Source organism: Barbus barbus (assembly GCF_936440315.1).
Source record: "Barbus barbus genome assembly, chromosome: 41".
Classification (NCBI taxonomy): Eukaryota; Metazoa; Chordata; class Actinopteri; order Cypriniformes; family Cyprinidae; genus Barbus; species Barbus barbus.
In genome coordinates, this window is record NC_136719.1 from 6,477,063 (window position 1) to 6,621,241 (window position 144,179).

Genomic DNA, 144,179 nt, shown 5'->3' on the forward strand with positions numbered 1-144,179 from the left:
TATTGTTAGATACAAACTCGCAAATGCGAGTTATGAAGTCAAACTGCAAGATATAAAGTCAGAATTGTGAGATACAGTATAAACTCAATTCTGAGAAGTCGTCAGAATTTTTAGTTTTTAAAATCGCGCAATTCAGAGAAAAAAAAAAAAAGTCTGAATTGTTCAAATCACAATTACCAGTGGTGGAAACGGCCTTCCATATGTTTGAAAACACTTCAGCATGTTCTTTAAAAAAAAGAAAAAAAAAAGATGTAAAGTATGTACTACAAATATGGACTATATAGTAGGGAAGTATTAAGACAAGGTAATTTACTCTGGATCAAAATGAATCTGAGTCACTGAATTATTCACTCAATTGGATCATTTAAAAGCACAGACTCATTCAGCTAACAAATGTTGCATGGAGCAATCATGGAAATGCTGATGTTTGGAGTATTCTTGCTTATGCAATATTGTTTAAACATAAAACCTCATTACCAGACACAATACAGTTTATAAACACATTAAAGAGAAAAGTTGTCGTCTACTAGATGTGGTTTTATTTCCTCATACAGTACATTCTACAGATGCACGTGTGTTACATTACCTTGAAACAACATGGTCGTTTAATGTCGCCTCTTAAAAACGATATATTGGTCCTAAAAATATAGAAAGGAACAAATTTAAAGTCACAAAAACTGTACATTATTAAAAATTCACTAAACACCACATTTGGTTGAGTTTTCTAGTACTGTCTTCAGGTTTTACGTCTGTAAAAGAAAAAAAAAAAAACCTAATGTCCCTTTTGGATGATGAGGAACACAGAATGAAGCACTGCCTACTACAGTGGATCGAGTTCAGTGTATGAAAACATGGCAAAAGAACATGAATAGCGTGCTCTACTGCGCTCCTCTACTCAGTGCAGTACTCAGAAAAACTGAACGCGAGGTTGCAGGAGGGGAATTCTTATGCATCAGTTACTCCAGTAATGATGCAAGGCATTTTCATTTGAGAAAGCATGGTTAATGTCAAAAGACGAGTGTACAAAATAAAAAAAAAAGTCCTTTTTAAGGGAGTTGGTCCAGGTTCAAACACACACACACACACATCTTTAAAACACAACAGTCTAAACATCTCAGGATGTGGCGGTTTCAGAAACCCAACAAACTGCTATGTTCATGAAAACCAAGAGCAAACCAGATCAATCATACTCTGAAGAGACACGAAGATATTGTTCCGATGAAAAATAAGTGTCGCTAAACATAAAACCATACTGCCATAAGTACGTATATATCCTTTCCATATAAACCAATATCAATAAAGTCTAAAGTTGTTTTTTTTTTCCCCACAGACAATAGTCATACACCAAGCAAAAGCTTTGAAAACGGCTATCTAGCTAGCGGAGCTTAAAAGCAAGTTAAAACCGGCCTTTCGTTGCATCAGTTCTGCTGTTGGCATTACATCAAATTTCCTCATGAACAAACACTGACTTCTTTCTGGGTTTGGGGGGCGTGACAGAAGAAATACCCTAGTAAAAACCTCCAGTTTATAAGACCGATACTCTACAAGCAAAAGATGTGATGAGCTACATGTGATCTAGTATGTTTACTGGCCATTTCACGAGTCACCTATACATCTCTCTACGACGTGGTCTGTACAGATTCACTACAGTCTATTGCTATTAAATAATCCAGACTATTTTTTTTTCTGTCTTTAAGTGTATATATAGCATATAATAAAAATATACTGAGGAAATTGCTTCTAGTCTCAAAAGCACGTTACATTTTCAATCAAGGGGACACAGGTGGTCCACGACCTATATATTATGGAGCAGAAGGCTTGGAGTAAAATGGTCGAAAGAGCAAGAACGTCCTGATGGAGGTGTGTCTGCGACACGTGACATCAAGTGTGACCCGATCAAGTCCTGAAGAAGTACTTCTACTCCGAAGGAGTGACGGACGAAGCTGAATAAAGAGGAGACGTTTATACGCCGTAATACCAGGTGATAAAGAAATGCTTTAACCTTATCAAGGCAGGTGAGGGGGACAAACAGATACTTGTAAAACCAACAGAACAAATCTATACATATCTACACGTGTATGCATACAGAGGACTGGAGGACTGGCTCTCCAGACAGAGTTTTTAGTAGTAATGAGCATCAAGGGGGCGTGGCGTTCAAGTGCTTCCTCCCATGCAGCAGAGGGCAGCGTCTCTATTTATCCTTGTTCTCGTAAAACTCCGCCCAGCGGTTCTCGAAGAAGCGCCGCATGCAGTGTCCGGCCTTGCCCACCTCCGACGTGTCCTCGTTGAAGAGCTCGCAGTTGTTGAAGATCAGCTGAGCGTCGGCAGCAAACTCCTCACAGCTGCAGTACCTGAGACGCACAGACACAGTCTTACACGCTAATCAGGTTATTCACGCCACCTGATCGCTCAGACGCAATGTCAAATACAGATAAAGTGCAACAAATTATTTTAAAGTTTAATTTGTTTAGAAACATTTTTCATGTTAAAATAATCGGCAACACAACAAAAAAAAAAAAAAAAACATAAGATGAGGCATCAATTTTTAAATGAAACGTAAAAAAAAATATCATATTTGTTGGGTGCGGAGATATGTTTGGCTCCGCGACATTTTTTCATGAATGTCTTTTGGGACTTCACCTCTCTCAATTCATCAGAAATCAATGAAAGGATATTGATGTTAAGACAAAGATAACGCTTTCCTCAGTGGACATTTAAACTTAATTGTAAGTAACGTTAGGAGAATGAGATGCAGGTAATCACAGTCCATCTGTCTCTCAATGCTTATTTTTCATAATACAGCAAGCTTTTACTACAGTAATACAATCGGTTTAATGAAGCAACTCACAGTTCCTTCGTTACTAGTTCTAAAGTGACGTTTTGCAATTAGTAACGGAGGCTTGGGCTGAGCTGTTAAACTGACTTTAGATTTAAATTAATGGCAGAAGAAAGTAGTTCTGCACAAAAGAGGGCTTTTAAAGATACTCCGTTGTTGTTTCTAAATTTACACATTGCGTTTATACAACAGTTCAACGGCACGAGTATCACACTCGTAGACGTGAGATACAGCTGTATATCGCCACGGCTGTGATTACCTGAGGCCTCGTTCCTATGGCCGAATCACAGCCGTGGCAATATACAGTCATCTCACTTCTACTCGTGTGATATTGCTCACATACATATACACACATATACATATATACACATATACATACATATATATATTTTTTTTTAATGTAATTTTTCTTTGTTACAGAAGTGGCAAATCCAGTTACTAGTAAATTGAATTTATAAAACATCTAAATTATTAATAACTTATAAATGCTTGTGAAAAAAATATGAATATTAGTTATCAAATAAAACAACTATATGAACAAATTCTAGTAAAAATAAAATAACATTAAAAATATAAATAAGTTAAATTTAAAAATATGAATAAAATTAAAAAATGTACTAAAATTGATTAAATTACAAATTAAATTAAATTAAACACTATTTCTGGGTACAGTTCATGACTCAACACTGCTGTAATATTGAGATCGGCCCTTATCCAGGCACATTGTCTCTTACCCTCCCTGCAGAAGTTTTTCCCTCATAGTGAGGAAGTCCATGGGGTTTTTGATGATACGTCGGTAGCCAGGCACCAGGCGGGGATTGACCGGCTCCAGGAAAGGCCAGGCGTCTGAGTGAGCCTCCATTTCCATCAGAATGATCCTACAGCACATCAAACAGCTCGCTAATTATTCCATGGCAGCCACTAATTATTCCACGTAATGAATTCATTTAGACTAGATGCACCAAAACGCATTTTCAAATCATGAGAACAGATGTTTATATCTCACTTCTGTTTATTTTTCGCCCAGGCAACCCACTACTAACATATGAAGTACCACTTCAAAAATAATTATAAATTTCATAATAAAAGCTATTAGCTATTAATAAAAGCTTGTTGTATATTGAAAGTACTGTTTTTCACAGGCCTGGAGACTCACTCGCAGTAGGTGAGGTCAGGCTGGTTTCGTGTGGCCATCCGTCTGCGTTTGGAGGGCGAGATGCTCGTCCCACTCGAGGAAGCTGCAGCGTCTTTTTGTCGTGTGGTCATGCCTCGTCTGTACCCATCATCTTCGTCTGAACTATCCTCTGCAAGACGCCTTTTCTGCACCTTTGATCTCTTCCGCGATAAGCGCTGTGATCTCGGAGATTCACCGTTTTCCTGCAAAATTCTGTTTCTTAGTTTCTTATAAACATAGGCAAATATAGGCAAAGAAAAATATACAATTCAAACATTACTGTATAACATGAATGAGATGGGGCAAAAACAGAAGCTGCATATTTAAACTTTTTGTCTGTATATTTTGAAACTTCTTGGTCACTTTACCTTGGCAACGCAGGTGGGACAGAACCAGTCGCCTTCTGGCACCTGCATGACCTTTGGCCTCAGGCAGAACATGTGACAGCCACGATCACAGCCGTCACACAAGAGCAGGTACTCATCATCATCACCCTTACGGCACACCTGACACGTCTGTGGACACACCAACATCAGTTTATACAAAACTAGAGCACAATGGTTTTGATAATAAATAACGTCATGGAATTTGTCAAATCTTCAGTGTCCGTCTGTCTCAACGTATGAGGACATAAACAATGAACATCATCTCCAGAGCTGCTCTGAGAGTCCCTTCATGAGCATTTTATTATTTAATTTGAGGAAAAACTAATCGAACTTAAAAAGGTCTTCACGGCAACCCGCCAAAATAAAAGTTTGGTTTCACTTAAAGAAATTGTAACAAATATATTATTATTATTATTATACAGTAAATTTACATCTTAATGCTATAATAATAATAAATAAATTATTATTAAAACTTGTTTTAAAAATAAAAAATTTTTCATCAATGTTTCATTCTAACAGTAAACCTCTGTTGTCCTGCACTTCATTTGCCAAAAAATGTAAGTTTAATTTGATTGAAAGATAAATTAATTTGTTTTGGGTCTTAAAATACACAATTTCTGGGAAAAAAAGTTTTTTTAATTCAAAGGGTCCTATTAGTGTAGAAAATGTCACTGTTTGAATTGTATGAATTCAATTAAATGCTTTTGGATTATTAAAATTTAATTAAACCATTAAAATGGAATCTAGAAAAATTCAAAATGGAAACAGAATTTGGTAAAAATCAAAATTCATAGAGCCCTAAAATTTGTTCAACTTTTAATAAATTATTATTGAATTGTAAAAGTTTCATGATTTTAATAGACATGGTTATATACTCCGGTTCCCGTGTCTGCGCCGTGACACGCCGCAGAGCTGAGCACGAGTGAACGCGACCATTCCTTCCGCTTTACTACTAGTTTTAACGCAAATAAACGAGAAGCATTTCGCGAAAATTTACACTGACGCGAAATATTATAATTTCTGCACAGGAGAGACTTGGTGTTGTTTTCAAACAAAAGGAAATATATCGGTATCGGCCAAAATGAGTTGAAAAATATCGGCACATCGAAAAAAATCCAATATCGTTCATCCCTTATATATACTGTATATATGGTTTAATTATAAAAAAAAAAAAAAAAAAAAAAACGAACCTTGACGTTAAAACCGTAACGAACAGTCATATTTTTGTAGCGTTACACCCCTACTACTGCATATGCAATAGCCATTTCACCAAAATCCACCATACTTAGTGAAAAAGTCCGAAAACAGAAGATGTGATTTCTCAAGACACCTATTTTAGTGATATCTGTCAGGTATGGATATAAACAAAAATGTGTAATTAGGGCAGGACAATAATTCAATATAAATATATATTGCAATATAATTGTTTTCAATAACGGTGATGTGATTTTTAAACACATTTCCGATATTTCAATATACATTACAAGTGTTTCATACACTGATTTATGTGTGGCGGCCACAATATCGACACTGACTGCAACAAATAGATTTTCCAAAAGGATTTAGGACAGTTTGACTTCGTTGAATAAACATGAGCACTGCACGTTTCAAAATCAAAACGTGGCGCGTGTGTTTTATATGACTGCATCTTTGGGGAACCGACTGTCTTCAGAAAAGCTTCCATGTCATTTTATCTGATAAAGTAGCGTGCTGCTGTTTACAGCCGTTACCCAGGAAGCCGCTTGTTCTGCTGCTCCAAAAGCACCTCCTGCTGGCAGAGAATGAATTTGCATTTTCAAAAAGCCCTTCTCCAGCAACATGTGTTTTTGTTGTTGCTTTTTCTGTAGCAACTGAGCACTTTTAATTGTCTTTATCATGGCTGAAGCACTTTTGTTTCAATCTATAAGAATACTCAGCCTGTGTTATAGTTTAAATTTAAGATTCAAATTAATAAGGTGAGTCTGAGAGTCTTATGTTTATTTCATGGAGATTTCACATTTCTTGTTCGTATGAAGGCTAAATACAAATAAAAAGTGAAAATTCATTTATTTGTACAGTTTTTATTTCTAAAATATTATATTGTTTTATAGGAGGAGGTTTCATAGACTTGGCAAATTAATTTTTCAGAAGTTTGTAGGCACAGACATCTGCTGTGGGCGTTCTTGGCAGTTTTCTGAGTTTATTTAAATATTGTTTATATTGATATCGGAATTATATAATCTCGGCCAAAATTAAGAAATGTATTGTGATATCAATTTTGGCTATGTCGTCCAGCCCTGTGTGTAATATATAATAATGGTACAGGCTCTGAAGCGGTGTGAACGTGTGTGTGCTCTCACCACTTTGATGACGGATCTTTCCCAGGCGATGGCTTTCTCCAGCTGCAGCAGACAGAGAGAGAGTTGAGATGCACTGCGGCAGCGGTCCAGGGCCTGCCGCCACGTCCTCAACCTGGGTGTGATCTCACTTTCCAAGCTACAAAGACAAACAAACACATGTCTCATATGCTTTAAAGCGCATATAAATGTACTGTAGAATTTGGAACAATTATTTGTTTTGATGAAGGCTAAAAAAAACAAGATTCATTTGGGTACTAAAGTTAAAATATGATCTCTAAAGCAGAATTTTTCAAAGACCCTAACTCTGACCCACCTGACAGCATCTAGTGGGACCTCCTCCCCGCCGGGCGGAGGGGTGAGAGGCGCCAAGCGCACCACCTCGGACAGATTCCACAGCGGCTCCTTCAGATAACGCCGTTCAATGTTGCGCTCCAGATTAGTCAAACGGAGAACGGCCAGGTCCAGGGGGTTGCTGGGAACTCGCAGGAGGTCGGACCATTCCTTCTTGGTCTTGACTATCCAGTCATCCTTCGGGTCAACCTCATGCTCGTAATATTGCAGGCCATCCCGCGTAGAGTCCGCCTCGGGAGGGGTATACATCTGAAACCAGGGAAAAAGTCCAATGTGAATATTACAACAATTTTTGATGTCAAAATTGAACAATTACATTAAAAAAATAAAAAAACACCTATTCTCTCTCTCTGTGTGTGTGTGTGAGTGTGTATGTATATATATATATATATATATATATATATATATATATATATATATATATATATATATATATATATATGTGCTGTCAATTTTTAATTAAATCACACTTTTTTTCTGAAATTAATCGTGATTAATCCAACCTAACATTAAAGTTTTTAAATATACTTTTATATTACAATAATTTCACATTCAATCTTCAATTTAATGTACAAACAACAAAGACAGAATATTTTTTAATATTTGTTTAATGGGATCTTTATGACTGAAGGCCAATATCACTGAAACCAATTAATACTGATTTCCCTATTCCCCCCCCCCCCCCATATTTAACCATTGACTATAGCCATTCAACATTACATTATAATTAAGAGATATCAATTTTAGCATTTATTAGATTTTAAAAATAACTTCTAATTTAAGCGATCTTAAAACATCTTCACATAAACCCATTATAATAAATGTCATTTCTGCTGAGGGGCACAGGTAGGTAAATATACAGAAATTGAATAAAGTTATCAAACACTAAATTCTAAACTTAATACAGATGAATCCTTGAAGCTATAAAAGTTATTGATTTCCTCTTTTTTTCTTGATGAACAGACATCACAGCAGCTGGTTATTAGGTTTGTTTCTTTAAGAGCTGTCGCTGCTGAACGTGAACTGATCTGACACGCATCGAATTTTCTCTCAACTCTCTTTACCTTTTCTGACCCACTTCAGGTCGGACCCATTTCAGTCTCTTCTAATGAGCTGACGAGTTGAATTGGGTGTGTTAGATGAGGGAGACAGATTTGATCATAAAGACATTCAGCAACTGAATAAATGCACTTCTTGTCAAGAAAAAAAAGAGAGAAGTAGCAGTTATACGGAGGCCAGCCATACGCTCTGACCCTTGCGTTAACGGCGTTAAATAATTTTAATGCATTAAACTGAAAAAATGGTGACTAGTGTTGATCACACTCGCCAAACGAACTGGGCTTTGGGGGTCAAACGTGCACAGGCACAATTAAGATTGCCTAGTGTGAGTACACCCTTATTCTCCCGCATCACACGAGTCTCTATCCGCACTCGCACATCAAGTGTTGTTCCGCGCAGTACTCTGTTGCGTTGGGTCCCGCGATCGCGCAGGTCTCTACTTGGAAGTTGCCCGTTATAGTGAAGTGACATATGGCCAAGTATGGTGACCCATACTCGGAATTTGTGGTCTGCATTTAACCCATCCAACGTGCACACACACACAGCAGTGAACACACACACAGCAGTGGGCAGCCATTTATGCTGCGGCGCCCGGGGAGCAGTTGGGGGTTCGGTGCCTTGCTCAAGGGCACCTCAGTCGTGGTATTGAGGGTGGAGAGAGCGCTGGACATTCACTCCCCCCACCTACAATCCCTGCCGGCCGGGGACTCGAACCCGCAACCTTTGGATTACGAGTCCGACTCTCTAACCATTAGGCCACGACTGCCCCAGTCGTATAATAATGCTATGATCAAGGCTCTGGACTCGGAGCATAGCTTGTTTTTCTGTAACAACCTATAAAATATTTTCTATAAAACCGTTAATGCCCTGGCAGTGGCAAATAGCTTTGGTTTTATGTTAAATTTGATTAATGTTATAAATTGAGATTTACAAGAAATTTAATCATTTAATTGTATCAGTGCTACTGGCCTTCAGTCATAAAAAAAGATGTCATTAATCAAATACAAAAAATGTTGTTTGTACATTAATTTGAAGATTGAATGTGAAATTATTGCAATATAAAAGTACATTTAAAAACTAATGTAATGTACTGTAATGTTAGTTGGGATTAATCGCGATTAATTTCAGAAAAATTTGCGATTAATTAGTTAATTTTTTTTTAATCGATTGACAGCACTATATAGATAGATGACAAATTCTGACAAAAATAAATTACAAAGCCATGAAAAAACCTCAACACTTACAATTTACTTTTAATTTAAGCACTCCGAGCAATTCATTAGGTTGTGTCACATTCATTATGAGTAACTCACTGAGCAGTTTCCTCTATTTATTAGGATTAATAGTCTCAAAACAGAGCACTTGTGTGTGGTTTTCACTACCTGAAATTGAGAGCTTGATGATTCCTGACTAGACTCACTTTCACTCTCCGTATTGGGAACGGCCACCTGGAGAGAAAGATTGTGGACATGGTGATAAAGTGAGCGTGCTTGTGTGCAGCGTAAACAGTGCCACCCTGTGGTCACAAATGGAGCAAGACCTTACAGTACTGTGACATCTTCAATAAAAGAAAAAGTGGCTTTTGAATCTGCTTGACAAGTTTTCTTTACCTTGAGCTGAAGGTCTGCACCGACCACCCTCTGCTCCAGATCTTCCACGCACTGGAGAACACAGATGTCTAACTGCAAGGCTCTCTCCTGCTCACTCCAAGCCTGTTTAGACGCCTCCAGCAGGGCATGGCCGTCCTCCACAGTCATCTGGAAGATGGGATCTGAGAGGAAACAATGAAAAACAACGCACTAAACATGCTGCCATCAAGCAAAGCCTGCAGTCACTCTGTATGTGCTGCTGCTCCTCACCGGTGACGGGCCGCGAGCAGACCTCAGACATATACTCCATGTGTTTGGTGAGGTGCTTGTGGAGCACTTTCTCACGAATGCCTCGAGGGTGGAGGGCACTCAGAATGGCTGTCAGCTCCTCCGGTTCTTTGACCCACCACCAGCCCTTCACCATTTCTGTAGGACAGAAAAACATTAAGCCAATGAATGCTACTCTGCTGGAAACCAAGAGCTTTAGGATGTCATTCAAGATACACAAATAACATTTTTCTTGGTGTGTAAACTATTTATATATGCAAATGAAGTAATGAATATAACATAATAAATATTTTCAAATTTCTCTGCATTGTACCAGTTGAGCATCACAGAAAAAACACTAACCCGCGGTTTCACAGACAAGGCTTAAACCTAGTCCCAGACTAAAGTGTAAATCTGAGCTGTTTTAACTGAAAGAAACTTGCACTGACTGATCTTAAAATATATCAGTGCCTTTGTTTTGTCTCGAGATGCACACCAGTAATGTTTTTTCTAAGGTATGTTAATAAGAATTACTTAAATTTCCTAATTGAACTATAGCCTAATCCTGGCTTAGTCTAAGCCCTGTCTGTGAAACCGGGCCTAAACTTAGCATGAAGATAAAACTCATATGGAATGTGATTCTGCTCCAATCTGACAAATCAAAAAAGACATTACTGAAGATTATGAATATAGGAATTATAAAGCCATTATGTTTGCTCCTAAACAGACAGTTAAATGTTTAAAAAAAGTTTTAAATTTTTAATGTTTTAAAAGTGTATTCTTAACTCAAGGTTATGAAGGATTTTGAATAAATAAATCAGTTCAGTAATTTGAATAGAAATGAACATATCAAACTGGTAGTGATTTGGAATATAATTATTCTATGATTTATTAATATTTATTTTTTTAAATTAGGACTTTTTTAAAAAAATAATATATAATTTAGATATTATTCAGCATTGTTTTAACACCAAAAAATGTTATACTAGTTTTTATATTTTCAGTTTTCATTTAGTTCAATGTTTTGTAATTGTGTGTTTTTTATGTGCTTTTGACATTTTTGGTTACATTTTTTTTCCCCAATTTCCATTTTAGTTTTGATTTATTTCCAGTAAGTAATTTTAGTGCTTCATCTAAAAATGCATTCACATCGGCATTAAAGTTAACGATGCGATGGATCGATTTTTAAAAAGTGTGCATCGGATACAAGTTGCATGTACCAGTACAAGTCATGATACATCGTTTCTAACATATTTGCATTGGTAAAAACTGATTTATTTATATTTAATTATCAGTAGATGTGCTATACTTTTATTATCTAGAAAGTGACCAATAATTTGTGATCAATATTTTATATATTTACATTATGAATATGATGTATCCCAAAACTATGTAGACCAAGGCGTGTCCTGAGAGTCACATAGAATATAGATTAACATGGCAGAGGTAGAGCTGCATCTTCCACCAAATAATTACAAAGAACCGAAGAAATAAAAGCGAACTATCAGTACTATATTGAATTGCATAGGATCCTATTTTTTTTCATTGCATCTTTTTTCTTAACTGTCAAGTCCAGCGTGAGTCCTGTATCATCACAGCACTCACCTAACGGAATAGGCTTCACCATCAGCTGAGTGAAGTACTTCAGTTCAACCTCTTGGAAGAGATTGGAGGGAGGTCTGCCACGCCTCTTCGCTGCGCTGGCGCGAGCCCAGGACGGCCCACTGCTTCTCCTGCGCCTCCTACCGGCCCTGGGAGCCGGAGTGGAGCACACCTTAGGAGGAGGAAGAAGAGGAGGAGGAGGAGCAGCTTCCGCCTGCATCTGCAGTTAAGAACAAAGAGGGACGCGATCAGAAAGATAAAAATTTGGAATTCAGAATATTCAAAAACTTTCTGATTTGTGACCCTGGACCACAAAACCAGCACAGGTATATTTGTAGCCAACAATACATTGTATGGGTCAAAATTATCCATTTTTCTTTTATGCCAAAATTCATAAGGATATTAAGTAAAGATCATGTTTCATGAAGATATTTTGTACATTTCTTACCCTAAATATCAAAACTTAATTTTTGATTAGTAATATGCATTGCTAAGGACAATTTTAATGGCGTTTTTTTTTGCACCCTCAAATTCCAGATTTTCAAATAGTTGTATCTCGGCCAAATATTGTCCTATCATAACAAACCATACATCAATGGAAAATTTATTTATTCAGTATAAATCCCAATTTCAAAATATTGACCCTTATGACTGGTTTTGTGGTCCAAGGTCACATGTTATTAAAGGGTGAACCTGTGCTGTCGGAGACTGTGGTGGAGGAGGAGCGAGCGGGTCACCATCGAGGGGTGCTGGAGTGTCTTCAGTGAGGGATGAAGCGGGCGCAGGTGTGTTCTCGCACGGTTGGGAGATCGACGTCTCGTCGCACGGCTCCTTGGGCAGCAGATTGAACCACTGGCCTCGCTTCTCTGCCTGCTCCCTCATGCTGTCCTCTGGCTGGCTGTTATCCTCGCCCTGACCGGCTCCAGACACTGCGATCGGTGCGCTGCTGTCGACCTCTGCGTCCTGCGGCTGCTCGAGGAGAGTCTGGAAAGCAGGCTGAGCGATATCCTGCACAGGAGAGCTGAGAGCTGAATCCTCAGCTGCTGATCTGCTGCTACGGCGGCGGCGCCGGTTCTTGGCGGTTCGCAGGTGGAGCTCCACTTCGGGTTTGATCTTGCGCGGGCGTCCCCGGCCTCGAGGGCTGCTCATCAGAGAGGCCTCGCCGGGTAGAGGATCCGCCTCTGTGGGGGAAAGCTGGGAAGCTCGAGGAGAAGATGGGCGAGATGCGGCAAAAGCCGGAGAGAGGGGAGGCTCAGCTTTAACCTCTGTCTTCACTGGAGTTATGACCTTCACATAAGTCACAGGTTCATCGCTGACTGTCACTTCATCTGAGGCTGAACACAAGGAAGGAGCAACTGGTCATTAACATAGGTAACAAGTAGGGCCACACAATGATATTCGCACATGATGAAAATCAGAACTTTTATTGTACTTTTGCAGTTGTAACAATTTTTTTAATTTTACAGTAAAATATTACAAGTCATATTTCTTATTTACATTTTTATTTAGTACTTTGACAACTACTAATTATTCTTATTATTTCACTAAATTTGTGCAGCCCAACAAATAAAAAAAAATAGCATTTTAATTTAAACAATTAAGTCTTAAAATTAAGAAATTAAGAATTAACAATATTTATATTAATACTGTTGTATAAAAATTACTATACTATTTTTCTTAAATGTTTTATTTTACAGTGAAATATTACAACAGCAATGTTTCTTAATTTATGTAGTCAATTTGGTAATACTACTATTAATAATAATAATTATTATTATTATTATTATTATTATTATTATTATTATTATACTATAACAAAATAATTATTATTGTTGTTAATTTTATAATCCCAAAAATGGCCAAATTGTGCAGCCATACAAACAAGTACAGAAAAACTAGATTTTTTTTACTAATTGGATTTTTTTTCTTTCCCAAATTGTGCAGCTTTAGTAACAAGAATACCAAGAAAAAAAAAAAAAATGAAATGTGGGAATCATTAGGCACAAATCTGGTTATGATTCAGGCAATCAAAATCAGATTCACAATGCTCGCAAATGTTTGAATGGCACTTATCTTTAATGCTTTGTCCTGCATATGATTTTATAATAACCAGGACCAAATATAAAAAATATATATAATTCTGAGAATCATTGTGAGAAAAGAATCATGATTCATCTGTGACTCCACAGCCTGAGTGTCTATGCAACATTACATCACGTACAGACTCTGAGGGGATCATAAAGGCCTAAATCTCAACGTGTGCGAGATACCAGACTAATTGCATGCTGGGAGTTTCCACTCACCCAGGATATCCTCGGCTCCCTCCACGAGGACACATCCCATATAAGGCAGCAGCAAGTACCTGCGGCGGTACCGATCCTGCCCCAGAGACACCGCCCGCATGGAATGAGACGACTGCTGCAGCTTCTTGCGGAAAAACACTTGCCGCTGTGAGACAGAAGAAAACATTGTTACTCAAAATAAAGAGCAGCAAACAGCCTTTACATTTAACAAAGGTTTGAAATAAATTTAGTTGGTTTCGCATGATTCTAAAAACCTTTTGAAGCTGCTTTGCAATCTGTATTGTATATAGTTATGCAAATAAACGTGACTTGACTTAGGTGCCTTAACCAAAAAAATTAAAATAAAAAGATTAAATGCTAGTAATTCCAGCAGCCAAAAAATAGTTATGCATTCATTTACAAAAAATACATACAGTATTAACTATCTAGACAATGGAAAAATCAGTGGACATTTAAATGAACAATAATTAGGTGTGTAAACTTTTGACTAGTGATGCAATGAAATCAAATTCTTAAACCAAATCTAAACCTCAGGACTCACTGGAACTAAACCCAAAAATCCTTATCTTAAATCAGCTTTTTTGGATTCTAATCAGTTCTAATTTTACTACATTTAAGTGAATACACCAACTTCCTTCAACTGGTGTAACTTCACAATAATTCTCTAAATCATTTTCAAACAAGTATAGATGAACTGTAGAGAATAAACAATGTTATTATACCTGTATCAGTGTTAATCAAATTTTATTTAAAAAAAAAAATTCTGAATCTCAAAAATGTCCTTTTCATCAGCTGAGATTTTGGTGGACCAATAGCTACATCAGTTATTAAATATAGATATTTTACCTTGGTCAGTTTATCAATCTGACGCTCCAGCTCAGCAACACTGCAGGTATTAGGACTCTCAATCTGAGAGAAAACAAAACAAACAAAATATTAACACCCAGGTAACAAAACAGTTCGACCAGGGAACCCCTTTGAGAAAACTTTTTTTAAATTCTTGAAGTAACCAACCAAACATTTATTATTTAGCAACACATGTTCATGTCTCTGGTGTTCTTTAATGGTACCATGACATTTAGATAAACCTTTTTTTTTATATTTATTTGAATTTTTACATTGTTTGTGATTTAATTACTTATAAGCTTTTCATAACTTTATGAACCCCCTGCAGTTCCCTCATGAACCCCAGTTTGGGAAACCCTCAATTAAGCTCCGAAACTGAAGTGACTCATTTTTGATAGTCTCATATAATCACATTTGCGGTCAAAGGAAGTCGAGATATAGCCCATTTCCCTGAACTGACAGCTCTCACTCAGGAAATGTTTAGTAGATGACTGTTCTTGATTATTTACATCATTTCACATCTTCAGAGTAGCTGCTGTCAGTACACAGTGTCTCTCTTATGAAGCTAATTTAGCACAAGCACAGCCTGTCTATGTGGCAGTTAATATAGCTTTAAACTACTGACATGTACTGTTGTAAATAATAAAATACTGTTCCATAAGCGCAGCTCTGGTTTGGCAGAGGTCCTGTACCTCCGTGAGTTTGGGTTCCTCTTTGGCTTTGCGACGGCTGCCTCTCTCCAGCACGCAGCTCTCCTCGATGCTCTCCTCCTCGGCCACTCCCACACGAGCACTGCGCCGACGCTCCTCGAAGCACAGCTCCTCCTCCGGACGGCCCGTCTTACGCATCAGCGCAGCCTTCAGTCTGCTCAGACACACATTTTTGAGAATGACAAAGCCAATCACAGAAGAGTTGCTTCACACCTGGTCCAAACCAGAGTTCAATTTCACCCTCCTCCCACATGCAGGATTGATTGATTGAGATATATATATATATATATATATATATATATGTTTGAACCACAGTATGTTTGCGTCATCAGTGTGAGTAACTAGATAGCGACTCAGAAAGAAACGATGCAAGCCATTATCTTTGAGTGAATACTAGTGGTCATCCGATATGTCGTCAAGGCCGGCATTTTTTTTTAGTTACCAGCAGTCAGTCAATAATTATTTTTTTTTTCAGTCAAGTCAATGTCTAAAGGACTTTTATTTTTATGTCAGTATCTAATAAATGTTGTCTACAACTGCACACTTCAGAGAATCTCACAGCTAAATTTGACAAATTTTCAATCTTTCATATCAAACTATGCTGCACTATATCAAGTTTGCCGCTATGTTGTATTCATGTCATATTCGCTATGTGCAAGAAAATAAATTAGTGTTACCTTGTCTTTATTTGAATAAAATATGGCTTCCAGTGCAAAAAGACTTGCCAGTTTGCTGAGTGCACTTTTGGTTAGTGTTTACTTTTTATTCATATTTTTTACAATTTCTTTATTTGTAATATAGGCCAGCAGCCACCCTGTTCTCTAAGATATTGGCATCAGCAATCCAGAAAAAAACCCCATCATTTGACAGCTAGTGATTTCCCAACAGCACTCTGCATTTTAAAGCCAGATGGTTGGACAGTTTGAGTTAAAGTAACTCATAAAAACTGTGTGTGTTGTTTAAATTACACATTTTCATCATGCATTTCATATGAAGCTCAAATAAGTTTCACAATCTCACCAGATTTCAGAAAACCACTTTCATACTGTTATTTTTTCATACTGTTTCTCACTGTTAACTAACTATTAACTAAGACTTTCGCTTCAACAAACTCCTAATTTGCTGCTTATTAATTGTTTAATAGGATAGTTGTTAAGTTTAGGTACAGGCTCATCTAAAATATGGTCATGCAGAATAAGGCATTTATATGTGCTTTATAAGTAATAATAAACAGCTTATGCTAGTAATAGCCTATGCATGCTAATTATCAGGTAGTTAATAGTGAGAACGAGTACCTAAAGTGTTTTGATATCAAACAGACTCTGGTTCACACCATAAGCTGGCAGGATAAGAAGCAGGGGTCTTACTTGCGTAGTTTGCCTTCTATAATCCACTTGTTTTTCCTGTAGGTTGACATATTCTCTAGCGTGTTATCAATCTCCCTGCAGAAACAGAACGGTTGGAAAATGAAAATGATGTTTACATATGCAGATCTACAAAACTCGTAAAATATGATATGATTTGAATTCCTGTTGACCTGGTGATTATGTTGCTGGCGTTGAGTTCCTCCACCAGGAAGGCCAGTATGGAGGCTTTGACGTCGGGTTTGAGGGTCTGGAAGCTCTTTGTATGGAGACTGTTACACACCTCCAACTCAAAGCCATGGGCTTCCAGAAAGATCCGCAGCACCTCAGATACAGTGCTGTGGCTCAGCTCCAGATCCACCAGCTTCTCCCCCAGGATCTTCACAGACTGAGACAGGAAAGAGAAACAAACCAACCTTCATTAACTCACTTACCAATCACGTGCCTTAAATTTAGGGTGAAACCCATCCTACATTATTTCCAATTGAATATTCAATGTTAATATATAATAAGACTTCAAAATATTGAAGTTTAATATGTTGTGGATGCGGTTTCTTGTTGGATTTTAAGGCTGTTTTCCATTAATGTTTAGTTATTAGTAATTTTATCCAAGTTGTTTTAGACCGCAACAGATGAGATTTAGACTTTTATTGACACGGTTATAATTAGAAAACAACATAATACACTGATATTAGGGCTGGGACAAAAAAAATATACAAAATCCATGCATCGGGACCTCCCATCTATGCGAAAAACGAGTGATTAGAACATTTATCCATGTTAGAAAATAAGCTGAATATGGCTTTAGTCTGTCTTTTTACTCTCTAAGAAGCTGCTCTCATTGTGTGCGTGTAGTGAACCATATTTGATAAGATTAAGGGCAGAGCCGGCAACCTTGAAGTACAGATAAGTGTTCTCTGCGTACGTGTGTGAATATCTATCTTTGCAGCTAGATGCAGAGACACCCCAGGAGGAAACCATCATTTGCCGTCAGTCTATACGTCTCTGGAGTCTCTGACCTCTGATCACTTGTTCCCAAAATAATCACTAGAAGATATGCTTCAAGTTTTACGTCCATGTGTGGAGATTTTCTAAGTTTATCTACCAACCAGAATCTTGCTTACCCAAGTATTGACGTAATTAGTGACCTCTGCTAGAGTATAACTGCTGGTGTCTTGAACATGTATGCAGAGCGGCCTACGAACTCCATAGAGAGTATTGAAGCGGACTTCTGCGGACGAAACTGCAAACTATTTTCTTCAGTAAATTCTCCTCTAATTGATCGCATCTCTGACTCCTGGTCTTCATCACACCTGGTCATTTGGGTTTAACTGTAAATTCCCCTACATTCCAAATGCATCACGATTGATTTATTGTTCCGGCCCTAAATATCATCACTCAAAAGACAAACCTGGTAATATGAGGGCAGTCCAGGATCGTGTAGAGCGGCCTCCACCAGTTTAATGAGCAGATCCAGGAGCTCGCCTTGGCTCTTCTCCATGCCGAGGAGCCCTTCCTGCAGGGTGCTCAGGCTGGGAATATCCTTGGGCACCTGGAGCCCCAGAATCTTTCCATAGCCATGCAGGAACTCAACAACCCTTAAACAATTGGAGAAGGCCAAACCAGAAAGCACCAGTCCTGGTATCCGTGTCAATTGTGGGAGGGGCTACAGAGGGAAAAAGACGACAACTCGATGAGTAATGGAATAAACCATCCCAGATATGACAAACTCAGAGAAAAACAGTAGTAGACTATTAAAAGTCCCTCAAATGAAAGTATTATAAACCATATGTATTATATGTGTCTGTCAACTAGGGATGTGCGTATCGATCCTGAAGTATCTATCAATACTGATGCGAGCATCGAAAGTATCGATACTCAAATAAAAAAAAGATAGATAATAAGGTGCGTTTTATTTACCTGTGATTGTTTATTTAATAAAAAAATTGAATGTGTGCAATATGAATTGAACTGGACGAATAACCTATGCTAGTGAGTAATTGTGTAGACTGTAGTACATTTAAATAGAATGTTAAAATTCATATTGATCATGATCAATTCTATAATGTTAACAAATCATACACTGTCAGAATAAAAAGGATGCATTTTATGCATGCAACAGCCTGTCACTGCAGTCCCTTAAGAAAATGAACCATGGTTTTATTAAAGTGACCATAGTTCATCTATAGTATTTGTATAGATTTCCATGGTTATCGCTACAGTAAATATATTTTACCATGTGTAAACAAAATTATAACCTAATACTTGCAATTAAGGCGTATTCAATGTTAAAATTCATTTTAAACTTAAAGGAGTAGTTCACTTTCAGAACATTAATTTACAGATAATGTACTCACCCCCTCGTCATCCAAGATGTTCATGTCTGTCTTTCTTCAGTTGTAAAGAAATTATGTTTTTTGAGGAAAACATTGCATTATGATTTTTAAATGGGTTTAACGTATCATGCAGCCTTGGAAAATGGTCTAATAAGGCATTTCATAGATTTTCGTCCATGGAATGCGCCACTTCTGGTATTTTGCCGGTTACTCGACATGGGCAAAATGCATTTTCTTTTTTAAATCAAGTGCTCGTTACAAGGATTTGTGACAGCCCTACTTGTGTAGTATGTGTGAATCCCTCAGCACATCATGCTCACCGTGTGGTCGGGGAGACACATGTCCTCTGCAGGCTTCTTCATCTCCTCTAAGATCATCTGCTGTCTCTTCCTCTCCTCCATTCGTCTCCGAGCCTGCGCCCTCCTCTCCGCCTGCCTCTTTGCTGCCAGCGCAGCCTGCGCTTCGGCCTCTGCTTGAGCCTGGGCTTTGGCCAGAGCCTTGGCTTTGCTGCGGGCCCGGGCCACTTTCTTGATGGGACTGGCCTTCTCCAGGTCCAACGGCTCTGCTGCTGCAGGTGGTGCTGCGACCTTCTTCCTGCGGCCGGGCTTCTTGGGCCCCTCTGCAGCTGAGAGAGGGCTTTCAGATGCCTGGCTCTGAGTCAGAGTCTGAGACTGGTCTTCATCATCCTGTTCCTGCTCTTTGGCTTTCTCCAGCTGCACAAACACATCAGAAAAGAGCTCAGAACACTGGGATTTACAGCTATTAAACTAACATTATGTGTATATCAGGGTTCTTAAACCTTCAGACCATTTTGATGACTTTTCCACTTAGTTCAAGTTTTTACTTCAAGGATCCACTTAGTCAAAGACAATATTTAAAGGCTTTTACTTCTGATATACTATTCATTTAAAGGAACCAGAAGTGGCAAAATATTAAAAGTAATTACATAAAATAATGAATTAAAAAGGAAATTTCATCATTCCAATAATTGAATGTTCTTCATAGTATACACTTTTTATAACATGAATTTACATGCCTTTTAAAGCTTATGACTACAGTTTTCTTTTAAATACATTTTTACTAACAAATAGCCATTTCTAGCCAGTAAAATATATAGCTTGACAAACTGTTATATGTATATATCTATCTATCTATAGTGAGTACACCCCTCACATTTCAGCAACCATTTTAGTATATCTTCTCAAGGGACAATACTATAGAAATGAAACTTGGATATCTTTTAGAGCAGTCAATGCGCAGCTTGTATAGTAGTACAACTTTATGGTCCTCTAAAAATAACTCAACATAACCATTGTCTAAATAACTGGCAACAAAAATGAGTACACCCTAAGTGAACATGTCAAAACTGTGTCCAAAGTCTCAATATTTTGTAGGGGCACCATTGTTATCTAGCACTGCCTTAATCCTCCTGGGCATGGAATTCACCAGAGCTGCACAGGTTGTTGCTGGGATCCTCTTCCACTCCTCCATAATGACATCCTGGAGCTGCTGGATGTTAGACACATGGTGCTTCTCCACCTTCCGCTTGAGGATGCCCCCACATGTACTCAGTAGGGTTCAGGACATACTTGGTCACTTCTTCAGCTTCAGCTTCATTAGCAAGGCAGTTGTCGTTTTGGCAGTGTGTTTGGGGTCGTTATTATGTTGAAAAACTGCCATTCAGCCTAGTTTCTGAAGGGAGGGCATCATGTTCTGCTTCAGTATGTCACAGTACATGTTGGAATCCATGTTTCCCTCAATGAACCGCAGCTCCCCAGTACCAGCAGCACTCAAGCAGCCCCAGACCATGATGCTACCACCACCATGCTTGACTGTAGGCAAGACACAATTTTCTTGGTACTCCTCACCAGGGCGTCACCACACATGCTGGACACCATCTGAGCCAAACAAGTTTATCTTAGTCTCATCAGACCACAGGACTTGGTTCCAGTAATTCATGCTCTTGGACAGGTTGTCTTCGGCAAACTGTTTGCGGGCTCTCTTGTGAGCCAGCTTCAGAAGAGGCTTCCTTTTGGGACGATGGCCATGCAAGCCGACTTGTTGCAGTGTGCGGCGTATGGTCTGAGCACTGACAAGCTGACCTTCCACTTCTGCAACCTCTAAAGCAATGCTGGCAGCACTCATGCGTCTGTTTTTTTGAGCTACCTTCTTAACGCACAGCACAAGGACTCAACTTCTTTGATCGACCCTTGCGAGGCCTGTTCAGAGTGGAATCCATCTTGGAAAACCTCTGTATAACCCTGGCCACTGTACTGTAACTCAGTTTCAGGGTGTTACCGAACTTCTTAAAGCCTAGGCCATCTTTGTGGAGAGCAACAATTCTAATTCTCAAATCCTCAGAGAGTTCCTTGCCATGAGGTGCCATGTTGAACATCCAGTGATCAGTATGAGAGAATTGTACACAAAGCACCAAATTTTAACTGCTCTAATTAAAGATACACAAATTTGTATAGTCCTGTCAAGCAGACAAAAACATGAACATGAAGAAAAGGACATGTGGCTTTGCATGGTTAAATGACATATAACTGTTATCACTTAGGGTGTACTCACTTTTGTTGCCAGCTATTTTGACAATAATGGCTGTATGTTATTTTCAGAGGACAGTAAATCTATACTGCTATACAAGCTCCACATTGACTGCTCTAAAATATATACAACTTTCATTTCTATAGTATTGTCCCTTGGGAAGATATACTAAAATGATTGCTAAAATGTGAGGGGTGTACTCACTTTTGTGAGATACTGTATATCTATCTATCTATATTAATGATCAAATATGTGACCCTGGACCACAAAACCAGTCTTAAGGGAAATTGAGATTTCTACATCATCTGAAAGCTGCATAAAAATAAGCTTTCCATTGATGTATGGTTTGTTAGGATAGGGCAATATTTAATTTGAAAATCTGGAATCTGAGGGTGCAAAAAAAATCCAAATATTGAGAAAATTGCCTTTAAAGTTGTCCAAATGAAGTTCTTAGCAATGCATATTACTTAAAAATGAAGTTTTGATATATTTTCGGTAAGAAATTTGCACAATATCTTCATGGAACATGATCTTTACTTAATATCCTAATGATTTTTGGCATAAAAGAAAAATCAATAATTTTGACCCATACAGTGTATTTTTGGCTATTGCTACAAATATACCCCAGCGACATAAGACTGGTTTTGTGGTCCAGGGTCACATATGAAATGTATTAAATTCCATGACCTTTCCAGGTCTATATGTAAAATATACAGTTAAAATTAATCATTAGACCTCTGGTTGTTAAATAAAAGACAGTCGTTAAAAGAACAAATTAAAATAATAGGATTGCAGCTTGCATCTTTTAGCCGTTTTAGTTTGCTTTTTAACCTTTTTTTGTCATTTTTTTTTAAAGCATAAAAGACAACTTTAAGCTAATAAACTAATTAAGTTTTTAAAACAAGTAACTTTAATGTAACTTTAAACTAATTAAAGAAACATTACTAAAATGTACAACCGATTAAAACCCATCAGTAGGAAACATTTAACAGGTGCTATTTTTTTCTAACTTCAAGATTGTATTAAAATGCATAATTTTTCAGGTTTTTCATCATCATGAACCCTGTTATTAAGTTCTAAACATATTTAAAGGCATGGAGTTTCTTACTTTAGCTTTCCGTTTCTCCTGCCGGATCTTTTTAATCTTTGCATCCTCTTTTCTTTTCATTCTTGCCTGCATGACAAAAATCAGATGATCAGCTGGTCCCCAAAACACACTTTTTGTAATAAATAACAAGTCAGCTCACCTTTCTCTTCATTTTCTTCTTGATCTTAATCAGTTTCTCTTTTTCTTCCTCTGTGAGATCCTCTGTAAAACAATGAACATGAACTGAGCTAAGATGCTCATTATATTTCTCACAAAAAGCTAGAACTACAAAATGACGAAAAATAAGAAGGTGGTATTCTGCAACAAGTACATTTTTAATAAACCACCTGATCTGAATATTCAGACTCACCCTTTGCCTCCAGTCTCTTCAGCAGCCTGGCGTCCACTTTACTGAGCAGATCCTCCATCTTGGGCTTGGGAGGTCGGCCTGGCCGTCTACCTTGGGCTCCTCTGGCACGGCCGCCACGGGAACGAGGCTCTTTGTCTGGATTTGGTGGACGACCGCGTCTGCCTGTTATAGCAATGATCATGGAGGGCACTTCCTCATTGGCGAGGAGGAACCATTTCATACCCTGTTTAAAAAATTCAAAAGCAATGACATGCCTTGCAACAGTGTAACTGTAGTGAATCCACAAACCACATGACATCTTCATACACACCTCAGGGGTCTCCCGCTCCTCGTAGAAATCCCCCACTGGCATGCGTGGACTGAAGCTGAAGTGCTCTCTCGAAACGCCCTGGAGAGCATCCTGATGCCTCTTCAGATACTGGAGAATGAAGGGAGACAAAAGCAGCTGGATGAAGCTGAACCACGCATGCAGATTAGGTTACAGTGGTACTGTGGGTATAACCGATCTCACCTTGATGACCTCGGGGAACTGCTTCATCCTCCGGCCGCAGGGGCTATAGTACCACGTCTCTCCTTTCAGACGGTCCTCGAGCCTCCGGACTCGAATCTCTCGCCTCCAGCTAGCACATGGGAAACACAGCACATGAAACAGGACTGCCATAACAGTGAACATCCATCACATTTCAAGCCGTTTAACACTGCTGGATAAGTAAGGTAACACTTTAGATTAAGGAATACTATTCACTAGTTGCTTATTAGCATGCAAATTACTAGCATATTGGCTGTTTATTAGTACTTAAAAAGCACATTAATGACTTATTTTGCATGATTATATTATAGATCCCTTAACCCTACCCTATACTTAAACTTAACAAATAAACAACTACCTTAGTTCCTATCAATAAGAAGCAAATTAGGAGTTTGAGGGAAAACTCTTAGATTTAAAGTGTTGCCTTTTTTATTATGAGAAGAGCGGATTTCTATTTGTATGTTAGCTACCATATATTCTTGGTTTTTGTAACCAGTAATTAAAAGTTAATTAATTAATTTGTTATCAGAGCTAGGCAGTGCAAGCATTTCATTAGATATGTGTAAACTGAAAAAATGTAATTGGGAGTAGATCACTGCAACTAGGGTGCAGTGATTTTTTTTCCAAATTTAAGACCATAAAAAAAAGATTTCATTATATGCAAGCCCTGTATGTTTCAGAGTAAAAATGCGGCACTCTTCAGAGAAGTTCAAAGTCAAAGAATACGGCACATTTTACTTTGTTGGTTACACAAACAATATCTGGCATTTAATTCAATGTTTAAAATGCAAATTATTCCATAATTATTTAATAAATACAGTTTGAAGCAGAAAAGCTTACAATCTAGTGTACTTTTTGTATTCAAGTTAATTAAATATTAACCAAGTAAAAACTTTTTTTTTTATCAAAATTTCATTGGACCCCTAAAAGTCTTTTTTCAAATTAGGAGCACATGGGTTCCTTGGGGCAAGTGAAGCATCAAGGCCTGGCTATGGATACTTTAGATAAAGGCCTGCTCACCCATGCTGCAAAGCAAATTGGACTTGCTCTTCGGTTGCAATCCGACGCCTTGGGGTATCACCTGTGACACACAAACAACAGTTTAATCTACTTTAACCTTAAGTGCCAGAAGTATGCATATAAAAGAGACTGAGCACTACTTAAGAACAAAGAGCAAATTTCAGACATGTAGGTACCTGCTGCGGAGCTGTTATCATAGTCATCTTCTTCAGTTTTTCCTTCGGAGAACTCTTTGGCTGGTTTGGGAGGCTTTGCCTCGTCCACGCCTTCTTTCATCTTGCGCTTCCAGATCTTCTTGGGCCGGACTATGGAGCTCTCGCTATTGGTCAGGCTTAAGTCACGGACGAAGGTAATTGGATCAATTAAAGGGTGAGGCTGAGCATTTGAAGGAGCTGAGGTATCAGTTGGGACGCCCTCCTGTTCTTTTGCCTCTTTAGAGATTTTCCTCTTCTTCACTGCAGTCGGTGCATTATCGTCTGTTTTCTTTCTCCTTCTAACCTTTTCTTGTTTTGGGCCGTCAGTTGTATTCTTCTTGATCTTGGAATCAGGAGAGCCAACTGGAAACAATTAAGTAAATTAAGACAGCATTAACTTAATTTTATCCATCTGATTCATTAAAGACAATGACTATCTTTAAAAATACAAATCTGTAAACAATTAGCTATGTAAGCATGATAGTAAAATTAAGCAATGCATTTACTTTCAGCGGTAGCAACTGTCGTCTTTGGGGTTCTAGGCTTCCGTGGCTTTTTTGTTGGCATGGCGATAAGGGCTTCAGACATGTGTGTAGTCGTCCCTTCAACAGAACCGCTTACGACCGCTTGCAGCGCTTTAACCGTCATTACAGAGAGCGCAGATCTTCTGTCTCCTCCTGAAGTATCAGGTCCACTCTCTTTGCCAAGAATATGATCACCTGTGGGGAATAAAATGTGTTTTGTTAAAACAAAAGACGTCAACAACACATCTGCCAAGCATTCAGATCACCATCTGAAACTTTAGTGTTCAAATGCACCTGAATAAGTGCTAAAATTACACATTTATTATACGGTACATCCCAAGACAAATATAGGGATGTATAGTACTTTGGGACCATACTGGTTACCGGCCAATATCACTGTTTTTTTGGGGGTTTTTATCTAGTCGGTCGATATTGGATATGCATTTGGTACATGCCCATTACCATTACTATCATCAAAGGCTCTCTCTGGGCCTCTTCAGGTCACTTTTGACCGAAAAGTTTTACATTTTGAAAAGCATAGCTTCATCGGAACAGTACGAAACTTGGTAACTTTAATGGTATTTGGTAGGGCTTGATTCGAAAAGGCTAAATGGACGTTAAAAAAAAAAAAAAAAAAGTGTCCCGCTTGTGGTCTTCGCTGTAAGAAATGACAACCATAGGAAATCATTGGGAAAAAAAAATGGGAAAATACTAGTGCTGTCAAATTATTAATCGCGATTAATCGCATCCAAAATAAAAGTTTTTGTTAACAATGTGTGTACACTGTGTATATTTATTATGTATATATAAATACAAACACATGCATATATTTAATATATAAACAACATGTTTTTCTTATATTTATGCATAATATAAAATATAAAAATATGATTATAAAAAAATATATAAATGTAAATATTTTAAAATATATACTGTGTGTATTTATATATACACACATAATAAATATACACAGTACACATACATATATTATGTAAACAAAAACTTTTATTTTGGATGTGATTAATCATCCATTAAAGAAAATACAGAAAAAGATTTGCATGTAGTCAGCCATGATGCAAAAAAAAAAATTGCACAGCTAGTCTCTATTTTAACCTATATTACTGCATTAAAAAATTTTTTTTATTGTAAAAATTATATATTTTTTCAACTGGAAAAAATGAATCATAATTATTGCATAAATATTAATTGGTACCATAAAATTCTCTCAAAAGAAAAAAAATGTTATTGAAGAAAAATGTACAACATCGATTTTCCTGGGGAAAAAAATGAAAACAATTCAAGGCTTTGGCCACTTTAGACCAGCAAGGAACCAAGAGTGACCCAAAAATTAAGGGGCTTGGAGGGTTAAAATGAATCAAAAACAGTAATAATTTAATTTAATCTTCAGCAAATGAACATCGATTTGTTTGTTTATGAATCCATTATTAGTGCATTGAAAATCTCACCTTTCATAGAGTGTGTAGAGGCATTAATCGATGCAGAAAGCAGGGAGGAGCTGTTTTGTGAGGTGTTGTTTAAAGAGGAGTCATCCAGTAGAGACGTGTTATCTTTGAGGGACGCCTCCTCAGTGGAACTGGTAGAGGTCATGGAGATGTTCAAGTTTTCTTCTTCACAAGAAGTGTCCTGCAAGACCCTGGAGTCATCAATCATGGATCCTTCTGTAAACTCTGATTGGTCTCCAGTCTGGGAAAGACTATAAGAATTATCAAAAGTGTCCATCATTGAACTCCCATTCTCAGCTCTTGAGCTTTCAAGGTAGGTTGACTCAGCCAAGGACGGACGGTCCAGTGACGTGTCAGTGCTAAAAGAATAATTTAAAGTCTCACTTTCTCCTTTCCTCGGGGCAGCCTGATCTCTGATACTATTAGAGTCCTTTCTGCCAATGGCCATAGTGTCTCTTTCAGGTTCCTTTGGAACAATGAAAGCCGGTTCAATGTCTCGACCATGAATTTGCACCTTATGCATCTCAGCTTGAGCCTCATTACTGGATGTGCCCATTATGACTCCAACTTTACTCTGGGAGCCACAGGCCTCGTGTTTACCATGAATCAGACTAGAGTGCGATTCCCCAAAGTTGTGCCGTAATACACCATGAGAACTCATCTGCCCTGGACTGTGAGAAGAAACATCTACATTTGCCATTCTATCTGAATGTTGAGCTGCAGAACCAATGAGGGAACGAGATACATTTGGAGTAGCAGAAACATTGAGACTTGCTGAAGATGCCTGAGAAGAATAGCTAACAACAGGAGGTGGTGCAGAGGAAGCCAAAGCGGCAACTTGAGGAGAACCAGCGACCACAGACAGAAGTGCAGAGACTGTGGGGAGAGAGACATTATCGGCAACAGATGTTGGAGTTGAGGAAGCAGCAGGATGTTTAGGACTCTGGCCTGTTAGAGGTGATGCCTCTTGAGGTCCTTTAAGTGGTGCCAACGCAGGAGGAGCAGAGACAACAGATGGAGATGCAGCTAAAGATAGAGGTGTTGGAGAGACCGGTGGACTTTTTGACCCCTGGGCCTCCGCCAGAGGCTGCGCAGCAGGCACCGTTGGAGGATGCATCAAGGTCTTTGAAGATAACACCACAGGCTGGTTGTGGGAAACAACAGGTGGAGCTCTGGAGCTCTTAGGAGAAGACATTGAAGAAGGTGTACCAAGTCCTGCAGGTGTTCCTTCAGCTGATGAATGTCCAGAGAATCCAGGTCTTTGGCCTTGGACCGTCTGAAGCGGTGGTGTGAGAGGAGAGGGTGGAGAAATGGACGCATGTGCGCCGACACCCGAAACTGTAGATAAAGCAAATCCTGAAGATGAAGGAGAATGTGAATCCTGCCCAGAGACCGTTTTCCGAGGCGGACTGGCTAGTGGTGGAGGAGGTCCAGTGACAGGGGAAGAACTAAGCTCTTTTGTGGCAGCTCCCATCTCCTGACACTGTTTTACAGGTTTCTCCAGGTCCATGATTGGATGCTGCGCACCCTGGTTATAGTCGGTGGAGGAAACAGGGCCAGGGGGCTTTACAGGAAAACTCTCAGTTTTGAGCAAACATTGGGGTACAGAGCTTCTCTCCACTCCATTGAAGCCTTTATCCGTTTCTTTGAAGGACTCATTCATAGGTACTACAGACCACGAAAAAAAAAAAAATACAGCTGTTAGTAAGGCATGTAAGAACAAAACTGTTCAGACTGGTAGCAAAAATCCACATTCATTTGTACATGGTTTGAAATGCAAATAAAATTGGATTTTTAGGTCAGAAATGTGGCTTGGAATGTAGTGCACTATACTGTTAATGTGCAGGCAACTAGAGTTCAAACCCGACTTGGGTTGTGCAATAGCATGTGCACCGAATTCACTCCTTTACACTCCATGTATCTATGTAATGAAATAGAAGCTGTGTATAATGAATGAATGTACAGGCCAAAAATCAACATATGCATTGTGGAATCAACAATAAAGCCTCTGATGGTTGTCGTCTCGTGCTCCTCTGAGCAATTTAAATACAGTGCGAATAAGGTCAAAGCAGAGCAAAAAGATTAAGACAGACAATGCATTTTGATCTTCGATGAAAAGCACGGCATTGTTGATTGCTTTATTGCACCTAAGCTGCGTGCAGTTTTCCACTGTCTGATGAATGAGGGAGAATGTGGGTGGAAAAGAGAACTGGGGCAAGATATCACCCGTTTACAGACTATTTTTCAGTTTGAATCACTTCCTAATCCAAAAAGTCAACAACCATTGGTGAAAACACGTCTGACTGGCCTAAAGTTACTTATATCAGAGGACAGAATACTAGCGCTGGTGATATTAAAAGCCATTCAGGAAGTGCATAGCACCACCTAAGTACAGGAAATCAGAACATGCATGATAAAACACGCTGCCATTCTTGTAATCGTATTACTTACAGTATGAATACCAAAGATTATATATTGTTAAAAAGCTATCTGCAAACAAGTGAGAAAATCTTGGTTTGAAATGCTATAGACCTCATAAAACAAACTGACTATGCAGCTGGTCATATGAGCAACATACCAAAAATGGTTTATTAATTTAAGGCAATGTACTAGTATGCATAGATCTTTACTAAGGCTTAATTTAAGAGGGGGGGACGAGTGAGAATTGGGCAGGAGTGCCACCACTTAAAACCACTGTTTTATAGTTAACAAAAAAAACTGATAAAGATAAACAATGTCTTTTGTTTGTTGGTTTAATTAACAAAAATTAAATAAGTGAGCACATGATAAATCCACCATTCAAAGTGTTTTTGCCTTCGCATAAATCACTACAGTAGAAGCCAAGGCACAACCAAAACAAGGTTTTATTCATTAAGCGCTAGAGGGAAGTTCCATAGCGTGCATACTTCTTTACTGGGAAAATTTCTAATTAAAACACTGTTTCGAGATTCTAAAACTAACTAAAATATCAAATTCATTAGCTTTTTTTTTTTTTACAACCCAACTCTATTAAACATGAAAATGCTACTCAATAGCAATTAGGGCTGCACGATTGTGACAAATCATAATTGTCGATTATTCGCTTTAAATTGCAATTGAATTTCGATTATCACAATTTACATTGAATGAGTAGCTTTATACCATTGTTTGAAGCAACTGCATGCCATATTTTTCATATGAAAATAAACAAGCTGAAAACACACTTACTGAAAAACGTATCGCTTTTCTATCGCATTAAGCCTTAAATATCAACTAAACATCTTAAACACACCAAATAATGTAAGTGGACTTTATCATTTTTTATTAATTCCACCTTTGAATGATTACGTAATTGTGGCATCCCTAATTGTAATCACGATTAATTGTGCAGCCCTAACAGTAATAACACTAGACTGCGATGAGAAATCTGATGTTGTTAAATATTTAACACTTTAACTTTGGCAGCCCTACAATACCAACTAATGCAAAATAATTAAATGCATATAAATAATAATAATAAATTAAAATTAAAAATAGTGCCGTCAAACGATTAAATCGCATCCAAAATTCAAGTTTGTTTACACAATATATGAGTGTTTACATAATATATTTATGTGTACTGTGTATATTTATTATGCATATATAAATACAAACACACGCATGAAAATATTTAAGAAAAATATGTTATCTTTATATTAAATATTTATATAGAATATAAAATATAAGATTATAAATATATAAATGTAAATATTTTCAAAATACATACTTAACGTGTGTGTATTTATATATACATAATAAATAAACAGTACACATACATATATGTGACCCTGGACCACAAAACCAGTCATAAGGGGCAATTGTTTTCGAAATTTAGATTTATACATCATCTGAAAGCTGAATAAATAAGCTTTCCATTGATGTATGGTTTGTTAGGATAGGACAATATTTGAAAATCTGGAATCTGGATTTTAGCCAGGCATATTGCTAATAAAAAATTAAGTTTTGATATATTTACAGTAGGAAATTTACAAAATATCTTCATGGAACATGATCTTTACTTAATATCCTAATGATTTTTGGCATAAAAGAAAAATCCATCATTTTGACGCATACAGGGTATTTTTGGCTATTGCTACAAATATACCCCAGCGACTTAAGACTTAAGGTTTTGTGGACCAGGGTCACACATTATGTAAATAAACAATTTTATTTTGGATGTGATTAATCGCGATTAATTGTTTGACAGCACGAATTAAAAATAAAACCTAAACTGAAAATACAAAATGAAAAACTACATAAAAAATCTAAACCATAACAACCCTGTTTCCAACACTCTGAGGCCTGTTTGTGGCAGTAGCTCACCTTGCATCTCTCTGCTCTTAGGCGAACCGCTGTCAGGCACAGCAGAAGGGGACCTCATTGGGACCGGAACGTAATGGGGACTGCTTCTGCCTCCTCCGCTGGCCACGTGATGGTGCTGAGGGCTTCCTCGTGGAGGCGTAAAGCTCTGCGCAGCAGGTGGTATCATCTGAGTCTGCGCTTGAGACTGAGTTTGGGTCTGCGGTTGGGACTGGTGTGATGGATGCTGGTAATACGGCATTCCATTAGGCATCACACCATAATGCTGCTGCTGTTGTTGCTGGTGTTGAGTTGGGTGGTGGTGTGAATGGTGTTGGAGATGATGCGCCGTTGTAGACTGGTGCTGCAAGGCCGGTGGCTGCTGGTGATGCTGGGACGCTGGGATCCCCTGGTTGGGATACGTCCCAAACATGCCGTGAGAGTTATATCCCATGGGCATCGAAGATCCCGCCTGTGGCTGCTGCTGCCCAGGATTTCCCCTTCCCCAAAACTGCAGCCCAGCACCCGGAGGTTGCCGGGACGGTCCCATACTGCCATTGACTTGGTACGGTCCATGGTCCTGGAAGTGGTGCTGAGGCTGCTGTGGTTGTATCCCACCCTGGGAGCCCGGTTTCTGGTGCAACCCGTGGGGCGGGGCGGGCCCCATCGCTGGGTTGTACTGAGACTGGCCCCACAGATACTCAAACCCCATGCTGCCTGGGAGGTGATGGCTGCTAATATGAGGATAAGAGGAAGAGGGAGGGTGGGAACCTGGCTGGCTGCTCCCACCTGCAGTAGTGATGCCGTTCACATTCATTTCGCCATTCAGATCTGTGTGACGAACAGCATCAGTTAAAAACAGAGCATTAAATAGATAGTTCTCAGAGAGCTCTCGGATTTCATCACAAATATCTTAGTTTGTGTTTCGAAGATGAACGGAGGTCTTACAGGTTTGGAACGACATGAGGGTGAGTCATTAATGACAGAATTTTCATTTTTGGGTGAACTATCCCTTTAAGGGCTTAGAATCCACCACGTTTATGGATTTATAGACTACATGCAAGGATAAAAAAAATTTAATAAAATGCAAATACAAGACAGAGACTCACTTTTCCCTTGCTGGGGGAAGCTCATGGAGGACCCGTTAGTATAGAGAGAATCTCCTGAGGAATGCTTCAGTCCTGAGTTAGCTGACACAGAAGAGTGAGGCCCGTAATTGAAATGGTTATTTGCTTCCATCTGGCGGAAGAAAAATAAAAAAAACAATTGAAAGATGATATGAGGCATATTTTTAGTATTAAGATACTTTCACTTATGCCACGTTCTCATGCACAGACAACTGTAAATTTGACAACTGTCATCTGACTTCCCTGAAAAGTGTAAACACTATCCCTGCATCTAAATATGAATACTAAACAGTATGTAAAATCAGTATTGTTGCGTCCAAAATGATACACTATGAACAACACAAATTTTCATCAGAGTCTGAATGCATAAAGTGTCCATCCCACATTCGGTTAATTAAATGCACATCCAGACATTTGAAGTGCACTTTATTATTGAAATTTTCAGTGTGAACACAATAATCAAAATATTTATACTACAAAAGGCACAGAATAGTGCATAAGGACACAAACTGGGATGCACCTTATGTCCAAATTCATAGTGTTCAATAAAACTAGGCGAAAAGTGCCCAGATGAGCTACTACTTCAGATGAGATTCTGAAGTAGTACACTTTACAATCCCATAAAGGCCATAGGAGAGGATTATGAATGACAGTGAAACAATGCAACTCATGCCGTAGGTCACATGACAAAGCCAACATGAAAAAAGGAGTACGCCTGGATTACATTCATATTACAACATACTTTTTTTAAATCAATTGCAAAGTTTGTTCCTCATCAACTGCAGTGCCTACTAAGTATGTGATTTCTGACACACAAAAAAAAAATCTCTAACAATCTGATACAGCAACACTGGCTCAACTATTCAAGCAAGTTTAGGGAAGGACTTTCCATTTATCCACCAATGACAGACAGGGTGTGGGATATATTCAAAAAAACTACTTTAAGGTCATTATAAACAAATAGAATGTTACTTTTTTATATACTTCTGGCAGACAGTTTTATATGAAAACTTGCATCAGTTATTCCCTGGGAAACTAGGTCCATGCTTTTACAGAACAACTCAATAGGTTGTGCTTGTTTACCTAGGTGTCTGTCACTCAGCTGTCAAACCATTCAAAAAACAGCTTTACCCAACAAAAAAAAACAAAACAAAAAAAGACAACCCATTTTTGTGGCGTACATATTTGTGTAAAATAAAAAAAAAGTCATGGAAAAATAAAAAACTCCAAATAACCTGACTCCCACTTCAACTCTTTACTAATATCACAATTACCATTTTTAACAATAGGCTCATCTTTCTGAAACTGCAGACTCAAGCTCTCACCAAACCTTGCGAACCACAGTCTCAAACCCTAGCGATCTGCCAAACTATACGGCTTTTATCAGCAGTGTTGGCGCGTGCAAAGCCTTCTGAAGGGGTTTCTGCATCGCAGCAGCGCTGAGCAGGAGCCGGTGTTTGAGACGCAGCCAGTGAACGCTGCTGTGGCGGACATCACAAATATTGCTCTTCACATCTCAACATAAAATGTCGCAGATAAAGCCGAGCAATCGCGTTAAATAAGACGCATCTCACACTCAGATATCACGCTGAACGCCAGCCTCAAACTCAACAATCACACCCGAAACACAACAACAAGTCAGTCCTGGACATTTTTTAGAAAATCTAATTAAAACGACCTTATGTAGATTTATGCATTTAGATCAAATCCGGCGGCGCTAATTATTTTATGCGTGTCCATCATTAGCCACACGGCTAACAGTAAACACATCCAACTCAAAACTGCACGGTTTCATTCAGAAAGTGGCGACACAACGCCACTAAAAACCCAACACATGCGAAGAAAGAGTGATGTTTAATTACATATTAAACGGGAAATGTGAATAAATTAAATATAGAGATGTGGGAATCGGTTAGCATGGAGGCTAAGCGCTACACATGACCATGCGCTGCTTCTGGATCACACACACATATATAAATACACATTTAATAAAACTTCTCCAACACTAAAACACCACAACTCAGGGTAAACCAGCGCATAACTCGGTTTCTTCGGCCAATTTAATAGCATTACACTCTTATAAATGAACCCATAAACCGAAGAAAAAGAACAACAACCGACACAAAACGAAAACAAAAACACACCGCTTTAAGATAAAAGACTAATTATGTATTAACACATATGACCAGACACAAATGTAATGGTAAGTGATGTACATAAAGAAAACATATGGCTATACAGACACTTATAAAATGATGTTTTGATGTGAAGTTTGCTGAAAGTGCTGGGTTTATGAGGAGAAGCCGTGACTGAATGAGGCCTGTGTCCCGCATCACACCGATTATCAGACAATATTCACAGATTAGCATTCATAATAATGCAATATCTCGGAGCATGAATGAAATTGGGCACGAAATTAATTTAACAGCGTTTAATCATCGATGAAAGCGGTGTAAACAGCAGGTCTTATTTACATAATCACGGGTTTGTGCGTTATTTAAATAATTAAAGACGTACAGATAAAACAGGCTGATTATATAAATACTGAGGGTTTGTGAGCTGTGAGACACTAGAGGTTATCTTACTGTGTTTTTAAAGCTCGCCCCAACACATGCGATGTTAAAAACAGACGTTTATCGGCTCGTCTCAGAAGGTCATGTTTCGTTGATTAATTCGGGTTATTCTCCAGATATACACTGAGAGAAAATGAGGCAGCATCACCCACACAACACACTCTCAAAAGTTTCCCCGTATAATGATAATAAAACTGCCCAACCTCGATATCTGCCGATCGCACAGGAGACAGAGAGTATGCTCCCCGGCACGGACCAATGTGGATGAAGAGGGTGTAAGCGATGTAAATAATAAACGGGTAAATCGCTAGCCTTTGGGTTTCAGATTTGCAAACATGGCTGGTAATGTTTGAGCGCAGCCATGATCACAGACGAGAGAAAGAGAGCGAGCCGAAAGAGGAAGTGAAGCAGCGCGCGCCTCTGGGTCTTAACGCCGGCTGGATGCGCGGCAGAGAAGAAGAGGATTGGACGATATTTGGAGGAGATGCAGCTATTTAAATATTTGGAATCTGAGGGTGCAAGAAAAAATCTAAATATTGAGAAAATCGCCTTTCAGTTTCTCCAAATGAAATTCTTAGCCATGCATATTACTAATCAAAAACTATAGGAAATTTACAAAACATGATCTTTACTTATGATTTTTGGCATAAAAGAAAAATAGATAATTTTGACCTATACTTTTGCTACAAATATACCTGTGCTACTTAAGACTGGTTTTGTGGTCCAGGGTCAGATATAATAATACCGAAGGCCACTTAAGTGTGCATAAAGAGTGTTTCTTAACACATTTTTAAAAAGTGTCATTTGTAATAATGTCTAATTGAAAGTTATATTGTTTTAGATAATCTGTTGTCACGCTTCAGAGAAGGCTACTTGATTTTTATTTTAACTGTAGTGTTATTTGATTTTACATTTAATGTTAATGTATTTTAAAAGACCAGTGACCCTAAGCAGTTTGGGGATGTTTTAAATACTAAATTGAAACTTCAGCTACAAATGTGTAGCCTAATTATAGCCTAAATATATACTTAAATAGGCCTACATGACAGATGTTTCAATAGAAATGACATTAAAGTATATTTTATTATAAATGTTTGTCAGCCATACACTTTAAACATATTTCCCCACACAATACAAGTAATGAAATTACAAAGATGTACTTACATTTAATTATAAAGATGTCCTACTTAAATGGGTCAAAAAACACACTAATCGCATGCAATATAAATGTAACTATAAAACATTTTAATTTAATTAACATGCAGTTAAGTGTCAGAAAACACTACGTTCAGTTTGCATATTCTGTTAAAGTATTATTTTCCATAAAAAATAACTATTTTTTTTATTATGCAAAGCAGCTACTGAACAGACAGCTAGATTTGATGAATACCTGTACAACACTGGTTGACTTCCCCAAGCCCCTATTGGTGGATTATTATGATATTCTGATATTCAGTTGCAAATATACGTCTTCCATTGCTGTTTTATTCAGCAAGGATGCAATAAATTGGCCCAAAAAATACCTTCAAACATTCATACTGTTTCAAATCAATTCTGTCCAATGTAACATTTTAGGTTTCATTTGGGCCAGGGAGTCATTTCTGCTGCTCTCATGTCCTATAGGGCTGTCACACAGACACAAGTGTGTGGTCAGTTTTACTCACATTTTATACATGTGGCACTCCAAAAAAATCACTTATACAGCAGCTCTAACAGCAGTAACAAACAAAAACTTAAAAAGGAACCACAATATTTGCTTCATTGTGTAAATATGTGACTCTGGGGCACAAAACCAGCCGTAAGTAGCACGGGTATGTTTATAGCAATAGCCAATAATACATTGTGTGTGTCGAAATTATCCTTTTTTTTTAGATAATTTTGAAAGAAGTCTCTTATACTCATCAAGACTGCATTTATTTGTGACCCTGGAGCACAAAAGCAGTCATAAATAGCACTGGTATATTTGTAACAATAGCCAACAATACATTGTGGGTCAAAATTATCCATTTTTCTTTTATGCCAAAAATCATTAGAATATTAATAAAGTTCCATTAAGATATTTCGTAAATTTCCTACCATGCACATATCAGATATATCACTTAATTTTCGATTAGTAATATGCATTGCTGACCGACTTCATTTGGACAACCTTAAAGGTGATTTTCTCAATTTTTTATTTTTTGGCACCCTCAGATTTTCAAATAGTTGTATCTCGGCCAAATATTGTCTTATCCTAACAAACCATACATCAATGGAAAGCTTATTTATTCAGCTTTCAGATGAAGTATACGTCTCAATTAAAAAAAAATTGACCCTTATGACTGGTTGTGTGGTCCAGGATCACATTTGTGGTCTGGTGAATGAAAAAGCATGGCCGGTTGCAACAAACAAACTCCTTTAGTAATATAAAATTATGAACAAATAGTCATTATCGATTCCCTTTTCAATTGCCAGATTTGTTGCTGCTGAGGGGAAGACTTCATATGTGTATGGAGCAGAACAGAAACCGTCGGGCTTTAGGGCCCAGCTGAGATACTCAGTCTGAAGTCACTGGAGAGGAATGGATGCGCAGCTACAATGCGGCTGTAGAGGCCATGCCATTCATCCAATAATAGGTGCATAATATTTAAACGACTGCATTTATCCAGAATATCCCCTTTTTAAATAGGCATTTATGGCATATAGGCATTTACCGCATTTATACTTAATTAACATGGCAGAAAATGATAGATAGGCTACACCCTGCTGGTTGGTGTGAAGGGAGAGGTGTCCGCATGGCGCGCGTCGTTATGAGCCCATCATCATTTTAGCACCTCCTTCTTGACCTCGCGGCGATATTGATGTATGAAAGCGAAAGTTGTGGATGCTTATTAAATACGCCTCTGGAATTGGCAGTTAAAAACAACAATTTTACCTCATGCTTGCCAGATATCCATCACCTTTATTATTGAACAAGTTACTGAAGCCAGGTTGGCTGAGGGAGGAGCCTTTACAATAAAGTCCCATTAGTTAACATGAAAAATACTCCTAAAGCATTTATTAATCTTAATAGTGGGTTAATGCTCAATTCTACATTTACTAATATTAACATCTAAAGTTGTATCTGTTAAAGGAATATTTCACCTCAAATATGAAAATTTGCTGAAAATATGCTCACTTTTAGGCCATCCCAGATGTATATGAGTTTGTTTGTCCATGTGAACAGATTTCATTACAGGTACATCTCAAAAAATTTGAATATCGTGAAAAAGGTCAATATTTTTTGTCACTCATTTCAGAAAGTGAAACCCATATATTATATAGATTCATTACACACAGAGTGAAATATTTCAAGCCTTTATTTCTTGAAATTTTGATGATTATGGCTTACAGATAATGAAAACCCAAAATTCAGTCTCAGAAAATTAGATTATTAAATAAGATCAATAAAAAAAAGGATATTTTAAACAGAAATGTCAGGCTTCTGAAAAGTATGTTCATTTCTATGCACTCAATACTTGGTTGGGCCTCCTTTTGCTTTAATTACTGCCTCAATGCGGCGTGGCATGGAGGCAATCAGCCTGTGGCACTGCTCAGGTGGTATGGAAGCACAGGTTGCTTTGATAGCGGCCTTCAGGTCATCTGCATTGTTGGGTCTGGTGTCTCTCAGATTCTCTATGGGGTTCAGGTCAGGCGAGTTTGCTGGCCAATCAAGCACAGTAACACCATGGTCATTGAACCAGCTTTTGCTACCTTTGGCAGTGTGGGCAGGTGCCAAGTCCTGCTGGAAAATGAAATCAGCATCTCCATAAAGCTTGTCAGCAGAAGGAAGCATGAAGTGCTCTAAAATTTCCTGGTAGATGGCTGACTGTGGTCTTCAGAAAACACAGTGGACCAACACCAGCAGATGACATGGCAGCCCAAATCATCACTGACTGTGGAAACTTCACACTGGACTTCAAGCAACATGGATTCTGTGCCTCTCCACTCTTCCTCCAGACTCTGGGACCTTGATTTCCAAATGAAATGCAAAATTTACTTTCATCTGAAAAGAGGACTTTGGACCACTGAGCAACAGTCCAGTTCTTTTTCAGCCCAGGTAAGAAGGTTCTGACGTTGTTTCTGGTTCAGAAGTGGATTGGTAGCCCTTTTCCTGAAGACGTCTGAGCGTGGAGACTCTTGATACACTGACTCCAGCTTCAGTCCACTCCTTGTGAAGCTCTCCCAAGTGTTTGAATCAGCTTTGCTTGACAGTATTCTCAAGCTTGCTGTCATCCCTGTTGCTTGTGCACCTTTTCCTACCCAAATTCTTCCTTCCAGTCAACTTTGCATTTAATATGCTTTGATACAGCACTCTGTGAACAGCCACACCTTTCAGTAATGACCCTCTGTGACTTACCCTCTTTGTGGAGGGCATCAATGTTCGTCTTCTGGATCATTGTCAAGTCAGCAGTCTTCCCCATTATTGTGGTTTCAAAGAACAAGAGATACCCTGAATTTATACTGTTGAGATGGTCATTAATTGAAACTCAAATATAAATATTCTAATATTTTGAGAGACTGATTTTTTACTTTCATGAGCTGTAAGCTCTATTCATTAAAACAAAAAAACTTTTGAAATATTTTACTCTACATGTAATGAATCTAAAATATATGAAAGTTTCACTTTTTGAAACAAGTTAACTTTTTCACGATATTCAAATTTTTTGAGATGTACCTGTACATCACTTGCTCACCAATGAATCCTCTGCAGTGAATGGGTGCCGTCAGAATGAGTCATAAAAACATCACGATAATCCACAACAGGACTCCAGTCCATCAATGATGGATTTGTTTATTACAAAGACAGCTTTTCACTGCACTGGAGTCGTGTTGTGGATTGTGATGTTTTTATGACTCATTCTGACGGTACCCATTCACTGCAGAGGATCCATTTTCTGAGCAAGTGATGTAATGCTAAATTTCTCCAAATCTGTTCCAATGAAGAAACAAACTCATTTAAATATTGGACAGTTCACCTAAAATTGAACTTGTCATCATCTATCACTCTCACATAGTTTCAAACCGGTATAATGTACTTTTTTTCCTATGAAAGGCAAAATATATTCTGAAAAACAACAGTGAGTGGACCCGCTTGACTTCCATTGTATAGAAAGACACATTTTTCACCTTTTTTTTTTTTTGTTACTCAAGTTTGGATTGAAACGGTTGTAAATGCTGGCCGTTTTCATTATTGGGTGAACTATCAATTTAACTGTTCAGCAGAGAAAATGAAAAGGTAAGCATTGAGTAGTTTATTAGAAATATGATCGAAAGCATTTTTCAAAATCAAAAGCTTTTTTCTTTTGAAAACATTGATAGGAGTCAACCAGCAATATGCACAAACATAGCCCTGTCTAGCACCTAATTTTGATAATGCAAACTTATTTGGTCTTTTGTTTTAGATTTGATTGGAAACATATAGTACCTTTCTGTTTCCCATCTTTTACATTTGAAGACATCATATATCATACTGGAGTCACAATATGAAAGACATTAATGGTCCAATAACAAATACAGTGCTAATATAGACTTTGGGGAAATTAATCATTTTTGTAGATTTAGAAAATATCAACATCCAACCAATCTGGTACCACCCTCAAGAGACACATGAAAAAAAGTATATTAGGGCAGTGAGTCTTATGTCTAATAACTGGAACTTAGTTTCCAAAGTCCATAATCATTCTTATGCTTTAATCACAGGATTTGCAAGACACAAACACTCTCTGCACCTCTGTAAAGTTTCACTTTTCATTTTAATTTCGATGCCTTACAATAAAAAAAAGAAACTTTCCATCACATCTATTGCTTTTCGGTTGAAAAAATACAAACACAGTGCAGTTTTTCCAAACAGTTTAAGTATACATGTTTTTAGTACAGATTAAAACAAAACAAACCAAAAAAAAAGAGCCAGGACTGGTCATAAGGAGAGGGACAACGAAGCTCTGTACGACAATATGCATAATAACTCCCAACAGAGGTTTATGACGATCTTCTGGAGTGCAGCCACTGAGACGGAGGTGATGCTTATGAACTCAACGGTCTCACTCAATCCAGCTTTACTCTCTTTCAGATCAAGTAGCATTTAGGTGACAGCTTCCTCTTTTCATTATGTTATCCCCCCCTCTCCTCCGTCTGTCCACAATGTGCCAGTCAATTATTCCAGATCTGGCATTTCTGGAGAAAAACACCAAATATCTTAAGTATAATAATCTGTCAATTTTACTCTCTTTTGTTGTTCCGCCTTATATAAGTTTCTTCAGTAAAACAATAGGAGAAAAAATCTATTATGCACTGGTTGCTTTTCTTAAAGTTACAATGAATGAGGACCAGAGTTTAAAGGAACACTCCACTTTTTTTGGAAATAGGCTCATTTTCCAACTCCCCAAGAGTTAAACAGTTGAGTTTTACCATTTTTGAATCCATTCAGACGATCTCCGGGTCTGGCGGTAGCACTTTTAGCTTAGCATAGATCATTGAATCGGATTAGACCATTAGCATCTCGCTCAAAAATGACCAAAGAGTTTAGATATTTTTCCTATTTAAAACTACAGCAGCAAAGTTCCTTGATTATTATGCTAAGCTAAGCTAAAAGTGCTACCGCCAGGCCTGGAGATCGGCTGAATGGATTCAAAAACGGTAAAACTCAACTGTTTAACTCTTGGGGAGTTGGAAAATGAGCCTATTTCCAAAGAAAGTGGAGCGTTCATTTAACCTTTCAATTGTGCTTTTGTTTCTTTTTGGAGTTTGCAAGGACATTATAAATGATTCATAAATTCACCTCTGTATTCAAACGGAAACAGTCATACAACTTTGGAAAATCAAGAAGGACAGTAAACCATTTTCAATAATGTTTTTCAGCATAATGAGTCAAAACAATACAAAAACACTTAAAGGGACAGGTCACCCAAAAATAGAAATTCTGTCATTTACTCAACCTCACTGCCTTTCAAAACCATGAGATCTTTGTACATCTTCAAAACGCAAGAACAAATACTTCAAATTTTGTGTCCATCCATTGTAAGTCTAGGTAAGCAATATTTAAGATAAAAAAAATACATAATCTACATGAATCGTGCAGCTCAAACATGCAAGAACCAGTGAGGTTTGTTCTCAAGCATCAAGCAAGCACAGCTGGGTTTCTGTTGACCATATTTAAAGTGCTCTTTTGTTGATCGGTATTTATTTGAATAAATTAAATATTTATTATAGAAACCGATTATGTTTCTTTAAAAGATTTCAAACCCCTTGATTCATATGGATTGTTTTTTGGGTACCTTTTGGCTTGAAATTTGATTAAATGATTTCAATAGGTGGACAAAAGTTATGAGAGAATTTTTAAAAGTAAGTAAAGGATGTAAAGACATTTTTGGGTCGAACCATCCCTTTAAAACAGCAATGGCTCTGAACATAAAAGCTAGAAAAAAAAAAAAAAAAAAAGAGGAAAACTTACTTTCATCATCACTATCAGCTGATTCCTGAAAAACATTAAATCAACAGCGAGTCATTAAATAGCAGGAAAATGACGTTACATGTTTTAAGGCAGGAATGGGTCACTATAGTGATACTTTGTGTTAGTTTTACGATTTACTGTGCTTTGAAGAGGATCAATTTAGAGATGCAGCTGTTTTAGCCTGATGTCAGCATTTTAGACTGTCAGCACAGTAAATGCTTGTTTCTAAATTCATCCCCTTTCAAGTTAAAAACATCTATCAAAAGTGTGTTGAGACCTCTGTTCTGTTCCATTGTGTTAGGCTCCACCTCTTATAGGAAATGCATGTGATTGGAATAATGAGGTTGAGTGAAAGATTTGGATGAACTATCCCATTAAACTAAACTTTATTATACATATGAATAAACTTAAAATCTTACATCATCTGCTCCATCTAGGTCAGGTAAATCATCTTCTCCTCCCATGTTGCCCATCATCTAAAACCAACAAAGCAGCTCAGTACACCACAATGATTACAGACGTATTCTTCACAAATTCCCATAATAGTAGGCGATACTGCCGGGAGGGTGAATTATAGTTATTTTTAAAACTAAAAAGTACTAACCTCTGAAAAGCGATCATAGTTGGACAAATCTTCATCTGAATCATCCTCCCAGTCTTTCCAGTTGTTGAAGTCAACACTAAGCCAGTTGAGCTGTAGACAAAATTCAAGTGAGACAAAAAAAAAAAAACACGTATCAGTCATTCTTGAGAAGTGGGACAAAACAGGGTGCAGAATTGAAAAAATCAAACTTTGTGCTCAGACAAATTTAACTACATTTTTGTATCTTATATGTACTAAGCTATGCTTCGATGCAACCTCCCAACTTTTCTCTTTTTTAAGTGCTTTTTACCTTGGACTGTGTAATATAATTTCAACGTTATCTTTAACAGCATTCAAGATGTTTTTAACATTTCAAAACATTCTCATGTTAGCAGACAGATTACACTTTCACACGTGACCAACAATTCCACAACAAATATAAAATATTATGAAATATCAAAATATTCATCTCACGGAGGTGACGAAAACCTGAATTTGTAGTCTTTTTAACTATCAAATACATAGAATCAACCAATTACTGTATTAAAACGAACACAAACTGTGAGTATGTTATTGTTTATAAAGCTTGTCTGAGCCTGATGTACTCTGCAGAGGAGGATTGTGGCAAGGGGGTCCTTTAGAGTGACAGCTGCCCCTGATTTTGTTCAATTTTAATAATGTCTGACGGTATTACAGAAAGTGGGGACACAACTTTGAAACCTTATAAAACATGCACCGAAAAACAAACTTGCATTGACATGAGACATTATTAAGTGTTGCTTTTTAGCATATGAATGATTGAACCCTTCTCTGTGGTACGGATGCACTGGCTGATACGATAAGCTGAGAATTATTTTATATAACAGGTTATATGGGAAAGCTAACAGTTAACTAGATACATTGCCAAACAACTTACGATGCCACAAACCACTGCTAGGTTTACGATTTAATTTTAAAACCCAGAAAAATATGCAAGCACATGTGTGTTACTTCTAGACTTGCTCAACAAGATTCTCTTCAGAAAGCCAGCCATGGAAGACACAATTTACACTATAGCGCCTCTTGTGGCAGCACTGAGAATGCAGTGTGTACTTGAATTTCATAACTAACTAATTATGCAACAATAATGCACAAAATTGCACTTGCATAGTTAGAAGGATTCGGATTAATGTACTTATCTAGAGGCATATTTTCAGTTTTGGGGGGTAAAGAAAATTCAAAGTAGAAGAGCTCAAATTGTCAAGATATCTGACATAGTCCTTAATCAAATAATGACTGTGATAACTGTAAATACTGCAGTGACAATAAATAGGGAACAAAACTTGCCTTTGCTTTGTCTTTCGTTAACCTGGGCCAGGATTTCCCTGACACCGCCTTCCGTAAACAGCACAAGATCGACCGGTCTGTACGCCTGTGTTTGGATCCCTGAGAATAAAAAGTAAAACATTACACAAAATGTAAGTTACCACTGGGGGTAATCTGAAACGGGCTCTCTCAACTGTGTGCTAAACTCACATCTTGATCGATGGATTCAAAAAGGTCAATTTCATTTGAGTACTTCATGTTATCCATCCCACTGAGACAGCTGAAAGAGAGCAGAAGACAGCATTAGCTGAGCCACAAAGTTCTCATGCTACAGCATACAATCTGAGAAAATGACAATAAAAAGCCTTTTGTGTTTTACATAGATGATTAAAGTTACAGCAACATACCTGAAACCAAATTTGGACTTTTCAAAATTTACTTTCACATCTTTGCTGTCCTCCACCAAAAACTCAATGAAGACACAGTCCCGTCTGTCGTACCACTTAGCAGCTGCTGGATGCCTGATGAGGGAAATTTGTATATGAATTAAAGCATAGGATAATTTACACAATTTTATATGTGGATATAATTTAAATAGGATCACTGAAATACTGAATAGAATATTATGTTGACCAATCAGCTGATATTTGATCATTTAAGGTTATAAAATATCATGCTTTTCCCCATTTATTGTCAAAGACACTGTTTTCCCCATATATCTAAACAAATATTGTGTTAATTTAAGTTGCAATTCTGAGCATCTCTAATTTGCAATCACTACACTGTATAATATAATCAAACATTTGAGATAAGATTTTTTTATAGAAATTAATTATATTCAGCAATAACACATTAAAATGATCAAAAGTGACAGCAAAGACATTTATAATGTAAAAAAAAAAAAAAAAAGTACTTTCTATTCATCAAAGAATCCTGAGGAATAAAATCTATCATGGTTTCCACAAAAAAACGAAGCGGCTCAACTGTTTTCATCATTGATAAGAAATGTTTCTTGAGAAGCAAATCAGAATATTAGACGCGTGTGACACTGAAGACTGGAGTAATCACAAGGATCACAGGAATAAATTACTTTTTTAAATATTTTAAAACAGAAAATAGTTATTTCAACTGATAATAATTTCACAATTTTTACTGTTTTTCCCGTATTTTCTCATCAAATAAATGCATCTTGGTGAGAGACTTACTGACTTGCAAAATTTGAACGGCACTGACATAGATTGACATTTTTGTATAAATATTTCTATTAAGTTCTCAGAAAATAATTGGGTAGACAATGTCTTGCAAAATAGCATTTTAATTGTATTTTTGATCTAATAAATGTCTTTGAGCATAAGGGATTTTAAAACCATTACAGATTACAAATATTTTATGAATAGGCCTAATCTTTCATTAATCTTCCACATGGTTACATTAATATTCTTGACAAAATATTTATCATTAAAAACTGCATTCTCTAATATCAGCATTGTCCTTATAAAATCCTTAAGTCAACCACTAATTTAAATATTGAGTGTCAAACATGTTCACTACTAGTAGGTGAGGCAAAGAAAACTCAATTCAGTCAACAAATAAGAAAGTGTGTAAAGAGCAGGTGGCATGGACATCTGAGACACACCACCGCTTCAACCTGCTGCCTCTGTTCCTGCTCCTTTCCTAAAAGATGGTGCATCAAACTCCCCATGCTGTACTGAGTGACTCACCATTTCACCCTGAAACCAGTGAACACTTCACAACAGTGGAATATTAATTTAGAAATGTATTAAATGCCATCTGCATAATAAACTTAATCCTCATACTGTCCATGCCCATAGAACCAAATTAATTAACTGATGTGAAATACCCAACTAGTAATAATTCATCATTTTTAATCAATGATCACATGACTTTTTGATATAACAATCTGAGTCCTATGAATGTCTGGCATAAAAATAAAAAAACAGACTTTTGATGAGAGGTTTAGACGTAACCTGTGTCTTCTTAAAGGGGTAATGTGTGTGTTATAGTAGCTCATTCATTCTGGCCCTGAAGCACGTGCACGAGGCGCGCTCATTCTCGCGATTCATTCAACCATAAAACAAACCGATAAACTCCGTCACATTAACAACGATTTGAGCGAGTTTGTCGATACAAAAAAAAAAACTAAATTTTATAAAGATATGCGCGTTTATGAACACAGATGGGTAGCAAGACGCAACATGCTAACACCTGATACAGGCTAGCTAGAAGTAACGAGCTAGCTTACTTTTACATTACACACATTTCAACTAATAGTACAGATTTCTGAACGTAATGCACTTAGATTTAGTGTTTAATAAATCTGATGATATTTCCACTACGTTACCGGATAATTTATCGACTAGGAGTGAATGAGTCGTGCAGAAGTAGCTAATGCTGGCTAGCGCTAAGCTTCACAGTCTACACAATGATTCAGGTTTGTTTCACTGACGACCTGTATGTCGCATACATCAGAACAGATATTTTCCACAGAAAGCGCAGACTTACATGACTTTGGCGGCTGTGTGTGTGAGTCTGGTCGGGGTTTCTGGTATGTTCTCCCGGGGTTTGACTGTGTTCTGCTGTGACTGGAGCGCGGTGGGCGGAGCCTCAAACCACGCCCCTCCAGTCGCCGGACTATTCTAGAGCTTCCGGTTGAACCCTTGATGCAAAATGATGCAAAATCCTTCACTTTACTTCATGCATCCTCATCAACGTCTTTAACTATTAATAAAGTATCTCATTTTGTATGTTTTGCTAAATTTTTATCCACAAATAAAAGCTCACTTCCAACTCTCCAACATTTTTTATTAGACTCACTTAATTCTTAAATCGTTTTGTTTAACTTGTAATAAAAATGTGAAGAATTCTTAAAACAAAAAGATATTAGATTTTATTTATTTATGATGCTATTAATGATTCTATTGTTGAGGTTTAGCTTGCTTTCTTTGGCTTATCAGTGATTTGTTTATTTATAAATGTATTGGTTTTCATTATTTTTCACATTCACAAAAATCACATTTATGATTTAATTTATTTTCATTTAGCTTATTTATTCGTTTGTTTAATGTTTACCCTTAAATGTATGTTTTTGCACTTGTATGCAGCATAAAAACATGCATTATGTATGGATGCACTACATAATCCATAAATAATTTCACAAATATTTACAAAGAAATGGGAAGTAACACACTGAATTAAAATGGTTTAAATTAGTTTTTGTTTACACAATATGTGCGTGTGTAATGTGTGTATATATAAAGACACACATACAGTATATATTTTGAAAATATTTACATGTTTATATTTATATTCATATCATTTACATTTGTATTTATTCATTTAGCAGATGAGGGCATTAGAAGCAATCAAAACATTATAAAAATGTATTATATAAACATATTTAATATATAAATATAACATATTTTTCTTAAATGCATATATATATATATATATATGCATGTGTTTGTATTTATTTATACATAATAAATATACACAGTACACTCACATATATTATGTAAACAAAAACTTTTATTTTGTATGCGATTAATCATTTGACAGCACTCTTTAAAATTACATTTTCTTATAAAATGTACTCCAATAATTAAGAAAAAATAGTGTTGCTATATATATATATATATATATATATATATATATATATATATATATATATTCAGACTGTAATTATTACGAAGGCCATTTAAATAAATTCTTAATAATAATACTCTCATCGGTATTCATCAATTACTGTAGGTAATTATCAGTATTTGTGTATAATAAAAAATACGCAAAATCTAGTTATTTTTTCAACAAAAAACAACACAAACCTTCCAAGCTTTTATTTTGAAATGAGCTTCGCGTCGCTTGTAGGCAAATAACAGACGCTGCTTTTATTTTCCTTCTTCGTTTATAAAGGACTCGTGCGTTTTCCTCGCTTTTATTGGTCTAGTTCATCTGTTATGTGTATGACTGCTCAGATTTGATCGCTCACTGGATTATACGAGCGCTGTGAAGCAGCTGACATCGTCCTAAATCTGAAGGCATTCCTGCACTGATCCTCATCACCGACACGATGCACCATTTTTATAAACGAGTGGCCCATATCTGAACCGCTATGTGTGTGTTACCTCAGGGCTGTGAGCAGCTGGCTGTAAGCCTGGGCTGACCAGGGCAATGCTCGGCGGAGCAGTGATTTAGGAGATGGGTGAGTATGAGGACCGTCTGCCTGGACTCGAGGGGGACTTCCATCACTTCCCCCCTCCACTGCGACACCCAGGCGGCCGCGAGCGACTCCACATCCAGAAGAGCAGCGTCTGCTCCAGGGCGTACTTCGTGGTGGTCATGGCCTTCTTCCACCTCTATATAATAAACATCATAGCTTTGCTGCTTTATGTGCACTATAACACGGGGTCTGGGGAGCAGGATGTACCCCTGGAGAAGAGTGCTAGTGCCCCTCGACCCATGCCTACAGAGCACCACCAAACCCCATCCTCAGCAAACCTGAGCCCCGAGCTCTCCTTCCATCTGCCGCGCCTGGAGGGCATTAGGGTACATGCACTGTTATTCTGATATCATAGATGTTTCTATCTTATTAGGAAAATAAGAAAAAAATGAGAAAGCAGGGTGTTTTTTTTTTTTTTTCATTTGTTTTTATTTATTTATTTTTTTACACTGTCTTAAATTTTTATATAACATCCCTATATTTGTTACAAATTAAAGTATTATATAGGAATATACAGCTTAGCCCTGAACTGTGTAAATTAATGTCAAGTACAAAGAGGGAGTTTTGGTTCCTTGCGCTTGCTCAGTTGGGGACACTTCATTTCTAGTGATTATCGTCAATTTGATACTATTTAAACTAAACTGAGCTAGACATCTCTGAACTCAATAATGAAATGCCTTAACTGAAAATTGAGTGTTTAATCTTATTTTTATACATTACTGACACTCTATCCTCCAATCTGATACTGTTAAGTGCTTTGACACAATCTGTATTGTTAAAAGCGCTTTATAAATAAAGGTGAGTTGATCTTACAACCTAGTACACTACCAGTTGTAATACTAATAGAAAACATGGAGATTTAAAATTTTGTGCATGTTTAAAATAATTAATAATGTATCCCCCATCACCACCTCCACTCTGAAATGTAGAAAAACATTTGTATTCAAAACATTACAATAAGGCTGGAGACAAAGAAATCAATAAAACATTAAATACATTTTTATGCAATTTAAGCATTTTTTCAAACTGTTCACATTTTTATGATATGCATACCACTGGGGGCATTGCTGTTTTAATAGCATTTATTTATTTATATTTTTCAGTTTTCGTCTTGGTTTGTTTTTGATCATTCTAGCTTCTGTGGCTATTTAATAGGCGAGAAACTTTTATGGTAAAATTATATCAGGTTTACAGTCTATTATTGGTAAAACTCTAAAGCTATATCAATGTAGCTTTGACTTTATTTCAGATTTGATTTGATATATTTTGGTACTACAACACAGGCTTATTTTATTTCACTAATTAAGGAAACATTTCAATTTTTTATTTTTTTGTTATTTAATATTGTGGCCCCTGACAAGAAAGGGAGCCATCCAAGAGAGAGAGAGCTATTTATGATTTTAATATTCACATTTTGTATTATTTCAGCTTTATTTAAACAAATTAAACAATTTTTAATGGTAAAAGTTGTATTTTAGTTAACAATTACAACACAAGTCTAAAAAAGGCAATGTATTACAATCTAGAATTTAAATAATCGTGTTTATAAATTGTGTTAAGTTTAATATATGCCTTTAATGACATAAAAGTTGATGTTAGCTTGATTCCATCCCTTAAGGCACTGTTTTCATGGAGTACTGCTGCTCTGATTCTGTGTGTGTGTAAAGTTATATCTTTTCTGCTCAGGTTGGACATGTGCAAAGAGTTTCTCTGGTTCCTGACCGGACCCATAACATGCGCACCCTCAGCTTGAAGCCACTGCTGTTTGGTGAGTTTCCAATTTCATCTGTAGAGATTAGTTTTTATATAACTCTGTGTTTTGGGTTCGAGTCATTAATTACGGATGTAAAAGTGACCCTGAAATTTATGACAGGAAAAGGACACATAGACTGTCGTTTAAGAAAAGTTTAATATCTTCAGATTTAAAAATATAGTACAAGGCTCTTCTATTATTTACAACATTATGCACACTCTGAGGTATGTTTTCTGAAGCTCTACCCTCTACACCGGTGGCTTTTCCACTTGCGTGCTGCTTGGTTGAGGTGCTTCTGGCGTTTTCCCCAGCTGAACGCTTTCGTGACCAGCAGTCTCTTGCCCGTCACAGTGCCCGTCAGGAGGAAGGTCCCCCCGTCCGGATGGTTGCGGGTCAGGTTGCCCACACAGGTGGCGTCCTGCTCCAGCCACAGTGTCAGACGGCTCCTCATTTCCCCTCCCAGCAGCGGGCCGTGCTTTAGGACCTCCAGCCGAGAGCCCAGGGAGAACATCGTCAGGACAGGACTACTGGAGTTCAGCTTGGATAGACGCACTTTAACCACTAGCAGAGAGAGAGAGAGAAAGACAGACATGAGCAGGGAGTTTCAGCATTAATAATTTACGGTTGTTGCGAATAAGCAAAAAGTAGAGTTTCTTACCAAAGTCACTTTTACAGAAGAGGTCGAGCAGGTCTTTGGGTGACGTGGCCTCCTCCAGCTCACAGTCTGTGCAGCTCGCACGCGGCACCACTGAAACCAACCACAAAAATCAGTTTGACAGAGAAAACCCAGCATTGTTTGTCTGCATTGCTTTGACAAAGTATGTATGTTAAAAAAGAAAGATGTCCTCATTTGTAAGTCGCTTTGGATAAAAGTGTCTGCTAAATGAGTAAATGTAAACGTTTACCTTGGCCGTCATTGCTGGTGCCGTTTTGCATATGCGCAACTGAGGAAATGCACATTAGGTGATCTTTGGGAAACTGGTCGCACTGTAGTATTCTAGGCCAGGCGTAACCGTAGCAGTTCATGATGGGGGCGCAGCTGTCCCGTACCGAGACACACAGACTCCTGCATGGTGAAATGATCCTGAAAGGCCAGAGGCAAAGCCATGAGAGAAACATTACAATTCACTCACTGTTAAGAGCTTTGTTATGATTTGATGCAGAAAACCATTGTGTGTGTGTGAGTGTGTGTGTGAGTGTGTGTGAGTGTGTGTGTGTATATATATTAAATTTAGAATTTTTTATTTTTTTTTACCAGTAGACCACGTTTTAAATACATATTTTATTTTATATTTTTAAATTAAATTTACCCTTGTTAGTTGCTGAAAATCACATTTTTTTGTTTCTGATCAAAAATGGCCTTTTAAAAATAAGATGTAAATCTCACATTTTGCTATATTGTGACCAAATGTTGGATTACATTTTTTTTGTCAACTTGTTTTCTTTCAGTCAACACCGGTTTTGTAATTATTTTTGAAAATGATTGGTCATAAGGCTCACTGATCTGAGTTTATGCACCTCAGATTGAGTGAAAACCATGGGGGGGAACAGTATTTGTGGTTTATTCTGGCACTATTCATTCAAAAACGTGCATAAGCTCAGATCAATGAGGCCTGTGATCAATCAGTTTCCAAAAATAAATACAAAACATGAAAAATGACTGGAAGAAAACAAGATGACAAGAAATTAAATTTTTAATTTTTAAAAAATCAAAAATCAATTTTTAAAAGATTTGGTCACAATATAGCATAATAGAGAGATTTATAAGCAATTTTTTGTAGGACAGTCATTTCTGACCAGAAACACAAGTGTGAAAAGGCAGGTAAAAATCTTAAAAAAATAAAGAAAAATATTTATTATATTTAATTATAATTTTTTTTTTATTCCTGAGAGTCAGTCTATTATAAGGAAGTCTTACCTCTCAAGGCAGACAGGAGCGAAGAGCGAGCACAGGAAGATGCGGGCGTGCGGGTGGCACTCTCGGGTGAGGAGCGGCAGCCAGCTGGTGCTCTGCTGCACCGCTTCAGCTGGAGATTCATGTCCCAGCAAGTTGGGCATCCGCATGCTGTTGTAGCCCAGACCCTGGCAGAGGGCCATGTTGCTTGGGATGGGCACACAACGAGAGGATCCCTGGTGTTCCCAGAGTCCGCTGGGCACGGCACCGATGCCAGGGCCAAGCAGGAGCAGCAGTAGAGCAGAAGCTGTCAGCATCATAGTCCAGAGAGCGTCAGAGAGCTGGAGGATCAGTGTAAGGTAGTGTCAGGGTAAATCAGTAATAGGTGTATTTATACACCACTGCCTGAGGCCCATCTGGGAGCGGGCGGGACTCTGCAGGACGTGAGAGTGGATTGGTCAGGGAGGGTGTGTATGTGTGACTGTGTGTGAGGTGCTGACCCTTCCATTTCTCTGCTGGAGATGATGAACAGTGAGCTACACACACTTCCTTTTCCTCTCTTCTTTCCTGAGGAGTGTGATTATGATAATACAACACAACAGATTACCCACGAGTCAGAGTGTGTTCACACACACACACACACGCTAGATGCAGATAGATAGATGGATGTTAGGTATATAAATAGATGGATAGATACATTTCTAGATAGACAGATGGTTAGATAAACATATAAATTGCAAGACAGATAGATATAGATTGATAGAAAGATGGTAAATAGTTAGATATATAAATGGATAGATCCATTTCAAGATAGATGTTTGATAGATAGTTAGATGTATAAATTGATTGATGCTTTTCAATATAGATAGATAAATGGATATATACATTTCTAGATAGATGGATTCATAGATGTTAGGTAAATTAATGGATAGATAAACTAACAGATAGATGTTAGATAAATGAATAGATACACTGTAAAAAATAAAAGGTTGAGAACTAAAAAATCTGCTGAAGTTTTCTCAACTTTTTATTTTTTACAGTGCAGATAGATAGATAGATAGATAGATAGATAGATAGATAGATAGATAGATATTTTGAGAACGGTCAGCCAGTGAAAGTGTAAAGCTCTAGAAAGGCTTGGCTGTGACAGGTGTGTGTAAAAGGAAGTGTGTAAGTGTGAGAGGGCTGGAGCAGCGTCTGTGCGTGTGTGATGCTCAGGAGTTTTTCTTCCCCTGCTGGGAGCACTACACAGTCTACCCCAAAAATGGCCCTCACTTCCTGTCCACTTCATTCCCAGGACCCTTTCTTTCCCCTCTTCCCATCTAATGAATTAGAGAGACCGCATCTCTCGCAGACAAACCATGCGGAAGAGTTTTATGAAGAGCGAGCGTCTCTGTGTGTGTATATATGTTTTATGCATTGTCTGCATTTGAATGATGCTGAACAATAACAGTGGTAGATAATGATGATGATCTAAATCACTGAGCACTCTCACCCATCCCAGAGAAACTATTGAGAGACACCACCCCTCACAATGTAGAGCGCTTTGAGTGCTTAGAAAAAGCAGAAAAGCGCTATATAAATGTAATGAATTATTATTATTATTATTATTGCCCCCGCCAGACCACTTTAATGGCACAGTCTCATTAGCACTCTCAATGGGTCAGGCAATACCATGAGTCTCAAAGAGGGGGATGGGCGCAGTTTATTATATTTTCCAACTTAATGGCCTCTGCTCTAATCTTAGTCATTTAAAAATGTGTCCATTACCCAGATTAAACCAGTCTTAATATATACAGTACTAGTCAAACATTTGGATACACCCACCCACTCATTCTTTATTATTATTATTATTTTAAAAATTATTTTTCGAAGTATTGTATAGTAAACCAAAACAAAGAGCATATATGTTCGTTTGTTTGTAAATAATATTTATAAAATATGTATTTATCTTCAAATAATATTTATAACATCATCAGTTTATTTGCAAATAATATCTATAGAAATATTTATTTAATTGCATATTAATATTTCAAATATATATTATTAATTTGTAAATAATATTTATAAAACATGTATTTATCTTCAAATAATATGTATAAAATCTGTTTATTTGCAAATAATATCTATATAAATATTTATTTAATTGCAGATCAATATTTATAAAATATTTATATTTGAAAATAATAGTTATAAAAATATTTAGTTATTTATTTTCAAACAATATTACAAATATTTATTGCAAACAATATTTATATAAACCCTTTTAATTGCATATTAATATTTATAAAAACACTTATTTGCAAATTATATTTATGGGGGAAAATCATTTATTTATTTACAAAGAGTATTTATAAATATGTTATTTTTTATTTATTTGCTTATTATCTCCAAAAACATTTTCCTATATTAATATACTTGCTTTGTAAATATTTTCATATGCTTACATTTACAAAACAAATTTCAAGCATTTAAGCATACAACTTTCAAATCTTTAAGATGGTGAGATTTAGCCCAAACGTCTGTGGCCTGTTGCATAAACTGATTAGACTAGTCATAGAAGTTACTCATCTAATTGTTTTTCTGTAACTGGTCATTACTCAAGTCATTTACATAAAACAGAAAATTAGTCTAATTTGAATCCGAAAAGTAAGACCGATTGCCCTTGGCTAACCACTAGCTGGTCAAACTAGTTCTTAAGGTAAACCGTCTTAACCGTAGGTGTGTTTATGCAACTGGACTCAGACTGACAAGTACTGTTTTTTACTACCAACTTCTACCAATCTTCAAATTCAAAAAGTTTTCACCCCCCGGCTCTTAATGCATCGTGTTTCCTTCAGGAGCATCAGTGAATGTTTGAACCTTTTTTAATAGTTGTGTTTGAGTCCCTCAATTGTCCTCATTGTGAAAAGATGGATCTCAAAATCATACAGTTACTGCTGGAAAGGGTTCAAATATGCAAAATATGCTGGGAAACTGAAGAATATGCAGGACCTGGAGGATTTTTCTGAAGAACAGTGCTCAGTTTAACTGTTCAGAACAAACAAGGGACTCATGAACAACCATCACAAAACAAAAAACAGTCGTGGGTCATCCAGGTAACCACACACAGTATTAAGAACCAAGGGTTCACAAACTTTTGAAGGGTGTTATTTTAGCAGTTTTTTTGTCTTGTGGACTATATGTAAACATCTTTTATGTTAAATATCTTATTCAGGACAGTACTAAATAAAAAATAGCCATTTTGCATGATCTCTCTTATTTTGTTAAAATTATTCACATTTTCACAGATTCTGCAAGGGGTTCCCAAACTTTGCACGTCACTGTATTATGCAGTATAGGATATATAGGTGTATATGCAGTATGCAGACTGACATTGGCATGTTGACGTGTGTTTCAGAGATCCCAGGATTCCTGAGTGTGGAGGAGAGCAGCGTGGTGATGCAGCTGGCCCAGCTGAAGGGCCTGACCCACAGCTCTCTCCTCACGGTCCCGGACAGCCAGGAGGAGCAGCTCACTCAAGACGAGCTCTTCAGCCTGCTCGACCTCAACCAGGACGGCCTTCTGCAGAGAGAGGAGGTCAGACAGTCGTTATAATGCTGCCACTTAAATGTATCAGTTCAGTGGCTTCGATATAATTTTTTTTAATTTTTACATTTTACATTTCGTCATCGAAAAGAAGTTGCAATCAAAGCTGGAGCAGAACATCTGTGTGTCAGAGCAACACTTCAGTGTTTCATTAGTTAGCAGCACTATGCACTTTTTGTTTGCATAAAAAAATGATGACCGGATTTAAACTAACATAAAATATTCATAACATGTTATCTACTGACATGTACTACATGTTCAAATTAAGTTTTGACCATTTTTTCAAATAAAATTCTAACATTTCAGCTTTTTAAATCTTTTTTTATCTTTCTTTTATGAGTCAGAATGGAAAATTATTTTTTATCTCAACACTTCTGATAACAAGGTAGGCTATTTTCCATCGACCGGTTAAGATTTCAACAATAAATTTGTAAGATTTTCACATTGGTCTGAACAAAAAATGGCAGGCAGACTGAATGAATTTGTAAATCCACAGTTGGACAGCAGGTGGCGCCTATGAACGCTTCTAAACACTGCTTCATTACGCATTACATGGAAGGAAGATAGACAGTCGGTTTCGTGCATTCAACAAATAACTGAATCATACATTCTTTCATATAATTTCCCTCAGCAGTCTGCTTTCAGTCATGTTTTCACACAAAACGAAACTACTCTGCGTATTGTGTCTGGGTGAGATTTAATAACTTTGATTAAAGCAGAACAGTATTTACTGTAAGTTTTTCAAATCGTGATAATCAAATTACGGGCTTAAAGGTGCAATAGGTGATTGTCTTCAGAAACATTTTTTGTTATTCTGGTTGAAGGTCTCTTCACATCCTGATAGCAATCATTATGTTAATGATGTAGCCTATTGTAGTAATTTAATGTTGTCTCTGGTATTCTGCATTTTGAGCGTATGTGCGTTCAGGGGGCGTGGCTTTGGACGGCGATTGCAGGGAGGGTGGGACATTCGCTTTCAGTGCTATCAGGCTAAAGTTAGCATTTTCCAAGATCTCCTATTGCACCTTTAATGATAATTAAAATACGAAACAGGATAATGAAAATAACCTCACGGCCGATATGTCAAGTATGTCTTGGCGAGCTACCTCCAATCAGACCAAAGTAGCTCGCGAGCAACGTGTTGGAGACCCCTGGGGCATAGCGATGAGCCCTTCCGAAAGTCAGTCACTTGCTTTGTTTCTTAATGAATCAGCTGCTTTGAACAAATCATTTGAATGAATGATTCAATGAATCATTCATTAAGATGGACTTGCCGCCACCTACTGGCGGTTTTTGTGTTCTATTTATTTATCCGTAACAGGCCTAAACCAGCCAAATTACCAGCACCAAAATATTGTTTAACTATAGTTATCAACAAAATCTCTAAAAATACAGAGATATTATTTTTGTCAATATCACACACCCCTACATTCGGTGTATATAAATACATTGTATATTTTCTTCAAAAACATGGCAGTTTTAGTGCTTCTTTGAAAGTTTAATAACTCATTTTTGTTCCACGTCAGAAAATAATACCGTTACAATACAGAACATTAAGAGAGTGAGGAAATGATGGCAGAATTCTATTCTTGGGAATACTGAGTGAGCCGAGAGATAGAAACAGTAATAAAATTAATATTCCCAGAATTAAAAGCATCTGTTCTGCTGCAGATACTGAGTCTGTCCCATTCAACTGATGGATCTTGGCTGAGCTCATACAATTTACGGAAAATCCACACCGGGCTTGAGACCAACCCTTCTGGTAAGTTAAGTGTGTGTGTGAGAGAGAGAGAGAGAGTGGTGTGTCTGACACAATGACACAACATGCAGTGTTTTCTAGCAGCTTCCGGATGGATCCCATTGTCACTCATTAAAGTCTCATTAATATGAGGGTTACACACACACACACATCCGGTCGCATACGGTCTCGCTGAGGTAGTGTCCCCTCTTCCGGTCCCCCTGCTCTATTGTCTGGAGAGCGTCCCGCTGTGGTTCGGTTCCGGAGGGGAAAGAGTGAAGACTCACTGACCCGTGAATAAAGGAGAAAAAACTGAAAAATGCTATTCATGTTTTTCTCGCCTAGCTCATTGTAACACTGCCATCAACAGCTTTACTTGTGGTGTTTTGAGGTGAGCATCTGCTGTTGCACATACCTAAGGTAGAGGATTTAAGCACATCCCTAAACCTAAATAGTAAATTTAACTTGTCCTGCATCATTTTTGATTTGTGCCACATACGAGAAGGATACCTCAAATCACGAGACTTGTTGACAAATCCCAAAGACTAGCAATGAAGGAGGAATCCAAGCCAGATATAGAGACCAGAATATCATAGAGACTTGCAAATGGGCTCAGTTGACCTGGACCTGAAGGAAACCATTTAGAACATGCTACATGTGTTAAAAATATTCAGAACATCTTAGCCACCATATATCTCTCACAATATACTGGCATTGCACCACCCACATTTTCTTCATGACTTTCTGCTTTAAATGGTCAAATAGATGCATTAACTTTCTTAATGATACATGGAAGATATAGCTGATTTCGAGTGGTGTGTGTTTGCAGGAGTTTTGTCTCTGCAGGAGTTTAAGAGTGTCAGTGGAGGAGTGTTGCAGTACAGCGCCGCTGACCAAGGTTTGGACGGACATGCCAAGGTCAGGCAGAGAAGCACACACACTCGACTTTACCTCGGAGAGGGCACACACCACCTGCTGAAGAACATCAGAAACAGGTAAGGCTCTGATGGGCGGAGTAGTGCTTAAAGCTCAGGGCTTATAATCATGCACTTGAGCAAGGCACTTAAAGAGATAGTTTACACTGAAATTAAAATACTGACATTATTTACTCACCTTCATATCATTCCAATCCTGTACGGCTGTCTTTCTGCAGTGGAACAATTTGTTTTGTTTTGGACTCCTTATTGACTTTGTTTTTTAGTTGGTATTGGTATCTGAGGTCCACTTATAATGTTATCAAGATTTTTACATCAAAAAACATAATTTAGAAGTAATAGGCTATTTGCTGTAGAGGTCGACCAATATGGGCTTTTCTCTGGCCGATGTCGATATTTAGAAATCAGGGCAGCCGATGACCGATATATGATGCCGATTTTTTTTGGGCCGATATGTTTGGCCGATTTTCTTTTTTTTTTCATCTCATAAAATCTAAGTCAAGCAATAAGAAGTAAAGTGATACATAAAATTGCTTAAATTAAACATTTATTAAACAAAACAAGCCTCTCCAATCAGTGCACTTGTATAATTTAAATTAAAAATAATGTATACGTTAAATAATAAATACACAACAGGTAATAAAAAATCTAGGAAAAAAAGTTGTTTTTTTTGTGCACAAAAACTTACATAAATGAAATAAATTATATAATAAAAAGAGTAGTGTTACACAGTATAGCACCCAGCAGCATTTCTTAATATTTGGTCTGAAGTGAACAAAACTATACAACACCTGAACTTCACTTGAACACTTGTTCTGAGTCTGAACTTTTTTTTATTGGGTTAAATTCCATATTTGCTCATCTTTTGTAATATTCACTAATGTTGTATGCTTATGAGAATTAAAAATGTAATTTCAAACATATTGACAGTGCGGAGATGAGAGCTCCATAATCCACGTGACAGCGTGTCGCAGTTCTTTGGAAACTCACCACTGCTTTCACAGGGATGTTCATATTAACCGTTAACCGACCGTAAGAATTTTGACCGATTAATATAATCAGTTAAACGGGTTTAAAAGTCATATTTTTAAATCAAAATATTTCAAAAGGTGTGTTGCATGGAGAGAGAGAGAGAGAGAGAGAGAGAGAGAGAAAAAAGTCGTGTATAAGTCGCATTTTATTATTTCGTTCAGAAATAGGCCTAATGCCGACGCGAAATGTTTACAAACATTATAATAAACACTGTAAACAAAGCTAGGCTATTTTAGTTCCCCTCACTCCACAACAAATTCTTTCAATTAACAGTATTTAGAAAAGAACAAGAATTAAAAATATAAGAAGCTAGCTATAAACGACAAGCCAAAACGAATTAATTTAGGCTAAAACGAAACTGAAACCACCGTTGGGTCTCTCATTCGACACAAAATCAAATGTTTCCGTATTCGTGATGTATTTGAATGCCAAAATAGAGAAATTCTCCAGTACAGAAACAGAATTGATAACATCGGAGCTTATCGATACAATGCAGGCTACAATAATAGTTTAGCCGCTCTGCTCGTTACGAGGTTTTGGTACCCGTGCTTATATGCAATCTCCTTGCCGCAAGAGGCAGCGTCACGTGTTGCTTACAGACGCGCCTGTATATTAATCGGCCTAATTTTCAGCACAATTGGCCGATACCGATTAATTTAAAAATGACAAAAATCGGCAGATTAATCGGCCGGCCGATCAGTCATATTTTGCCCTCATCTAAACGCTCTGTTTGAATAGGCGTGGAGGATTGTAGACTTGGAAGTAAACGCCCACTGCTATGATTGGCTAACAGTTGTGTATGTTTGACAGCCTACTTCCTTCACAGATGGACACTGCTATGATTTAGGTCAAAAACGCATAAATAACTCATTACATATCAAGCGATCTGTAAGAAGAGACAAAGCAATAGTGACCATGTAATGAAAACAGTTACTCACACTCCTGTGGTGCAACATCGGATCCAATATAGTCGGCACAGCATCGTCTTTTAGTTTTAATCTTTCTGAAAATCCCGTGTCGAATTGTGCCTTTGTTTGTAAACGAATCCGCTGTCAAATGAAATGAACAAAGGACAACGTTCTTACTGACGCGGTCTGGGTGTTAAAGAATTGTGCTATAATAACCCCTACAAATACATCTCATTATATACACTGTAAACACTTTAAAAGAGACATGCATGTAGATGTTTGTGATTTGTCAAAGATATTTTCTCTGTTTTAGATGGATGATCATTTTTAAATCATATCCCATTTATGGCATCAAAATGTGTTAATACTTTACTATGGGGTGGGTAATTTTATCAGTTGCTTATTATTCATGCAACAATACATATTACTGTTATAGTTTTCATTAATAATCATTGCTGTATGGATGATAACTTTGTCTAGTGCTCTTATGAATGTTTTAGCATGACTTTGTGAAAATTCATTCTGCTTGTTCTACAGATCTGTGTACTGTTGTTAAATGCTACTGTTTTTTTGACAGCATTGATAACGTTTCTGACAGATAATATCATGATTTATTTTTTGTTTCCCTTACCGAATGTCGTATCCTCTTAGCAATAACATGTCCATGGGATTTTTTGATTACTGTCAGTTTAAGTGCCGGTGATGCAGGGTTGCCTGATATTGCTATTAAAACAAAACGAAAAATAAACAGAAATTATTTAAAATAAGATGAAGATATCACTGACCCTAAACTGCAACTTCCCATTTTATTAACTTTCTAAAGTGTCAAATTAAGTGAAAAAGACAAATCCAAAGACGCTTATAATAGCTGGATATGGAGCCCGCGCCTTCTCAAGACTCGTTCACTCTGCGAGCATCTCGCAGCGATCATTTTCATACCATGGACGCTAAAACTTTTTGCAAACTGTCTAAACTGAATTATACATGCCATGCAGACATTCATAAGAGGAAACTGCAAATTAGTCATTCAGAGAACAAATTTTATTTTTGAACATAAAAAATTGACATCATAGCTGGCTACGGGCCTGAAAGCAAACACTGTTTTTCTGCAGCTTGGCACTACACAGCGTCTTGTCCCCCGAGCCGTCTTTATCATTTGGTTTCTACGTAGACCTACGCGTGCGTCTCTCTCATTATTTACACTAAATGTGTGAATCAGTGGGCGGGGCTAAACAGGCAGCGATGTAGAAGCAGCCGTTGATGATCTTCTGTGGAGGCGGTGCTTAGCCACACTATTACATCATAGATAGGAACATTCCAAAAGCTGTGTTTTTGGCAGTCTGGCTTCAATTGATAGTTTTCAGTCACATGACCGGCTCGAAGACTTGGAGGGCAAAACTGCAGCACAAGCCTGTCAATGTTTCCCAGTCGCAAATATTTAGATCACCTCTCAAAAGAATAAACAAAGGCCTTCCTTTTTGACTTTGTTTTTATAAGCAAAACAGTTTAACTATTTTGTTTTGTTCTTTTTCTCTTTGTTTTGTTTGGTTTTGGACTTCTTGATATTCATGGACAAAGAAGTTGGAATGTTTTGTTTTGTTTGTTAATTTATTTATTTTTTTTCCCGTTTTTTTGTTTTGTTTTGGACTGCACATTGACTTTCATTGTATGGACAAAGTATATCTGTTATATAAAAAAATACTAGACATTGTACAAAGTAGAGCCAGTTTAAGAGATGCAGATAAAAGCATAGACAAACTATTTATTTTATTTTATTTTTCTCCAGAGTGACCCGTTTAACGCGACTGCCGTCCTCATTGGTCGATCTCAGCGAGCCAATGGAAGTCGTCCGTTACGAGCAAGGTGGCTACAGCCACGCCCACCACGACAGCAGTCTCACCAATCACGACAGCAGCTGCGCCCACACACACCTGGCAGCTAATAACTCCGCCTCCAAGCAGGGCGCATGCAGGTACATCTACTGTATAAGACATCTGAAATCTGTTTAACTCTTAAAAATGTTACGCCATAATAAAAAGACTGTATCTGACCTGAATCGCAGGTATCTGACGGTCTTGCTGCATCTGAACTCGGCGGATGGAGGTGGAGAGACCAGTTTTCCTGTGGCTGACAACAGGACATACGAGGAGGAGGTGAGCCATTTCCTGTTTCTATGGCAACAGGGGGAGGTGAGCTCTGTTTGCATGGCAACCAGGCAGCAACAGGAAGAAGGTTTTGAATTATGCTATCTTAGGCACTTGACGTTATTACAGCTTCACTTGTGTGTGTGTGTTTGTTTAAGGTCTTAGGTGATCTGTCTCAGCAGTACTGTGATAAAGGTAATCTGAAGGTCAAACCTGTAGCTGGAACCGCTCTGCTGTGGTATAACCACCTCTCAGATGGCAATGGTGAGTTTCTCTTTTTCATATATCTCCATTTCCTGTATTTGTGACTATATGGCCCGGTTTCATAGACAAGGCTTAGCCTAAGCCAGGATTAAGCCATAGTTCAGTTAAGACATTTAATATATTTTTATAAACATGCCTTAGAAAAAAGCATTACCGGTGTTCATCTTGAGATAAAACAAAGGCACTGACATGTTTTAAGATCAGTCAGTGCAAGTTTCTTTCAGTTGAAACAGCTCAGATTTACATTTTAGTCTAGGACTAGGCTTAAGCCTTGTCTATGAAACCGAGTGTAATTTGTTTTTATTATTATTGTTATCAGAGCTGGGTAGACTACTTACAAATTGTAATCCTTTACTGATTCCAAATTAAATGACAAAAATTGTAGTTAGTAATTTGTAGTTAGTTAGTTTTAGTTAGTTAGTATTTGTTGTCATTAGCAACATGAAGTGCGATGAACATTACATTTCGTCCCTCTTATCCTCACTTTCCTTCGCTTTTAAATATCTTTTAAAAGCACCTTGCGCATTTTCGAATTAGTGGCAATTCAAGCAACAACAACATGCTATAGGCTATGCCTAATATAAAATAACAAATAACTTGCACTAAGTTTAAATAGGTATACAAAACTGAAAATAAGTAAACACTATGGAACCAAACGTAGAAGGTTTATTAGCAAAACGAATAAGAAAGCTTGGAGGCACGGCAAACACCTTGAAGTCAAATAAAATAAATAAATTACACAAAGTTTAGGCTAAACAAAGTAAAAATCAGCAAACACTGTGAAACCAATTAAATAGGAAATTAATGTTTAAAAAAATTCCAAAATAGCAAAAGTCAACAGGCTTTTCAAAATCCTAAATATTGTCAAACGGGTGCTTTTGCATCTTGTTAAATCATCCGCTATCATTTTCTCAATCTCACCTCACCCTCCTCACGTGATAAATGAAATCTGATCTGTGATGTGAGGTTGTTTGGCACGCTGCATTGAGCAGCCGCATTCAGTTTTTAATTGTAGTGTCTGTTCCTCTAACTGAACTAAATAATTTTTATTACTATAAAAAAAATCAACAAGCCGATGGGGGGGGTTGTGCCACGGTGGGCAAATGAGGTAACCGGTGTTGCGGCTTAACAGCGGTATCACCGTCAACACCGTCTATCGCAGCAAGCCTAGAACAAACTGCAGGGGGTTTATGAGTTTAATGAAAAGCTAATTAATTTTAAAAAATCATAAATGTTAAATTAAAATAATTTTAAAATCAATAAAAATAAGACGCTTACCAAAACAAAATATTTGTTTACCTGCATCTCATGTGACCATAATCAATGTCAGAGAAACATGAACATGCAAATGTGATATTTAATTATTAAAATGTTTATTTGAAACCAAACGCCTTCCAAAGGACCGGTAATGCATGGTAAAATAACCAATTGTGTGATAATTCAAATAAAAATGAATGTGTCCATCAGTAGTTGATACAATGTTGAAACACTTCTTAAAGCTGAAATGATTTTTTTAATCCAGTGGTCAAATGCTGTGTAGCACCTGACTAATAACTGATCTCTGTGTGAATGTCCACGAAACTGGAAGACTTTGTATATGTGTATATGAGCAGTAGGCGATTTTAGAAAGAACATTTCAAATATGAAAAGGAGGAATTAGGGAGATTCAATAAATTATGAATAATATATTGTTATTGTGAAAATAATATGCAAAAAAAGAACCTGTAGTCTGATTATGAGTATTTTAAAACGCAATATAATCTAATTACAAGTACTTATTTTTTGGAATCTGATTACATGTGATCAGTTACCTCCCAGCTCTGATTGTAGCGTATGCATAAAGAATATTAATGAACTCACCATTGTTCTTCTTCACGTATTTCCGTCAGGTTGGGTTGGAGAGCTGGATGAATTCTCTCTGCATGGCGACTGCTTAGTCACTCGGGGCTTTAAATGGACAGGAAGTGTGTGGGTGAACATCGACCCTGACCAGCAGCGGCAGGAGCGCTACCAGCGCCTGGTCTCATGGCATCCAGACGGGCAAAGCAAAAAGCCAGAGCATGGAAACCTTCACCAAGAGCTCTGAACCAGACGATCGGACAGACAGATTATGTAGAATCAGTTTCTGCTAATGTGAAGCCTTGTTTAGGAAAACATATCATTTTATATTCATGAGTTCAACAGGGAAATTGCTTTCAATAATAGTTCAACGTTCACTTATTTATAGTTTGCTGGTGTTGCACAACTTATTTATTCCCTATTTATGAAAGAGTTTTATTCAATGTGGCATATTTATTGAAGTTATTATTTATTTGTCATATTGCTATTTGTTTAATTATTTATTCATATATATACAGTGCTATGCATAAGTTTAGACACCCATGCTAAAGTTGACTAAAAAGAGAAATAAAAAATCATCATAGCATAAGTTTGGGCACCCCTATGTTAAATTCCCATAGAGGCAGGCAGATTTTTATTTTTAAAGGCCAGTTACTTCATGGATCTAGGATACTATGCATCCTGATAAAGTTCCCTTGGCTTTTGGAATTAAAATAGCCCCACATCATCACATAGCCTTCACCATACCTAGAGATTGGCCTAATAGCTGGTTTGATTTGTATTGAGAGATGATCTTATGGAAAGTACTCCATGCCAATCTCTAGGTATGGTGAAGGCTATGTGATGATGTGGGGCTATTTTAATTCCAAAAGCCAAGGGAACTTTATCAGGATGCATCGTATCCTGGATCCATGAAGTAACTGGCCTTTAAAAATAAAAATCTGCCTGCCTCTATAGGAATTTAACATAGGGGTGCCCAAACTTATGCACCCTGTATTTTAAGGAAGAACATTTATTTATTTACGATACATTATTCATTCACAAAGAAAATTGGTGTCCTTAAAGGTTGGATTTTTCCTAATTTTTTTTAATTAAGGCATTAAGTTCAATTTCCAAAAGATGATTTTTTATTTCTCTTTTTAGTCAACTTTAGCATGGGTGTCTAAACTTATGCATAGCACTGTATATATATATATATTAGTCAACTAATGTGTGGTTACGCACAAGTTGTCGTTTTCCATTTTAATGCAAGGAAATTTCAAGCAAAGGAATTGTCGGATACCGTATGTAAGTTAAATTAATTATGAAATAAATTCATACTTATAGAAGAGTGAATAGGTGGTGTTTTTTCGATGTCACTGGTCAACCTTCTGTAGGAATTAAACCTCAGCAATCACACATTACAGATTTCAGGATATACAAGTGCAGGTGTTCCCCACAAGAGGGCATTTTCACTTAACAAGGTCTCTAACTAACAAGGGCTCTGCTTATTTATGCATAGCAGCTAGGCTATATTGCTCTTGCAGATCTTTCAAGTCAATAAATCTAGCTAACGGTTTAATTTTTGACAGTATTAAAGCCACGCTGTGAGGGATATAGTGTATTCAATGGACTGTACTGTTATTTAACAACATACCGATTGTTCAGCTGACAAAACATCTTTCCAAAAACACTTTTAGCACATAAAACTCCATAAAACAGTTTTGAAACTAAGTGGCATGTCTTAAATTTGAATGGTTTAGAACTGGCAGTGATCATTTAGAGAATTTCAAACTCGTGAGGCGCAATGATAGAAAATTACTTAAGTATCCACGAGAGATTCTAACAATTTCTAACAATTTGATAAACCTTTCATAATAACCTTCCATTTGTTTTCATTACAGAGAACTATATTCTCAGAATGTTGCCACTTGAGATGACATGCCATATTCAAAAGAAAAAACTTTCAAATGTGCTATCTGAATGTACTACACACACACTCACACACACACACACACACACTCACTTCTGTGCTGTAGCTGCTGATTTGAACTCAATAGAACAGCATGTAAGCTGTTATTGCAAAAGATCCTTTAATACCCTCTGGATCTTGAGGCTTAATACAGAGTCTATGGAATTTTGGGGCTTTTGGTGACTCACTAATCATGAATAGTTTCTCACAGCTGTTTGGCTATGCTTGTATCTACAGGTACATCTCAAAAAATTCGAATATTGTGAAAAACTGCATTTTTTGTAACATTTCAAAAAGTGAAACTTTCATATATATTTTACATTCACAACATATAAGGCAAGACATTTCAAAAGTTTTTTGTTTTAATTTTGATGATTAGAGCTTACAGCTCATGAAAGTCAAAATCCAGTATCTCAATATATTAGAATATTTATATTTGAGTTTCATTAAACAACCATCTCTACAGTATAAATTTAGGGTATCTCTTGTTCTTTGAAACCACAATAATGGAGAAGACTGCTGACTTGGCAATGGTCCAGAAGACGAACATTGACGCCCTCCACAAAGAGGGTAAGTCACAGAGGGTCATTACTGAAAGTGTGGCTGTTCACAGAGTGCTGTATCAAAGCATATTAAATGCAAAGTTGACAGGAAGGACGATATTGCGTAGGAAAAGGTGCACAAGCAACAGGGATGACCGCAAGTTTGAGAAATATGGTCAAGCTAAACTGATTCAACTGGACTGTTGCTCAGTGGTCCAAAGTCCTCTTTTCAGATAAATTTAAATTTTGCATTTCATTTGGAAATCAATGTCTGGAGGAAGACTGGAGAGGCACAGAACCCAAGCTGCTTGAAGTCCAGTGTAAAGTTTCTGAAGTCAGTGATGATTTAGGGTACCGTGACGTCTGCTGGTGTTGGTCCATTGTGTTTTATCAAGTCCAGAGTCAATGCAGCCGTCTACCAGGAGATTTTGGAGCACTTTATGCTTTCATCTGCTAACAAGCTTTATGGAGATGCTGATTTGCTTTTCCAGCAGGACTTTAGCACCTGCCCACACTGCCAAAACCACTTCCAAGTGACCATGATATTACTGTGCTTGATTGGCCAGCCAACATGCCTGACCTGAACCCCATATAGAATCTATGGGATATTTTCAAGAGAATGATGAGAAACAGTCGATCCAACAATACAGACGAGCTGAAGGCTCAATAGTGCCTCAGCAGAGCCACAGGCTTCCATGCCATTCTTCACTGACTCATCAAAATTAAAACAAAAAAACTTTTGAAATGTTTTACTTTACATGTAATGAATCTAAAATATATATGAAAATTTCACTTTTTGAAATAAGTTACAAAAAATGCCCGAAATCGGAGGCAAATCGGAGCTCGTTCACGCGAGAGACAGTCATGCAGTGTGAATCATAAAAGACCCGATCTGAGGGAATCGCCGACGCCTGAGAAATATTTGGCATGCTAAATCAGGGAGGACCTATGCGTTTTTTATTATTATTAAGAAATTAGCCACATGTACAAACAAATGCAATATCAGTAATTTGTGCATTAACATGGTGCATGAAGAAGTATATACAGATATAGATATATAATAATAAAAAAATTTAATTAAACATAAAAGGGGGCTAGGTTTAAATCATATTCTTCTATAAAGGAAAAAAAGATTGCAGTTTTCTTTTTCATCACTTTGAGGGCTTTTGTATAAGAAATAAACTCATTATAAAATGCACAAAACGGTTTCACTTTCAACAAGTTAGATTTGTGTATATAAATGTTTCCCAGCAGAAGTACAGTGCATAGAAAGTCTTCATGCCCCTTCATTTTTTTTTCACATTTTGTTACGTTGTTATTATGTTAAACTGCTTTGAATTACTTTTTTTTCCCCCACCCACCAATGACAAAGCAAAAACTTAGCAAATTTATTAAAAAGGAAACACTGAAAAATTTAAATTAAATTGTATTTTACAAAAATACACCCAAATAACTTTAAAAAAAAAAAAAAAAGATTCTCTGGTCTGATGAACCTCAATTCCTTATGCATGTCAGAGGGAAACCAAGCACTGCTTATCACCTGCATAATACCATCCCAACAGTGAAGCATGGTGCAGTGGGGGTGTTTTTCAGCGGCAGGGACAGGGGAAGTGATCAGAGAAGACGGAAAGCTGAATGCAGCCAAATACAGAGAAATCCTTGGGTTCAGAGCGCTCAGATCCTCAGACTGGGCTGAAAGTTGACCTTCCAACATGACAATCACCCACACACAACAAAGACAATGCAGGAGAGGCCAATGGACGACTCTATGAACGTCCTTGAGTGTCCCAGCCAGAGCCGCTAGAACCAATCAGACAGCTTTGCAGAAACCACCGATGGTCCCCAGCCAACCTGTCAGAGCTTGAGATGATCTAAAGAGAAGAATGGCAAAAAACAAAACATATGCAGATGTGCAAAGCTTGTTGCATCATACCCAAAAAGACCTGAGGCTTTAATTGTTGCAAAAGAGCTTTAAGTTTTTAGTTAAGGGTATGAAGACTTGTGCAATGTCATTTTTTCAGTGTTTCCTTTTTAATAAATTTGCAAAGTTGTGATGAATCCGGTTTTTGCTTTGTCATTGGTGGGTGGGGTGTAGATTCATGTGGAAAAAGGGTAATTTAAAGCAGTTTAACATAATAACGCAACATAAAATGTGAAAAAATGAAGGGGTATAAGACTTTCAATAGGCACTATATGTTGTTAACAAGTAAGTCATCTTTGTTACTGCTTCATCGGGGAAGAGACCACAATATCAGCGTGATCTTGCGTTATTTCTTCATCACTTCTCGCGTGCGTTTGGTTGTGAAGAAAACCAGACAAGAGTTGTCGGCGATTCTGTTGTAAAGTCATACAGTGTGTGTAACCTCCTGTCTCAAACCCATCATGCGATGTGAACACAGCAGCAACTGAATGCTACCCCAGATAGTCGTGCAGTGAGAAAACAACGGTGATCCGATGCCTTTGAAAACCATGCAGTGTGGACTCGGCGTGTTAACAGATCAATAGTGTATCGCTATGCATGTTATGGAGTGCAGGTGCATGTATAGCTCGTTTCAGTACGCGCCTTTGCTCAGGTACGCGTTTGTGTGAGACAACATCAGCCAATCACAGACGACCGTCCATTCGTCAGCCAATCACAGCGCAGCGCCGAGCGTCATAAGCGGGACGCTGCAGCTGAGCGCTGATCTTAGAGCAACGAGACAGGCGCAACCTCACACCTGCTTTTCCGTTATATTCACCAAACCGAGGGATTCTTTAAGACTTATATTATTCGCGTTTAACCAACATCCATGCGATTCTTCAGGCTTACCTTCAAGTGCTTCGTCGACTGCTTTTGAGACGCTTTCATTCCTCGTCTGCCAGCGACGCACGTCAATTATTATAATTTGGAGATCAATCTTGTCAACGTTCTGCCGAGGATCAATTTCACACAAACAATCAGACAGCAACCCCACGGAAAAATACTCAACAACGCGAATTAAAAAATAATAAAACGTGAAGAACCGTTATTCGTGAATTCTCGGGCGCGCGGCATGTCTCCAGAAGAGCATTTCTCCAGTAAGAATGACTTTATTTGCTTGATTTAGATACCTATTGATAGTAACTGCAATAACACGGTAATAACTGTGTATTTACAGAGACCTGATATAAAATGTAATCTATAAATTGATTGAATCAGATTGTCTGGCGCAATCTATCTTTCCATTACACAGACTGCTCTAAACTCTCGAGTTATCTGAACAGGATCCAGCTCTGCTCTCTGCATGTATTTACCTGCATCGCATCAAATGTCTCTCCTTCACTTTCTTCCTTACACACACACACACACACACACACACAGTCCCTCAGTCCGCTCCTATCTGGATCCAGCTGCATCTCTGACATACATAAAACTGCCAATGATGTTATAGGAACACAACAATCAATCAAATCATCATGCTGGATATATATATATATATATATATATATATGTGTGTGTGTGTGTGTGTGTGTGTGTGTGTAACCCTGAAATACAAAACCAGTCATAAGGGTCAATTTTGATTGATTGGGTCAATTGAGATTTATACATCATCTGAAAGCTGAATAAATAATCTTTCCATTGATGTATGGTTTGTTAGGATCGGACAATATTTGGCAGAGATACAACTATTTGAAAATCTGGAACCTGAGGGTTCTAAAAAATCTAAATATTGAGAAAATCGGTTTTAAAGTTATCTAAATGGAAGTTCTTAGCTATGCATATTACTAATCAAAAATTAAGTTTTGATAAATTTACGGTAGGATATTTACAAACATGATCTTTACTTAAAGGGATACTCCACCCCAAAATGAAAATTTGGTCATTAATCACTTACCCCCATGTCGTTCCAAACCCGTAAAAGCTTTGTTCATCTTCGGAACACAAATGAAGATATTTTAGATGAATGCCGGGAGGCTTGTGACTGTCCCATTGACTGCCATGTAATTACCACTGTCAAGTTCACTGTCAAGTTCAAATTCAATCTGAATTTTATGATGCGACGAGAATACTTTTTGTACGCAAAGAAAATAAAAATAACGACTTTTTTCTCTCTCCGCGTCAGCGTAGCGCCATTTTAGAGATTATCCACTGAACGCAAACTGCATACGCTCTTCTGTATCAGCCGCAACACAAGGATGCGCTATTTTCGTTCAAATCAAAGTGTAAATACGAGTAGAATAGCGCATCCTTGTGGAACCACTGACGGCAGATGGACTATCCTGATGATGCTTTTCATACTTTTCTGGGCCTTGACAGTGGTAATTACTTAGCAGTCAATGATTATTCTGCTGTTATTAAAGCAAAAGAAGGGTCAAGCATTGACAAAGCCGTGTTCGTCTCTCTCTCCCAGATGATGGTGGCACGTGTGAGGATGAATCTCAGGAGGAAGCAGAAGTCGCCCGTCCTTCGGTGTCAGAGACTGAGGGGTCCAGTACGGAGGTTGCTGAACCCAGTGTTTGCGCGGGTTTGATGGAGACCGGTGACCCCAACACAGAACTGGGGCATTCAGAGCGACAAACATGGAGCAGACAGATGGACTTTATCATGTCCTGTGTTGGATTTGCTGTTGGCCTTGGAAACGTCTGGAGATTTCCTTACCTCTGTTATAAGAATGGAGGAGGTGAGATATATATACAGTCAGGCACTACAACTAAATGTCTTGAGACCAAATTGAAAATTGAAGGTTTTCCTTTCTATACTCAATTATTGACCAATTAGTGACCCTGAATTTAAAAAATAATATGTTGCTGACCCTCGGGCCATCCAAGATGTAGATGAGTTTGATTCTTCATCAGAATATATTTGGAGAAATGTAGCATTACTTGGTCACCAATGGATCCTCTGCAGTGAATGGGTGCCGTCAGAATGAGTCCAAACAGCTGATAAAAACACCACAATAATCCACACGATTCCAATCCATTAATTAATGTCTTGTTAAGTGTTTGTCTTATTTGTAATACATCAAGACGTTTTAACTTCAAATCATTGCATCTGTCCAAAATAGTCCATAATACAAAATAACTTCATGATAGCTTCCTCCAGTGAATGTCCTCTCACATCAAAATCCACCAATGTATTTGTTTAGGTCTGTTCTGGACTGTTCTTGCTTGATCTATATATTTCTCTCTATGCATATTTCTGATTCAGACAAAACAATATTATGGACAGAATGTTATAAACATCTTAATAATGCATTTGAAGTTTTCACTTCACCAGATGTTAACTGATAGACTGGAGTGGTGTGGATTACTTGTGGATTATTGTGATGTTTTTATCAGCTGTTTGGACTCTCATTCTGACGGCACCCATTCACTGCAGAGGATCCATTGGTGAGCAAGTGATGTAATGCTGCATTTCTCCAAATCTGTTCTGATGAAGAAACAAACTCATGTACATCTTGAATGGCCTGAGGGTGAGTGAATTTTCAGCAAATTTCCATTTTTGGGTGAACTGTTCCTTTAACACTAATAAACTAAATCATCTGAAGTGTAATGACGTATCTGCCAGTAGAGATAAATTAGAAGGTCAAAGCTCTGAGAAAAATAAACGTGGGCCCGACAGACAGGAAGAAAGAGGAAGGACAATGGCTGTCTACTGTTCATGGCCTGAGTTTATCAAAAGTTTAAGAAGTGACACTCTGTTCTTTGTTCTCCTCTCCTTCTCTCGTAACATTAACCATCTGCGCAGCTCTTCTGATGCATGTAGGTGGTGATGTATGTTGCTCAGAGTCATAAGCTTTTTTTGTTTCCCCTTTACTGCCAGCTGAAGCGTGTCAATAATTCAGCATCAGTGTCATCAGATGCCTGATCTCAAGAACAGGGTCAGTTGTGTCTATAGAGCTGATACTAAACATTGGATTTGTTATCTGTCTGTAAACAACATGATTTGCAGTGGAGACCTAATCTATCTTGCTCTCTCTTTTACATACACAAAAACTGCATTTTAAGCGTTTACTTAAAGGGATAGTATGCCCCAAAAATGAAAATTACCCCATGATTTACTCACCTTCAAATCACCCTAGGTGTATATGACTTTCTTCTTTCAGACGAATACAATTGAAGTAATATTAAAAAAATCCAAGCTTTATAATGGCAATGAATGGGTGTCGAGATTTTGAAGCAAAATAAACCTCATCCATCCATCATAAAAAGTGCTCCACATGGCTTTGGGGGTAATAAAGGCCTTCTGAAGCGAAGCGATGTGCTTGTGTAAGAAAAATATCCATGTTTAAAACTTTATAAACCGTAACCTCTTGCTTCCGCTAACTGTCGTACTGCGTTCACGAGAGAGTGGGGTCCAGCAGATGACGTAGGCGTAGCGTAAGCAAAACAAAACACAGGGAATTAGAAGTACAAAACGAGAATTTGTAAAGAAAAATGTCGTAGGATTTCGATATAAACCAAGAGGAGACTGGTTTTCCTTTGCTGTAAACAAAATTGGTTCTCGCGATATTCTCACCGGAGCTTACGCTACGTCTACATCCTACGTCATCCACTCTCTCGTGAGCGCGGTACGACAGTTAGCGGAAGCTAGAGATTAGGATTTATAAAACTTAAAATATTTCTTACACAAACTAATTGATTCGCTTCAGAAGGCCTCTATTAATCCCCCAAAGCCATGTAGAGCACTTTTTATGATGGATGGATGCACATTTTTCAAAAATTTTCAAAATCTGGACCCCCATTCACTGCCATTTTAAAAGTTTGGAAAAGCCAGGGCATTTTTTAATATAACTCCAATTGTATTTGTCTGAAAGATGAAAGTCATATACACCTAGGATGGCTTGAAGGTGAGTAACTTGTGGGGTAATTTTATTTGGGTGAACTATCTCTTGAAGTGTATTGAAAAAAAAAAACATATAATACATTTCATTTAATTGCAATTAACATGCAATTAAGTGTCCGAAAGTATTACATTCAGTTCAAGCTTAAGTATACTATTTCTGTAATAGGCATTTCAAAAGTCTGCTTAAGTCTTGTCATTTCCTGTGTTGCAGGTGTGTTTCTGATCCCCTATGTCCTGATGGTGATTGTTGGAGGTGTTCCAGTGTTCTTCCTGGAGATCGCATTGGGTCAGTTCATGAAACAGGGTGGGGTCTCCACATGGAACATTGCGCCGCTTTTTAAAGGTGGAGTATTATTAACAGCCAAAAACCCTACCCTTGCCAACCTCTAGTTAAACAGATCCATATCTCATCCTGCCAGCAATTATCTTTCATTTTTAATGGCAAAACAGAATATTTCTCTGTCTGGCTTTTAACATTGTCCAGCGTGATTCATAGCATGTGAAGAAGGGCAGTATCTTTCTTTCCTCCAGGGCTTGGATTGGCATCAATGGTGATCGTGTTCTTCTGCAACACCTACTACATCATGGTTCTGGTTTGGGGCCTGTATTTTCTGGCTCACTCCTTCACTTCCCCTCTGCCGTGGGCCACGTGTGGACACGAGTGGAACACGGTCAACTGTACCACTAACTTCAGCCGTGCGTGTTTCAATCAGTCACTGTCCCCTTCCCTTCCCAACGTCTCCTCCCTCAACACCAGTGCCGGCTGTCTGGATCACACGGGTTTGCGATCATCTGTTATAGAATTCTGGGAGTAAGTGTCTTTGAAATGTTTTCCGATCTGATTAGGCCCTGGCACAGATTTTTATTTATTTTGATGAGAAAAGGTTGTGGCATCTGATGAGCTATTGGATACTTCACTCAAAAATTAAAATTCTGTCGTTTACTCACTCTCAAGTTGCTCCAAACCTGAATGAGCTGCTTCTGTTGAGCACAAAAAAAGATATTTTAAAGAGACGGTAGGCATTGACTTCAGTAGTATAGAAGAAAATACTATAGAAGTCAATGGCTACCGTCACCTGTTTGTGTATTAACCATTTGTATGCATTATCTATTTATGTTTTAACTGTTTTTAGAAAGCAAGAAGGCCTTGCTACACTGTCAGTCGCTGTTTTGTGTCTATCAGTGTTCTTTAGCTGTGATTACATTTGGATTATAACATGGCCGTTCAGACCTTTTTGCTTTATTTTGGGAATGGCTAAGTTAAAGTGTTAACTTTAGTTTGACAAAATGTTTCTTTCTTGATCAGGCATAAAGTCCTACGTCTGTCTGGTGGTTTGGATGAAGTGGGTGACATCAGCGGTTACATGGTCTTGTGTCTGCTTGCTACGTGGGTCATTGTCTACTTCTGCATCTGGAAGGGTGTTAAGTCTGCTGGAAAGGTACAAATATATGTTTGTGAAAGATGGTGGCTGAACAATATTATTTAAAAAAAGAAACTACTTTTATTCAGTAAGGATGCATTAAAGTGATCAAAAATCACAGTAAAGACGTTCATAATGTTACAACAAATTTGCATTTGAAATCAGCGCTGTTCTTTTGAACTTTCTATTTATCAAAGAAACCTGAACAAATGCGGTTTCCACAAAAATATGAAAAAATGTTTCTTGAGCAGTAAATCAGCATATCAGAATGATTTCTGAAGGATCATGTGACACTGAAGACTGGAGTAATGATGCTGAAAATTCAGCTTGGCATCACTGGAATAAATTACAGTTTGCAATATATTAACATAGATTGTAATAATATTTCACAATATTACTTTTTACTGCATTTTTGATCAAATAAATGCAGCTCTGTTGAGCATAAGAGACTTCTTTCAAAAACAAAAAACTGATCCTGACCCCAAACCTTTAGGTTGGACAGTATATATTTATATATAAATACATATTGTAATATTATTGCAGCTTTTCCTTTGTTGATTGTTTTGTATGTTGTAATGAATGTTATAACTCTGTAATGGGCTGTTGTTATTGGAGGTTTAAGCTAATCAACAAGTATTCAAATCTATATTTTGTGTATTTATTTGATAAGTAGCTGTGTAATAAGTGGGAAGATGCTCATTATCTGCTTCACGTCAGGGTCCTGATCACCCTGCTAGGGTTTATTTTCCGGTAATGATGGCTCTACATTATCCCTTACATACACTTACTGTGCACACATCAGCCGAACCATTATGAATGTTTGTTGGGAACAACAATAGATCAAAAGCCAGAGCACTGGCCATGTAAGCTGATTATTAGCTCTCCCCACGGATATGTGTGTGTGCGTTGGGTTTAGTTCTAGTGCTTGACTGTCAGAGAAAAGATATTGAACCGTGATAATAAATATAAATCTGTGATGATTCAAACCAGGAGCTACAGTGGTTTTACATTTAGGTGGAAAGAATATGAGCAGTACAGTAATGTGTCTGAATGTGTGTGCAGGTTGTATATTTCACAGCTGTGTTCCCATATCTGGTCCTGGTGGTCTTGTTTGTTCATGGCGTCTCACTGCCAGGAGCTCTTAATGGCATTATTTACTACCTGAAACCAAACTGGAGCAAACTCTCAGAGGCACAGGTGAGAGCATGGCTGCACGTGTTTAGATATATGTGGGTACGTGATTCTATGTTGCAAACCATCACCAATGTTAAACGTCTCAGCAATTAAACTTTTCATAAATAAAAATATAATGTAAAGTATTATCAAAACAGTAATAGAGATGGATTTTTTTTGGCCCAAATAAATTGTGAATCAAATCTGGCGAAAACATTGTGAAAATTCTTTACTTATTTAATAATTTATTTATTTAATAATTTATCTCATAACATGCTCCAAACTTTATATTTCTGGCTGGTCAAGTAAAATATGCAAGTGCTTACAAGAGTAAACGGCACTAAGGCCGCGTGTCCACCAAAGCGTTTTTTCCCGAGGTTGGCGTATTTTTTCAATTGTTCTAAATGGGAGCGCCACGTTTTTAAAAACGCCAGGAGCGTGCCGAGTGCTGAGCGTCTTTTTCGCGTTATTTTCTCGGCGCCCAGAGTTGAAGAATGTTCAACTTTGGATAAAACGCTGAGCTCATCACTGTCACTTTCTAGTCAGCCAACCAATCAGAGTGGAGGAGGGGCGGGACTACCGACGTTAATATTGCTTGTCTACGAGAATTGATTTTCTTTACTATATCGAATTGCCAGACTACCATACTATTGTTATGAAAAATAACGTTTGGAGAAATATTTCATTCGCGACGCGTCTGCTATGTTTCAAATCATAGCAACCACAGCGTCTCAACGAAAAAAAAGCGCTCTCAAGCGCTCACAGCTAAGTGTTTTCAGCAGAGCGCCTGGCGTTTTCAGCTGGCAAAAAACGCTTTGGTGGACATGCGGCCTTAGATCCAACAGTAAGCAAAGATTCACTCGTGTACTGTATTTTTAAAGCAAAAACTAGAGTCAAGTGACATGGTTTTATAATTCTTGTTGTCATGATGATTATGATGGTAGGTATGGATTGATGCTGCCACACAGATCTTCTTTTCTTATGCTATTGGTCTTGGGGCCCTGACAGCTCTTGGGAGCTACAACCGATTCAACAACAACTGTTACCAGTGAGCAAATATCACACACACACACATCATTTCATAATGTTATATTTCAAATTTGTGGTCATTATACTGTATAAGAGTATATTAGTGTGCATTTCAATTGATTTGCTTAATGTATAGATGGACATGAGGACTGTAAATGAATCTGAGACATATGTTTATGCTAACATTTTTAACAATGTAAACTTTTAACAAAAGTACTTTATTATTATATATATATATTAATAAAAAAATCGTCAGTAAAGCAATAATTATTAGGTAGCGGCTATTTGCTCTAAGTGTAAATAGCAATGGATTCTATTTACACTGTTAAAATAAAAAAAGAGTGGCAATTATCTGCATTTCAGTGTTGTAGTACATTATAAAACTATGCAATAATAATGTGTAAATTATCATTTTAATTCTAATTTGGATGCCACCTGGTACAATAAAGTACCCAATACTTTATTTTCAACTTTTTGATTATTTCATTCATTTTTTTTTAATAAATGCTTTTATTATGTGATACAAGATTTGAAAAGGGAGAAAAAAAGTTTGGCAAAAGGCAGGTTTGAACCCGGGTCGATCGCATCAGAAAGACCACGGCACATACTTTACCACCTGCACCACTGAAACTGATGAACTACAACCGTTTTTATCATTTTCACATGTTGGTGGGCGGAGTTAGTGTAAATAGTCTCTGCCAACAAGGAGGGTTAGACACTCCGTAATTATTATTACTATTATTTATTTAATGAATTATTATTTTTTGTATGTATAGTAGTTACAGGTCAAATGTTTGGAATAATTCAGATTTATTTGATCAAAAATACAGCAACAAACAGTTACAGTGCAGTGCAGTGCAACACATTAAACAATAGTTGTGAAATATTATAAAAAATTAAAATAGCTGTTTTCTATTTGAATATATTTTAAAATGTAATTTATTGTAATCAAAGCTGTATTTTCAGCATCATTACTCCAGTTTTTAGTGTCACATGATCCTTCAGAAATCATTGTAATATACTGATTTGCTGCTCAAGAAACATTTCTGATTATTATCAGTGTTGAAAACAGTAATAAATGAATACTTTTATTCAGCAGGTATATATTAAACTGATCAAAAGTGATGTAAAGACATTTATAATATTGCAAAAAAAAATGTATTGCAAGTAAATGCTTTTCACTGAACTTTCTGTTCATCAAAGAAAAACTTTTATAAAATAATGTAGTATATAACAGTCATTTTCACTATAAATTATATAAATTTTTTTACTGCAAATGATATGATCAGTCTAACAATGTTTCAGACTTTTGGACCTCACCGCATGTGTGGTATTGTGTTGTCTGTAAATAAACACAGTAACGAAACAAAGGCCTCCCAGCCAAAAAATGTTTTCAGTGTTTTTTTCTGTATGCTTCATAATCCCACAGCATCCCTGTGGGCCAGTAGTGCGTGTGTGTTTGCATGCATGTGATCAGATCAGAGATCAGAGGTTGCATGAGTTCAACATCCACCCAGTTTAACCCTGTGCACTGGGTGTTTGGCTACATGCTAATCCCACGATAATTTCTCTCTCTCCCTCTGTAGGGATGCATTCGTTCTGGCTCTCATAAACAGCGGCACAAGCTTCTTTGCAGGATTTGTGGTTTTCTCAGTTTTGGGATTCATGGCGTCCGAACAAGGCGTTGACATCAGTAATGTGGCAGAAAGTGGTGAGATATGCCTCTGTCCTCGTCACACTCTCCGTTCCTTCATTATCCTTCACTGCATGTACTGTACAAAACGTACCATACTACTACAGTAGATGTTTTGATATGGTGCTATAATAGTGCCATTCTATTCTTTAAACACCTTGGAATACCATACCATGCCATGGTACATAATCATGTGGATCTTGTTTTTCTCAGGTCCTGGTTTAGCGTTTATTGCCTATCCAAAAGCAGTGTCGCTCATGCCTTTAGCGCCGCTGTGGGCGGTGCTGTTCTTTCTCATGCTTCTGGTGTTGGGATTGGACAGTCAGGTGAGGCTCCACCCACTCATTTATGACAAAGATTTGAAAAGTCCTGCTGCTATTTTCAGTAAGTGAGTGATCAAACTGATTAAATTGTTAAAATCCATTTTGTGCAGAACATTCTGCATCTGAAAAACTCTAAGACAGTGGTTCTCAACCTTTTTTTTCACTGGACCGCACTATGGTCCAAGTGCAAGTCTCACGGGCCGCACGCATGTCATTTACATATTACATCATCAATACAAACCAACCAGATTTATAATATTATTTATAGCCTCAATATTATGATATCTAAACGATTACATTTATTGAAATAAATAAATAAATAAATAATTCTACTCACCATTAATAAAACACCTGTTGCTGTCGGGACCAATTTTGTGAAATTCTGCTCCAAAGGAGTAACAGCACAATGAAGTTACGATTGTAAGTAGCAGTCTGTAAGACGCGCACGGAAGCGTGATTTGACACGCATCATCGCAGAAAGTGTGCGTTCACAGATGTAGCCTAATGTTGATCCAAATATGGAAAGCATTTTCAAATTTAATAATCTGAGGTTCTGAGATGTTTTGCCACATTTCTGTAATTAAGGATGATTGCTGCTTAGTAGCCTATGGGTGTTTCTTTTTACCTGAACATCTTCAAGTGAGTGGCGGGGCAAACCGAAAGTTGATGCTGAAAGTCCAGAACTCTCTTCACTGCTGATGCTGGGACTATTCTTGTTTGAATGCGTTCCTTCGCTGACATTTCGTATTCTCCCTTAACACATTTGTCCATTCTGATGCTCAATTTTACAGAACTAATGGCTGCTGATGACTATTTGATTTGAATTCTGCCAAAGTGCATGCTTGTAATTGTTCGTTAAATGCGTAACATTAATTACGTGAGTAGCCTACATATATCTGCTCATGTCTGAAAATAATATATGAAAAATTATTTTACATAACAAAAACATTATAGCTTATATTTGTTTAGTACACTTTTAAATGAATGTAAAAACTCAAATTAATTGTAAAACTGAAAGTTATTTTTTAATTGTGTTAAGCACATAGACTGTAACATTCAGCATGGTGGGCCGCGGGTTGGGAACCACTGCTTCACTGTCTAAACTGTATCTCAAACTACTTCACACAGGGTGCATTCTTGCTTTCTTGGAGCACATGGAAATCAAGTTTTCTTTCTTTCTTTTTTAAATCTATTTTTAATTTGAACATCAGCAAAGCAGCTTTAACTATGTGGAAAAGAAGTACACTTTAGCATGCATTTAAATAGAATACTTATGTAAATAATATACTTAAAAAGAATATTAAAAATAATATAAGGAGTGTTTTCAGACACTTATTTGCATGTTAATTGCAATTAAATTAAATATATATTATAGTGTAAATTTATCTTAAATGCAATTAATTGCTTTTTTGACCCACTTAAGTAGGACTTGAGTACATCTTTGTATCAAATTTCATAATTAATTCTATTGTCCTTGAAATATGGTTTTGCTGAATGTACTGACAAATATTTATAACTAAAATATACTTATAAAAATATATATATATATATTAATTATACTATAAATCACAACAAAAGATTAAGTGCACTTTTTAAAAGTGTACTTAAGTGTGTTAACGGGTCATGAAACCCTAGACAGATTTTAGTAGAGGTGTTTGTGTTGCACATCATAGAAGACAATTTTAGCATCCGTTAATTTTAATTGTTGGAGAAACAGGTTCATTTTGAGTTATTCATGAGACTGCGTGTTCGTATCCAATGAAAAGATGCTTCGCTTAAAGTGCCCCTATTATGGATTTTTGAAAATGACCTTTCATGTAGTGTGTAACACAGCTCTAAGTGAACGAAAACATCCTGCAACGTTTTAAATCTGCAAGTGCACCGTGTATAAAGTTATTGTCTCTCAAAAGAAAGAGTCGAATCATTGAACCGAGTCGTCTTTAAAACGAATCCCAAGCCGTTTCATGTTGAAACATTAGCATATTGCCCCGCCCACTTGTTGGTCAAGTTTTTTATGTGCTATTCCAAAATGTGCATAAAAATAAATGGATGAAAACATAGATAGTCATGAAAGTGAACTCTGTTTAAGGACACTTAAGTAGCCTTTTATTGCATTAATTTTGAAATAAACAAGGTTTTTAATGTACCTTTAAGATTTGAAGTACACTACAAGTGCACATTCAGTACAATTAAGCACACTTCTTTTTCTCAAGTGTAACCTTACATGCAGTGATGAAATGCAGAAATTTCTCATGTTAAAGTCAAGTAGGAAGATATATTAGCCTGCAACAGTACAGCAGCCCACAAACCTCCGGCTATGTGATCTCTGTCAGTGTGACGCATGCGTACGTAAAGCAACCATTAAAAAATAGCACAGGAATGCAAGAACACATCCTGTGAACAATGTTCACACAATGCCTTGGATTAGCCGTAGCGCTCTTAGATTAGCAACAATGTTTGACAAGGTCAGACACATTCAGATGTCCTTGTTGCCCACATATTTCTCAGTTGGATCATCAGCTTCCTTTTAAACTAGATTCATATTTCACTCTTTCTCTCTTAGTTTGTTGGTGTTGAAGGATTTATTACTGGAATAATGGACATGCTGCCCCCAAAGTCATTCCTTGGCTCTCAGCGTCGTGAAGTTGTTGTGGCAATATGCTGCTTTACCTGTTTTACTATTGATCTTTCCATGGTAACACAGGTACGTCTGAGGCTGATGGTGAGGTATATCATACAGTAGAGTTCATAGCAGTTTCCTGATTGTGTTTTTGGTTACGTTCTCTCTCTGTACAGGGAGGGATGTATGTGTTTCAGCTGTTTGATTATTACTCCGCGAGTGGGATTACTCTGCTCTGGCAAGCCTTCTGGGAGTGTGTGGTGGTTGCCTGGGTGTATGGTAAAAATCTGTAGCCATGCAAACACCAGGACTGTGATTTTGCCAAGTACGACCTGTTCCTGAATCAACATATTTTGTTGGTCCTGCAACAACATTCCTAACAAAAATAATCCTAAAAAAAATTCAATCCTGCTTTAAAGACCAGTTGGAATTTCCACGATAGTCCAGACTGGTTTATGATGGTTTAGCTTTTAGAACAGTGAAGCTGGTGATGCTGGTTAACAGAAGAAGTCTTGCTTGGTTAAACTAGCCAGGAAACCCCAAACCCGACCCTAAAATTAGCAGTGTTTCCAAAATGGGGGTTTATGAGGGAACTGCAAATGTAACATTTGATAGAAACTAATGGGCTATATCAAATCATGATATAAAATCACAGGCTGCGATTTCATTAAAGAATTATATAGGCACTGTGTTCATTTACACGTCCCGTTTATAACACAGTGTTTTCAGAGCAGCTGTGAGTTTAACATTTAGGACTGCAATGAGTGCAAGATTAACTTTTTAGGCAGAAATGTACTGCATTTGTCCTGGTTTGAATGTTTGAAAGTGAATAATTTAAGAAATAAATATTTGTATATAGTTATTTCTTGTAAAGACTGAACCCAAGTATGAACACCCTTAAAAGTAATTATTTCCATTAGCTGTAGAGTCTTTGTTCTTTATGTCTGGATGTTTCAGCAGTAGCAATATGAGACTATTTCATGTGAGATGAATGTCATATCACAGTTCAAATTGCAATTACAATATATGACAAAATAATCACAATACAATTTATTTGGACAAATTATGCAGCTCTCTCTCACTCTCCATATATATATATATATATATATACATACAGCCATGGCCAAAAATATTGGCACCCTTGCAATTCTGTCAGAAAAAGCAACCCTTCTTTTCAAAAATTGTTATACTAGTTTTAAAATACTAGTTTATTTTTTTTTGTTTGCATTGGAACAACACAAAAAAACAGAAGAAAAGTCAAATCTGATACAATTCCACACAGAACCCCAAAAAGTCACTGGACAAAATTATTGGCACCCTTAACTTAATATTTGGTAGCACCCCCTTTGGAAAAAATAACTGAAATCAATCGCTTCCTGTAACCATGCATGAGTTTATTACACCTCTCTCCTGGAATTTTGGACCACTCTTCTTTTCCAAACCGCTCCAGGTCATTCAGATTTGAAGGATGCCTTCTCCCAACTGCTGTTTTGAGATCTCTCCACAGGTGTTCTATGGGATTCAGATCTGGACTCATTGCTGGCCATTTCAGAACTCTCCAGCGCTTTGTTTGTAACCATTTCTGAGTGCTTTTTGAAGTGTGTTTCAGGTCATTGTCCTGCTGGAAGACCCATGACCTCTGGTGGAGACGCAGATTTCTGACACTGGCCACTACGTTGCTCCCCAAAATTCTTTGGTGATCATCAGATTTCATGATACCGTTCACACAGTCAAGGCATCCAGTGCCAGAAGCAGCAAAGCAACCCCAAAACATCTTTGAAGCTCCACCATGTTTGACTGTGTTCTTTTCTTTGAAGGCCTCTTTTCTTTTTCTGTAAACAGTGCCATGATGTCCTTTATCAAAAAGCTCTACTTTTGTCTCATCTGTCCACAGTTTGTTTTCCCAGAAGGATTGAGGTTGTCACATAAGTTTTGGCAAACTCCAATCTTGCTTTTTTATGCCTTTATGTCAGCAGTGGTGTCCTCCTGGGTCTCCTACCATGGCGTCCCTTTTCATTCAGATGGCGACGGATAGTGCGAGCTGACACTCGTGTTGTACCCTGTGTCTACAGATCAGCATGAATTTGTTTGGAAGTTAATCGGGGTTCTTTATCCAACATTCGAACAATCCTTTGTTGTAATTTTTCATTAATTTTGCTCTTCCGTCCACGTCCAGGGAGGTTAGTTACAGTGCCGCCATGGGCTGTAAACCTCTTGATGATATTACGCACAGTGGACACAGGAACATTAAGATCTCTGGAGATGGACTTGTAGCCTTGAGATTGTCCATGTTTTCCAAACTTTTTTCTCTCAAATCCACAGACAACTCTTTACACTTCTTTCTTTTCTCCATGCTCATTGTGACACACAACACAAAGGTTGAGTCAACTTTTCTCCATTTTAACTGGTTGCAAGTGTGATTACTATATTGCCCACACCTGTTACTTGCCACAGGTGTGTCTAAATACAAATTACAGGAGCATCACATCCTTAAAAAGCAATTATTTCTTACAATTTTGACAAGGTGCCAATAGTTTTGTCCAGTCCATTTTTGAGTTCTGTGTGAAATTTTATCAAGTTTGACTTTTCTTCTCTGTTTTTTTGTGTTGTTGCAGTGCAAACAAAAACAATAAGCACGTGAATACCAAAACATTTCCAATTGCAACAATATTCTGAGAGAAGTGTTGCATTTTCTGACAGAATTGCAAGGGTGCCGATATTTTTGGCCATGACTGTATGCGTGTACAATTTTAAAATGAAAACAATCAACCAAAATAAAACTTTTACTAAAAAACATACAAAAAAAACCCCCTAAAATATTTTATGTTTACCCTTATGTCACGACCCCATTCCATATATTTATTTATTTTTACTTGGTTTTCATTGTTGTATTTTCCGTTTTCACTGTTTTCATTATAATTTTAGGTACATTTTCAGTAAAGTAATTTTATTGCGTGTGTTTTGTCATTTTATTATTATTTTTTTATATATGTTTACATAATTTTTATTACATTTATTTATGTTTTAGTTATTTTAGTACATCAAATGAAACAATGAAAATGAGAAATGCTGCTTTGGCAACTAAATAAAACAAATAATTATATATCTTATTTTATTTCAATTAACATTTATTTTAATTCAAGTACATTTTTTATGGTTTTATTTTAAGTTGACTATAATAACCTTGCTGGGAATATGCAAATGTATGTTAAATACTAACTTAAACTTTCACGCATATTTGAAGTAAATATTTGCAATGAAGGGGTTCGGCTTCTGAAAAGTTTGAGTAGCCCTGTTTTATATGAATGTTCTCTCATTCCAACAAGTGTATTGATTCAGGAACATGTCAAACTTGGGAAAATCATAGTGAGCATGCAGATACACATACAGAGTCTTTGTGTTAACCCATAAAAACACCTCACTCTCGGTCTCTGACTCTCTCTGAAGGTGCTGATCGCTTCATGGACAATGTGGCCTGTATGATTGGCTATCGTCCTCTGCCGTATATGAAGTGGTGCTGGTCTTATGTCACTCCGGTAGTGTGTATGGTGGGTTTTTCATGCAGTAATGGATAAGCATGCTTTCATATTCTTGTGAGGGTATTAAAGGGGTGTTTGTGTGTTTGGCAGGGTGTTTTCTTGTTTCATGTGGTCAACTACAAGCGATTAGTGTATAACGCGGTGTATGTGTACCCGTGGTGGGGTGAGGTGCTGGGCTGGTTTCTCGCTCTCTCATCCATGCTTTGCATTCCTCTCACCGTCCTCTACAAACTGCTGCACTGCAAAGGCTCTCTCATGGAGGTACGACTGTCATGTGTGTGTGTGTGTTGCTACTTGAATGTGGTCTGTTGTCTGGTGTTCAGTTTGTGTGACTCTGTGTTTCTCTGTTCAGCGTTGGCAGCATCTGACGACACCTATCTGGGGTCGACATCACCTCGAGTTCCTTCCACCTGAGAATGAAGCCAGACTTCTACCAAAGGCAGAAGAGAATAAAAACACATTGTTATATGAAAGTGTCATTTAATATCCTGGCCAACACTAGCAAATGATCCGATACAGACAACTCTGCCGTACACACTCACACACACACACACACACACAGTGGTGTTCGCTCTGTCATGAGCAAGAGAATCATTCAAGTCAAGTCCATACTACACAGCAGAGCACCCATATGCCATTAACACACACAGTGTCATCCCACTTCAGCCACACCAGAGCCTGTGCATATCAACTGTCATGCAGTAATAATGCTGATCTTCTCTCAGTGTAATTATATTTCAGAAGAAGCACACGATAATCATGCGAGCTTGTGCTTGACTGGCCGTTATCTGCCAGTGTGCTGATGCTGTTCAGTATTATGTGTTTGTGTTTGTTACGTTGCACTGAGATCATACAGCAGTGTTTTGGATCAGATACAGGGCTAATTAATAAAAAAATAAAAAAATACAAATTTAGACCAAAATCATATTGTGTGCATTTATTCGGTTTGGTAAAACCATTATGCAAATGATCAAATAATTTTTAAAGAATGTTTTTAGATACATCATTTTTTTAATATTTAAAATATATGAAAATATGAAGAATTGTAGTGATATATTTGCAGTGTAAACATGAAAAGAGTTATATAAACTCCATGTTTGGAGGTGTTTCTTAAAGAAGTCAAGCTCAGCAAGGCTGTGTTTATTTGATCTACAAATACAGTACAAAGACTACAGTAAAAACTAATATTACAATGGAAAAATAACTGCTTTCTATTTGAATATATGTTAAAATGTATTTTTTTTCATGTGATATACAGCTGAATTTTCAGCAGTCTTCAGTGTCACATGATCCTTCAGAAATCATTCTAATATACTGATTTGCTGCTCAAGAAACATTTCTGATTATCAATGTTGAGAACATCTGATATATTTTTTAAATAGTTCAAAAGTTCAGCATTTATTTAAAATATAAATATTTTACATATCTTTATAGTTACTTCTGATCATTTTAATGCATCTGTGCTAAATAAAAGTATTCATAAAAAAATGAATAGTTAATGAAAATGAGCTGTAATCAGGATTTTCCTAATTCAGTTTGAATGATTGGGATTAGTGTTCGTGATTCATCTGTTTGAATAATTTCAGTAAAGTTCTTTGACACTTGAGTTCTCACTTGCTAAACCAGTTCACACGCATGGAACCTAATAACAAGGTCTCAGTGTGTGTCATAATAACATGTCAGTGTGATATTGTCTCAAGGTCAGTTTCATCCACACTTCTCATCTGTAATTCCCCTTCCAGCAGCTGCAGATCCATTCTCTCACTCTCCTGTCCGTTCTGAGCTCTTTCTGTCCTTTTCTTATGCTTTTCAGAGTGACCGTGTCAGTGAAGAGAGATACATTGATATTATTCTCTCCATAAACTCTGTATGGTGATTTGTCCTCACAACACTGGCACCCAACAAAAACAGTGTGATAAATATACTCAGAATTCAGAGAGAAATGTTTATATCTTGCAATTCTGAGAAACAAAATCAGAGGGTTTATTGCTGGGTTGCAATGCTGGAATTCCATGAGGTCTGGAGTGTGATTAGTGTTGTAGACTTTTTTAACAAGTGGGTTTAATGAGGGTTTAACAAGTCAGTTAGTGAACAGAGTCGCCACAAACATCTCTGACAGTTTAACTGCTGAATGAGCAAACAACGTCAGATCATTTCAAACCTGCTGTTTATTAATTTGCACTCAAATCTAATATACAGTATTATCTTATTTGCTCATGTTGTAGCAGAATGTATCACTTAAGTGTAATATAACAAACGCATACACACACTAACCCACTGTTAATGTCTCTCCAAACACATTATACCACTAATCCAATGGTCTGTAAATGTATTGACTTAACACAAATATATTTATATTAAATGTATAATTTAAATTATATTTATTTCAAATAATGTATAAAACCACAAGCTGGCGACATCTGCTGGTCAGAACAGTGTACCTCAGACTCCTTTTACAATCCAACTGGAAGTGTTTAATGAACATTTAATCTATTATTATGTGATTTCGGTCCTCTTATAGCAATGAATTCTGGGCTCATCTGTTTGCCTGTATGTAGGACTTCTCTCCTATCCAAGACGCAGATAGGCAGAGGTCTAAGTTAATCATTACTACTGACGTCGATATTCTGAGTGGTTTCCTGTCAGAGCCTTAGCTTCTCTACTCAGAATGATAATAATAATTAACTCAATCAGGAGAACAACACTGATCTTTTGTATTAAGAATTGAAAGAGCTCTGTCACGACGCATGTTCATTTCAGAAGCTGTGGGTAATTCCTTTGAACTGTCTTGGCATTGATTATAAGTCTATTATGTATCCTTAATTGTTTACATGGTGATAGTGTAATATTGTTTTGAATTAGACCACACCGCTGTTATGCCTTTTCTATTTTTTTTTCTATTTTTTTCCTTACTTTTTATATACATTGTACACTGGTAATACTTTACTCGTTACTGTCTATGTAGATTATTTTGAAAAACTCAATAAAAAAAAGAAGGAGACTCCCACGCTGGTAGCCGACCTAAACAGAGGTATGACCGCTGGGATGGACGACAACGTTAGCGAGCGTCAGCAACTGCACGCGATCACAGATTGCACGCTCTTCACGAATCCGCCCCCCCACCCCCCCAGAAATTTAAGTGCCCCCCGATGGAGGTGCCCTGGATATGTTTTAGATATGGCACAGATATGTTTGCTGAGAGTGACGAATGGCTGTTCAGTTGCTTTTAAATAACACATTTTTTCTGGCTTCCACCTCCGACAGCAAAACCTCACGTTAATTATCGTTAAAGTTATTTTTCTTTGTCTTTTGTTTCGATGCCATAATTGTCTTTCTCTAGACGAGTGCCGCTTTGCGGAAAGCCCTTATATGGAGCTGGTTTGGGCGTGTATTATGCTAATCACTAACCTCGTGCACACTTTTAGAAGACTCCAGATTCACTAACAGAAGAACGAGTTTAAGAACAAGCTCATGTGCGTACGCACGTGTTGTGAATTAGGCGGAAAGTTTTCGTGAGAAGTTCAAATGTGCGTATAAATACGAAAAACGTACGCACTTATTAGTGAATGAGACCCAATGACTTTGTGGAATGACTTGGCACTTCCTTTGGACTGAAAGACTGAATGTCCCCGAGTGGTTGTTGGATTGTTTTGTTTTGACGATGACAATTGTTATTGTTTTTTTTTTGTTGTTTGTTTTTTTCCAGGCATTCAATAATAAAAAAAAAATGCAACGCTCAATATGGCCGCTCAATAGCAGGAAGCCCGCCTTCTGAATGAAAGAGCCATTCACTAATCGGTAAAGTCAGCGCATCACTGCAGCTGCCGTTATAAGTCTCGATTGAAACAGTCAGCGCTCTGATACCCCTTTTCCACCTAAGCAGGGTCTGGTCATGCCGCAGAAAGTGGTCACGACGGACGAGTTAACGACTCGAGCTGAGAGTGGTGTTTTTGGCTCTTTGGAGTTTTCCCTCGCAAGTCCTGGGGCATCACGTGTTGATTCGTATGGACAACATGTCAGTGGTGTCATACATAAACCGCCACGGCAGGCCAGGGTACACTCAAGAGACCTTTACGAACAGGCTGCATGCCTTTTGCTGATCACCATCTGCTCTCCATTTGGGCAGCGCATGTTCCGGGCTGCCTGAACAGTGGCGCGGATATGCTATCGAGGAACAAAATTCCTCACAGAGAATGGAGACTGAACCCTGGGACAGTGAGGCTGATCTGGGAACGATACAGGAAGGTGGAGGTGGATTTGTTCGTGTCAGAGGAGAACACACATTGCCCTCTGTTCTACTCTCTGTCACGCTCCCACTGAAGATTTTGTCACAGGTGCGGCACAAAATCAGAGAATAGAAGGCGTTGAGACGACTGAGAGGAGATCTTCTGTTTCAGGCGGGCGGCTCGATATGGCACCCCAACCCCCAATGGTGGAAACGTCATGTGTGGATGGTGTGCGGGAACCGGTAAACCCGGGAACACGAGCCCCTTCTATGAGGCACCTGTATGCTTCAAAATGGGCAGTGTTTGTGAAATGGTGTGAATCGAATCGCCATTTCAGTTCTGTCAAGATCGTGAACAGTCCCTCATATGTATTTTCATTTTTGTGGAATGATGTCTGAACAGTTCAGTTCTGTTTCAGGATTCTGACATCTGCAGAAACTCTGAAAAATATGACAGTCTGAGTAAAACATAAACCTGCACTCATGGCATAATACAGCTCAAGAACTAAACTTGATATCTTTCACATACAACCTTGCCACAACAAAAGAATAAAATGTAAAATATGCAACCATCATGTACAGCAATGGAAATAATATTAACAATAAGAATGAAATATTAATAATGCGGTAAATCCTTTTCTGATGAGGTAGGTTAGGTCACACAAGCAGAAGCGCAGACAGACTCAATACATTTCAGATTTTATTGTTTTCGCTTTCATTCTGCAGCGGTTTGCTTGATGTTTTATTTTTGGCATAGTTTATGGTGCATTTAAGAATCTGTTGACTTGAAAGTTTATGTTTTTATCCTAAAATATTCATGCAAAAGCATCACTGTTTTATTTGTAGACGAAAACTTATGTTCTACTGTTACATGACAGCTTCCCATTCTCAGCTAAAGTGTGTTTTTGATCGTGTAACTCTCGCGTTGGCTTGGCTCAGTGGTTACTTCCGATTGACTGAAAAATCACCATCTCATGGGCGCCGGGAAACCGTGCATCCAGAGATCGAACCTCGGGCGCTGTCCAACGTTTTCATGATTGATACCACGAGATCTTGCTCTACAGTCAGTCAATCATTTTAATCATTTTGATTGGCTATAAGGGCTCGGTATGAAACCTTAATCCCAGTCTCGACGTCTTGCATTTTAAAGCCATATGCTTACATTTTTACTTTTTATAAAATTAAGTCGTATAAGACAGGTAGGCTATTATTTTAATTGCCATTAACGAATATGAGTATATTGATAATTATACCTGTATTTGAAAAAAGCAATACAAAGTAGATTTCATTTCATTATTTTCACTCGTTGTTGTAACACCAGACATCAACAGCAGATGGAGCTAAAGGATCATTTTCGACGCATCCAAATATCACATTTATAATTTCCCAGATTTATTTATAGGGGAGAGTGGGGAGGTTGCAACACTTTTAGCATTTCCTTTAGTTTTCCAGAGACTGTTTGCATTAGAAAGCCAGAATTTTAATACAATAAAGCAACACCAGTCGGCTACTCACCCACATTGCTGTAACACGTGCAATTATGATTATATGCACACAATTTATACTTGAATAGACAAAGTCAGATGTTGCAACTGACCCCACAACAGGGGACGGTTGCAACATTCATTAAAATGTAATTAAAACCATTCTTAAATATCATTTTACAGTTTCTTTATTTGTGCATAGGCATGGTCTTTAATAAGTTAAATTGGCTGTATAAAAACAAAGAATAGTAAATGGAAAGAAAAAACGTAACAAACAACCTTGTCTTGGTTAATTATTACAATACATTTGAACTACAAAATATTAATTTAATCAGAATCAAGACACTTAAATTTAATAATAACCTACTTCTGTTAACATCTGTGAAAGGTTACTGAACTAAGGCCAGTTGCATGCACTTAGTCACTGTCTTAAGAACTAGTTTGACCAATTAGCAGTGAACCATATCAATGTTGTGGTAAGGGACAGCATGTTGGGACGCTTGCAACTGTCCCTATCCCTGACAGCCGTGATAAAACTTGGAATAATAGCTTGACACAATATCTTTGACACATGCTAGCTATGCCTATTAGAAGCTGTATAAATCATGTGTTTTAACAATGCTTCACGCAAACAACTTATGACAGTATGAAAAAAAATCTGATGGTTAAAAAATACTTTTTTACCATGAAATTATTTTTTGTAAAAGGAATGGTCACATGTGCCTGATTTCATCCAGGAAGGATGGGGGGGGGGGGGGGGGGGGGGGGTGATTTATCATGTGCAGTATGAATATCATCACTGTAGCTCCTTCCTGATTGAAGAAATAAGCCATGTTGCAACCATCCCCACTCTCCCCTACAATATCTTACTGGCTCCTAAGTTATTAATTTATCTTAAAATTGATAATAATTTATTGAGAAGATGAAATAAAATACTCCAAGGCACTTGTGTAGTAATTAATTTATATCTGAATGCAATTTAATAGAGCTTGAACAAGTTTTCAAATAATAACAGGCAAAATGTGTAGATAAGACTGTTAAGAGTAGGATATTTTTCCTTTTTTTTGTTTTTTAACCATTACACTTATTCCAAGAGAGTGAATACCTGCTCTGTGTTTGACAGTTATTTTACGTTACCTGGCTTTTTCTACTAAAATTTGCACAACTTTTCCTTATAAAGCTGTTAAAACCACGTTATGCCACACTAAGACAGTAAATCACCCAGTCAACCTCCATCGTATTGAAAACTGTTTAATGATATAAACATCTGAGATATGGCTGTGAGTTTTGTTTTATTGTGAATAGTGTTGGGCTTCTATCATCCTGATGCCATTCCTCATGGAAACAAAGGCAGCTCTTAGGCCTGTCAGTCAAGATCGAGGACAGACTGACTCCTGCTGGTCACAACCTCGTAACGCAGGGCTCGCTGCATCCTGCGGTGGACATCCAACTCCGCCCACATCCAAGGGTGACATCACAAGCCACGCCCATACCCGGTACGTCGAAAAGCACGCCCCTATCATATACGTCACCTCTTGTGATTCCCTGTACCGGGGAAACCCGGAAGTAACGTTATGTCGAAGCAATTTACAGCCGTTTCGGGGATCTAAATAAAATAATGTTGCCTTTCGTTTTACTCATACACGTTTCTTATTTCTTTAAAGGATGTCTAGGCTAAAATGGCACAACTTAAATCTAATATATTAATATATGTCTAATGTACAGAGCTGATTTCTCATCACTAGGCTAATTGTAATAAAAAACCTCTACACCTTATTCAACCTTATTTTAATGAGATAAATTCTCATTTATTACTATCAATTTTAAACTAAGACACCTTTTAGATGTATCACATTTAAAGGGTACAATTAGATTTTGTTATTGTAAAAGTCACAACATATTGTTATAATTTTTAATTTAATTTTCTAAAGATGTGTTGTTGCACTTATCATCAATTGTTAACATTTGAATGATAGGATTGACAGTTCTCTGTATGCAGTAGTCTGCACATACATATGCTGAATAGAGATTGCTTGCTTTGATAGATTATAACAAGTAACATGGCATTGATATTCAGGCCTTGTTCATCAACAAGGATAAAAGCGTCTGCTAAATGCATAAATGTAAATGTAACAAAACTTTATATGAAGTGTGTCCAGGTCCTGGACATGTTTAAAGATGAATAAACAGACATCTCTTGCTTCATTAGGTATTTATAGATTTATTATTTTACAAAAATAATTTATTTAAAAATTTCTTCTATAAGAGATATGTTCCAACGATCATAAATGAACAGCTGAATGATCAGATAAACGGTTCTTGAAATGCAGTACACAAACATACAAGCTGCATACAGAGATTCATTGCCTTGTTAGATTATTCACAGAAACATGACATGGACTTTCAAGCCTTGTTCAGCAACACAGTTTGATATGAATGTGTCCAGCTCCTCTGGATCCTCAAACAATCAGAATATTGTATTGTACAGATGTGCTACATACAAATTATGCAAGGGAATGTGGATAGATGTATGATATATTAAATCAAAAACATATGTATAATAAATATAAGTATGGATAATTTGGTATTGCACAGTGGGAAGAACATTTAACTGTTTATGAGGTAGATATGGCCTGAGGGAAGAAACTGTTCCTGTGTCTGGTCGTTCTGGTGCTCAGAGCTCTGTAACGTCGACCAGACGGTAACAGTTCAAAGAGGGAGTGTGCTGGGTGTGAGGGGTCCAGAGTGATTTTACCAGCCCTTTTGCTCACTCTGGATAAGTACAGTTCTTGGAGAGTGGGGAGGGTTGTACCAATGGTTCGCTCAGCAGTCCGGACTACCCTCCGTAGTCTTCTGAGGTCAGATTTGCAATACAATCAACAGGCTTATTGAGTAGTAGCAGAGGGGAATTAAATGAGCAGAATGTCCAGTAAGCAGGGAATGGGAATGTCTCTAGGGGCTTAACTGAGTGTGAATGTCCTTTTTCCTTTTCCAGGGGATCCAGAGGTAACAGTGGAGCGTGGAGACGGTGGAGAACAGGGATAGGAACATCGGAGCAACTGGTAAGTAGACAAAAGGTAAGTGGGTCAGGTTAATCAACATGGAAAGTTTGAGACCAGACAGTTAGTGCTGACAGATGGCGGTGATCTGCCGGTGGAGACTGCGGTGACTGTGGTGACTCTCTGACAGTACCCCCTCCTCCAGGGGCAGCTCCTGACGCCCTATTACGGCGACAGGGTCGGCCACGGCTTCTGGGTGCGGGACGGTCAGGGTGGTTCTGGTGAAACTCGGCCAGGAGAGAGGGATCCAGCAAATCGTCCCGGGCCACCCAGGATCTTTCCTCCGGCCCGTATCTCTCCCAGTCAATTAGATATATTCCAGACAACCACCCCGTCGCTGAGAGTCCAAGATGTCCTGCACCCTGTAGACTAGGGGCTCCTCGATGATCTCGGGAGGAGGAGGTACTGCAGGCTCGTCGGGTTCTGTGACAGAGAGAGAGACAGGCTTGAGGAGTGAGACATGAAATGCTGGATGGATGCGATACCGTGCAGAGAGTTGGAGACGGAAGGTGACCTCATTTTTGTGCCTCTCGATGGTAAAGGGACCGATATAGCGGGGACTCAGCTTCCGGCAGGGCAGGCAGAGACGCAGATCCCGGTTGGAGAGCCAGACCTTATCTCCAGGACGATAGACAGGGGTGGCAGACCGACGGGCATCTGCATAGGTCTTGTGTCTCCTTACTGCCTGCTGGAGTTGGACATGAGCTGAGTCCCAAACTCTCTCGCTCGCTCGGAACCAGTGGTCGACAGCTGGAACGTCGGATGGCTCTTCTGGCCAGGGAAACAGAGGGGGTTGGTAGCCAAGTATGCACTGGAAAGGGATGAGGCCGGTGGTGGTTTGCTTTAGGGAATTTTGTGCATACTGTGCCCACGTAAGGAAGCGGTTCCAGCTGTGCTGATTGTCATGACAGTAGGCCCGGAGATATCTCCCAATCTCCTGAATCTTCCGCTCAGTCTGGCCGTTAGTCTGGGGGTGATACCCTGAGGAGAGACTGATGGTGACATCGAGGAGTTTGAAGAATGCCTTCCAGACACGGGAGACAAACTGTGGCCCACGATCGGAGACGACATCTTCCGGGACGCCCGGAACCCCAGAGGGGAATTAACTTGCAGGCTTTGGAGAATCTGTCAACTGCAACGTGTATGCAGGTATAACCTTCTGATTTGGGGAGATCTGTGACGAAGTCGACTCCGACGTGAGACCAGGGGCGATGTCGAATGGGTAAATTGTTTTTTTTTTGAGAATTTTTTCCCTATGTGTATTTCCTTTGTAACTTGCACTTGTAAACCGACCCTGAGGCAGATGCATGATTCCCACGCTGACACCTGAAACCAGGTCACCAAGTCCATTCTCCCGAACAGAATACTGGGGGATCCAGGAGAGAAGCGGTATCCACTGTAGAATCCAAATCTTCCACTGTCCCACAGAGCACCTTGAGCAGACAGTGAAAGAATAACAAGCTTTATAGAATGTGTTTATAGAATATAAGTTAATTTTAAAGCATCCTTGAGATTACTGACTGACTGCAATGATACCCGCAAGATTAGAACAGCAAACACTAAATTTTAGCTAATGAGATGCCAAGCTGATTTGTTTACAGTAGGCTATGCATCCCTAAAAACATCAAGAAAGAGCTGAACTGTAATAAAGGATACACTGGAAAAAAAAAGGTAACCAGAAAAAGGTTACTCTTATTCAAGTGTGAAATATTATTTATTACTATAAGTGCAATGTATACCAACAAAAAACTGGGTTAAATCAGGAAGAAATAGCTTTTTAAAGGTAACAGTTGCTGGTTGCCATTTTTACAGTGTGTGAAATGACAACAAAATTACATGCTTTTCATATTTTTCAAGCAATCGTACATGTAAACAGTTATGTTGCTTTCTGTATGGTTATGCAAGCTCACATTTTACACCATCCCTATAAACAAGACTGTTCATTTGACTGTTTGAACTTGTATGAATGTGTATATTATTCATTTTAAAAAAGCTTAATAATTAATAATTTGTAACACTCATACAGTATGCATACAATGCAATTTAAGTTGCTTTGAATAATCTGCAAGGTGCATGCCAATATTTATGCATATTGCAGCTGTTTGCCGTAGAACCAAATTTAGACAGATTTTGTCACACTGTCTTTGCATCTTACCTTACAGAGACACAGATCTTCTCCTTTATAGAGGACCGCTGGATTTCAGTCTGCCGTTGGGCTACTTCATCTAGTTTAAGTTCATCCAGGATGACCCTCTCCACACAGAATGTTGCTCCAGCATGATCAGATACACCCATTAATTTTATTTATAAATTAGCATGTATATTTATGTTAACCTCCATTGACATGTTTATATTTTTCTTAAATATGAAGTGCTGTAAAACATTTGTAACAGAAATACATTGAAAGTGGACACCTAAACTGTAAAGGGACTATTGTAATGGGTAAATAAAATGTAAGCTAATACAGTCCTAATTACTAAGCTCAGATGAGTTAATGTGTGTTTCTTATAGCAGTTAAAATGTAGTTTTAATTTAGTGCTTTTAACTTTTAGTTTAGTGATTGTTAATGCTTTAAAGAGCAATGTTAGATTGTAATGTTCTAATGCTATCTATTATTTGTAACACCGATAGTGTTTTCTGTAAGGCAGGATTGGGGTCAGCTGTCCCATCCTGGCACTGATGCGCGTCCCCGCTGATGATTGTCAGCTCGACTCCGCCCCTCACACTAGCGTCATCAAGTGGTGAATCCCATCAGCGATGCCGGGCTCCGGAGGAAAAGAGAGCACAGCCAGAAGATGCTCGAGACTTTCAGAAGAACAACATGTTAGTCTCTTTCCTGTCATTTCATCCCAGGAAATATCAGAAAAACTCATTTTAAGTCTCCGTTCAAAACAGCTGTGACAGCGCGCTTCACAGGTGCGCTGCTGCTCGGCGCGATGGACTGCACGCGCACACCGGAGGAGCGAGCACAGGTGAGGAAACACTTGCACAAACACAGCCTCACGCGCCGCTTCGAAGTGCTCGAGACGCTGGGCAGAGGCGCGTACGGTAAAGTCAAGCGAGCGGTGGAGAGACGCTGTGGAAAGACGGTGAGCGACTTCAGCTGCTTTTATTATCAGGACTTGCATTGCACTTGTGTTGTTTTGAATGATGAAAAAATGCTTAGGCCTATAACAAAAAAAAACAAAACAAGTGATATCCATTTTATTAATGCACATGATTTTTATAGGCATGAAAATCACATTTGTAAAAATCCCAGATATTTCTAGATTATTATTAATAATGATTAATTATTAAAATGATTATTAATATTAATGATTTTTTTCAAAGCTTTAACAAATGTGATTTTTACATCTGGTTTTTATTTAGAAATCAGTTTGATGTTATAAGTTGGTCTTAATTTGAGGAAATTTCTCAGTGAAACAAGCTGAGGATCATTTAAAAGCTGTTAATTCAAAAGCAAATCATTGTAATAATAACCAATTTAATCTTAATAATGATAAATTATATCATGATACTATATACATTATATTATATATAATATAAGTTAATAGAAAAAACATTAAGTGTTAAGTGTTGCTGAAGGAGTACTTGAGCTTTATTGCTATTTCTAAATTATAAATAGTGCATTTTAATATTATAGTGAATATTATAATAATTTAATTGAGTGTAAATTATTATGTAATAAAAATATACAAGAGTTATGGTGTGGGAAGGACACTCAAGTATTAAATTAAACCAAATTCATAAGATCTCCTATATGCAAAAAATATAAATAAATAAATAAATACTCTAAATGCTTATCTTATTTAGTGTTTAATTGTCCTTTTTTGTTTTTATTAGTTTTTCTTATTTTTAAATATGTCTATATACAATTTTTATTGATATTTATTTCAGTTTATTGATTTTATTCAACAACAAACTAAATGAAAATGAGAAATGTGGCTTATATATATATATATATGTATGTGTGTGTGTGTGTGTATAGAATTTTATTTAAATTCAGTTAACATTTATTTTAAGCAACATTTATTTATTTATTATTATTATTTAGTTTTAGATAACTATAATATCCCTGGCCTGACTTTTCTCAATAAATGATTGATTCAGTGTTTTTTTTTCTTATACCAGAGCCCCTAATAATGGCTAAATTTCAATTTATTTAATCAAAAATGTACAAAGGCTTAATTTCTTTTGAGTAGAATATCCAGCATGTTCTGTCTCACTTCTGACAGCGCGTCAGTCAGTCAGCACGTCTTTACCTAGCAATTCACCTCAGTTAATCATTTTTGGGATAATTTTGGGCTCGTCCAATAGGTGCTTTGTGCTTGTACACGCATACCCACTGTATGTAGACCTCATGTTAGCACACTTAATTAAATACTTAACCACTCATTCATCGCTCAGGCTGTCATTTAACAAAAACAGAAGACACATTCCCCCCAGCCTGCTGTCTGCACTCTTTCACAGCCTGAAAACGGATCGCATTAATGGAAAAATCTCCGTGTCCAATCAGATTAGAGCAGCAGCTGAGCCTCTCTCTCACTCTGCCACTCATCCGGACTCAGAGGTGAAGTATTCCGGAATCCAGGAGCCTTAAGCATAGCTGGGATTCCTGCAGACAAACACTAACAGCATTCAGAGGGAGCCAGGCGCTCGCTGCATGTGTGACAGGGGAGCGAGGCGTCTCTCCAGATCTCCAGATTGGGGTTAGAGTTGCTTGGCCGTTTCCCAGATGGCACTGCCAGTGCCGATATACAGACAGCAGGTTTTAGATGGGGTTTTTGGGGGTGATTCAATTTCGATATCCCTTTAGCTTTACTTTATTTACATCAGGAAATTCTGTTTGCTGATGATATAAGCAAAGAAATGACACAGTTTAACTTTAAGCCACATCAAGGAATTTTGGAATCGTAAAAATCTAATGGGTTACAATGGAGCTTTGTGTTTGCTGGTCCAAACTCACTGCATGCAACGAAACATGTACAGACCCCAATGTGTGCCAGATACTAGGCAATACCTTAGTGGCAAAAGTCAAAGAGAAATGCAAGTCACTTTTGTTATACAGAACAATAAAATCTGTAGTCTGAATTATATTCATATTAGTTGCATGCTGGAATTCTGAAACTTTTAATCAATAATTGAATTGTTTGCTGTTAGATTACTGTACTTTACTGTATTTATACTGTTTAGAAATCTATATGCTATAGGTCAGTGACAGAAAAATGGTGAAAGATGGTGAAAAGTAGAATTATTTTAAAACTGAATTTGAATTCGTATTGGTTTCATATATTTAATTAAAAAACATTATTAATATGAAAGCAGTATAACTGCCAAATAGTGCTAAAATACTTTCCTTTCTCATTAAACACATTTGAGGTCGCATATCTTAATTACTAATTTTAAAAAACACTTTTTTTCATGTTAAAAACAAAATAAATATCACAAACTTTAAAATCAGGAATACATTTGTTATATTCAGTTTTATTAAGGTTATTCCGTGTTGTTACTTCCTTTTTTAAACAAATCTAAAATCGTCCCAGGCACGAGTTTTTCAAAAATAATGACTAATAAGTTTAGAATAAAAAAATAATATAGATTGTTAACATTTTAAAGCCTTTCAATGAGACTGGTCAGTTAAGCATTGCCGATTACAAGCCACACAAAAAGTAGTCAGTAAAAAAATCAGTATGAATTGTATGAGAAATTGAAAACAGACCATGGCAGAAAAGGTTTATTCAAGTCTGTATTAATTGCATTTTCCATGTACTTTTGAGTAAATTCATTCATCATTGACTCATATACTAACAGGCAGGTGTATGTATTTGGTTCAGTGGTGTGTTTGTGTGCTTCAGGTGGCTATTAAATCTATTAGAAAGGAGAGATTGAGGGATGATCTGGATAGAGCGCACATCCAGAGAGAAATGGAGATCAGCGCCTCTCTTGTGCACCCACATATCATCCGTCTGTATGAGGGTACATCACATCAACGGTCTCACACCATCAGTGTGTGTGTGTGTATCCAGAGAGGTCTTTCCGTTAATGAAATGCGTTGTGTTGTCAGTGTTTGAGAGCAGAGAGAGGATTGTGATGGTGATGGAGTACGCGAGCGGAGGAGAGCTGTATGACTACATTCAGGACAAACAGAGACTGTCAGAGGACGAGGCCAGACACTTCTTCAGACAGATCACCTCTGCTGTGCAATACTGCCATCAAGTAAATGAACACAATGATCTTTTTAAAATCTCACGCCATTCATTCTGTGTATGAGCGGTTTTTCTTGAAAAGGCATTCAGCCACAAAATGCTGTTAAATTTATCAAATGTTATTTTGCTTGGTAATATTACAAAACTGAATAAAGGCCTATTCACAGCAAGCATGATAACTGTAACAATACATATGAAGGTTTAATAATCATCCTGATTCTATGAGAAGTGAAGTCCAGATGACAACTACTATGTAATGATTATAACGCAGAGGAACAATATAATTGGAATCACTTTCAGAGTCATTTTTCCAGCTGATGGACACTAAAATCATTGACAGCCAATCAGAATCCACAAACTTTAAAGAGGTGGAGTATTTAAAGCGGCAGCGCTTGATTATGATAAACAGGACAATATTGTGTGTTGGTGTGAACATTAATACAATTATCTGTACAGTTATCTTCATAGTTGTCGACCTACAAATACATCAAACAAACTTCAGCACTTAAAAAATAGCATTCAGTATTTCTATCTACAGTATATATGTATTTCGTATATAGTATGTTTGTATTTATATGGAGCCTCTTGTTCTAAATATAAAATCTCTTGATATTCCTCAGAATGGTGTGGTTCATCGTGACCTCAAACTGGAGAATATACTTCTGGACGAAGACTTAAATGTGAAGGTAAACAATTCAAACTCAAACTGACTTGATAGAGAATTGACGAAAGATTCATGCGTTTTAATTTTTTCATCCATGGTATCATTACAGAGACTGATGGTTTTGAATCCTTTGGAAAAAAACCGATAGTATTTGTTTTAATCATTAGTACAGTGGAGAACAGGGGCGGACTGGGACAAAATTTCAGGCCGGGAAATCTCACACTCATCCAGGCCATCCCATAAACCCACAACAAAATTTGAAACCACGGACAACAATATTTTTTGTACGACCATCATCATCATCATCATCACATAAAAAAGTTTAAGGCTGAGGCCGTGCAAAATAATTCAAGGTTATCAGTTGAACTTCCATTTGACTTTTTAGTCTCTTCATTTTCCCTGACATCTCTCTGTCCATTATGTGTGTTTACTTTTTCACTTTTTTTTTTTCATCAACACATCTCCACCTTGTTGCAAAACAACCACCTAATTATAATTTGTTTGCACATAGTATATTTTTATTTTAGAAAATATTATTACATTAGGACTATATGTTATTGTTTTATCTTACCTAACTGTCAAAATTGGTTCAATAATAGCTACATCCTGAATATATATTTATAGAAAAAATCTTACACTGAACATGTTTTTGCATTATCATGGGTCATGTTTTGTCCTATAAGGAAAATGAACCATGTTATTATTAGGCCTATGGTAAAAGTAACCATGTTTTTTTTTTTTGCCAGACTGATTACCAATTGTATAACCAGAGTTTTACTACAAATACCACGGTGAACTATATAGTGTAAAACCATTGTTAATTTGTGGTTACCATGGTTTAACTATAACCATGTTAATTTTCATTGTGTTGCTGTTTGTCTTAGCTCCCTCTAAACCCGTTATAAATTCTGCTAAATTCCTACAATAGTAATTATGTTCTTTAATTTTGCAGTAATTAATTGACTGCTATTGCTATCATTTGCTAGCAGTCTAATGTTTAACTAAGTAAACAAATACAAAACTACAATAGTCTATTTACAGATGTAAATAAAAAGTGTCAGCACTTGAAGTCCTGAACAAGACAGCTTTTTGGAATCTGTCCAACTTATTGTTTCTCTTTTTTTTGGAAACTTTTGTGAGGGATGGTAAGGTATAAATCAACTTCTCATTCTGAAAAGTAGAACGTCCCAGTGAAGGTTTAAGGATGTGCAGATCTGATGACCATGGAATGAATTTGACTTCATCCTGGTGTTTATGAAATCACTCTTCAATTTGTTTAGGGGCGTCATCATTCTGGAATATGGGAACATTATAAGGGAACAATGCAGCATTATTTTGCACAATAGTACTGCCTTATTCCATGGTCATTCCAAAACCATATAGATGAGCAATCACTGGATCAGATGACAAGCAAAATAGCTGTGTATACCTCATCCTGCCTCATAGCAGCACAGACAGGGTTGAAGGCATTCTTTGTCTTCATTTGGTAACTGGATGCAGGAAATATGATGAAAGATGACTTATTTAGTTTCTCACACCAGATTAGGTATCTCTGAGAATTGCCCTTAAATACATGCAGAATCTGATTGAGAGTTATTTTGTATGTATGCACAATTTGTTTTTGTCTACAAATCTAATTGGAAGCAATTCAGCATAAACCCTCATATCAAATGTTTTTGAGCTCATGAGATGAATAAATTCAGTCAAGTGTGTCCAAGTGTTTGACGGGTGGTGTAATACAATTCATCTTTGCCGCTGCATTTCTAATTATAATTATACTACAAAAATTAACCTCCTTTCAAATGGTGTTCTGCTATTTTTGTCCACCCTCTATGAATCAGAAATAGATTCCACTAAATAAATAGAAGTAGGTCACCCATTTTAATACAGAACTGTTTGATCTATAAATGCTCTGTTTGTTGTAGTTAGCTGACTTTGGCTTGTCCAACCGCTACATGAGAGGCCGGTGTCTGGACACGTTCTGCGGGAGCCCACTGTATGCATCACCAGAGATCATCAGTGGACTTCCTTACCACGGACCTGAGGTGACATTTCCTGCCTCACCAGTCACTCTAATTGCTCATCTTTGTGAAAGTACACTTAAGCATGCTTTTAAAAAGAGCACTTATTATGCAAATAATGTAATGTACTTAAGTGTGAGCTGAATATAATGTTTTGACTCTTGATTGCATGTTAATTGCAATTAAATTAAAATGTATTATAGTTTAAAAGTAAGGCAATTATCTGAAGATTAGAGTGCTTTCTGACCAACCTAAGTGGTGCTTAAGTACATCTTTATATGCAATTTCATAATTACTTCTATTGTCTTTGTAATATGGTTAAAGTAATATGTACTGACAAAAATATGTTAATGCCATTTCTATTGAAATTTCTAGGTCATGTATTTAGATATTTTTGTAATTACACATTTGTTATGTACAATTACATTCATTTTACATGTATCATAACACACTACAGTTAAAATTTTAATTAGTGACATTATATGTGCATAAGTCTACTTCCTTAAAACATGCCAAAAGATTATTAAAGTGTTCTTTTAAATGTACTTTAAAGTAAAACAAGTAATTTGAAATGATTAAAAAGTAGTGATGTCAGACGATTAATCGCGATTAATCGCATCCAAAATAAAAGACATAAAAAAAATATACACAGTCTTATATAGACATAATAAATATACACAGTACACACTTATATTATGTGAACAAAAACTTTTATTTTGGATGCGATTAATCGCGATTACTCGTTTGACAGCACTATTAAAAAAGTAAACATTTAAAGGAATAGTTCACCCAAAAAGGACGATTCTGTCATCATTTATTCACTCACATCGTATCAAACCTCTGACACTTCTTTTATTCTTTGGAACATAAAAGACAGTATTTTGAAGAATGTTGGCATCCAAAGGGTTATGAGTCCCATTGACTTCCACAGTACAGTGTATGCGCAAAAAATACAATGGAAGTCAGTGGGAGCCGAAACCATTTGGTTACCAATTTTCTTCAAAATATCAGTTCATAGAAGAAAGTCATACTGGTTAATACTCATTAATTTTACATTATCTGCAAGTAAAGTTTTTTTTAAACTATAATTTTACAATTGAAAGTACACTACAAATGCACATTCAATACAATTAAGAGCACTTCTTTTTAACAAGGGCGTTTAAATCCCAATATTTGTACATTAAACACATTTTAAATGATGCTTTTGCTCCTTTTATATCCCAGGTGGACTGCTGGTCTCTGGGTGTGCTGTTATATGCTCTGATTTATGGCTCCATGCCTTTCGATGGCACAACTTACAGCATCCTTAAAGAGCAGATCCGCCATGGACGATATAAAGCCCCTGATGTCCTGTCAGGTGAGATTCACACACTCCCATATATCTGCCCATCAAAGTAACATCATGAGTAGGATTTATCATGATTCCTTCCTATAGAGGCCCATTCGTTGATCAGATGGATGCTCACAGTGGAAACAGAAGATCGAGCCACTGTGGAAGACATCGCTAACCACTGGTGGCTAAACCTAAACTGTCCCAAAGCTATAGAGAGCAAACCGTGCGCCTCTACTCTACCCAGAAAGAAACATAAGGAAAGAACAATGATCTCAAACAGCAGCTTCGTTCTGCTGTCGCCTCTTGAATCGTCTTCCCACAACCAGACGACGAAGGGCATCCTGAAGAATCTCTACAGTCAGGTTGAGTACACAGACAGGCCTAGGGCTGCTGGAAACGGTACGGCAGTGACTGGCGAGGACGTGGAAAAAATCGGGACAGGTAACGGGAGGAAGAGGAAGGGCATTCTTAAATGTAACGGAAAGTTCTCAGGGGATTCTCCAATCACGTCGGCTCCTACGTGGTCACATGTTTTCGGCAAAACTAGCCAGGATTGTGATGGAGGTGAGCAGCAGGAGATGGAGTTTGAGATCAAGATCTCCCTGTGGAAAACACACGAGTCTACAGGCCTACACTTTCCACAGAATAGCTATATTGATCATGTGCAATGACTGTAAATGCATAGAATTTAATGACAAAGAATATAGATAACACTTTATGGTTCAATTAGTTAACATGAGTGCATTAAGTATTATGAACAATCTTATGTAGCATTTATTTATCTAGGTTAATGTTACTGTATTATGTTATTTAATTTGAAAATACGACAAAAGTTATTTATTGTATTTACATTGTTAATTTACGTTTGTTTGTAATGTTATACAACTATTAAAATATATATGAGAAATATGTAGAAATGAACAAACCTAGATCAATAAACGCTGTATAAGTACTGTTAAATAATAATAATGAATTAAACATTATTGCCATACTTCACTTCCTTTTTTTAAATTAAAAATGAAATACTTTTATTCTGCAAGGATGCATTAAATTGATCAAAAGTGACAGTAAGTACATTTATAAAGTTGCAAATAAATTCTATTTAAAGTAAATGTTCTTATTTAACTTTTTATTCATCAAAATGTATCAATGATAAGTGTAAAAATGTAACAATGTTAATAAATGTTTCTTGAGCAGCAATTTCTGAAGGATCATGGGACACTGAAGACTGGAGTAATGATGCTGAAAATTCAGCTTTAAATCACAGGAATAAACTACATTTTACAAATTATACAAATAGAAAACGGTTCTTTTAAACAAATATTTCACAATATTTCTGGTTTTACAGTATTTTTGACTAAATAAATACAGCAGGAGAGACTTCAAGCCACACAAAGCTGCTTCATTTGACCTGTAACACCAATCAAGAGTCACAACAGCAGAACATGCTATTGAATAACTCATAATCATCTGGAAATACCTGAGACATTAGAGCTGCTACGATAATGTGTACTGTGAAATTGCTAATAACCCAGGTCAATTTGTTTATTTGCCTCAAAGGAAGTTAAAGCAGCTATGAATCCGCTAATCCCAGCCCAAAAGAATAGAGGCTTTGTCCGGAGCTACAGTCGTGCCATTTTCACTTTATGCTGGCATACAAAATGGGCAAGAGTTTGAAGGCACGTTCATACAAACTTTTGCTCTCTGGCTCTCATTTGCTTTCTCACGTGAAGAGAAAATACGTTTTTTTGACTGATTAGCATGACACAGTAGAATTAGTATTAAAATCTCAGTTAAGCAGCGCTGTTTGGTCTTGTGTGGCCTATTAAGCAGATCATTTTTATTCTTTATGTTGCTGACCCCTTTCTCAGCGAGCATCTTAAACAGGGGTTCGTAACATAAATGGGGGCTCGTCCGGGATATTATCCCGATGTTTTTTTAGGTTGATTGATTAATTTGATTGCTCTAGTTGGATAATTGGATATTCTCCGGTTAGAGTAAGGCAGCAGGGCAGTGATAAGCGCCAGTCCTGACAACGGTTTGCTGTTTATTGTTTTTCTTTATTATTTTTGGAGGTATTCCGGGGGAGAGAGCAATCTCTTAATCGGTACCCTCTGAAGACTAGTTAGGTTATAGTTGGATTGATGGTTAGGTAAGTAGTTCCGGAGTGTGTTGGATTATCCTTATTGCCTATACGTTGTTTTTTTTTTTTTTCTTTTAAAGATGGCAACGTTTGAGTTAAATCAATTTATAGATCAACCTAGTGTTGAAGTATTAGAGACATGTCGGAAAAATAATCTCTTTCTTATTGCTCAACATTGAGATTCCTATCTCTAGAACACCGCGTAAAGAAGAGTTAAAAGCTTGTCTAATGGCTAGACAATATTCATTGTTTGACCGAATGAATGAGGGTATATGTGCAGTGTTTGTAAAACCCTTACCTCATTCAAATTCATTTTTTGAGGAGTATCGGGATGGAAAAAACCCAAATCCCTAATGAAAACGCTTTGATAAAATGATCGTACTGAACGCCAACACTTTTGTCATCTAAAACTTTAATAAAAAGAGTGGAAAAAAATCCACATATTTAGAAAACATTTAATCTCTCCAAAGTTAAATTACAAACATAATCTACATCTTTACACACTGTTGACAGAGAGAAAGTCTGTTCAAGAGTTGTCAGAGAAGACTTGACCCATGACAGCCAGTTTGGCACTGAAGGGCTGTGTGGGACAGGAGAGCACCCGAGCTTTCCTCCTCTCTCCCGGCTTCAGTGCAATGCTCTCTTGTGAGCCGCTGGCACCGGGCGTCTCCTCCGATTGGTCCGTTGCAGGCCTGAGTGGTTCTGAGACACTGATGAGTATGTCCTGTAGCTCCCTGCGCTCGTCCTGGTATCGGCTGCAGCAGTGGAGCGCGGCGGGGTCGAGCGGATGAGCCTCTGTGTTAAACACGTAGCCGCCCGCGCTGAGGATGCAGTCGCCCTGCAGGCCGCCCAACTCGAACTCTGTGCCCGTGTTATGAAGGAAGTTTTCAGGATCGAAGAGGAGGTAGAGGTATTTAATGGTCTCAGCCAAGAAGAAGGACTCCATGCGGTTGTCCAACTTGTGGTCCCTTACATCCTTTACCTTTGGCAGAAACAAAAAGATGAGTATGTTTAGGGACTGTGCTGGTTTCAGCCTTAATATCCCATTTTCAGATGCATTTTGAAACATAACCCTGAGACACAGTGTCTCAATTAATAACCTTTTCATTATTGACTGAATGTGCAAACATTTCAAAGTTTTGCATATTGCCATGTTATTTCTTTCCTTTTTTATTCATTAAAAAATGAGGATTTGGAGAAATGTAGCATTCCATCACTTGCTCACCAGTGGATCTTCTGCAGTGAATGGGTGCCGTCAGAATGAGAGTCCAAACAACTGATAAAAACATCACAATAATCCACAATAAATAGTAATCCACACCACTTCAGTCTAAAAAAAAGTCTTAATGATGAATTTGTTTTTTTACAAAGATACAGCTTGTCACTTCACTGTGATAGACTGAATGAATGAGGCATTTATACTCTCATTCTGACGGCACCCATTCACTGCAGAGGATCCATTGGTGAGCAAGTGTTGTAATGTTACATTTCTCCAAATTTGTTCACATGAAGAAACAAACTCATCTACATCTTGGATGGTCTGAGAGAGAGAGAGTAGATTTTCAGTAAATTTTAGGTGAACTATTCTTTTAACTTTACTGAAATCAGGAAATATTCCTTGAACTTAATACTCATGACTGCTCAAAAACAGTCCAAATTTATGAAACCTATTATTTTTTATTTTTTTTTAAACAACAAGATCAGAACAACAAATATCACAATGTTTAGGGACTGTGTTGGTTTTAGCCTCAATATTGTTTTGAGACTCATTTTGAAATGTAACTGAGACACTCACAGTAGCAAAGCCACAGTTCACCCGGCTGATTTTTTCAATCGACTCGATTGCATCCCGGCCAAGCTGCATGAATGTAGGGTCACCGGTGGCCTTATACAAATACATGGCGCTCTCGATCAACTCTGTACAACACAAACACACACAGAGTGGTTACTTCAGTTTCATTCATTCATATAAATCAAACAACTTTACAGCCAAAAAAAACCAAAACAAAACAGATTTGACATTATCTGGAAAAAAAAAAGAAGTGATGGTTGCCCATTTGAAATGTGTTGCCCACATGCCCATTATTTGCCAAGTGTTTGTTAAGGTGTTATAAGGGGTTGTTAGAGCATTGCTAGAGTGTTCCCGGTTGCTGTGGTGTTTTAAAGGGTTGTGTTCTAAATGGAATGAGCAATAGTAGTGGTGCTTGCTAAAAGCTGGAAAACTCAGAAAATCAGAACCGATTTTTAAACAGTAAGCATTATATATTTGACAACTTTGTAAATGGTTATGAAGGAAAGACAGGGCATCATACATTCATGTTTATACTCTTGACGTTAAAAAAAATCTGTGCCCATTGCACTCTACGTGATGTTTTGTAAATCTGTCAACTCAAATCTGCAGACTGATTCTGATTTTCGTCTCATCCAGGCTGTAATTCAGGGCAAATGCTGTGTAGTGTATGCCAGCCCTAAAGCAATATTAACCCTTATAATGCATAAAAAAATATATTTTTGACAACATAAGCTTCTAAAATAGTCATATTTTACAACAAAAACACATCGTTTCTGATGAATGACTTCTCATTAATGAGAGAAAACAAATCGCATTACTACACTTACTTTTTTAAAATAAATAAATTACTAAAAATTAATTTTTGAAGTGTAAAATTATACATGAACGACAGCAAAACAAGTGTGATGCAAGAAAACATTTGTATTATGTGAGAAACTTTATTGAAATATATTGTTATATAAAATGTATATGAACGTATTAAATGAGCGTTAGCAGTACTAACTCCACTGAAATCAACATGATCTTTCATTTGGCACAAAAAAAGTCCAAATTTATGAAACCTCTCTATTTTCGCTAACCCTCTAACTCTCTTTAGAGAGTTTTCACTAAATATATTTATTTTACTTGCATAAACTTTCAATTCTTTAATGAAAAAGATGAATTTTCATGCTGCAGTAATTTATTAAAAGGTGGCAGCAGAGCAAAATGTGGACAACATTTTTCCAAACTTTTTCTTTTTTAGTAGTTTATTTGATATAGTGTATTATGTCACATTTGTTGTCTGTTTATAGTGTTTATGCATGAATATTCATGTTCATCAAGATAATTCAGCTCTCTCTCTCTCTCTCTATAATATATATATACAGTGTATACAGTGTCAGTCACATGTTCCAATACTTTTGGTAACATGAAAAATGGGTGGGTTCAAACAAAAGGTGCTATCTTCTAAGTTGTGCATCAGATCCAGATGAAAATCCCTGTAAATAAAAGCTGAAATGTTAATCTCTCATCTCATATTCATCTTTTGATGACAAACCCAAATGTTTTCAGTCTACAGCAAAAATAAAGGAATTGGCCTTACTGTTTAACTGTACTTTTGGAGGGCACTGTATGTATATATATATATATATATATATATATATATATATGTGTTTTTTTATATATATATTTATTTAAATGGTTATACCTCTTACAAAATCTTAAAAAGAAAAAAAAAATTATATGTATCATGTCTTTACATTTTCAAAGCTTGGTTCCTATACTAAAAACTGTGTTTTTAGAAATCTTCAGGAGACACAGGAATGTGTTATAAGGCTCTAAATCAATGTGTTTTATAGATACCTGGGCGCAGAGGGTACCCCTCTCGTTTGTCCACTGTGTAACCTTGAGGAATGCTGTAGAACTCCGGGAGTCCTCCAAACTGACGCCACACGCTGTAGTAGTTATGGAAGGTCTTTGTGGCACTGGAAATATCACCTATCAAACTCTGATAAACACATGTACATTACAAGCTGCCACAGAACTCTACTCTCAGATGCATGCAGTATATAGATAACAAAGACTTAAAACTAGTCAAACTGGTGCTTTCCCTTTGTCTTGTAACACACTGGACTAGAGTTTGGTGACAGATCTGCTTCCTCACCTGCAGTCCAGGCCAGAACGCCTCCAGAGACTGAAACACAGGCATTGATACCGTTCCCTTATGCATCTGCACCCACAGATACCAATCATCAAACTTAGTGTAGTTCTTTATGGACTTATCAAATTCTGCAACACACATTTGAAAGTTGATAATGCTTTCACGCAGGCAAGATAAAGGAAGATCAACAGCAATTATAATTAGCTATTCTTATCAAAACTAATAGCAATTGTAACAGCTGCAGTTATTGCTTTACTGATATGTCAGTGTTTACCATGAAACATTGCCAGCAGCTCCTCATCTTGCAGCATGATGGCCCCCTTTACCAGATACTCGAAGTATGAGTCCACTCCCGCCCCGATGCCTGCGTCCTGAGCCACCCACTTAGAGGTTATGACATCTATATGGTTGCCCACCTGAAAAAATGAGAAGAACAGTGAACGCCAGATTTATTATTTCAAAATTTCATATTTTTTGGACTTTTCTTCCCCCCATATTTGACATCTAATAAATTGTTTTAAACGCCAACTCTTAATATATGTTATATGTATGCTGCTAAATAATTGCTGAAATATTGTAGCTTATACAAATCAATTTCCATCAAACACAGACAAGTTATTATTACTAAAACTGCAATGCTAAAATGCAGGATTACATTTGATATGCTTTCACGCTTTAAATGACTGCATGCATTTTAAATATTTTGTATTCATATTTACTGTTAGGGAAAATTACTATTAAGTAATATTGCGTTACTCCCTAAAAAAGTAACTTATTACGTTACATAGTTACTTCTTATGGAAAGTAATGCATTGTGTTCCCATGAAGAAAAACTCATCTGGGTGGCTTGAGGGTGAGTACATATTCAGCAAATTTTCATTTTCGGGTGAAGCATTCCTTTAATATTGCATAATGTGGAGTTAAAACCAAAGAATGCTGGACTCTGGTGTCATGACTGTCCCACAAACGGCTTGATCCAGATCAAAAGATTTTACCAGGCCAATATCGGAGCGTGTTCTCCATAAGGCCCTGAGAGCTTTGCGAGCCACGTTCTCAAACACAGGGTCTCCAGTCAGTCGGCTGAGGGTGGAGAACTCCAGGATGAAGGTGCCCACTCCAGCAGTGCAGGTGACCGGGGTCTCGGTGGGGTTCACCCCCCTCAGCAGGTTCACCGTGCCATATGGCATCCCTGTGGGGGTCTGGAAAGCTGAGAAGAGGCTGACAGCATTATTCAGTTATGATCAAATATTCATGATCTATTTCCTTCCTATACAGCATGCCAAATTAGCATATACTCTTAAAAATTAAGAGTCTTTATTGGCATCTATGGCTCCATGAAGAACCTTTAACATTCATGGAATCTTTCCATTGCACAAAAAAATCTTTACAGTGGAAAAAGCTTCTTCAGATTATTTACTTAGCAGGAAATTGATCTTTAAATATTCTTCACACCAAGAAGAAAAAGCTTCTTGCACCAAACACTTTCTTTGGGGAACCAAAAGTGGTTCTTCTGTGGTGTGAAAACATTTATTTTTAAGAGTGTAGTAAATTGAAAATATAATATATTACATGGGTTTCTGGACGTATCCTTGCATGCTCATACTGCTCACACCTGCAGAACTATTTTTGTTTTCTGTGAGAACTATTACCATGTATGATGTACCTTTTCAAATCAATATATTTTGGCTTAATACAAGGAAATACAATACATATTCTATGAACTAAATTGATGAAAAAATGATAAATTGACTGTTACAAAAATCATAATAAATAAATAAAATTATATGCACTCATTAACCTTCATTATTTTAGTATTATTTATATACTACTACAGTAGGCTGTACATTAATATATTAACTTAGCTTTATTAAAAAAAAAAAAAAAGTAAAATTTTTTTTAAGTTTAAGTTTTTAATATTTAATTTATTTCAGTTTTATTTTAATTAAGCAAAACTACTTTTTTATAGTTTTATTTAAAGGGGTATTTCATTCCTGGCAAGATGGGGTTTTAATAATAGTTGGCTGTCAATGCTGTAGAAATGCAATTTTACTTTTAAATCGGTGCTACATAACTAGAGAAAATAGAGAAAAAGGGCTGTGGCAGAAAAACTTTAACACCCATAAAGCATTGGGCTCGATCAGACTATGTGAGTGAGGATATAAAAATGCATAAACACTTTGCATATCGCATTTGTGCATAAGCGTGTAGTTTTCAATTTCACGTCATCTGGCCGAGATTTCTTTATTCTATATTACAAAAATATTACACATTGTTCATTTTCTTACAATAACACCGACATCGTAACAGTATAAAGCCGTTTTGCTCAGTGACTGTGGTGCACTAACATTTACATTTAATCATTTTTGCATACGCTTTAATCCAAAGTGACTCACAAATGAAAGCTGCAACAAACGATTCATGCTATATGTGTTTCAGACAGCGACGTAATTGCCCTATTACTTATAATTATGGTTTGAAGCATATGTTAGCTCCCTCACCAGGCAGCAGTTTGCGGGCAGCGTCCTCTGCCATGCGCAGGAGGGGTCCGGAGCAGGGCCAGCCCTCCTCCACCTCCATCCCGCCACGCTTGGAGAGCAGATGAGCCGAGAGGAGCCCACCGACCACTGCAGAGCAGACCAGAACATCAACACATGCACTGGTCAAACTGCTTGAACGTCAGTGACTACAGACCAGTGCTACAGCATCAGCAAATTTACCCAAAATTAAAAGAAAAATGTAAGATATTCTGTTTTGCATGACAATAATGCACATTGCAATATTTAACAGTAATGCAAAAATCCTTATTTATTAAATGGATTTACAATTTTTCAAAATATTTTGAAATAAAGCTTTGTGATATTCATCCAATAAGGCTGGTGACTTTACCTCGTATATTCGTCTCAAACACAGACGCATTTACATCCGTGTCGAAATCCACCGTGTCCTGGAGCAGTGTGGCCACGCGCTGGAACTCCGTGTGGTTTCCCAATATCTGTGATCAGAAAGGAAACATATTCTCTGCATCTGAACACTGCAGGGCATGGAACAATCTTGCTGAATATAATGTCATACCAGCAGTGTGTCCAGAGCATCAATGAGTGTGAGGGAGAAACTGAAGGAAACAAACAGAGAGGTTCGAATGAGGGAATATGACTTCTAAATCTCCCTGTCATAATTAGATGTTTCAAAAAGAGAGATATATTACAGACAAAACTCAGTCGTTCAGTTCCACAGTAAGAAACAGGAGTGAATAATGCCACTGAAAAATACAATTGCACCAACTTTCCCAGTGGTATTTAGGGCCAAAGACATCACTGAATGTTAAAGAAGTCAAATTTAAATTTTACACCAGCAAAATTGGATCAAGAGAGCCTGGCTGCTATTTTAATCTTGCTGAACTTTTTTTTTTATGTCATGTCAGCAGTAAGGCCATTTTCAGATGAAGAGCAAAAGTGAATAAAAGTTGTACAATGAAAAATAAAATAAAATTGTTTTAAAAATCAACAATTTAAGATTAACACAAAATAAAAATATCCATTCAGGTGATACTTTTTAAAATACATTGTAAAATAAATAAAAATTGGGCTATTTACATGAAAAACTGCAATCCAGTAAAATATGTTTGGCAGTCAAAGAAGTCTGACAAGGAAGGCATTATGGCGCTTCTTCACCTTTCAATAAATAAATAACTCTTGAGCCTAGCACAAACAAACTTGATCATGCCTAGATTTGAAATGACTAAAAATAAATAAACCAATATGACCTGGAACCCAAGTTATTGTAAAACAGATCTACTTTAGGTAAGATATTAATATTTGTGTACTTGTAGTAAAATAATAAAGCAATTTAAATACATTATAGAAGTCTTTTTTTCACCTGGGAAGGATTTATAGATTTGCTAGATTTTAAGACTGTGAAGAACAGGACATTTTGTTCTTATCCATTTTCTATAATTTCCAGGTCTAAGATTAACAGATGTAAAGATGTCCTGGGATTTGCACGCCTGATACATAATCTGTCGTCTCTTCATGATATATAGGGATCAAACTAGTTAAGATGCCATGCAGAGGTGGTGGCGATTATTCAGGTGCATGCATCTAAAGACTTTCAAGTCTGACGAAGACCGACATGGACTGCTGTCATTTACAAAAGAGGTATGGGTAGAAAGAGTTTGAGCACATAATATACCTGCCCCATGTGTCCTGCCCATCACATGTCAGTGGCCTCAACTCATCATAGGGATATGCATTTTCCAAGTAGCTGTTGTATGCATGATAAAACATGGACTTTATTCTGTCCCTGTTGAGACAAATGAAACCAACGAGCATTAAACAGGACTGAGCATCAATATTCTTCAAAGCAGGATCAGGCATTATACTCATAGGCTACAGGTGACTAGTGTGTTTCTGTATTTACACATGAGCATATGGCAAAGCTGACATGCATTTATACTTGTTAGAGCAGCTGTAATATCTATTTGGTACATATTAATATATTTAATGCTCATGAAGAAATCTCACCTGTAATGGGACATTTCCTGCTCAGTTAAATCTCTGCCTTTAACATGACTGATGATCGGAGATGTGGCGCAAAAAACGGCGGAGAAAAGGAAAGTAAGCATGAAGTAACGAGGTGTGAGCAGAGGCAAACAATACAATAATTTCAAGCGACATGGATATGCACAAATACTACAAATAATGACAACAGGAAGTGTACGCACTGCGCATGCGTGAGCGAATGCTGACGTACAAAATAAACGTCATCGGAACTAAAAACACGATTAATAATAAATAAAAAGCATAAAATGACATAAAATATAAAATAAAATAAAAATGACAAAATAAAATAAATTAAAAACTAAATAAAATGAAACATAGCATAAAATGAAATAAAATAATAAAATGAAACATAGCATAAAATGAAATAAAATAACAAAATAAAATAAAATGAAAATACCATAAAATAAAACAAACTAAAATGAAATAAAATAAAAAAATAACCTAAAATATATAAGACATAACATGAAATAAAACAACAAAATAACAAGATGAAATAAAATATCAAAATTACATAAAAAACAAAATGAAATAAAATAACAAAATGAAAGAAAATAAAATGGCAACATACAATGAAATAAAATGATAGCATAAAATTAAAATGAAATAGAATAACAATGAAATAAAATAAAATAACAAAATGAAACAAAATAACAAATGAAATAAAATTATAATGAAATAAAGTTTGAAAAAGACACTTGCCACTGTTTGAGTCTTTTCAGAGTTTTTATGAATTTATTTTTAAATCTACCTACAGAAAACATGGACTTATAGAAGGAATCAACAAAACAAGACAAATCAGCAGCACCAAAGCAGCAAAATGATGTCTGACAGTTTCCAAAACAGCATCTATTACCATCCAATAAAACTTCAAACACAAGCACCTTCTTCAACCCAACACACATTTTAACAGATGAATTCACTGAAAAGGTAGGAGATAAGTTACTGAAACAGCTTATTTTGAGTAATCATGTCGTGAATGTACAATTATTAGCATTAGAACCATGAGAACATGAATAACGTTGTCAACTTTAAATTATGAGAGTTATAGTTTTGGCTCAATGTGCAGCACCAGATGTGAGTGTCCATGTATATATGTGCATGTAACTGTTTAACATGAATAGACCTTTAAACTTGCTATACATAAATCATATAGTGCTATCAAATACAAGATACACAAACAGAAGTAGAAACGTATAACCATAAAGTGTCTTATGTGATAGACACAATCTCAGCTTATTATTTCACCAAAGGAGTATTATACAAAACACTTGGTGTTTCTTTTTTTATTAAAAAGTGAAAGTGAACAAATAAGGATAAAGGGAAAGTTATTGTGCATATTGTTTTAAATAATAATGTGTGGTGGAGCTGAACTGAGACCTGTGTATGCTGTAATTTAAGAAGCGGTCACACTCAGCAGCCTCTGCCAGCAGTTTATAAGCATGCCCATCATTTTCATTCTCCGCCGCTGTCTTCCTTTTCGTTTCTTCCCTGGTTTGCAAGATGCTTTTTTCCGTCTACTTGCCTGCAAAATAATACATATTTCTACATCATGCTAAATCCTCTATTTCAGATTGTTATAATTCAGATTAACTTTATTTTAGTGCCGTCAAACAATTAATCGCATCCAAAATAAAAGCTTTTCTTTACTCAATATATGTGTGCACTGTGTATATTTATTATGTATATATAAATACAAACACATGCATGTATATATTTAAGAAAAATGTGTTGTTTATATATTAAATATATTTATATAAATATATAAATGCATATACATGTAAATATTTCAAAATAAATACTGTGTGTGTATATTTATTTATACATAATAAATAAACACAGTGCACACATATATTGAGTAAACAAAAGCTTTTATTTTGGATGCGATTAATCGTTTGACGGCACTATTTTATTTTCATTATTTAATCAATTAAAAAAAACAAACAAAAATATTTATTGAAATTCCTAAAAAAAAAAAAAAAAGATAAAACTTCTAGATAATTGTACCCTCTGTTTATTTCAGGTTATGATTAGTCAGATTAACTTTATTTTGATTAAATAAATAAATAAATTTCTAAACCACGTCATCCTCTTTTTACATCAGATTATAATTATTCAGATATTATTCAGATAACGTTATTTTGATTATTCAATCAATTAACAAATAGATTTGGATAATTCAATCACAAATAAATAAACAAATGCATTTCTGGATCATGCTATCCTATTTATATTTGAGATCATAATTATTTAGCATATGTTTATTTTGATTATTTAATAAACAAAGAAACAAATAAATCCATTTCAAGATCATGTAATCCTCTGTTTATTTCAGATTATAATCTTTATTTTGTAATTATAAACTTTATTTTGATTATTCAATCAACAAACAAACAAACAAACAAAAAAACAATAAATAAATACATGTTTGATTATTCAATCAACAAATAAATAAATTAACATTTCTTTATAGTCATACTCAATTTTTTTTCAGTTTCAGATTATAATATTTCACATTAAATTTATCTTGAATGTGTAATAAATTTCTAAATCATGTCATTCTTTGCTTATTTCAGATTCTAATTATTCAGATTAACTTTAATAAATAAATACAGTTAATAATATAGTTATTCAAAACACCTTTATTTAGACAGACAAACAAACAAGTAAAGTTCTAGATCCTTTTATCCTGTTCATTTCAGTTTATAATTATTGAGATGAACTTTGTTTTGATTGTTCAGTCAACAAACAGACAGACAGATCAATATTTTACCAGTCTCTCTGGTTTGCGGCAGTTTCTCGTGATGAGCAGCTCCATTTGTTCCACCACCTTTGTCATGCGATCTGCATGCGGGAGTCTCTGCCGGTCACTCAAGCAGCTGAAGATTTGGGTCATATTATAAATATATCGCAGGATCCGGTGAACCTACCAGCAAAACACACTGTATCGATGATCAAGACACTACCAAACAGAAAGAAGCTCAGTGGCAACTGTCTCTGAAAACTTTAAAGACCAAACGCTGTGTTAAGGAAACATACATGTAGCCATGTACAGGTGGCTGTACCTTCTCAGACGGACAGTGGTCCTTTTCTTTAGATAAGTCAAATGAACCAGTCAGATTCTGGCAGAGACAGAAACAAAACACTCAGTACATCTTCTGCACATCACCAGAAGAGGGCAGCTAGTGACCATAGGCACATAATCTTACTACGCCCTGACTACTTACTTTAAATCGCACGCAAATGCTTATATAACGTGTTAGATGATCAAACAGCGACAGCAGGTCAGATTTACTAGACGTTGACTGCATAGTCTGTTTGAGCAGCTGAAATGAGGTGATCAGATGACACTCACCAGGTTTTGGAGCTCAACCAGGATAAGAGCCCTGTAGGTGCTGATGATTGCAGAATAATCACAGGCGCGTTTACTGTGGGCCGCTGCGAGCAGCAGCATTACAGTCACACAGACAGCAGGCCTGTTCACACACTGCACACAACACACACATCTGCATCAACAACACTGCACTTTACATTTGCATTTAACATTTCTACATGCCATCTCATCCTTATTCTATACGTCATGTACACACACACACTCTCTCTCTCACACACACACACACACACGTTGGTTTTTGTGGTTTATGGGGACTCTCCATAGGCGTAATGGTTTTTATACTGAACAAACTGTGTGTGCTATTGCCTTACACCAACCCTACACCTAAACTTAGCCTCACAGGAGACTTTGTGCATTTTTTGATTAAAAAAAAAAACACCATTTAGTATGTTTTTTAAGCCTTTTGAATTACGGGGACATAGGCAGTGTCCTCATAAACCACCTTCATATTGTAATACCTCTGTCATACCCATGTCATTATACAAATTTGTGTCCTCATAAACCACATAAACATGCACACACACACACACACTTACAATTGAGGAAAATAGGAATGAATATATATATATATATATATATATATATATATATATATATATGTATGTGTGTATATATATATATATATATATATATATATATATATATATATATAATAGATGTACAGTTTTGGGTATTTTATACAGACTTGTCAACTACAACTCAAAGTGCATTTGCTATATGGCTGCTATAAAGTCCCATGACAGGATAAAACATGTCATTACACACACGTAGGCCTACAACTACAATAAAATATATTATTATATAGGCTCTATTACTGTTGTATTATTATATTATGTTATATCATATATTATATCATATAATTCTGATACATAGTAAATAAATCAATCCCACAAGCCTCTATTATTATTATTGTCTTATTGTCTTATTGTGATCACAGAATAATAAACATGCTTAATTTGTGACAAGAGGGAAAGCCAGAGTCACATTTTGAATAAAAAACTGACTAAATATAATAGATTATATAGTTATATAGATCATATAATAGCATCGAGGCTTTAACCCAAACAAAGTAGTAGTTTAAAATGCAAAAAAAAAAAAAAATGCACATAGCCTATTATCATTCCTAAGCATGTATAAAAGTAAAAACAACACACTTTTTAAATTTTTTTTTTTATAAAATCATGCAGTTTGTGTCACTCAGTTACCAAAATGCACGTGCTCGCATATCTGGTCAAATTCCTGGTTAATTTACAGTTTGATAACTACACTTTCCTCTGTTTGTAATGTAGTTCAAGCGTTTATCTGATCGCAGACGCAGAAGAGAAGCAGGATAGTGCGCAGTGATGCACTGGGATCTTACCATTGACCATGGGATGATGAGGGACTCTGGCGCGCACCAGTCAAGGCTTGGAAAGGTGGACATGGTCCAGCGGCGTCCAACGCCTGTTACATGTTTCTCACAGAAAACTTCAACAACGGTCCGAGCGAAAGAAACCCCCCAACAGCCTTAAATACGCGTTTTAGGTCTAGTTCGAGCTGGTGCTCCCGAGAGAGGCGCGTCCATTCCAGCCCTGGCGAGAGAAGTGCGGCGAGGCGTCTCAGGCGTCATGGGCTGCTGCTGGCATCGCGCTTTGGATTTCACCAGATCTCTAGTCTGATCAAGTCGAGAAAACTTCCGCGATCAATCAACTTTGCACTTTGTTTCGGTTTCGGCGGGAGATCACTTTCTAAAACTGGTGCACTGAAGGGTCCGCTGCTCTGATTCTTCACCGGACACGGCTGTGATTAGGAAATGCCTCTTTAATTTCACTGATTTATATGTGGACGGAAAAATCCTTTAATCTTTTATTGTGTCCAGACATTTGTATCAGGTTTCAACGTGTGGAGTAGTTCAATGTGGCCGTGTGGTTTGCGTCCAGCTGATTAAATCCCGCATGCTTCACACTTGACTTTAAGGAAATTCCAGTGAGGCAGAAAAACAATTGTGTTTAAATGCAAGCTTAATTTGAGTCAGGGTCATCCCAGGCCCTCTACAGCAGGTCCACTCTTAATCTCCTTTTTCTGAATTTACACATATCATCAGCTCAGATATCTAAAATTTGACATCAGTTTGTTTCTTCATCAGAACAGATTTGGAGGAATGCAGCATTGCATCACTTGCTCACCAATGCATCCTCTGCAGTGAATGGGTGCCGTAAAAGCTTTAGAAAGAAATTGTTAGAGACAGAGGTTAGAAATAGATTATTTAAAAAGGAAAACATAAATTAGCAGAATTATAGAATGCTGGATTTATCAAGCCAACATAAAACTAGGACGACTGAGAAATACCAAAATCACCAGCACAGGAGCACTGACATCTGAAACAGACTGGACTTCATTTATTTTCTGATAAGCAGCACATTTATACATTTGCATAACGAGAAGCAGAGTAAGAGGGTGTCAGATATTAATATTCAAAATGGACTCATATCTCTGGGTGGGACTAGACTTTACAACACCCTGAAAATAACAGCATGTGTAATGAAAACAGCCCTGAATCATCACAGTTCCAGAGGGGCAAACACTAAAAGTGGAAAAAACGGCTGTAGAAAAACAAAAAACACAAAACCAAATCTTGTCCACAGATTCTCTAAAAACAACTTTTGCTGAATCGAACATGCTCAGGTGCGTCCCACAGTTCAGAAAGTGTTTTTGATCTTTGAAGCCACGAGGAGCAGGATTTCTCCGATGTTCTTCTGCCAGTTGAGAACGTGTTTGGATTCAGCGCACCACAGCTCCCCGTGCCGCGGCTCCGCGTTCTCACAGCGCTTCTTCACCTCATGCTGCTGCTCCTGAGGGACAGAACAACACCAGAGTAAGGAGATGAGATTCACCAAGGATGGAAAACAGCAAGCAGGACATCCTTCAAAATATCTCCTTTTGTCTTTCACAAAATAAATTCATTGAAATGACATTTTTAGTTTTGTGTTTGTGTGCGTGTGTGAATAAAGGCCTCCTGTAGCGAATCCATGCGTATTTAAGATAATTATCCATATTTTAAATGTAATAAACACGTCTCTTTCACTTCATCTAACGGTCATAAGCAGAAGTCGTTCTGGAGGATGACGTAGGACGTCGGCGCTGTGTGATTAGTGACGAACGCGGAGAGAGAACAAAACGCCATTAATTAGAAGCACAAAAAGAGGATTTGTAAAGAAAAATGACGAAGGATTTTGATATAAGCCAAGAGGAGACTGGTTTTCCTTTGCTCCTATAAACAAACTCGTGAGACCAGCATATCTCACCGGCGCGCGTGACGCTTGCGTTCTACGTCAACCACCGTTCGGTGTACGACAGTCAGCGGAAGTGAAAGAAAAGTGTTTATTACGTTTGAAATATGGATATTTTTCTTACAAAAACGCATGGATTCGCTACAGGAGGCCTTTGTGTGAGGCACGTTTTATTATGGATGTGCACACTTTATTTCACGTGTTTTGGACAGTTAAAAAGAAACACCCAGCCACTGCAATGATAACACTCATAAGAGCCGGGACAATTTTTAATATAACTCCAATTGGATTCGTCTGAAAGAAGAAAGTCATATACACCTAGAATGCCTCGAGGGTAAGTAAAACAAAGGCTAATTTTCATTTTTGGGTGAACTAATCCTTTAAGTGTCCGCCTAAACTAGTCAACTTATTTTTGCAAAACAACAGCAAGATCTGAGATGATGTAAAACTTCTTACTTCTGTGCCGTGCTGAAGCTCAAACTTGTAGAAGAATGCCCAGGTGTCGCCCAAGTCTGGCTCAATCTTTACCGTCCGCAGAAACCACTCTCGCGCCTTTGTTATCTTCCTCTCGCTCCAAAACAATCTGCAGGACACACAAACATAGATATGCTATAAATGTAACTCAACAGTTCAGACTGTTCTTGCCAAAGTAAAAAAAAAAAAAAGGGAGGAATGTGGGTGGGTAAACTGGAATTTAGAGTAGGGAGAAGTTTGGCAAGAGCCCGGTCAGGAGTCTTACTTGGCAACTGCCAGAAGTACATGAGGATCATGCTCACACTTCTTCAGAGCATCAACACTCTTGGTCTTGCGCTGAGGTCTGGCCTCCAAGAACACGGCTTCAGCCCACAGGATGCCTAACAGGAAGAAGTGAGTGTTTAGGTGTGAAAATGTGCAGAGGCTCCTGACGGATCTGTTCAGGTTTGAAGAAAGTGTTGCTTACCAGAGTTAGGACACTCCTGAAGGGCTTTGGCCATGAGCGTGTTGGAGATGTTTTTCAACCCCGCTCTGTATTCAAGTCGAACAGACTCCAGCCTGCCAGAGAAATTGAGATTATTGCATATAAAGTTACATGTTGTTTTGGTGAGATTTTCGAGAACCTGTCGAGTAATTAATTAATGTAACCTTCAACACAATGTAGTTTTGTCATTAAGTCTTGGATGGATCCAAGTTCATGCCGAGCTGTCAATCAGACAGCACCCAGAGGTGAATTTACACGTGCTACTGTGATGAGGGCTGGGCTCATGACTTTCTAGTGACCCTGAAGACATTCATTAGCTGGTTCAGGCAAGTTTATGAGAGGTTGGGGCCAAAATCTGCTGGAAAGGGTTCACCCAGGAACAAATTTCGTTACCCTACACTTAAACCCAGCTTAAGTGATTTGCTGAAATGGTATTTATTACTAATTAGCTGCTAGGAAGCTGGCAAATGGAAAAAGCATTGCTCATGAATATTAATTAGGTTGAGTGTTTCTGGAATATACTATGGCAACGTCAACACAACCTAATTAATATTCATTAGCTAAGCCACTGTCATAGTAGAATTTATCATTGTCACTTACATATTAATTTTCTCATAATGAAACCATTCGTTACATTTTAGTATAGGCTTTGCACCGAAGTACATCTGACCAGTGTCATGTTAATATTCATATACTATTAGGGATGTAACCATATCAAAATATCAGGATACATATGAAGTCCACGATATGATATGTATTGTGATTAGTGCGGTCAAACAATTAACCACGATTAATTGCATCCAAAATAAAAGTTTGTTTACACAATATATGTGTGTGTACTTCTTTATTATGTATTATATAAATACACACACATACAGCATATATTTTGAAAATATGTACATGTATATTTATATTCATCTAAATTATATCATATATAAATATATTTAATATATAAACGTAACATTTTTCTTAAACGCATACATACACACACACACACACACATATATGCATGTGTGTGTATTTATATATACATAAATATACAGTACACACACATTATATAAACAAACGTATTTTGGATGCGATTAATCTTGATTAATTATTTGACAGCACTAAATTGAGCTCCAACCCATGTTCTTCACTAAGAAAACTTAAGTCAGAAAAAGTCAGTGAATTGAAGGGGACTCAACCGCCTTTTTATTTGTGAGGTACTGTCTCAGTCTAAATTACATTCACACTTCAGAAACCACAAGCGGATCGCCTGAACGAAGTGTGCGCTCTGCTTTGAAACGCGCCGCAAAAACAGATTTGATGAAGGGATTAAGCCATATTGTGCTTTCGGTTTTAGTTCGTTTGACAGATACTGTGCCAAAGCATAATGCCAAAAAACACAATTTCAAAGACCCTTTATGTCAGAATAAGAAGTTGAAATATATTTTAAAAACTACACTTTTGGACCTATTGTTTCATATCGTAATGTGACCACGATAATATCGAGACAGTTTCACGATATGGATATCATTACATCCATACTATTATTGTATTTATTAATATTGTGAATTGGCTTTTAATTTTATATTTTCAGTTTTAATTTTAGCTTAGGTTTTTAGTAATTTCATTACATGCTTTTATTAGCTTTTGTAATGTAGCATTATTTAATTGCAGTTAGTTTGAGTGCTTAGTTGCTGAGAGAGCTGCTGATTTCATAATAAATATTATGAATGAAACGTATTACAGCTAAATAGCTTTAGTCTTGGTTAGGAACAGCAACACTGAATTTGGCATGATTTCTTACCAAATCTCAGGAGTTTGTGGATTCTTGAGGCGAGCTTTCTCTAAGATGGCTCGAGCGCGCGTGAGCTGCCCGACTCTCTCTTCCAGCCGAGACAGAAGGAGCCATAATGACATGGAATGAGGGCACTTCTTCAGCTGAACGGACACAGCAGAGAGGAGACATTAGAGAAACACTATTACCATGCATTCCCACTGACAAGCGTTTGTTCCTAATATTATACAGAATTAGGTTCTGCATTTTTAAATTATAGTAAGGCATCTTCTCTAGAGCCCATAAACATACTCCCTGGTTGTAGGCCTCTCGTGCTTTATCGATATTCTCTGACTGCTCCTCGATCTGTCCTCTCATCATCCAAAGCTTGGGGAAATCCTCATAGTGCCTCAGGGCCTCCGTACACAGCTCATGTGCCGCATCAATATTCCCCAGCACCCACTCCAGCCTCACCGACTTCATAAACACCTGCGAACGGCACACAGAAAATAGTTATGCCAACTCATTTAAAGCTTTTAACAGCCTTTAAAGCCTCTTGAACATGATTAAGGATGTGTAAAATGCAAAAAGGTGTCCTCAAGTGCAAACAAACAGCCAGGGAGATTTTGATAATCCCTTTCCCGTATGAAGCTCACGTGGCTAGTTTCCATAGATGCAGGAAAAACACAATTGTGTGCATTTCTTTTGATAACATTATCACTTACGAGGAATCTTGCCAAGTGCTTGAGGTACATTTGATCCTGTGATATTTGTCTAGATGCTGACACTCTTTTCTGGAGCCAAGAGTTAAACAAGTCCAGGCAAGAGGCCATTCTAACACCTTCCATCTGCACCATTTACTCCCAAAAATCCCACGCTCTTTTAAAGCATAAAGAGCAAGCAAATCTGCTGTGAGGAGGTAACCATCCACTTCCATACCTCATTTGACACGATCCTGACTACAATTCTGTGCCAACATTTGAGCAAAATTCACCACCTTGAATCCATAAATGTTCATAAAACAGTTTTTGCAGTCAACCTTTGGTGCAGGAGGCAGGTGCATCGGTCTCAATGACAGGCAGATAGGTTCATTCTCTGATGCAACGTCAGGTTTTTTAAGGACAAGTTAAAGTCACATCTCACTGCTTAACTTTATACGCAGAGTCTAAAACAGCTTTTGGTTTCTTTATGGCAGAGTGGGGTAAAATAACCTTAAATGCATATGATAATAGATTTAGAAATCATATACAACAGTTGTTTTTTTTAACAAAAACACGTAAATTTTCATGAAGGGTTGAATGTATTTAATGTCAAAGCAAATTATATGATTACTATTATATATAATGATTATTTCTAAATGTATATAAATTACATAAATATCAGTGATTGCTTTTAAAAATGTAAACTTATTTTATCAAGTTTCAAGGGGAACGTTTCTCATTTAGTTTAACTTGTATTAAAGGAACTAAAACTGAAGTAAAAACTAATAATATAATATGGACTTAAAGTACTATAACTCTAAAATAAAAACAAAATATAAAAATGAATTCAACGCATTTCACTTCAAAAGAGTATTAAATTATGCGTTTTGTAATTATTTTAATACATTCATTACAAAATTATAGACTATTAAAATATACATTTATAAAATGTAGCAGTATCTTAATTATACTATTATTACCTCATGAATTATTCATTTAAGCATCTTATTAAAACAGTAGTTGTGTGGAAAAGTGTGATGCTTTGGGGTAAACGGAGTCAGCGGTTTAAGATGAAAAATAATCTCTTTCAAAAACAGTTACACAGCGTTTCTGAATATTAAACCTTTTTCCTTAATGGTCTAATATAATGATGTTTTGCAGAGCAACCGGAGTGCGCTTAAGCGAAAAAAACCCCTGAAATTAAAATGAGTCGCATTCAGCGATTATACAACTTAACCCTTGATATGACATGGCACCTAATGTGGTCCAATTCATCAGTGGGCCACTTTTTAGATGAAATATTATTAGGATTATTAGTTCAACCTCATCTTGCATAGCCTAGTTTTCATGCACAAACCTGATATGCAGGGATTGAAATTAACTTTTTCACTCACCAGCCAATTTTTTTTTAACGTTACCCACCATTCATAACTTCTACTAACCAAAAGAGAAAAAAAAGGGAAATAAACCAACAGCTTGAGGCTCTCTACACTGCACGTGACAAAGCGACTGTTGCAAATCATTTTGTGTCAGTAGGGGTGTGCGATATTGACAAAAAAAGAGAAAGAAAAATCTCAGTATTTTCTGGTATTACATCGATAAAGATAATTAGACAATATTTTGCTGAGTGTGTTATTGTGCTGATATCTTAAGGACTACTGTGGACAGCTGACTCCTAAAGTTTTTGATATTCTTGAGTCAAATTCTTACATTTAATCAGTCAATTATATTAATAATACATTTAGGCTGTTACTAAACAAATTAAATCAGTATCAAGAAAATTCATTGATACTGACATGGAATGCTTCATCCTGCAGTTACAAATGCATAAATAATGTTTTGATATTTTAAACATGAAATGTTGAATACTACGGAGCCCCTAAAGGGACATTGGCAAAAAAATAAAAAATTAAGACTTTCGCGTGCACACGAGAAACTATCGCGTGCGCGCGAGAAACGTTCGCGTGCTCACGAGAAACTATTGCGTGCGCACGAGAAACGTTCGCGTGCTCACGAGAAACTATTGCGTGCGCACGAGAAAGTATAGTTTCTCCTGAGCACGCGATAGTTTCTCGTGAGCACGCGATAGTTTCTCGCGCGCACGAGAAAGTCTTCATTTTTTGCCAATGTCCCTTTAGGGGCTCAGTAGAATACCGATATTTGAAATTATTTTAAAAATGAAAAGATACTTTAAATGAAATTAAAACCGCAGTCGTTGCGATTGAACCGAATCATTTAAAGGGTTGATTCATTCAGGAACAAAACACCATCATGTTGCTCAGAGACCTGAATCAGTGCTGTGGCTGTGTTTGGAATGTTTTTTTATCGGCGAAATAGAGCAAAACAGCCAATATGGTGTCTAAAATGTAAGTCTCATGATATTAACTTGTTTATTGAACTGTTGTAGAAAATCAATATCACATTTGCAACCTGATTTTTTAAGAAAAAACGGCACTCTTCGTGTGATATTGATTAACTATATGAATTTATATAAATATATACAATTTCTGCCCCCTTATCTTGAATTGTGTGATTATTTTGAATGAATATTAATAGACTGAATCATGCAGTGAAAGAACACACTCTAGTTAGTATAAGTTAGTCTAACCAGACTTCATCACGTCGTGTTTGCGTGCACTCTGTAGGTATGTTTTGTTTGGTTTTTGCAATATACTCGATAACGTCATGCTGTCTCATGAGTTCAGTATTTACGCTAAACCTGTGCAGACTTGGCTTGCATCAACTTCCGAGACATTAATGAGTGAACATAACTTACGAAAAGTAACCACCAAATTGGCTAGTGATTTAACAGCGTTACCCGCCACAACGCATTTGGCGGGTGTTAATTTCAAACCCTGCCGATATGCATACATGCAAAACGGGCAAAGGACTTTCACTAGCCATGCCTTCGTAAATCGTCTTCCCACTAGTGTCACATTCAACACCCTGCTGCACAAGCACTTCTACAGGGTGACTCAACCCTCATCTACTGATCTCAGGACTTATCTCTGGCAATCATAACATGCAGAACCGAAACAATGTGTTCCCGGCAGACGGGTGTCCCCAGCGTGACAGCAGCGGTTACATCTATTTGACACTCAAGGGCCGCTCACCCTGGCGGTGGGGGCGCTGCTGCGGGCTTTGGCCAGCAGCCTGCGTGCTCTCTCGTACTCGTTATTCTCTGATTCCAGCTTCACGGCAGCCAGCCAGATCTCCTCGCTGTTGGGGTTAGCCTAACACAAAGAGAAAGACAGAAAGAGGCGGAATGAGTTTTTACTGGCCATCGTCCCAGAGAAAACTTAGATACAACAAAAGCGGATTAGTTTCAGGAAATAAGTGCTGATATGCAGTTTAGAGTTCTGCTTCTTTAATTTGACGTTTTGCATTCAATTCTTGCATGTTTCTTTCAGTTATGTCAAAGTTATGACTAAGCCTGAAGTTTCTGTTGTTGTTTTTCACACCTAATTGTGAGGGAATCAAAATGAATCTGAACAGTATCTATTTATCTACATTTACATATATTTTAAATGTATAATATAAATATAAATGTATAAATATTCAATGATGATGCATTCCATTTTTCAAAAGAGACAGTAATGACTGTTATTTAAAATGTAGATATTTTGTAACAGTATAAATGTTGTTCATTTGCTATGCTTTAAATAAATGTGAATATATCCTGAATATATAAATATATCTAGAGCAGCAAATGAGCATATTTGACGCTGAAGACTGGAGTAACGATGGTCAAAACTCAGCTTTGCATCACAGAAATAAATTACATCTTCAATGATAATAAAATAGAAAGGAGTCATTTTAAATTGTAATAATATTTCACAATTTTACTGCACTTACAATATTTTTGATTAAATAAATGCAGACTTGAGCATAAGAGATTTCTTTCAAAACATTTTAAAAATCTTACCAACCCTAAACTTTTGAACAGTAATATACCGATTTACAGTCTATTGAAAAAGTGCACATAAAATAAAAAAAAGAGTGAATTATGTATGAAGTCTACCAGTATTCACAACTATGCTTCACAGGTCTTATGAGAATTACATTTGTAAATACCCAGTAAAAAGAAGTACATCTTGTGCTGTTGCTTCACCATTACAATGCTATGGGTGTTATCAATAATGATGGTTGCCACTAATAATACAGTCATGGGGCTTGAAGAGCTGACGGGGTGTGACACTCACCTGGAATGCCAAAGCCAGGATACTTCTGGCTGCAGGAACATCACCCGCTAGCCATTTCGATTTAGCACCCATTAGCCATAACACCTCTGCCTTAGGACAATGAGCCACGGCCCTCTGTAACAGAGCCTCCAATGACTCTCTGAGAGAGAGAGGGAGAGAGGGAGGGAGAGAGAGAGAGAGATTAAAATAATGTCAATAATTGTGGAATATAATGAAAGGATTAGATTATATAACAGTGTCTAAATATATGAGGGCGCCTCTAAAGGAAACTGGTTTCAGGAAGGCTTCAGTAACAGCAAGTGTAATGATCTAGAACAAATTGAAATGAGCAAGCTCAAATAGGCCTCATTGCCTTCCTGCCTCCAGCCAGTAAATGCAGACTTAAATTCTGTTCAGCTGTGTCTAGAGAGCCAGTGAGTATTTCTCACCGTGTACCGTGGTTCTTCTCAAAGTAAGCGGCCCTCAGCCAGACGCTCTTCTTGCTGGGGAAGACCTGCAGCGCATGAGCGTAGATGGCCCGCGCACACTCCAGAGCTCCATGAGCCACACACTACAACAAAACACAACCAATCAGCATTATACTTTGAAGAATGTTGAGAAACAAGCAGTTGCTGGTAGCCATTGACTTTCATAGTACAGAAAAAAAATGGCTACCAGCAACTGTCTGGTGACCATTCTTGAAAATATATATATATTTTTTTGTTTGTTTAACAGAAGCATTCATGCATTTTCATTTTTGGGTGAACTATCCCTTTAAATCTTCTGATATGAATTGGTATTATCATAATTAAATTGATTGTCTGTAATAAACAAACATGTGGTGCTGAATGAAAACAGAATGTGGGCGCGTAAAGGTGAGAGGATGTTTACACTGTCTGCGTCCTCCATCCATGTGTGTTTGCAGTCCTCCTCTTCAATGCCAATCCCAATCACAGCTCTGATCACAGCCTGACATGTGGCCACGCTGCCAGCCTTATCACACTCCTCTGCATCCTGAGACAGACATCAGCTTTGAATAAACACTTCCGGATATAACATTGGTTCTCTCATATATTTGTCAATGCAACCTAACCCTGTCCATATTGGAATCCGTCTTTGCTTGTAGGCAGTTTTTCACTTTTTGAACCAAAAGTCCTCTGCTAATAACACTCATTTTTTGAACCCATTTAAAAACAGGTATTTAGTAAAGCATGTCACGGAGCTATCTGAGCTCTTAAACATGAAATACAGACCTGAATCCATTGTTCGCGGTTGATCTCCACGCCGTTGGCCCTCAGGGAGCTGATGGCTCTGTCGATGATCTTCTCCACCATCTGTGTGTTGCCGTTGGCCTCCTCCAGCTTGGCAGCTGTGATCCAGATATGGCGGTCAGTGGGAATGTTTTCACGGGCCTTGTTCAGAACACGACGAGCATTCTCATAGGTTTCTAATCGGGCCAGAGCCAACCACAGCTATGGAGGATAAGGACAACACTGTTAGAGCAGTCTGATTTATGGGCCATAAAGAGGTTTATGAGTTCTGGCCGAGTAAGACTGTTTGTGTGTGTACCTCAACACTGGTAGGACAGCACTCGACTGCTCTGCTCAACATGATCCTTGCGTCCTCTGGCTCCTCCAGCTCAACAGCTATCTTCCACAAACGCACTGACTTTGACACATTCTCCAGAGCTGTGGAGACATGTAAATATCAGGGGGGAAAGAAGTATACAGACAGGAGTTATTTAATAATTAAACAAAAATTAGCAAGCATGACATTGCTCCTATTTGGGATTATTTGAACAATCTCTCTAAATAACAGCCCTTTTTCACCAATTTAATGAGTCAACTCAAACAATTTTTCGCATTCAGAACTAACCTGTAGGGCTGCAACTAACGATTATTTTGATAATCGATTAGTTGGCCGATTATTCTTTCGATTAATCGATTAAAAAATATTGACCAAAAAAAACACTATTCCACATTCTGCCCAATGTCCTTCAAACAAACGTGACAACTGAATGCTATGAAAACATACAGTGCTTAATTTATTAGAGCACTTATCATAATAAAGAGAAAACATATTTTAGAAATTTGTCAAAAATTTGTTTAAATTTAAAAATGTTATTGTCATTTATTGGACATAATAATAAAAAATGGCCTCATAACAGCTTGCATTCTTGCTGGTATTGTTTATGTACTTTTTGACTGCAATTGGGTATCGCGAAAAAGAAATACTCAAATAAAAAATACAAAAAAAAATAAGTGCTCTGGTTTTCTTTCATAGATAACAGCAATAATGATATTATAGCATTAAAAATAGCCTACTACTGTTACTAAAGAGCTTACACATATTGGAGTACTAACCAGTACAGAAAGCCGAAAAATTATTTTGGTTATCACCAATACTGTTACTTTAGAGCAGCAGTGGCACAAACCTTACATAAACACATTGTTAAACTTACATAAATTTGTTAAGCATTGTAAAAATTGAATATAGTTTAAACCTCTATTAAAAATTAAAATAATAAAGATAATAATAAAGACGAATAAAAACACAAACTCAGTGTTAACCAACAGGTAAGAGTAATGTTCTGCAGGAACTACTTTGATCACAGTCACCTCGTCATTTCTTTATCCTGTAAAAGGCCGTTATGGAGCGTCTCATGTTTATATTCAGACAGACAATTACACAACGTTATCCCTTTAAAGTTCCTACTCTCATAAAATATTTTAATTTATTTTAAACCTTAAATTAACTTTCAACAACAGATAATTCAGCACAATGGATATGTTTGCGCTGAAAAGCCTATTAATTGTCTCCCTCTCTACTGTGTTCTGTCCGTCTGACGCGCGTGCGCGCGCCCGCCGCGCCGGCGCTCATTCGGTATTTTAAACTTAACACAGACTGTCAGGACGGACCTTTATGCAAAAATGGAAATGCTCGCGTGAATTTGTGGCATTTATAGATAAGGATATGACCGTAAACTGAACGTTTTTGCGCTGAGGACGCACACGCATCTGTCAAAGCGCCTGACAGGGCAAGCCATTACTCTTACGCATTAACTTAAAGCTTAAAATAAAGAATTATCATGTTTTGGGCAGCTTGGATCACGTGCTTCTCCGGCAGAATCTCATTGTGTTTCCTCCACAATTTTTAGATGCATTTTGTCCATAGAAATGCATTATTCAGTGCCGTAATTTGACTAACCAGCTGAAGTTGGACGTGCACTGTGGGCAGACCCGATTAATCGATAATGAGAATCGTTGTTGATGATTTTCATAATCGATAATAATCGATTTTATCGATTAGTTGTTGCAGCCCTACTAACCTGTTAATAAAAGTTCAAGTTATCTGATATTTTAAGAGACTAATTAACTCACGGGGGTCTGGAGAGGTCCGCTTCATGATATAATTGACCGTTTTAGCTTTTTTATTCTGCATGTTGGTTGCACCACATAACTTTGATTTGGTTAAAGAAAAATGTTCAAATATTAATATTCGACCAAAACAGTTTCACTTCTACCCCCTAAAAATAGAAATGATATAATTTTACAAGTGTGCTTATCATAAAGATCATAAAAATAGTAAATAGTGCTAAAAGATAACAAATTTAGTTTTTTCTTTGTAAAAAAATTTATATTTTTAAGTGAGATTTTTTAAAGATGTGATATCAGGACTGTTGTATCACCCTGACAGTCAAAAGTTTTTGAACAGTATGTTTTTTTTTTTTAAAGAACTCTTTTCTGCTCACCAAGCCTGCATTTATTTGATCCAAAGTACAGCAAAGACAGCAATATTGTGAAATATTAACTGCTTCCTATTTGAATGTATATGTGTGTGTGTATGTATATATATATATATATATATATATATATATATATTATTTTCAGCATCATTACTCCAGTCTTCAGTGTCACATGATCCTTCAGAAATCATTCTAAAATGCTGATTTGCTGCTCAAGAAACATTTATTATTATTATTATCATCAACAGTTAAATGTGTGTGTATATATATTTCTTATTTATTTTTTCCCCAAGATTTTTGATGAATAGAAAGATCCAAAGATCAGCATTTATCTATATACTGTATATATAGAGTCAGTATGTATATCTATATACTGTATACCACCCCTGGCTCTTAATGCATCGTGTTTCCTTCAGGAGCATCAGTGGATGTTTGAACCTTTTTTAATTGTTGTGTTTGAGTCCCTCAATCATCCTCAGTGTGAAAAGATAGATCTCAAAATCATACAGTTACTGCTGGAAAGGGTTCAAATATGCAAAATATGCTGGGAAACTGAAGAATATGCAGGACCTGGAGGATTTTTCTGAAGAACAGAGCTCAGTCGAACTGTTCAGAACAAACACGGGACTCATGAACAACCATCACAAAACAAAAAACAGTCGTAGATCATCCAGGGAACCACACACAGTATTAAGAACCAAGGGTTCACAAACTTTTGAATGGGGTTATTTTAATAATTTCAGCTGTTTGTTTATCTTGTGGACTATATGTAAACATCTTTTATGTAAAATATCTTACTCAGGACAGTACTAAATAAAAAATAACATGCATTTTGCATGATCTCTCTTATTTTGGTAAAATTATCCACATTTTCACAGATTCTGCAAGGGGTTCCCAAACTTTTGCATGCCACTGTATGTATGTATGTATGTATGTATGTGTAATATATATATATATATATATATATATATATATATATATATATATATATATATATATATATATATATATTTATTAGGGGTGGAACGGTTCAACTTTTCATGGTTTTAGAGTCACGATTTCGGCACGGTTCGGTATGTTTAATGAAAAACTATACTGTCAAATAAAAATAAAGAAAATAAGAATAATCTAACTACAAGCAACAGCACAAATAAATACAATAGAGTAAAGATACAAATAAAATAAACTGATTTTCATTTTTTTTTTTTTTCAGGTAGGTCTATAGCATTAGTTTTTAGGTACAGAAATTTAATAAAGTAATCAATTGTAAAACAGCATTGCATACTTGACTGTATAAATGAAAGATTAATCTTTATTAAAGTTACAAAAGCGATTCAGTCAAGAGCTGAAGTGTTGCGGTTTGATTAATATTAAGAAAGTGCTGTCACTTTAAGAGAATGCACTGATCCAGTACGTTCAGCCGGCTCTGTCTGCTATAGGATAATTACAACTTACAAGACGGGCATTTTGACAATTTTTGTGTGAATTTGTCCATTCAAACACAATACTTCAGAGAGAGTTTAATATTTGTTGTTGTAATGTACTGGGAAGCCAGAATGCGCATCCATCAACAGAAGCATACATTAGCCGAACCCTGTTTTCTTTTACGTGTTATTTATAACAAACCATATTGCAGATGCGTTGTCAGATTTAAGTTGAACCGTGGTCCTATCACGTGCCGAACCATGTGTGGAGAACCGTACAGTTAGATTTTTTCATTTAGCAAGGATGCTTTGAATTGATCAAAAATTATGATAGACATTTATAATGTTACAAAAGATTTTTATTTCAGATAAATACTGTTGTTATGAACTTTCTATTCATAAGAAACCTGAAAACAAATTCTACTCCGCTGTTTTCAACATGATAATAATAATAATAATAATAATAAATGTGTTTGAGCAGCAAATCAAAATATTAGAATGATTTCTGAAGGATCATGTGACTGGAGTAATGATGCTACAAATTCAGCTTTGAAATCACAGGAATAAATTACATTTTAAAATATATTCAAATAGAAAACAGATATTTTAAATAGTAAAACATTTTCAAAATTTACTGTTTTTGCTGTACTTAAAATGTACTTTTGTTGACTTAAAAAAAAAAAAAAAACCTTGTGCATGTTTACAATAGAAAAGCAACACTGCTTTTAAACATCAACGTCTATGGCAACATCCTAACCTGTAAAAACTACAATTTAAACAACTTTATCAAATAATAAATGAAGAAGTTAAGATGATAAACCACAAATTTCAGCCTAATAAATGATTATGCATGTTATATATAATTGGTCTGAACAAAAACTGCAGACGGGCTTAATAATAAAGCAGATTCACTCTTTCACAGTAAATGACACTTATGGACAAGCAGAAATAGTAATATATACAAAAAATACAAATAATGCACAAAGCAGAGCTGCGCTTATAATATTAGGCATCATATGGCAGTAAGATAAAAAAAAAAAAAAAAGTGTCATCAAAACTGCGTTGCCTTCAGATATACATTCACATTCACTCCTCAGATTTGCACAAATCAGGTGAATGGCCAATTTCAATTTCAGAAAAAGCAAAAACCACTGCTGTGCAAACACTTTATACAGGTCCTTCTCAAAAAATTAGCATATTGTGATAAAGTTAATTATTTTCTGTAATGTACTGATAAACATTAGACTTTCATATATTTTAGATTCATTACAACACAACTGAAGTAGTTCAAGCCTTTTATTGTTTTAATATTGATGATTTTGGCATACAGCTCATGAAAACCCAAAATTCCTATCTCAAAAAATTAGCATATTTCATCCGACCAATAAAAGAAAAGTGTTTTTAATACCAAAAAATTCAACCTTCAAATAATTATGTTCAGTTATGCACTCAATACTTGGTCGGGAATCCTTTTGCAGAAATGACTGCTTCAATGCGGCGTGGCATGGAGGCAATCAGCCTGTGGCACTGCTGAGGTGTTATGGAGGCCCAGGATGCTTCGATAGCGGCCTTAAGCTCATCCAGAGTGTTGGGTCTTGCGTCTCTCAACTTTCTCTTCACAATATCCCACAGATTCTCTATGGGGTTCAGGTCAGGAGAGTTGGCAGGCCAATTGAGCAAAGTAATACCATGGTCAGTAAACCATTTACCAGTGGTTTTGGCACTGTGAGCAGGTGCCAGGTCGTGCTGAAAAATGAAATCTTCATCTCCATAAAGCTTTTCAGCAGATGGAAGCATGAAGTGCTCCAAAATCTCCTGATAGCTAGCTGCATTGACCCTGCCCTTGATAAAACACAGTGGACCAACACCAGCATCACTGACTGTGGGTACTTGACACTGGACTTCAGGCATTTTGGCATTTCCCTCTCCCCAGTCTTCCTCCAGACTCTGGCACCTTGATTTCCGAATGACATGCAAAATTTGCTTTCATCCGAGAAAAGTACTTTGGACCACTGAGCAACAGTCCAGTGCTGCTTCTCTGTAGCCCAGGTCAGGCGCTTCTGCTGCTGTTTCTGGTTAAAAAGTGGCTTGACCTGGGGAATGCGGCACCTGTAGCCCATTTCCTGCACACGCCTGTACACGGTGGCTCTGGATGTTTCTACTCCAGACTCAGTCCACTGCTTCCGCAGGTCCCCCAAGGTCTGGAATCGGTCCTTCTCCACAATCTTCCTCAGGGTCCGGTCACCTCTTCTCGTTGTGCTGCGTTTTCTGCCACACTTTTTCCTTCCCACAGACTTCCCATTGAGGTGCCTTGATACAGCACTCTGGGAACAGCCTATTCGTTCAGAAATTTCTTTCTGTGTCTTACCCTCTTGCTTACCCTCTTCTGGACAGCAGTCAGGTCGGCAGTCTTATCCATGATTGCGGTTTTGAGTAATGAACCAGGCTGGGAGTTTTTAAAAGCCTCCGGAATCTTTTGCAGGTGTTTAGAGTTAATTAGTTGATTCAGATGATTAGGTTAATAGCTCGTTTAGAGAACCTTTTCATGATATGCTAATTTTTTGAGATGGGAATTTTGGGTTTTTATGAGCTGTATGCCAAAATCATCAATATTAAAACAATGAAAGGCTTGAACTACTTCAGTTGTGTGTAATGAATCTAAAATATATGAAAGTCTAATGTTTATCAGTACATTACAGAAAATAATGAACTTTATCACAATATGCTAATTTTTTGAGAAGGACCTGTACAAATCACGTCATTAATTATAATCAAACTGGTATAAAATTACAGTGCACCAGATTTTTAACGACAAACTAATTACTTCACTTGCAGCACATTGCTTTTTAGAGTTAGCAAGCTAATCGAGGTAGAGACCGTGATGAAGCCAGTTTAAAGAGATACTTTGTTACAAGGGGGAGATTCGAGACGTTTTAACAAGCTGAGACTGATAGAGATTTCATACATAACTAACAATTCATCTGTCTCTGTCACACAGGTATGCAGGCAGAACAAAGCAGGTGACAGTGGAAAGAGAAACCTAAAGAGGATTGGAGGAAGAGAGACAGACAGAGTCACTGACCTTTCCTGAGCACTCGTTTCTTGGCCCTGATGTCCGTCTCTAGCTCTGCAGCTCTGATATAGATGCGCACAGACTGAGGGAGGTGACGCACCGCCTGGGCAACTACTGCCTTCGCCGTGTCTCCAGGCTGCAGCCGGGCAGCTTCTAGCCAAACATCCTCACTCTGAACAGATAAAACAGCACAGATTATACACACGCACACACAGACTATGAACATAAGACATAATTAAACACTATATTAATAAGACGCAGTTACACAGAACAGATAACCTCTTCAGAAGGGTTCAGGAAAAACAAAAATGATGAGGAAGCCAAAAAATCTATTTAGTTGCAGAATTGCTTAATAAAGATGGCCATTCATGAAGTTATAAAAATATTTTATTATATATTAAACTGTTTTGTTGTTGCAGGTGTTATAGAAACATCAGTTTTGTAAGTAGTGCCCTATGATTTCTGCGATGTGTAAAACATGGACGAAATTGTGGAATCCAGTCATAAAAATACAGAATAACACAGAATCAGACATTGCCAAATTTTGGAAAAATAAAAAGTAGGTCAGTGGGTACAGTTAACTCAAAACACAATATGGTCTAGTGTCTGTGAATATTAAGCTGCAAAGAGAGTAAATATGAATCCTGCATGTTTCTGCTCGACTCTGTGTGAATGAATGGCGCAGATGCTGAAGTGCGCATGACGCTCGTGGCATTTTCAGCCTCTGCCCCTCAATACAGGAGTACCTGAACACAAACATAATCTCTCTGAAAAAATAGAACTGCTCTGAGAGCCACTCCATGAAGCATCCTAGGTGTATATGACTATTTTCAGAAATACTGTTTTGCATTTACATTTTTCTGCTAAATTCAAAACAGTATTTCTGAAAATAAATAAAATAATAAATAATTTATTACAATTCACTGAATTTGAGAAAAAAAATAAAATATTTCATAGCGCCTTAATTAAAATGTCAAACTTTTAATAAATTGCTGTTAAATTGTGTAAGTTTCATGATTTCAATTAATTAGACAAGCTTTTTGATTAATAAAAAATTTATTTCACCGTTGAAACAGCCTAGAAAAATTCAAACTGGGAAAAAAAAAAAAAAAAAAAAGATGAAACTGATTTCATAAGGGCCCCATGTAAGAATATTTCTGCCTGTTTGGAAAATCTTGTGTTTTGGACCTTATATGTTAAATATGTTGTTCTTATAAAGTTAAACAATTGCAAATAATATTATAAATTCCTACTGATCTAATATTTAATAACTACCAATTTAAATGATAATTAATTCCTTTATTTTAATATCAATTCAAGTCTCAAAAACCTAATGTATGCAAAACTGTAATCACCAGTCAGTGAGGCAGTTTGGGGAATCTTTTGACAGACTCAAAAAGAACTGGTTCATTTTACCATGAATAGGACATTACAGCTTGCATCCTGACTGACTTTAGAGTGGTGACTAGATTTTAAGTTACGGTGAAACATTTGAGTTCCTTCATGTATTTTAGTCACAGTCTGGAGCTCTGCTCCACAGTTAACATGAATAACTGAAGATAAGCAGGTGACTTATTAAAAATGAATGCTCAATGATTTATAGAAACAGCTGTCAGGGCAACATTTTTGTTCTTCACAGGCCCAAACATCCTGTCTAAGTGGGCAGCTCTCTAGGCTTTGAGCCACAGCCATGTCACTGTTCTGCTGCTGAACTGTGAAGCTCAAATTTGATTAATAAGCCTGCAGAAATTTCCCAACACTTAATGAAGCTGTGCGCACACAGAGCAAAAGGGCCTGACATTGTTTCCGCTCTCTGTGTTTTCATTCCCAGCTTTTTCTCTCCGAGTCCAAAGTCAGCACTAGGAGACAAATCGACAGGCACAACTAACATAAAACAGAGTTAATGCATTCACCATGACATGTTGTTATTGAACCACATTTATAGCATTTTGGGAAGTGGGATTTTGCATATAGTAAATGTATCACTACGGCAACCCGTCAACATTGGCAACATTCCTACAGCTGTAAAATTTCAATGGCTCATACAGACACAGCCCCCTACTGGACATATAGTAAAGCGACTCCTTTTGACTTTACAGGGACAGTTCAACCACATGCTAAAATTCGGTTTTCATTTTCACACCCTTATGTTATTCCAAACCTGCATGACCTTCTGTCCTCTATGAAATGTGTTTTTTGTCAAAACAGAAGTCCGCTGTTAAACAGTCTGCTAACCAACCCTTCTCAAAACATCTTTAAAATCAATATGCTCCACAGAAAAAAGACTTTAAGGGGGTCATATCCTAAATTTAAACCATTTTATTGTCAGAGTCCCATTTATAATGTTCATCAAGGTTTCTTGCACCTACTTTGAGCGAAATAAAAGAACTGATGTGACAACGTTTCAAACATAATCATGCAAAAACTAAGTTTGTTTGGAATCCATTTCAGGCGAAAATGAACTTTCTAGAAAACTTTTCACTGGCTAGTAAACACCTTTGAACAACCATTGGTCTGCGACGATGATGTAATAGGTAGGTGTGGCTCTGGGGCTCCGCCTTCTTTGACATGTAAATCTTCTCTGGTACATTTCAGTAAGAAACTGAAGTTGTAAATCTAATTGAAATTGAAAGTGACACCGACAGCCCCCCCCCCCATGTTTAATACCGTAAAGCTGCTTGCTATAAATGTGCTGAATTGCAGAGCTGGTGCAAACATGTCCACATCACTAACTACGTTTCTATCCAAAAATTCGAATTTAACTTATGCGCATGACTGGAATATCACATAAAACATTTGCAAATAAAGCATCGTTTCCATCCAACGAATCAAAGAGAACAAAATCGCCACTTCCTGATAAACTGGAAATATCACCAAGAAAAGTAGGAGAAGCCACTAAATATAATAATTTTTATATATGATGAATCACTTGCACCTCAGAGTGAGCAGATGAAACACAATAAATGCAGTCATTGCTTTGAGGTGGATGCCTGCTGTTTGGGAACAAAGTCGTGTAAGACAATTTGATGACAGACTTTACTCAGGCATTTCAGAACAACCAAAGCAACCTTTCAGATGTCATACAGTTTATGCACATTTTTAGAATTTATGCACATCTTGGTGTTTCCAACCAGCATTTTTTTTATTCGACATTCCAAGATGCACATAAAACCAGGTGGATGGAAACATAGCTACTATAATCAGATACTTTCTTAACATTTACATATCCTTACACCAAACACTCCGTTGAGAACGGATGTTCAAACAGTGAACCGGCTTTACTGATAAGATAATATATCGTGCAGCCCTAATTCAAACATCCTTTTACCTCTAAACGAAGAATGAAAAAAAAAAAAGTAAAAGTATATCAGGGACTTAATTTAGTTGTACATCATTTCCTCCTCCATTTATGCCTCACCTTGGGACACATCTCAGTGCCTTTCATGATGAGGTTTCTGGCCACCTGCAGCTTCCCGGTCACCTCCTCCAGACGGGCAGAAGCAATCCAGGCGGGCGGATGATGAGGGTTTGTTTCTCTCACTGACTTCAAGAGGAGACGGGCCTTCTTAATATCACTGCGCACACACGGAATGACTTTAGAAAGTGCAACACAGACAGCCCTGATATAAAGCTCATGAGGGTTAAACACTTGGTACCTGATGTCTCCTCCATGTGTGGGGATCATGGAGTTGAGATCGGTAAGATAGCCTTTAGGATCAACAACTGTCTGTCCACTCACAGAGTCAGACACCTGGAAACACCAACAAAGACGCTGTAAAAACGTCTGGCTTTCCTCAAATTAATTCAGTTTGCAATTAAAATGCTGTGATGCATCACCTGACTGAGCCTCATGTCCATCAGAGTGTTTCTGGCCTGTCCGATCTTCCTCATGTCCAGCTCTCCAGCTTCAGGCGTCATGCCTCCTGGGTAGGGTGTGTTCAAGCCTCCGGGGAAGGGTGTCGCTAACCCGCTAAATTGCTGAAAAAGGAAACGGCTTAATTAGAAATTGCATTGTTTCATATTTTGCAATGAAATCTTCAAGTGCAATGGATCCTCGAATGCAACGAGTTGTGCTCTGATTATATTCATATTTTCTTTATAGACGATAATGCACCTGTGAAAGATGACGGGCCGTCACTCACCCCTTGCAGTGGGTCAACAGAAGTGTGGTTTTCTCCAGTCTGGAGGTGCTTGGCAAAGAAGCTGTCCGGCACGGGTGTGAGCTTCTCATGGCGGGGATTCCTCTGACGTTTGTTCCTGGCGTCACCAACCTCAGGAATACTCAACCATTCATCTTCTGTGACCTCAGCCAGCTTCCTCTGTAGGCAGAAATAATAAAACAGGGATATTGTTGATATCTATACTACTGTTCAACATTTCGAAGTTCGAAAGAAGCCTTTTCTGCTCATTAAGGCTGCAAGTATTTGATCAAAAACACAGTAAAAACAATAATATTGAGTATCAATCTTGAAGAACTATTTTCTATTTGAATATATGACAAAACGTAATTTATTTTTGTAAAGCAAAGCTGAATTTTCAGCATCATTACTCCAGTCTTCAGTGTCACATGATCCTTCAGAAATCATTAATATTGCTGCAAAAGAAACATTTCTGATTATTAATGTTGAAAACTTCATATTTTTTGTGGAAATTGTATTTTTTTCCCTTGACGAATGAAAAGTTCAAATGAAACTCACTATTTATCTACTGAATGTGTCGTCGCTGAATAAAAGTATAATTTTATTTAAAAAAAATACATTTTACTGAGTCCAAAATTTTGAACAGAAGTGTTTATGAGAGTAAAAGACGATTTTTAACATTATTATGTAGTAATATGAAATTCTGACTCAGTTCAAACTAAAATGTTGAATATTATTTGTAGGACAAAGTAGCTAGAGAAACATTTTGACAAAAAAAAAAAATCATAATTAGGCAGGACAATGGCCACCAAGTTACATACAAACCTTCAGGTCTGAGAACTGTTGCTGGATTTTGGGCCGCTCCATACGGTATTTCTCTATCTCCTCTTTCTCTCGCAGCTCCCTGCAGATACAGCAACAAAATAAGCCAAGAGACACTACATAAAGACAAGCAAGTGTAGATGAGAGAAGAAAGTTCACACTCACCTTCTTTCTTTGCGTCTCTCATCCATGCGCTTATCCAGTGCGGCGTAGATGGCATCCGCCTCCTCATCGTCTTTCTCATACGGCCCACTGGAGAACAAACTGCCTGCGTAGCCGTTGAACTAGAGGATACAGAGGAAGAGATTCAGGAGAACTAAACCAACAACCTGTATTTTAGACCCTGTTCCATCTACGCTCTTAAAAGAGGTGCTTCCAGAAGTAATAGATCCTCTTCTGAATATGATTAACTCATCACTGTCATTAGGATATGTCCCAAAAACCTCCAGATCAGATGGTGGATCAGCACCTAGAGATGACCTCTACAGCCAGGACACCTAGATGAGCCCCAGAGACTGATCCCCAGTGAAGACCCTGTCTCCAAGACGGCCATCGGGACAAGAACACAGGAACCAGATGAGTCCTTTGCACAATCTGACTCTGCTTTAGCCTAGATTTAAACTACTGATTTTGTCTGGCCAGAGGAGAATGACACTATTTCGACAAACTATTTCCCCGTCTAAATACTGTAAAGCTGATATAAAGCCACCCAGATTTATATCAAGCCGATGTAAAGCTGTTTTGACACAATTTGCATTGTTAAAAGCACTATATAAATAATATTGACGACTTAGTTACCAATAAAATTTAATAAAAAATGAAGTGCTTCTCCTTTCACTGTCAGACACACGTGGTCTCAATCAATCCTTATATTTATTAAACATAACTCTGTTGTATTTTTTGTTGCATGCAAGCACATAGGGGAACAGGTCAACATGACCCTCCTCAGCACAATTCTTGATGATCTGCAGCTGTACCTCATCATAGTTAGTGTCATTCAGATCCTCCTCATCCTCTTCTTGGTTTTTCTTCATCTGATCGCCCACCGTCCTCTTCCCAGGGGGTGCGTGCCGATCATCTACTGGGTCATTGGCATCACGAGCGGGACCGATATCTGATCGTGTGGTGAAACCCGTGGCACTGAGGAGCACATCACATTACAACTCAGTACATAACACAAAATACTACCGGCCAAATAGTTACCATTTTGGAATAATGTAACTGAAAGAAGCCTCTTATGCTTGTCAAGCCTGCATTTGCTTGATCAAAAATACAGTATAATTAGTAATATTGTGAAATATTATTACAATTTAAAAGAACTGTTTCTTTAGTTGAATATATTTTAAAATGTAATTTATTTCTGTGATCAAAGCTGAATTTCCAGCATC

The 144,179-nt window shown here is 37.2% G+C and overlaps 8 protein-coding genes across 10 annotated transcripts in view; 2 read left to right on the forward strand and 6 right to left on the reverse strand.

The window, feature by feature from the left end:
• Positions 1 to 518: 518 nt before the first annotated feature.
• Positions 519 to 35,314, reverse strand: LOC306860328 (bromodomain adjacent to zinc finger domain protein 2A-like). Its single transcript, XM_079401973.1, has 30 exons — positions 35,117 to 35,314; positions 32,323 to 32,452; positions 31,238 to 32,044; positions 26,900 to 28,564; positions 25,416 to 25,628; positions 24,892 to 25,272; positions 24,716 to 24,776; positions 23,678 to 23,786; positions 23,477 to 23,584; positions 23,167 to 23,389; positions 22,957 to 23,018; positions 22,818 to 22,883; positions 19,483 to 19,875; positions 18,238 to 18,492; positions 17,000 to 17,214; positions 16,830 to 16,904; positions 15,445 to 15,616; positions 14,753 to 14,815; positions 13,907 to 14,051; positions 12,297 to 12,937; positions 11,607 to 11,823; positions 10,005 to 10,160; positions 9,756 to 9,916; positions 9,528 to 9,593; positions 7,049 to 7,335; positions 6,736 to 6,871; positions 4,379 to 4,525; positions 3,993 to 4,213; positions 3,571 to 3,714; positions 519 to 2,351 (listed from the first exon to the last, which is right to left on the reverse strand). Exons 2-30 carry the CDS (start codon positions 32,450 to 32,452, stop codon positions 2,192 to 2,194), a joined length of 7,479 nt encoding a protein of 2,492 aa, XP_079258099.1. The 5' UTR covers positions 35,117 to 35,314; the 3' UTR covers positions 519 to 2,191.
• Positions 35,315 to 40,078: 4,764 nt separating this feature from the next.
• On the reverse strand, positions 40,079 to 48,571 carry LOC306860336 (prostaglandin E synthase 3-like). The gene is made up of 9 exons (XM_079401984.1): positions 48,415 to 48,571; positions 46,796 to 46,949; positions 44,680 to 44,793; positions 44,483 to 44,552; positions 44,294 to 44,392; positions 42,989 to 43,078; positions 42,804 to 42,860; positions 42,385 to 42,409; positions 40,079 to 41,108 (listed from the first exon to the last, which is right to left on the reverse strand). Coding segments are annotated over exons 2-9 (477 nt in total). The 5' UTR covers positions 46,798 to 46,949; positions 48,415 to 48,571; the 3' UTR covers positions 40,079 to 41,088.
• LOC306860333 (transmembrane prolyl 4-hydroxylase-like) lies at positions 48,138 to 65,162 on the forward strand. The gene is made up of 9 exons (XM_079401981.1): positions 48,138 to 48,835; positions 50,196 to 50,277; positions 55,557 to 55,735; positions 57,416 to 57,506; positions 58,312 to 58,477; positions 62,144 to 62,329; positions 62,420 to 62,510; positions 62,660 to 62,765; positions 64,655 to 65,162. Exons 1-9 carry the CDS (start codon positions 48,488 to 48,490, stop codon positions 64,849 to 64,851), a joined length of 1,446 nt encoding a protein of 481 aa, XP_079258107.1. The 5' UTR covers positions 48,138 to 48,487; the 3' UTR covers positions 64,852 to 65,162.
• On the reverse strand, positions 50,504 to 52,476 carry LOC306860335 (secreted frizzled-related protein 5-like; the record flags this gene model as incomplete). Its single annotated transcript, XM_079401983.1, has 4 exons — positions 50,504 to 50,823; positions 50,921 to 51,010; positions 51,168 to 51,346; positions 52,181 to 52,476. The coding sequence occupies 4 exons, from the start codon at positions 52,474 to 52,476 to the stop codon at positions 50,504 to 50,506; spliced, it is 885 nt and encodes a 294-aa protein (XP_079258109.1).
• Positions 65,163 to 69,758: 4,596 nt separating the features above from the next.
• On the forward strand, positions 69,759 to 86,791 carry LOC306860147 (sodium- and chloride-dependent creatine transporter 1-like). 3 transcript variants are annotated; one of them, XM_079401697.1, is made up of 14 exons: positions 69,759 to 70,154; positions 71,468 to 71,737; positions 74,114 to 74,245; positions 74,434 to 74,713; positions 75,209 to 75,341; positions 76,386 to 76,520; positions 77,441 to 77,544; positions 79,112 to 79,236; positions 79,432 to 79,544; positions 82,105 to 82,245; positions 82,338 to 82,440; positions 85,609 to 85,709; positions 85,791 to 85,961; positions 86,053 to 86,791. In XM_079401697.1, the coding sequence occupies exons 1-14, from the start codon at positions 70,130 to 70,132 to the stop codon at positions 86,182 to 86,184; spliced, it is 1,965 nt and encodes a 654-aa protein (XP_079257823.1). In that variant the 5' UTR covers positions 69,759 to 70,129; the 3' UTR covers positions 86,185 to 86,791. The 3 variants fall into 3 exon arrangements, with proteins under 3 accessions (XP_079257823.1, XP_079257824.1, XP_079257825.1); XM_079401698.1 differs by having other exon boundaries at positions 69,761 to 70,154; positions 74,114 to 74,188; positions 86,053 to 86,619; XM_079401699.1 differs by lacking the exons at positions 69,759 to 70,154; positions 71,468 to 71,737 and adding an exon at positions 72,880 to 72,937 and having other exon boundaries at positions 86,053 to 86,619.
• A 19,024-nt stretch (positions 86,792 to 105,815) lies between these two features.
• Positions 105,816 to 115,508, reverse strand: LOC306860190 (ER degradation-enhancing alpha-mannosidase-like protein 2). Its single transcript, XM_079401758.1, has 11 exons — positions 115,288 to 115,508; positions 114,956 to 115,066; positions 113,840 to 113,879; positions 113,654 to 113,759; positions 113,266 to 113,391; positions 111,763 to 111,974; positions 111,042 to 111,183; positions 110,771 to 110,895; positions 110,470 to 110,614; positions 108,631 to 108,752; positions 105,816 to 107,817 (listed from the first exon to the last, which is right to left on the reverse strand). The coding sequence occupies exons 1-11, from the start codon at positions 115,386 to 115,388 to the stop codon at positions 107,362 to 107,364; spliced, it is 1,686 nt and encodes a 561-aa protein (XP_079257884.1). The 5' UTR covers positions 115,389 to 115,508; the 3' UTR covers positions 105,816 to 107,361.
• A 525-nt stretch (positions 115,509 to 116,033) lies between these two features.
• Positions 116,034 to 121,069, reverse strand: LOC306860421 (uncharacterized protein). The gene is made up of 5 exons (XM_079402134.1): positions 120,078 to 121,069; positions 118,679 to 118,810; positions 118,389 to 118,445; positions 118,097 to 118,249; positions 116,034 to 116,848 (listed from the first exon to the last, which is right to left on the reverse strand). Exons 1-5 carry the CDS (start codon positions 120,138 to 120,140, stop codon positions 116,720 to 116,722), a joined length of 534 nt encoding a protein of 177 aa, XP_079258260.1. The 5' UTR covers positions 120,141 to 121,069; the 3' UTR covers positions 116,034 to 116,719.
• LOC306860422 (pre-mRNA-processing factor 6-like) overlaps positions 121,070 to 144,179 on the reverse strand; it is a 23,747-nt gene continuing 637 nt past the window's right edge. Inside the window, exons 2-21 of the mRNA XM_079402135.1 lie at positions 143,769 to 143,931; positions 142,957 to 143,075; positions 142,795 to 142,873; positions 141,973 to 142,149; positions 141,668 to 141,808; positions 141,487 to 141,581; positions 141,249 to 141,405; positions 137,840 to 138,002; positions 131,158 to 131,276; positions 130,842 to 131,060; positions 130,480 to 130,602; positions 130,038 to 130,159; positions 129,610 to 129,748; positions 128,521 to 128,640; positions 125,019 to 125,195; positions 124,737 to 124,870; positions 122,927 to 123,018; positions 122,726 to 122,840; positions 122,443 to 122,569; positions 121,070 to 121,548 (exon numbers count right to left, since the gene is read on the reverse strand). Coding sequence (XP_079258261.1) covers positions 121,396 to 121,548; positions 122,443 to 122,569; positions 122,726 to 122,840; positions 122,927 to 123,018; positions 124,737 to 124,870; positions 125,019 to 125,195; positions 128,521 to 128,640; positions 129,610 to 129,748; positions 130,038 to 130,159; positions 130,480 to 130,602; positions 130,842 to 131,060; positions 131,158 to 131,276; positions 137,840 to 138,002; positions 141,249 to 141,405; positions 141,487 to 141,581; positions 141,668 to 141,808; positions 141,973 to 142,149; positions 142,795 to 142,873; positions 142,957 to 143,075; positions 143,769 to 143,931 — 2,734 coding nt within the window. The 3' untranslated portion in view covers positions 121,070 to 121,395. The remainder of the gene's footprint in view (positions 121,549 to 122,442; positions 122,570 to 122,725; positions 122,841 to 122,926; positions 123,019 to 124,736; positions 124,871 to 125,018; positions 125,196 to 128,520; positions 128,641 to 129,609; positions 129,749 to 130,037; positions 130,160 to 130,479; positions 130,603 to 130,841; positions 131,061 to 131,157; positions 131,277 to 137,839; positions 138,003 to 141,248; positions 141,406 to 141,486; positions 141,582 to 141,667; positions 141,809 to 141,972; positions 142,150 to 142,794; positions 142,874 to 142,956; positions 143,076 to 143,768; positions 143,932 to 144,179) is intronic.

Bases quoted from the DNA above. Each gene is read 5' to 3' on its own strand.
- LOC306860328 (XM_079401973.1), bottom strand. From the start codon at position 32,452: ATGGAAGCAAATAACCATTTCAATTACGGGCCTCACTCTTCTGTGTCA. The intron at 15,617-16,829 runs GTAAGACCCCTG...GTGTCTGAGCAG, and splicing joins ATAGAAGGCAAACTACGCAA to ACTGAAGGCTGCGCTGATGC. The intron at 14,052-14,752 runs GTAAAATATCTA...TCTGTCTCACAG, and splicing joins AGATTGATAAACTGACCAAG to CGGCAAGTGTTTTTCCGCAA.
- LOC306860336 (XM_079401984.1), bottom strand. The intron at 44,553-44,679 runs GTATGTTGCTGT...GCTCTCTTTCAG, and splicing joins AAGTCCAAATTTGGTTTCAG to CTGTCTCAGTGGGATGGATA. The intron at 44,393-44,482 runs GTGAGTTTAGCA...TTTTATTCTCAG, and splicing joins TTGAATCCATCGATCAAGAT to GGATCCAAACACAGGCGTAC.
- LOC306860333 (XM_079401981.1), top strand. From the start codon at position 48,488: ATGGGTGAGTATGAGGACCGTCTGCCTGGACTCGAGGGGGACTTCCAT. The intron at 48,836-50,195 runs GTACATGCACTG...TTTTCTGCTCAG, and splicing joins CGCGCCTGGAGGGCATTAGG to GTTGGACATGTGCAAAGAGT. The intron at 55,736-57,415 runs GTCAGACAGTCG...GTTCTGCTGCAG, and splicing joins GCCTTCTGCAGAGAGAGGAG to ATACTGAGTCTGTCCCATTC.
- LOC306860147 (XM_079401697.1), top strand. From the start codon at position 70,130: ATGTCTCCAGAAGAGCATTTCTCCA. The intron at 74,714-75,208 runs GTAAGTGTCTTT...TTTCTTGATCAG, and splicing joins TCTGTTATAGAATTCTGGGA to GCATAAAGTCCTACGTCTGT. The intron at 77,545-79,111 runs GTGAGCAAATAT...CTCCCTCTGTAG, and splicing joins TTCAACAACAACTGTTACCA to GGATGCATTCGTTCTGGCTC.
- LOC306860190 (XM_079401758.1), bottom strand. From the start codon at position 115,388: ATGCTTACTTTCCTTTTCTCCGCCGTTTTTTGCGCCACATCTCCGATC. The intron at 115,067-115,287 runs GTGAGATTTCTT...TTGTCTCAACAG, and splicing joins CAGGAAATGTCCCATTACAG to GGACAGAATAAAGTCCATGT. The intron at 108,753-110,469 runs GTATCTATAAAA...TGTGTTGTACAG, and splicing joins GGGGTACCCTCTGCGCCCAG to AGTTGATCGAGAGCGCCATG.
- LOC306860421 (XM_079402134.1), bottom strand. From the start codon at position 120,140: ATGTCCACCTTTCCAAGCCTTGACTGGTGCGCGCCAGAGTCCCTCATC. The intron at 118,446-118,678 runs GTGAGTGTCATC...TGTCTCTGCCAG, and splicing joins TGGTTGAGCTCCAAAACCTG to AATCTGACTGGTTCATTTGA. The intron at 116,849-118,096 runs GTAAAATATTGA...ATTATTTTGCAG, and splicing joins GCCGCAAACCAGAGAGACTG to GCAAGTAGACGGAAAAAAGC.